The 120,882-nt window shown below is 56.1% G+C and overlaps 1 protein-coding gene across 1 annotated transcript; it reads right to left on the bottom strand.

Moving 5' to 3' along the window:
• Nucleotides 1–27,886: 27,886 nt before the first annotated feature.
• On the bottom strand, nucleotides 27,887–113,437 carry LOC138066521 (otoferlin-like). The gene is given in 46 exon segments (XM_068936387.1): nucleotides 27,887–28,067; nucleotides 28,824–28,924; nucleotides 29,131–29,309; nucleotides 29,848–30,089; nucleotides 31,924–32,025; nucleotides 34,278–34,399; nucleotides 34,618–34,761; nucleotides 35,558–35,717; nucleotides 36,291–36,461; nucleotides 37,036–37,163; nucleotides 39,379–39,516; nucleotides 40,311–40,442; nucleotides 42,277–42,428; nucleotides 44,789–44,855; nucleotides 45,974–46,117; nucleotides 46,577–46,606; nucleotides 48,011–48,141; nucleotides 48,236–48,398; nucleotides 48,690–48,851; nucleotides 50,157–50,276; nucleotides 51,075–51,236; nucleotides 51,780–51,914; nucleotides 53,261–53,385; nucleotides 53,760–53,949; nucleotides 54,340–54,492; nucleotides 55,958–56,074; nucleotides 56,922–57,012; nucleotides 57,486–57,580; nucleotides 57,976–57,991; nucleotides 58,635–58,797; nucleotides 59,315–59,479; nucleotides 59,879–60,040; nucleotides 60,773–60,887; nucleotides 60,889–60,960; nucleotides 61,319–61,505; nucleotides 62,572–62,690; nucleotides 62,692–62,735; nucleotides 64,109–64,193; nucleotides 65,102–65,164; nucleotides 65,663–65,794; nucleotides 67,516–67,570; nucleotides 68,315–68,441; nucleotides 70,260–70,317; nucleotides 70,320–70,335; nucleotides 113,195–113,252; nucleotides 113,404–113,437. Coding segments are annotated over 46 exon segments (5,508 nt in total).
• Nucleotides 113,438–120,882: the final 7,445 nt, after the last annotated feature.

Raw genomic sequence — 120,882 nt, 5'->3', positions numbered from 1 at the left:
CAATCATATAGACACACCGTTGGTATTATTCCAGATACGGTTGATTCTCTCTTTCATATTAACTGGAATGATCCCAAGGGGAATGGGGCTCCCTGTGTGCGTGGGCAGTGGCAACCAAGCTGTAATTTGGGGAGTAGTCACTCAATGTGCAAAACCTTTCCTTAGCTCCAAAACCAGATTGCTAGCTGTACGTTCTAACCATTCCCTCAACTGGTTTAAATCAACTAGGTGAACCAACCCCTGTAGCAACCATATGACCTATAGCATTGGAACACTACATGAGCACATTACAGGTGATTGTGGAAGATGTGTGATGGGCTCAACCATCGATGGGAACCAATTCTGAGAAGAAAGGAAAAGAAAACTTCTGGGATGTGAGTGTTAAAATTTTAGCCTTAACATTTCACAGAATCACAGGCTCAGAGAATGGTGGAGGTTGGAAGGGACCTCCGGAGATCCTGGAGTCCAACGCCCCTGCTCAGCCAGGGTCCTCTGGAGCATATTGCCCAGGATTGGGCCAGGCGGCTTTTGAATATCTCCAGGGAAGGAGACTCCACAACCTCTCTGGGCAACCTGGTCGAGTGCTCCGGAACCCTCTCCGCACCCCCAAAAAAAGGCCTAGATTTCCTCAACACCCCCATGACAAGGCCCAGCACCCCCAAAACAACGCCCAGATCCCCTCAGTACCCCGAAAACAAGGCCCAGATCCCCTAAGCACCCCGAAAACAAGCCTAGTTCTCCAAAAACAACGCCCACCACACCCAACACAACACCATGACCACTCAGGACGCCCACGACAAGCCCAGCACCCCCAACACAAGGCCCACGTCCTCTAAGCGCCCACACAACAACACCCAGATCCCCTCTGCACCCCCAACACAAGGTCCATATCCCCTCTGCACCACAAAACAAAGACCTGCACCCCCAACACGAGGCCCAACTCCCCTCTGCACCCCCCACGACAAGACCAGCACCCCCAACACAAGGCCCAGATCCCCTCGGCACCCCCGCCACAAGCCCAGCACCACGAGACACCCTGACCAGAAGGCTAGCCCGCGAGTTTATTGTAGACATGTTTTGGGAAGTACGACTAGCATCTGAAATACAAAGGGATGAAATGAAATGCAGCTTCCAGCAGCAATGATCTCTTGCACTGCCTGCAAGGGATGCCATGGGAAATGCATCCTTTGGCAAGAAGCATTTTATTTCTTCCTCTCTGTTTGGCTCTTGCTTGAAATGTTCCAGCAGAGTGGTCTCACTAGGGAGGTTTATGTTTCGTTCTGCAGGAGGAGGTGCACTCGAAGATACTTTGTAGAGCCATTGTTTCCAGAGGCTTGCCAAGTGTTGCCTCAGCTTTTCTTCATGCAGCTCTTCCTTCTTTAGCGACCAAGCCACCAGTTGCCTTCTCTTGACAAGCTCGTGTTCACATTTTGGCTTCTTCTGATGCCCTTTGCTCGGATTCTTCTCCCATTCAATGAACTCGGCAGACTTTCTCTGTGTCTCTTCCACAAGTGCTTCTCTCAGATCTTGCGGTTGATTTTCAATGCTTGCTTTCCGCTGAATCAAAAGCCCACTGGCGTCATCTTCCCTGAAATACGGTTCCAAGCCTTTCCAGAGGGTCTCCTATTTATCTTGCACTTCCTCCATAAGGCTTCTTCGGGTCACATGCGGAACGTCTCCCTTTCTAATCCGATTGTTCCGTTTCATTTGCAAGTCTAGGATGTGGCTCCCCAGCTGCCAGGTCCACTGGCTGTCGGTTGTTCCTAAGCTGTTGTCTGCGGCAACTTCCCGAGTGTTTTGGAAAGGGAAAACATACTTTTCATTCAGCAGAGCCTTCCACAAGTCACTCATACGAACTTTCAAGCTCGAGAGCCTTGAAATAGTGCCCTGCGATCCCTTCTTGGCAGCTTGGAGAATTGTGCTCTTTAACTGCTGCACGTGCTGGCTGTGTGTGGGGTTGGGTGGGGCCCTGGGTGGGTTTCCTTGCCACCCAGAGGTGAGCAAAGTAGTGACGGTGGGTGTTCACATCAAAGCGGATGACATTGCTGAAGCAGGTGACATGGCAGAACGCCTGCTGGGCGGCTGGGCGGCTGTCCCTGCCATTTCCTCCAGCTTTTCCTGCAGGCGTCTTTGTGCTTGCATGTTTTGTTCCTGGGCACTTATTTCTCCAACATTGTGGTGCACAAAGCAGCAGCTTGGCGAAAGATTGACTTGCTTCATGCGGAGAAAAGCCTGCCCAGCTAGCTGAAGGACATCTTGCATGTCTCCAGGATTTTCTCCCAAGATATTGATCAGAGTCATGTTGCCAATGCCAATGCCAAAGGTGGCTAGCTCTTTGTCATCATTAAGTGACTGCTTATTGGCCACCTCCATGGCACAAAGTCCTCCTGTGTCAACAATCAGCCTGTAATCAAAGTCCACGGCCTCTTGGCGTTTCTCGTCCACCTGAAGCAGCTGCATAAACGCTCCCCGCGTGCCTCTCCCCGCACTGACGTTCCACTGCAGACCAAACATGGCATTCAGCAGGCTTGACTTCCCCGGGCTCTGGATGCCAAGCACTGAGAGAACAAACGCTCTTCTCTCCCCTAGCTTCTCAATTTGTCAAAGATTGCCCCAAGCCATCGTCACGGTACAGACGAAGCATCACCATCCACCACTTCAAGGGCATACCCTGAAACCGTCAGATCGACTGCCACTTCAGGTAGTTTGCAAAAACATTCATCTTTTGAGTTCAAGGATTCTAGAGCTTCACGAATCTGCCCTACTTCTCTCAAAAGACGCTTGAGACCAATGGATGAATCATTGACTGCATTGGAGAGGGCTTCTAACTTATTCATCAATGCTGTTTTCAGACTGGTTTTTTCCTTGCTTTTCTTTATTTCCAGGATTTGATACCATCACTGATGATATTCTTTCTGAAGTTCCTCCAAGTGCTCAGAGGACAGGTCATCCCTAAAGACCTTCCTCCACTGCAGCAAGTATTTCTTGGTGTCTCTTGACTGTGCCTGGAGAAAAGCGAGGACTGATTTCAGCAGCTGCTTGAGGGGGAACGCTCTGTCGAGTTGCTTTCTTCGTCCTGCACACTTCTCTGGCTCAGTTTGGCTCCCATGATGTTCTATGTTCTTGTTCCTCTTTTCCTGCAAGCGGGGGAGCTCTTTCTCCTTTTTACACCATGGGTACCATAGTTGTCCTTGAAGAGGCAGTAGCTGTGATTTGATCTCAAACACAATTTCTCCTTTGTCAAGAATCCCACCAAGGTTCTTGCCTTTGCTTTGGCTCTCACACACTCTTCTGCCTCTTTAGCCACAATAAATCCACGTTGGCGAGCTGTGTCCTGACAAGCATCAAGCCTTAAAAGGTTGTTTCACCTTGCTAGCAGATCTCTGATTGTTTTTACCAGCTCCTCTACTAATTCTGCTGTGTTTCTGTTCTGGATACCTCTTTTTACATTCTGGCTAGATCGGCCACATGCAACATTCTCTTCTTCAGTGAAAAGACAAATCAAAGGCTTTTGAGACTGCCACGGGTCACGTACAATGTTCATGCCTTTCTTGTCACTCTGGTCAGACTCAGCTAACTGAGAGCCTCCTTCACAGAAGAGATCTGCTGTAAAAACGGCAATTGTTGTTCATGACCTCTAGCATCTCCATGCAGGTTACAGAAAGCAACACAGCCGTCAAAAGTGTCATCAGCACTGCCACTGGCACAGGACCAAGAGATCTGCACAACACCTGTCGTTAGAAGACAGTCTTTGGTGCTGCCTTTGCAATGTCGGTGGAAGAAAGTGTCGTGTTTGTGTTTAGTCGGCAGAGCATTCAGGAGCTGAGCCTTGGAAGAGGAAGGAGAACTCCCGATCCGTAGGAAGGACACGATGGGTGTGTCTGCCTGATCAATCGGTTTGTTTTTGTGCCTCTGAGTTGTGGTCTGCTCCTCTTGTGGACTGCTTTCCCAATTGTTCCGTGGCTTTCCAGCTCTTTTTAACTTGGCTGAGGGAACTCTCTTGGTGCGGTGCATGGATTTGGTAGCAGGAGGGGGAGCGCCAAGTGGCACAAAGCGAGGTTTGTTGAAATGTACTGTCTCGTGAAATCATGGGCACCATGAAACATCGCCACCTGGAGGTCCATGGCATGTGTGTGTGTCAGACCTGCTGTAACAGAGGCATACCTTCTTCACTCTCAGCATTGAAAAACTCACTGTCAATATCTGAGGCACTATCTGAGCACTCAGTGCCAAGGCTTGTTGCATTCGGAGTGCTCAGAACGCCTTCTTTTGCTTTGCCATGCTCCTGGCAACCCAGATACCTTCCACGGTAGTCCAGCATCAGCAGCTTGTGCCGAAAAGGGAAGGGGTATTCACTGCCAATCCTGGGCTGGCTGTCACACAGGGCAGTCTTGTCGATAACCTGAAGATCTGCCCTCCGCCTTTTCCTTGCGTAGCAATTTTCTAGTCCCGGGTGTTTGATCAAGTGGAGGACCTCTTGGCCTCTGGAACGCTCATTCCTTTTAGGATCCTCCCACTGTTCTGCTGAGGGTGATGGCTTGGATGAATCTTTCTGCTCAGCCCCCTGACCAATATCAATTCTCCCCTGTTTTACAACTTCTTTCTGCAGATCACTGTTGGAGGCTACATAGTCTCCATTCACAGGGGAATTCAGATCTTGCCCCAGAGTGCCCCCAGGATCACATCCACTGCGCTTTGTAAGGATCTCACGGACTTCTTCTGACAGCCAGTTTCCTATGTGATGGTTCATCTGAGCTAAGCATTTAAACTTCTGTTCTGGAGACATGTTTTTGCATGTTGCTGCTCTACTCAGCCCTGTCAGGAGCAGGAAAGCCTGAGTTCGGGGAACGGCTGGCTTCCTAAGACTCAGGGAGCATTCCTGCGCCGCCTTCTTTTCACTTCACATGGTGTTTCACTCTCGCCTCCCGCAGAGTCTTGCTCAGAGGTTTATTGACGCTGGCCCGGAGGTGGCGAAGGCGTCTAGCTCCGCGGGCGCTGGTTACTGGCACCTCTGCCCAGGCGCGGAGCCTGCTGCTGGCCCCAATCAGCTGGCCCTTGCCTGGCGCCTCCTGAGCACTCGCCGTGGCCCTCGCAGGAAGGAGGCGCATCTGCGGAGGCCCTTGCGCAGCCCTCTGAAGGCGCCTGCAGGGCAGGCTGGGCAGGCTGGGCACAGCAGGCAGGCCAGGGCCGCTGTGCAGCCGGTGGCTGCAGCGGGAGGGGAGGGCGCCTCCGGTGGTGGGCTCCAGAGCTGCATGGTGGGCCAGCGCTGCAGGGAGGTGGCACACGCTGGCTCCTCGTCCTCTTCGTCCTCGGACTGCCCGGGGGGTGAAAGTGGCCGCACTGTGCCTTCCCCTGCCAGTGGGACGGGTGCCCAGGCACAGTGCAGGATGGACCGGCGCGGGATGTGGGCTGGCCAGTCGAGGTGTGGGGCTTTGGGGAGGCAGTCCAGCAGCTCGTGTCCTTCCTCGCTCAGCAACACGGTCTGGTTGCGCCCAAAGCGGACCCGCCTGCGTGGTGGGGATGGCGGGAGGGCTGTGGGCACAAGCAACTCACCCAGCACTGCTGCAGGTGTTGGGGGAGCGTCCAGCAGGATGGAGGTTGGTGGCAGTGGGAGAGGGCCATCCAACTTCCATCCATCCGTGTCCGGCTCGGAGGTCGGCAGGAGGTGGCGAGGGGACAAGATGTCCTCACTTGTGAGCCTGGGAGGGAGAAAGGAGGTGAGGAGGCTGCCTTGGGTGCCCCAGGGGGAAGCCCTGGTGGTGGCAGCAGACGCCAAAGGGTGCCAGGGTGCGGGCGGAGGGGGCGCTGGGGCCAGGGCTGCAGCAGTGGGCAAGGAGCAAAGGGGCTTCCCAGTTGGTGAGCAGCAGGCATGCGGCATGTCCTGGGCATCCCGCGCGTCGACCCCAGCCCTAGCCATGCCATGCCCTGCTCTTTGGGGGGCCCAGGCCAGGCGCAGGTCCGTGGCTCTGGGCTGCATCGGGCTCTTGCCTGCGGTGGGCCTGGCCAGGGCTGTGGGGCAGCCCCCCTGCAGGCCAGGCCTCCGCTTACCCTGCCTGCCGGCTGGCTGCACAGTCCTGCGTCTCCACCGTGGGCAGGAAGGAGGCTGCTGGAAGAGGAGGCAGAGAGGCAGTGAGCGAGGGCAGCCCGTCGGCGGAGCCCCAGCTGGGGCCGAGGGCGGTGGGCGCTGGCGGCGCTGGGCTGTCTTGGCCGGGAGGCGCTGCCGAGCGCGCCTACGCTCTGGGCCGGGGCTGCTCACCTCCGGGCTCGTCCACGCTGCCGTTGCCCAGGCTGCCAGCACTGCCGCGAGGCCCCTGCACAGCCCAAGAGAGCGCTGCCTTAGTGGCGAGCATCCACGCTGCACCAAGAGGCGCCCTGCTCGCGGAAGGGCTGCGCGGGGCACGCAGAGCTGAGGCTGGAGGCAGGCTTGCGCGCAGCACCGTCAGGCTGCCCTTGCTGCAGGTGCTGCCGCGGCCTCAGCCCTCTCGCTGCCCGCGCCAGCTCGGGGCCATGCCCAGGCTGACTCCTACCTTGGGCCAGAGCCTTTTCCCCGCCAGCACCAACACCACCGCTATGCACAGGATCGTGAAGACGTTGACGACCGAGGGCATGTGGGCCAGGCACACCACAAAGAGGCTCAGCACCACAAACTCGCCCACGACGCTCAGCCTCCGAGGCTCCATGCCGCCACCGGAAGCGCGCCGCGAGCGTGCAGCCTGCTCAGCGCTCCGCCTCCACGTCCTGCTCCAAGAGTGCCACCCAAAACACAGCACCCACCTCTGAGCACGCCGCCCCTTGCAGCCACCCTCCCCCTCCCCGACCAAGGCAGACCAGCAGCCCCCAAAGCCCTGCTCCCCACCGCCCCTCCAACGCCCCTCCACCAACCTCCCCCGACCCTGACCGCTCCGCTCTGCTCTGCGGCTCACCCTGTGCACGCTCCTCCGCACCCCAAGATCAACAGCGTCAATCTGACACCAGGAGAAGAGCCAAAGGCCGCCGAGAGCAACTCTGCAAAAAGCAGGGCACGGTGCCCTCACTCCGTCGGCCTTGCCTGGCTGCCCGCTCCCGCCGCTGCTTTCCCACGTGTGACGCGGGGACACCGGGTCGTGAGCAGCAAGGGCGCAGAATGGTGCCCGAGCGTGGCTGGGCTTCGCGGCGGGGACGTTTGCCTGATTGTGGCACTTGTGCCCACCGAGGGAGCATGCAGCGGGTGGTGGGCGCTGGGGGGGCGACAAAGCCAGGGAGAGCGCCCCGAGGGGAGGAGAGACTGCAGAGAGACGGAAGGAGCCAGCTCTTACCCCGCTGCCTTGCTCCTTCGCCCCAGCTCAACACCACGCTCTCCACCTGCTCGCGCACTCGCTCACACACTCGCTCGCTCGCTCGCTCGCAGGCAAAGTGACAGCGGCACTTCCCCCAGCCCCACCTCCAGAAAGACCCCGGCATTGTGATGCCATGGCGACATCACTTCCACACACCTGGTCTGCCAGGGCACCCCCAGGCCCCACCTGACGCTGCTCTCACCCAAACCCCAACAAGGCGCAGCCCGCCAAGGCCAGCCCCAACACAGCTCCCGCCAGCACAAAGCCCAACCAAAGCCCAGAGTCGTCCCTGACAAGCCCATGCCGAGCCCGTGGCTCGTTCTTTCTTTGGGCACTTTTCCCCTTCTGGACGGGTTGCTGCTGTGCCCTCCAATTGTGCACAGCAATCTTGTTGCAATTGTGAGCGGAAACGGCACACAAGCCATTTGCAGCATGCCTGCGGGGAGCTTTCTGGCGTGAGGCCCCAATTGGCAGAAGCTGCTCCTGCTTCTCTAGACTTTGTATAGGCAGCTTCCTTGTTATCCTCAAGTACAAGGCAACAGTGACTTGCTACAAGACTGGAGCAAAGGGCAGGGACAAACCGATTTCTTCTAACCCACTGGCTACCATTGAGGACTTGAGGGCGATGGAAGTGAACACTGTGGTCCCCATCAGGAGCACGTACTGTGTCTGTGCAAAGAGCGCTGCACAACGGGCATTGCTTCCAGCAGCCGTGCAGCCCTTCAACTCCGATTGTATGAGGTTTCCAGTTCCAAGCTTTCAGATGAGGCATGGAAAATGCCTGTTTCAGGTTTGCTAGCACAGGGGCCAGAGCTTTACTCATTGCCTCCTCCAGGAGCTCTAGCTCCTTTCTTTCTTGATGCTCAGTGCTTTTCAGATGACTTCTGGGAAGTTCAGAATTAGCTCCAAGTCTGCTCCCAAATTCCTCTAGCCACAGGGAGACATTGCCACAGTTCTCTTGGACAACTGGAGTTGTAGGCGCAAAGCTAGCAGCAGCAACAAGAGTCTGGAATGAATTCAGGGAAACATGGAACAAGTTCTTCAGCCTTGAATTGTTCTTGTCTAAGCAATAGTTGTTAACACACTTCTCAACGAAACCTTCTAAAACATGTTGGGGGAAATGAATGTGCTGCCTGAACTTCTCACCATTCTCTTCCTCCGCAAGAGAGAGGAGAATAGCCGTTTCTAGTTGAGATCGATGGCCATTGAAAGCTGGAGAGTTAGAGCTCCTTTCCCAGGCTATATCAAGAGCAGTCTTCACAGACACTGCCTGTCAAAGAGCTCCTGAAAGCTCGTCACATAAAAAAAATCAGCAACTGCTGTGATAGAGGGCACTGCTTGGCAGGACATGTGGAAACTTGTGAAGAAGTCTTCTCTCTGGCCCCGCAGGTAGAAAGTGGGGTCGTTTGCTCTTGTGAAAGCCTTCTGCATCTTTGCCAACCTTTCTGCTGCCACTTTGCCTAGAGACACTGCTGAATGTCTTCTGTATCCATGAGTGAAGACATATGTGGAGTTCCTGGCTGCCGAGTCCACCTGTTCTCTTATTTCATGCAGTCTGTCATGAATGCAACTTTGGTTGTCATGCATTGGCTCCTGTTCCTTTGTGTCGATGGGGAGGCTGATGAGCTGTGTGATGTGGTCGTGAAGCTGCTCCGTTCTGGTAATAGCGCAGCTGCACAAAGGCTTTTTCCTGAAGGGCAGTGCTCCCTTCAGGACCACCTGCTTGGAAATAGCTTCGATTGGGCAGGTCTCTCTCAGGGAGTGGTCCTCTCAGGTCCCGAGTACAATTGTTTGTTGTCCCCACTGTAACGCTGAGCCATCTATTTCGTAGGCCCTACGCACGGTGTCTGGTTCACTCCCCCAGGTGACATGACAGTTTTGATCCCACACTTTCCTCCAGTTCAAGTCTTGTGGAAGATTCTTGGCTTGCTAGACATATGATGGAGAGATGGGAGTTCGAGACTTGTATGCCCAGGCCCCAATCATATAGACGCACCGTTGGTATTATTCCCGATACGGTTGATTCTCTCTTTCATATTGACTGGAATGATCCCAAGGGGAATGGGGCTCCCTGTGTGCGTGGGCAGTGGCAACCAAGCTGTAATTTGGGGAGTAGTCACTCAATGTGCAAAACCTTTCCTTAGCTCCAAAACCAGATTGCTAGCTGTACGTTCTAACCATTCCCTCAACTGGTTTCAATCAACTAGGTGAACCAACCCCTGTAGCAACCATATGACCTATAGCATTGGAACACTACATGAGCACATTACAGGTGATTGTGGAAGATGTGTGATGGGCTCAACCATCGATGGGAACCAATTCTGAGAAGAAAGGAAAAGAAAACTTCTGGGATGTGAGTGTTAAAATTTTAGCCTTAACATTTCACAGAATCACAGGCTCAGAGAATGGTGGAGGTTGGAAGGGACCTCCGGAGATCCTGGAGTCCAACGCCCCTGCTCAGCCAGGGTCCTCTGGAGCATATTGCCCAGGATTGGGCCAGGCGGCTTTTGAATATCTCCAGGGAAGGAGACTCCACAACCTCTCTGGGCAACCTGGTCGAGTGCTCCGGAACCCTCTCCGCACCCCCAAAAAAAGGCCTAGATTCCCTCAACACCCCCATGACAAGGCCCAGCACCGCCAAAACAACGCCCAGACCCCCTCAGTACCCCGAAAACAAGGCCCAGATCCCCTAAGCACCCTGAAAACAAGCCTAGTTCTCCCAAAACAACCCCCACCACCCCCAATACAACACCATGACCACTCAGGACCCCCACGACAAGCCCAGCACCCCCAACACAAGGCCCACGTCCTCTAAGCACCCCCAAAACAAGACCCAGATCCCCTCTGCACCCCCATAACAAGCCCAGCAAACCCTACACAATGCCCAGCACCCCCAACACAATGCCCTGATCCCCTCAGCACCCCCATGACAAGCCCAGCACTCCCAAAACAAGGCCCAGCACCCCAAAAACAAGGCCCTGATCCCCTCTCCACCCCCACAACAAACCCAGCACCCCCAACACAAGGCCCACCTCCTCTAAGCACCCCCACAACAACACCCAGATCCCCTATGCACCCCCAACACAAGGTCCAGATCCCCTCTGCACCTCAAAACAAAGACCAGCACCCCCAACACAAGGACCAACTCCCCTCTGCACCCCCCACGACAAGACCAGCACCCCCAACACAACGCCCCACTCCCCCCTGCACCCCCGCCACAAGCCCAGCACCAGCAAACACCCTGACCAGAAGGCTAGCCCGCGAGTTTATTGTAGACATGTTTTGGGAAGTACGACTAGCATCTGAAATACAAAGGGATGAAATGAAATGCAGCTTCCACCAGCAATGATCTCTTGCACTGCCTGCAAGGGATGCCATGGGAAATGCATCCTTTGGCAAGAAGCATTTTATTTCTTCCTCTCTGTTTGGCTCTTGCTTGAAATGTTCCAGCAGAGTGGTCTCACTAGGGAGGTTTATGTTTGGTTCTGCAGGAGGAGGTGCACTGGAAGATACTTTGTAGAGCCATTGTTTCCAGAGGCTAGCCAAGTGTTGCCTCAGCTTTTCTTCATGCAGCTCTTCCTTCTTTAGCGACAAAGCCACCAGTTGCCTTCTCTTGACAAGCTCGTGTTCACATTCTGGCTTCTTCTGATGCCCTTTGCTCTGATTCTTCTCCCATTCAATGAACTCAGCAGACTTTCTCTGTGTCTCTTCCACAAGTGCTTCTCTCAGATCTTGCGGTTGATTTTCAATGCTTGCTTTCCGCTGAATCAAAAGCCCACTGGCGTCATCTTCCCTGAAATACGGTTCCAAGCCTTTCCAGAGGGTCTCATATTTATCTTGCACTTCCTCCATAAGGCTTCTTCGAGTCACATGCGGAACGTCTCCCTTTCTAATCTGATTGTTCAGTTTCATTTGCAAGTCTAGGATGTGGCTCCCCAGCTGCAGGTCCACTGGCTGTCGGTTGTTCCTAAGCTGTTGTCTGCGGCAACTTCCCGAGTGTTTTGGAAAGGGAAAACAAACTTTTCATTCAGCAGAGCCTTCCACAAGTCACTCATACGAACTTTCAAGCTCGAGAGCCTTGAAATAGTGCCCTGCGATCCCTTCTTGGCAGCTTGGAGAATTGTGCTCTTTAACTGCTGCACGTGCTGGCTGTGTGTGGGGTTGCGTGGGGCGATGGGTGGGTTTCCTTGCCACCCAGAGGTGAGCAAAGTTCAAGGATTCTAGAGCTTCACGAATCTGCCCTACTTCTCTCAAAAGACGCTTGAGACCAATGGATGAATCATTGACTGCATTGGAGAGGGCTTCTAACTTATTCATCAATGCTGTTTTCAGACTGGTTTTTTTCATTGCTTTTCTTTATTTCCAGGATTTGATACCTTCACTGATGATACTCTTTCTGAAGTTCCTCCAAGTGCTCAGAGGACAGGTCATCCCTAAAGACCTTCCTCCACTGCAGCAAGTATTTCTTGGTGTCTCTTGCCTGTGCCTGGAGAAAAGCGAGGACTGATTTCAGCAGCTGCTTGAGGGGGAACGCTCTGTCGAGTTGCTTTCTTCGTCCTGCACACTTCTCTGGCTCAGTTTGGCTCCCATGATGTTCTATGTTCTTGTTCCTCTTTTCCTGCAAGCGGGGGAGCTCTTTCTCCTTTTTACACCATGGGTACCATAGTTGTCCTTGAAGAGGCAGTAGCTGTGATTTGATCTCAAACACAATTTCTCCTTTGTCAAGAATCCCACCAAGGTTCTTGCCTTTGCTTTGGCTCTCACACACTCTTCTGCCTCTTTAGCCACAATAAATCCACGTTGGCGAGCTGTGTCCTGACAAGCATCAAGCCTTAAAAGGTTGTTTCACCTTGCTAGCAGATCTCTGATTGTTTTTACCAGCTCCTCTACTAATTCTGCTGTGTTTCTGTTCTGGATACCTCTTTTTACATTCTGGCTAGATTGGCCACATGCAACATTCTCTTCTTCAGTGAAAAGACAAATCAAAGGCTTTTGAGACTGCCACGGGTCACGTACAATGTTCATGCCTTTCTTGTCACTCTGGTCAGACTCAGCTAACTGAGAGCCTCCTTCACAGAAGAGATCTGCTGTAAAAACGGCAATTGTTGTTCATGACCTCTAGCATCTCCATGCAGGTTACAAAAAGCAACACAGCCGTCAAAAGTGTCGTCAGCACTGCCACTGGCACAGGACCAAGAGATCTCCGCAACACCTGTCGTTAGAAGACAGTCTTTGGTGCTGCCTTTGCAATGTCGGTGGAAGAAAGTGTCGTGTTTGTGTTTAGTCGGCAGAGCATTCAGGAGCTGAGCCTTGGAAGAGGAAGGAGAACTCCCGATCCGTATGAAGGACACGATGGGTGTGTCTGCCTGATCAATCGGTTTGTTTTTGTGCCTCTGAGTTGTGGTCTGCTCCTCTTGTGGACTGCTTTCCCAATTGTTCCGTGGCTTTCCAGCTCTTTTTAACTTGGCTGAGGGAACTCTCTTGGTGCGGTGCATGGATTTGGTAGCAGGAGGGGGAGCACCAAGTGGCACAAAGCGAGGTTTGTTGAAATGTACTGTCTCGTGAAATCATGGGCACCATGAAACATCGCCACCTGGAGGTCCATGGCATGTGTGTGTGTCAGACCTGCTGTTAACAGAGGCATACCTTCTTCACTCTCAGCATTGAAAAACTCACTGTCAATATCTGAGGCACTATCTGAGCACTCAGTGCCAAGGCTTGTTGCATTCGGAGTGCTCAGAACGCCTTCTTTTGCTTTGCCATGCTCCTGGCAAACCAGATACCTTCCACGGTAGTCCAGCATCAGCAGCTTGTGCCGAAAAGGGAAGGGGTATTCACTGCCAATCCTGGGCTGGCTGTCACACAGGGCAGTCTTGTCGATAACCTGAAGATCTGCCCTCCGCCTTTTCCTTGCGTAGCAATTTTCTAGTCCCGGGTGTTTGATCAAGTGGAGGACCTCTTGGCCTCTGGAACGCTCATTCCTTTTAGGATCCTCCCACTGTTCTGCTGAGGGTGATGGCTTGGATGAATCTTTCTGCTCAGCCCCCTGACCAATATCAATTCTCCCCTGTTTTACAACTTCTTTCTGCAGATCACTGTTGGAGGCTACATAGTCTCCATTCACAGGGGAATTCAGATCTTGCTCCAGAGTGCCCCCAGGATCACATCCACCGCGCTTTGTAAGGATCTCACGGACTTCTTCTGACAGCCAGTTTCCTATGTGATGGTTCATCTGAGCTAAGCATTTAAACTTCTGTTCTGGAGACATGTTTTTGCATGTTGCTGCTCTACTCAGCCCTGTCAGGAGCAGGAAAGCCTGAGTTCGGGGAACGGCTGGCTTCCTAAGACTCAGGGAGCATTCCTGCGCCGCCTTCATAGCACTTCACATGGTGTTTCACTCTCGCCTCCCGCAGAGTCTTGCTCAGAGGTTTATTGACGCTGGCCCGGAGGTGGCAAAGGCGTCTAGCTCCGCGGGCGCTGGTTACTGGCACCTCTGCCCAGGCGCGGAGCCTGCTGCTGGCCCCAATCAGCTGGCCCTTGCCTGGCGCCTCCTGAGCACTCGCCGTGGCCCTCGCAGGAAGGAGGCGCATCTGCGGAGGCCCTTGCGCAGCCCTCTGAAGGCGCCTGCAGGGCAGGCTGGGCAGGCTGGGCAGAGCAGGCAGGCCAGGGCCGCTGTGCAGCCGGTGGCTGCAGCGGGAGGGGAGGGCGCCTCCGGTGGTGGGCTCCAGAGCTGCATGGTGGGCCAGCGCTGCAGGGAGGTGGCACACGCTGGCTCCTCGTCCTCTTCGTCCTCGGACTGCCCGGGGGGCGAAACTGGCCGCACTGTGCCTTCCCCTGCCAGTGGGACGGGTGCCCAGGCACAGTGCAGGATGGACCGGCGCGGGATGTGGGCTGGCCAGTCGAGGTGTGGGGCTTTGGGGAGGCAGTCCAGCAGCTCGTGTCCTTCCTCGCTCAGCAACACGGTCTGGTTGCGCCCAAAGCGGACCCGCCTGCGTGGTGGGGATGGCGGGAGGGCTGTGGGCACAAGCAGCTCACCCAGCACTGCTGCAGGTGTTGGGGGAGCGTCCAGCAGGATGGAGGGTGGTGGCAGTGGGAGAGGGCCATCCAACTTCCATCCATCCGTGTCCGGCTCGGAGGTGGGCAGGAGGTGGCGAGGGGACAAGATGTCCTCGCTTGTGAGCCTGGGAGGGAGAAAGGAGGTGAGGAGGCTGCCTTGGGTGCCCCAGGGGGAAGCCCTGGTGGTGGCAGCAGACGCCAAAGGGTGCCAGGGTGCGGGCGGAGGGGGCGCTGGGGCCAGGGCTGCAGCAGTGGGCAAGGAGCAAAGGGGCTTCCCAGTTGGTGAGCAGCAGGCATGCGGCATGTCCTGGGCATCCCGCGCGTCGACCCCAGCCCTAGCCATGCCATGCCCTGCTCTTTGGGGGGCCCAGGCCAGGCACAGGTCTGTGGCTCTGGGCTGCATCGGGCTCTTGCCTGCGGTGGGCCTGGCCAGGGCTGTGGGGCAGCCCCCCTGCAGGCCACGCCTCCGCTTACCCTGCCTGCCGGCTGGCTGCACAGTCCTGCGTCTGCACCGTGGGCAGCAAGGAGGCTGCTGGAAGAGGAGGCAGAGAGGCAGTGAGCGAGGGCAGCCCGTCGGCGGAGCCCCAGCTGGGGCCGAGGGCGGTGGGCGCTGGCGGCGCTGGGCTGTCTTGGCCGGGAGGCGCTGCCGAGCGCGCCTACGCTCTGGGCCGGGGCTGCTCACCTCCGGGCTCGTCCACGCTGCCGTTGCCCAGGCTGCCAGCACTGCCGCGAGGCCCCTGCACAGCCCAAGAGAGCGCTGCCTTAGTGGCGAGCATCCACGCTGCGCCAAGAGGCGCCCTGCTCGCGGAAGGGCTGCGCGGGGCACGCAGAGCTGAGGCTGGAGGCAGGCTTGCGCGCAGCACCGTCAGGCTGCCCTTGCTGCAGGTGCTGCCGCGGCCTCAGCCCTCTCGCTGCCCGCGCCAGCTCGGGGCCATGCCCAGGCTGACTCCTACCTTGGGCCAGGGCCTTTTCCCCGCCGGCACCAACACCACCGCTATGCACAGGATCGTGAAGACGTTGACGACCGAGGGCATGTGGGCCAGGCACACCACAAAGAGGCTCAGCACCACAAACTCGCCCACGACGCTCAGCCTCCGAGGCTCCATGCCGCCACCGGAAGCGCGCCGCGAGCGTGCAGCCTGCTCAGCGCTCCGCCTCCACGTCCTGCTCCAAGAGTGCCACCCAAAACACAGCACCCACCTCTGAGCACGCCGCCCCTTGCAGCCACCCTCCCCCTCCCCGACCAAGGCAGACCAGCAGCCCCCAAAGCCCTGCTCCCCACCGCCCCTCCAACGCCCCTCCACCAACCTCCCCCGACCCTGACCGCTCCGCTCTGCTCTGCGGCTCACCCTGTGCACGCTCCTCCGCACCCCAAGATCGACAGCGTCAATCTGACACCAGGAGAAGAGCCAAAGGCCGCCGAGAGCAACTCTGCAAAAAGCAGGGCACGGTGCCCTCACTCCGTCGGCCTTGCCTGGCTGCCCGCTCCCGCCGCTGCTTTCCCACGTGTGACGCGGGGACACCGGGTGGTGAGCAGCAAGGGCGCAGAATGGTGCCCGAGCGTGGCTGGGCTTCGCGGCGGGGACGTTTGCCTGATTGTGGCACTTGTGCCCACCGAGGGAGCATGCAGCGGGTGGTGGGCGCTGGGGGGGCGACAAAGCCAGGGAGAGCGCCCCGAGGGGAGGAGAGACTGCAGAGAGACGGAAGGAGCCAGCTCTTACCCCGCTGCCTCGCTCCTTCGCCCCAGCTCAACACCACGCTCTCCACCTGCTCGCGCACTCGCTCACACACTCGCTCGCTCGCTCGCTCGCAGGCAAAGTGACAGCGGCACTTCCCCCAGCCCCACCTCCAGAAAGACCCCGGCATTGTGATGCCATGGCGACATCACTTCCACACACCTGGTCTGCCAGGGCACCCCCAGGCCCCACCTGACGCTGCTCTCACCCAAACCCCAACAAGGCGCAGCCCACCAAGGCCAGCCCCAACACAGCTCCCGCCAGCACAAAGCCCAACCAAAGCCCAGAGTCGTCCCTGACAAGCCCATGCCGAGCCCGTGGCTCGTTCTTTCTTTGGGCACTTTTCCCCTTCTGGACGGGTTGCTGCTGTGCCCTCCAATTGTGCACAGCAATCTTGTTGCAATTGTGAGCGGAAACGGCACACAAGCCATTTGCAGCATGCCTGCGGGGAGCTTTCTGGCGTGAGGCCCCAATTGGCAGAAGCTGCTCCTGCTTCTCTAGACTTTGTATAGGCAGCTTCCTTGTTATCCTCAAGTACAAGGCAACAGTGACTTGCTACAAGACTGGAGCAAAGGGCAGGGACAAACCGATTTCTTCTAACCCACTGGCTACCATTGAGGACTTGAGGGCGATGGAAGTGAACACTGTGGTCCCCATCAGGAGCACGTACTGTGTCTGTGCAAAGAGCGCTGCACAACGGGCATTGCTTCCAGCAGCCGTGCAGCCCTTCAACTCCGATTGTATGAGGTTTCCAGTTCCAAGCTTTCAGATGAGTCATGGAAAATGCCTGTTTCAGGTTTGCTAGCACAGGGGCCAGAGCTTTACTCATTGCCTCCTCCAGGAGCTCTAGCTCCTTTCTTTCTTGATGCTCAGTGCTTTTCAGATGACTTCTGGGAAGTTCAGAATTAGCTCCAAGTCTGCTCCCAAATTCCTCTAGCCACAGGGAGACATTGCCACAGTTCTCTTGGACAACTGGAGTTGTAGGCGCAAAGCTAGCAGCAGCAGCAAGAGTCTGGAATGAATTCAGGGAAACATGGAACAAGTTCTTCAGCCTTGAATTGTTCTTGTCTAAGCAATAGTTGTTAACACACTTCTCAACGAAACCTTCTAAAACATGTTGGGGGAAATGAATGTGCTGCCTGAACTTCTCACCATTCTCTTCCTCCGCAAGAGACAGGAGAATAGCCGTTTCTAGTTGAGATCGATGGCCATTGAAAGCTGGAGAGTTAGAGCTCCTTTCCCAGGCTATATCAAGAGCAGTCTTCACAGACACTGCCTGTCAAAGAGCTCCTGAAAGCTCGTCACATAAAAAAAATCAGCAACTGCTGTGATAGAGGGCACTGCTTGGCAGGACATGTGGAAACTTGTGAAGAAGTCTTCTCTCTGGCCCCGCAGGTAGAAAGTGGGGTCGTTTGCTCTTGTGAAAGCCTTCTGCATCTTTGCCAACCTTTCTGCTGCCACTTTGCCTAGAGACACTGCTGAATGTCTTCTGTATCCATGAGTGAAGACATATGTGGAGTTCCTGGCTGCCGAGTCCACCTGTTTTCCTATTTCATGCAGTCTGTCATGAATGCAACTTTGGTTGTCATGCATTGGCTCCTGTTCCTTTGTGTCGATGGGGAGGCTGATGAGCTGTGTGATGTGGTCGTGAAGCTGCTCCGTTCTGGTAATAGCGCAGCTGCACAAAGGCTTTTTCCTGAAGGGCAGTGCTCCCTTCAGGACCACCTGCTTGGAAATAGCTTCGATTGGGCAGGTCTCTCTCAGGGAGTGGTCCTCTCAGGTCCCGAGTACAATTGTTTGTTGTCCCCACTGTAACGCTGAGCCATCTATTTCGTAGGCCCTACGCACGGTGTCTGGTTCACTCCCCCAGGTGACATGACAGTTTTGATCCCACGCATTCCTCCAGTTCAAGTCTTGTGGAAGATTCTTGGCTTGCTAGACATATGATGGAGAGATGGGAGTTCGAGACTTGTATGCCCAGGCCCCAATCATATAGACGCACCGTTGGTATTATTCCCGATACGGTTGATTCTCTCTTTCATATTGACTGGAATGATCCCAAGGGGAATGGGGCTCCCTGTGTGCGTGGGCAGTGGCAACCAAGCTGTAATTTGGGGAGTAGTCACTCAATGTGCAAAACCTTTCCTTAGCTCCAAAACCAGATTGCTAGCTGTACGTTCTAACCATTCCCTCAACTGGTTTAAATCAACTAGGTGAACCAACCCCTGTAGCAACCATATGACCTATAGCATTGGAACACTACATGAGCACATTACAGGTGATTGTGGAAGATGTGTGATGGGCTCGACCATCGATGGGAACCAATTCTGAGAAGAAAGGAAAAGAAAACTTCTGGGATGTGAGTGTTAAAATTTTAGCCTTAACATTTCACAGAATCACAGGCTCACAGAATGGTGGAGGTTGGAAGGGACCTCCGGAGATCCTGGAGTCCAACGCCCCTGCTCAGCCAGGGTCCCCTGGAGCATATTGCCCAGGATTGGGCCAGGCGGCTTTTGAATATCTCCAGGGAAGGAGACTCCACAACCTCTCTGGGCAACCTGGTCGAGTGCTCCGGAACCCTCTCCGCACCCCCAAAAAAAGGCCTAGATCCCCTCAACACCCCCATGACAAGGCCCAGCACCCCCAAAACAACGCCCAGATCCCCTCAGTACCCCGAAAACAAGGCCCAGATCCCCTCAGCACCCTGAAAACAAGCCTAGTTCTCCCAAAACAACGCCCACCACCCCCAACACAACACCATGACCACTCAGGACCCCCACGACAAGCCCAGCACCCCCAACACAAGGCCCACGTCCTCTAAGCACCCCCAAAACAAGACCCAGATCCCCTCTGCACCCCCATAACAAGCCCAGCAAACCCTACACAATGCCCAGCACCCCCAACACAATGCCCTGATCCCCTCAGCACCCCCATGACAAGCCCAGCACTCCCAAAACAAGGCCCAGCACCCCAAAAACAAGGCCCTGATCCCCTCTCCACCCCCACAACAAACCCAGCACCCCCAACACAAGGCCCACCTCCTCTAAGCACCCCCACAACAACACCCAGATCCCCTATGCACCCCCAACACAAGGTCCAGATCCCCTCTGCACCTCAAAACAAAGACCAGCACCCCCAACACAAGGACCAACTCCCCTCTGCACCCCCCACGACAAGACCAGCACCCCCAACACAACGCCCCACTCCCCCCTGCACCCCCGCCACAAGCCCAGCACCAGCAAACACCCTGACCAGAAGGCTAGCCCGCGAGTTTATTGTAGACATGTTTTGGGAAGTACGACTAGCATCTGAAATACAAAGGGATGAAATGAAATGCAGCTTCCAGCAGCAATGATCTCTTGCACTGCCTGCAAGGGATGCCATGGGAAATGCATCCTTTGGCAAGAAGCATTTTGTTTCTTCCTCTCTGTTTGGCTCTTGCTTGAAATGTTCCAGCAGAGTGGTCTCACTAGGGAGGTTTATGTTTGGTTCTGCAGGAGGAGGTGCACTGGAAGATACTTTGTAGAGCCATTGTTTCCAGAGGCTAGCCAAGTGTTGCCTCAGCTTTTCTTCATGCAGCTCTTCCTTCTTTAGCGACCAAGCCACCAGTTGCCTTCTCTTGACAAGCTCGTGTTCACATTCTGGCTTCTTCTGATGCCCTTTGCTCTGATTCTTCTCCCATTCAATGAACTCGGCAGACTTTCTCTGTGTCTCTTCCACAAGTGCTTCTCTCAGATCTTGCGGTTGATTTTCAATGCTTGCTTTCCGCTGAATCAAAAGCCCACTGGCGTCATCTTCCCTGAAATACGGTTCCAAGCCTTTCCAGAGGGTCTCCTATTTATCTTGCACTTCCTCCATAAGGCTTCTTCGAGTCACATGCGGAACGTCTCCCTTTTTAATCCTATTGTTCCGTTTCATTTGCAAGTCTAGGATGTGGCTCCCCAGCTGCCAGGTCCACTGGCTGTCGGTTGTTCCTAAGCTGTTGTCTGCGGCAACTTCTCGAGTGTTTTGGAAAGGGAAAACAAACTTTTCATTCAGCAGAGCCTTCCACAAGTCACTCATACGAACTTTCAAGCTCGAGAGCCTTGAAATAGTGCCCTGCGATCCCTTCTTGGCAGCTTGGAGAATTGTGCTCTTTAACTGCTGCACGTGCTGGCTGTGTGGGGGGTTGGGTGGGGCCCTGGGTGGGTTTCCTTGCCACCCAGAGGTGAGCAAAGTAGTGACTGTGGCTGTTCACATCAAAGCGGATGACATCGCTGAAGCAGGTGACATGGCAGAACGCCTGCTGGGCGGCTGGGCGGCTGTCCCTGCCATTTCCTCCAGCTTTTCCTGCAGGCGTCTTTGTGCTTGCATGTTTTGTTCCTGGGCACTTATTTCTCCAACATTGTGGTGCACAAAGCAGCAGCTTGGCGAAAGATTGACTTGCTTCATGCGGAGAAAAGCCTGCCCAGCTAGCTGAAGGACATCTTGCATGTCTCCAGGATTTTCTCCCAAGATATTGATCAGAGTCATGTTGCCAATGCCAATGCCAAAGGTGGCTAGCTCATTGTCATCATTAAGTGACTGCTTATTGGCCACCTCCATGGCACAAAGTCCTGCTGTGTCAACAATCAGCCTGTAATCAAAGTCCACGGCCTCTTGGCGTTTCTCGTCCACCTGAAGCAGCTGCATAAACGCTCCCCGCGTGCCTCTCCCCGCACTGACGTTCCACTGCAGACCAAACATGGCATTCAGCAGGCTTGACTTCCCCGGGCTCTGGATGCCAAGCACTGAGAGAACAAACGCTCTTCTCTCCCCTAGCTTCTCAATTAACTTGTCAAAGATTGCCCCAAGCCATCGTCACCGTACAGACGAAGCATCACCATCCACCACTTCAAGGGCATACCCTGAAACCGTCAGATCGACTGCCACTTCAGGTAGTTTGCAAAAACATTCATCTTTTGAGTTCAAGGATTCTAGAGCTTCACGAATCTGCCCTACTTCTCTCAAAAGACGCTTGAGACCAATGGATGAATCATTGACTGCATTGGAGAGGGCTTCTAACTTATTCATCAATGCTGTTTTCAGACTGGTTTTTTCCTTGCTTTTCTTTATTTCCAGGATTTGATACCATCACTGATGATATTCTTTCTGAAGTTCCTCCAAGTGCTCAGAGGACAGGTCATCCCTAAAGACCTTCCTCCACTGCAGCAAGTATTTCTTGGTGTCTCTTGCCTGTGCCTGGAGAAAAGCGAGGACTGATTTCATCAGCTGCTTGAGGGGGAACGCTCTGTCGAGTTGCTTTCTTCGTCCTGCACACTTCTCTGGCTCAGTTTGGCTCCCATGATGTTCTATGTTCTTGTTCCTCTTTTCCTGCAAGCGGGGGAGCTCTTTCTCCTTTTCACACCATGGGTACCATAGTTGTCCTTGAAGAGGCAGTAGCTGTGATTTGATCTCAAACACAATTTCTCCTTTGTCAAGAATCCCACCAAGGTTCTTGCCTTTGCTTTGGCTCTCACACACTCTTCTGCCTCTTTAGCCACAATAAATCCACGTTGGCGAGCTGTGTCCTGACAAGCATCAAGCCTTAAGAGGTTGTTTGACCTTGCTAGTAGGTCTCTGATTGTTTTTATCAGCTCCTCTACTAATTCTGCTGTGTTTCTGTTCTGGATACCTCTTTTTACATTCTGGCTAGATCGGCCACATGCAACATTCTCTTCTTCAGTGAAAAGACAAATCAAAGGCTTTTGAGACTGCCACGGGTCACGTACAATGTTCACGCCTTTCTTGTCACTCTGGTCAGACTCAGCTAACTGAGAGCCTCCTTCACAGAAGAGATCTGCTGTAAAAACGGCAATTGTTGTTCATGACCTCTAGCATCTCCATGCAGGTTACAAAAAGCAACACAGCCGTCAAAAGTGTCATCAGCACTGCCACTGGCACAGGACCAAGAGATCTGCACAACACCTGTCGTTAGAAGACAGCCTTTGGTGCTGCCTTTGCAATGTCGGTGGAAGAAAGTGTCGTGTTTGTGTTTAGTCGGCAGAGCATTCAGGAGCTGAGCCTTGGAAGAGGAAGGAGAACTCCTGATCCGTAGGAAGGACACGATGAGTGTGTCTGCCTGATCAATCGGTTTGTTTTTGTGCCTCTGAATTGTGGTCTGCTCCTCTGAATTGTGGTCTGCTTTCCCAATTGTTCCATCCCTTTCCAGCTCTTTTTAACTTGGCTGAGGGAACTCTCTTGGTGCGGTGCATGGATTTGGTAGCAGGAGGGGGAGCACCAAGTGGCACAAAGCGAGGTTTGTTGAAATGTACTGTCTCGTGAAATCAGGGGCACCATGAAACATCGCCACCTGGAGGTCCATGGCATGTGTGTGTGTCAGACCTGCTGTAACAGAGGCATCCCCTTCTTCACGCTCAGCATTGAAAAACTCACTGTCAATATCTGAGGCACTATCTGAGCACTCAGTGCCAAGGCTTGTTGCATTCGGAGTGCTCAGAACGCCTTCTTTTGCTTTGCCATGCTCCTGGCAAACCAGATACCTTCCACGGTAGTCCAGCATCAGCAGCTTGTGCCGAAAATGGAAGGGGTATTCACTGCCAATCCTGGGCTGGCTGTCACACAGGGCAGTCTTGTCAATAACCTGAAGATCTGCCCTCCCCCTTTTCCTTGCGTAGCAATTTTCTAGTCCCGGGTGTTTGATCAAGTGGAGGACCTCTTGGCCTCTGGAACGCTCATTCCTTTTAGGATCCTCCCACTGTTCTGCTGAGGGTGATGGCTTGGATGAATCTTTCCGCTCAGCCCCCTGACCAATATCAATTCTCCCCCGTTTTATAACTTCTTTCTGCAGATCACTGTTGGAGGCTACATAGTCTCCATTCACAGGGGAATTCAGATCTTGCTCCAGAGCGCCCCCAGGATCACATCCACCGCACTTTCTAAGGATCTCACGGACTTCTTCCGACAGCCAGTTTCCTATGTGATGGTTCATCTGAGCTAAGCATTTAAACTTCTGTTCTGGAGACATGTTTTTGCATGTTGCTGCTCTACTCAGACCTGTCAGGAGCAGGAAAGCCTGAGTTCGGGGAACGGCTGGCTTCCTAAGACTCAGGGAGCATTCCTGCGCCGCCTTCTTTTCACTTCACATGGTGTTTCACTCTCGCCTCCCACAGAGTCTTGCTCAGAGGTTTATTGACGCTGGCCCGGAGGTGGCGAAGGCGTCTAGCTCCGCGGGCGCTGGTTACTGGCACCTCTGCCCAGGCGCGGAGCCTGCTGCTGGCCCCAATCAGCTGGCCCTTGCCTGGCGCCTCCTGAGCACTCGCCGTGGCCTTCGCAGGAAGGAGGCGCATCTGCGGAGGCCCTTGCGCAGCCCTCTGAAGGCGCCTGCAGGGCAGGCTGGGCAGGCTGGGCACAGCAGGCAGGCCAGGGCCGCTGTGCAGCCGGTGGCTGCAGCGGGAGGGGAGGGCGCCTCCGGTGGTGGGCTCCAGAGCTGCATGGTGGGCCAGCGCTGCAGGGAGGTGGCACACGCTGGCTCCTCATCCTCTTCCTCCTCGGACTGCTCGAGGGGTGAAAGTGGCCGCACTGTGCCTTCCCCTGCCAGTGGGACGGGTGCCCAGGCACAGTGCAGGATGGACCGGCGTGGGATGTGGGCTGGCCAGTCGAGGTGTGGGGCTTTGGGGAGGCAGTCCAGCAGCTCGTGACCTTCCTCGCTCAGCAACACGGTCTGGTTGCGCCCAAAGCGGACCCGCCTGCGTGGTGGGGATGGCGGGAGGGCTGTGGGCACAAGCAGCTCACCCAGCACTCCTGCAGGTGTTGGGGGAGCGTCCAGCAGGATGGAGGTTGGTGGCAGTGGGAGAGGGCCATCCAACTTCCATCCATTCGTGTCCAGCTCGGAGGTCGGCAGGAGGTGGCGAGGGGACAAGATGTCCTCGCTTGTGAGCCTGGGAGGGAGAAAGGAGGTGAGGAGGCTGCCTTGGGTGCCCCAGGGGGAAGCCCTGGTGGCAGCAGACGCCAAAGGGTGCCAGGGTGCGGGCGGAGGGGGCGCTGGGGCCAGGGCTGCAGCAGTGGGCAAGGAGCAAAAGGGCTTCCCAGTTGGTGAGCAGCAGGCATGCGGCATGTCCTGGGCATCCCGCGCGTCGACCCCAGCCCTAGCCATGCCATGCCCTGCTCTTTGGGGGGCCCAGGCCAGGCGTAGGTCCGTGGCTCTGGGCTGCATCGGGCTCTTGCCTGCGGTGGGCCTGGCCAGGGCTGTGGGGCAGCCCCCCTGCAGGCCACGCCTCCGCTTACCCTGCCTGCCGGCTGGCTGCACAGTCCTGCGTCTGCACCGTGGGCAGCAAGGAGGCTGCTGGAAGAGGAGGCAGAGAGGCAGTGAGCGAGGGCAGCCCGTCGGCGGAGCCCCAGCTGGGGCCGAGGGCGGTGGGCGCTGGCGGCGCTGGGCTGTCTTGGCCGGGAGGCGCTGCCGAGCGCGCCTACGCTCTGGGCCGGGGCTGCTCACCTCCGGGCTCGTCCACGCTGCCGTTGCCCAGGCTGCCAGCACTGCCGCGAGGCCCCTGCACAGCCCAAGAGAGCGCTGCCTTAGTGGCGAGCATCCAAGCTGCGCCAAGAGGCCCCCTGCTCGTGGAAGGGCTGCGCGGGGCACGCAGAGCTGAGGCTGGAGGCAGGCTTGCGCGCAGCACCGTCAGGCTGCCCTTGCTGCAGGTGCTGCCGCGGCCTCAGCCCTCTCGCTGCCCGCGCCAGCTCGGGGCCATGCCCAGGCTGACTCCTACCTTGGGCCAGAGCCTTTTCCCCGCCAGCACCAACACCACCGCTATGCACAGGATCATGAGGACGTTGACGACCGAGGGCATGTGGGCCAGGCACACCACAAAGAGGCTCAGCACCACAAACTCGCCCACGACGCTCAGCCTCCGAGGCTCCATGTCGCCACCGGAAGCACGCCGCGAGCGTGCAGCCTGCTCAGCGCTCCGCCTCCACGTCCTGCTCCAAGAGTGCCACCCAAAACACAGCACCCACCTCTGAGCACGCCGCCCCTTGCAGCCACCCTCCCCCTCCCCGACCAAGGCAGACCAGCAGCCCCCAAAGCCCTGCTCCCCACCGCCCCTCCAACGCCCCTCCACCAACCTCCCCCGACCCTGACTGCTCCACTCTGCTCTGCGGCTCACCCTGTGCACGCTCCTCCGCACCCCAAGATCGACAGCGTCAATCTGACACCAGGAGAAGAGCCAAAGGCCGCCGAGAGCAACTCTGCAAAAAGCAGGGCACGGTGCGCTCACTCCATCGGCCTTGCCTGGCTGCCCGCTCCCGCCGCTGCTTTCCCACGTGTGACGCGGGGACACCGGGTCGTGAGCAGCAAGGGCGCAGAATGGTGCCCGAGCGTGGCTGGGCTTTGCGGCGGGGACGTTTGCCTGATTGTGGCACTTGTGCCCACCGAGGGAGCGTGCAGCGGGTGGTGGGCGCTGGGGGGGCGACAAAGCCACGGAGAGCGCCCCGAGGGGAGGAGAGACTGCAGAGAGACGGAAGGAGCCAGCTCTTACCCCGCTGCCTTGCTCCTTCGCCCCAGCTCAACGCCACACTCTCCACCTGCTCGCGCACTCGCTCGCACACTCGCTCGCTCGCTCGCAGGCAAAGTGACAGCGGCACTTCCCCCAGCCCCACCTCCAGAAAGACCCCGGCATTGTGATGCCATGGCGACATCACTTCCACACACCTGGTCTGCCAGGGCACCCCCAGGCCCCACCTGACACTGCTCTCACCCAAACCCTGGCTGCAAGGCCAAGCACTGGAGGGCACCGAGGAGCAGCATCCCTGATCTGCTTTGCTGGAGGGTGATCCAGGCCTTGCAGCCACCACTAGAGCAGCACCCTCAGCTTTGCACATACTCCAAGCCCAGGGTGGGGCAGAAGGAAATGCCAAGTTCTGCAGCCAGGCAGGAACAACTCCATGCACCAATACAGGCTGGGGCCAATCGACTCCAAAGCTGCAAAGGCCAACAGCATCATGAGCTGCATTAGGAAGAGCTTTACCAGCAGGTCGACGGAGGTGGTCCTTCCCCTCCACACAGCACTGCTGAGGACACACCTGGAGTACTGTGTCCAGTTCTGCACTCCCCAGTACAAGAGACACACGGAGCTCCTGTAGTGAATCCAGCAAAGGGCAACAAAGATGATTAAGGCACTGGAGCATCTGTCAGACAAGGAGAGCCTGAGAGAGCTGGGACTGTTTAGCCTGGAGAGGAGAAGCCTCTGGGGGATCATCTTAGTATGTGATTGGGGAGGGGGAGTAAAGAAGAGAGAGCAAGACTCCTCTCAGTGATGCTGAACGACAGGACAAGGGACAAGGGGCACAAACTGAAATACAGGAAATTGCACTTAAAGATCAGAAAATACTTCTCTACTGTGAGGGTGGTTAAACACTGCAATGAGTTCCCCAGAGAGTCCGTGGCGTCTCCATTCTTGTAGAGAATACAAACTTGACTGGACATGACCATGAGCAAGCTGCTCCAGCTGGCCAAGCTTCAAGCAGCACGGTTGCACTAGAAGATCTGCACAGGTCCCTGACCACATAAACTATTCTCGAGTCTATGGTGGCATTTGGTATATATGTCCACAGCCTAGTGGACAACGGGTCTCGGCCCTGGGGGGTCCAATCTGTGCTCGGGGCTGGAAGTGAACCCCCAGGGCACGTGTGGCTGGGTAACAGAGGGCAGTGGCAGACAGCAGCTCTTCTGGAAGAGCTTAAACCAACTTTTATTGACAAACCACAACAACATCATCCTAAAAACAACCCCAAGAGCTCCCCAGGTAGTGAGTAAGGGTCTTGCACACTTGAAGCTGAGAAAGGTGGATCTTCAACAGCTTAATATTGCAGTGGGCTGAAGAAAGAGACCTTCCCTCCCTCCCCCAATATACACAGCAAGAAAAGCCCCAGCCCCAAGAAGTAGTGGTCAGTACAAAATAAATAGGTAAACCAGCAGACCACGCTGAGCTCACACTGCACCAGAGAACGTGGCTCCATGGGAGCCTTCAGGCAAGTCCCACCACCACTGCTGCTTTCAGTGGCCTTAGAAAGATGCTTGAGCTGCTGGAAATCTGCCTTCCTGGGGATGGGGCAGCCCAGTCTGCCCCTTGCAGAGCCCAAGGGCTCTTCCAAGTCTCAACTGCTGTTGGGGCAGGGTGGCTGGCGTGCCCTGTGGTGGCATCAGCCCCTGCAGTCAGGGGCAGTGACCTTCAGGGCTAGGAGGGGGGCAGCGGCAGTGCTGGCATGGAGGCCAGGCTTTGGGGCTGCTCTGTGCCTTGTCCCCAAGCCCGAGGGGCTGGCGTGCTCCCAGCAAGCCCTGGCTGCTCTGCCCCACGTCACTGGTTCATGACTGCTTTTAACGTGTCCTGTGAACAAGCATTTAGGCAGCATTCCCACAGCTCCAGCAACGCAACCCTAGTGCTCCCTCTGCTTTCTGCTGGGGCAGAGGAGCTGAGCTGCCCAGACGGGGCACCGACCTCTGCCCCCAGTGGGTCAAGGCATCTGGGACCCACAGCACGGGTGACCCAGAGTAGCCAGCCACGCATCTCTGCCAGCCCAGGTGAGGGACACAGGACAGCCTGGGGACCAGAGGCCTTCTCCAACCCCACTGCTCTGAGAGTAAAGCCAAGAAAGGGATCCACAAAGCAGAAACGCAAAATAGGAGGCACAGCAGCAGGGAGGAGATGTCCCTCAAGGTTGCTGCAAGGCAGAGGCGAGGAGAAGGGCATGGGGCTGGGGCAGGCAGTGGCGCTGGGCTAGGGGTGTGGGGGTGGCCCCTTTGCCTCACGCTCCCACGAGCTTCTTGACCACGTAGCCTGGCATGCTGTAAAGGAAGAGGGCCAGCAGGATGAGGAGCAGCAGGGCCAACACTATTTTGATGATGAGCCACTTGTAGCGGGTGCAGGTGAGGCATTTGATGGACTTGAGGGGGTTGAGGAACCTCATGAAGGATGTGTCTGGGCGGCTGTTGGGGAAGCAAGCATCTGTCATGAATGCCATGGCCACAGAAAGGGAGGGCAGGCACAACAAGCAATACAACCAACATGTGAGCCAATGCGGCGGCAGCATTGTGTCCCACCCAGCCACTCCAGGGTGCAGCAGGCTCTCTCTGGGTTGGGGCCACAGCAACCATCCCCACTCAGATGTGGCTTTCCTGTGGCTGCCCAAGTGCATGATCCTCCCCGGCTCACCACAGTCTGCTCGCACCCTGGCACAGCCTTGACTTTCCTTTTACAAGCCCAGCTGGCAATGGAGAGGGGCACTGTGAGAGAGCCCACGATCTCCTTCCTTGGATAACCCTTCACGCAGTGAAAGAGCCTGACCTTGAGGATCAGGAGGGTTTCCAAGAGGAGCCAGCAGAATTTGTGCCAGAAGGAGTGCAGGGACTTGAGTGGGGGGGTGGGGGAGGGGGTCCTGATGAAGCTGATGTCCTGGCAACGGGTACCAGAGGGGAGGAAGAAGAGGTGGGAGGCTGGAGCTAGGAAGGGAGGGAGAGAAGGAAGAGACTAAGGAAAGGCAGGGAAGTAAATAGAGGGCACTGGAATGAACCAGGAGAGGTGACTCTGCCCCTTTTACCCTGCCCGCAGCCCTCATTCCTACATCCCCAGATAAGTGACCCCTTTCTAACCCTCCCCTGCCCGGCTACCTCCCCGGGAACCACCCGACGCAGCATCTCCCACAAATCCAGGCATCTGCTGGGGGAGAGGCGTCTCCTACTTACTTGGGTTTCTCCAGTGGGTCAGGCTCATTGCGAGCCAGCCCAGCAGGCAATTTCTCTGCCTCCTCTGCTCTCAGGAGCTGTAGTTCAGCTTCAACTTTTCCCTGCAGGGAGCACAGAGAGGCCTGCTGAGACATGGGCAACGCTCTCCACCGCAGGCCCCAGAGACGGTGCCAGCCAGCGACATGGTGAGCAGAGGGGGCCCCATGTAGCAGAGGCAGGCATGAAGGAGCTCTGCAAAGGGGCCTCCGTGTACACAGAGGATGCACTCCCCAGGACAGAAAATCCTCCCGCTTCTCCCCATCCTTGCCGTGATCTCCAGCTCATCGTTTTCATCCCTGGCCACAAACGGCCACCAGCCTTTCACTCGCTTCTGCTTGAAGAGGGAAACCATGGCCAGCTCTGCCTCATTTGTCCCCATCTCCATGCTGCACTGCTTTGCAGTCTTCGCTCCCCGGGGAAAGCGCTTCAGGTCCAGCTCGATTGCCCCTGGTAGGAGAGGGCGAAGGATACATGGTGGCACCCCTCAACTGTGAGTCTTTGGCTGGAGGCGGGCTGGGCCAACATTTCCTGCCCTGAGCTGTGTGTCCTGGCATCCTCCCACACATCTATGGCCATGCATCCTCCGATCTCTCCACTATAGCCTGCTTTTTGGGTCACGTCCCCACCTCCTCTCACCCTCTCAAACATCTGCCCACGGCTTCCAGCCACCCTGCACTCCAAAACTAGCTTGGGCATAGAGCTCCCAGACAGGCACCTAAGGGAAAAAGCTAATGCCTTTGCTACAGGAGCAGCCTTTGAACAGCAGCATGAAGACAAGGCCTCTTAGCCTAACTGCTCTTACCTGCAGCATCCAAAGGCGTTTGTAGGACACAATTGGCTTAAAGACCAGGGCTGTCCTTCCAGGATCTGTTCCTACATAAACCTTGTCTCATCCCACATGCCTTCCTGCTCCATCAGCCATGTAACCTCCCCCTATCCCTCCAGCTTCCCTGTCACCCCAGCTCAGCTGGCCCTCCCCCCTTACCGAGGAAATCGTCGGCCGAGAAGTGGTCGGCATCCCAGACCTGCAGGGTGAGGCGAGCAGGGAGCTTGTCTTCAGTCTCATCCCAGGAGAACATAGACTCCTTCTTGGAGTTGACCATCTTCTTCTCTGCCATCAGGTAGTCAAAGGGAAAGGTGGAGCGCCAGCTGAAGTTGCCCTCGCCAGTGAGTGAGGGGTAAGGGACATCTGTGTCTTGCTTGTCCTCCTGCTGGCCCTTCAGCCACCTGCAGGGCCCAGAGGGATGAGAGGGGTGGCACATATTAGCAGGAGGGAGGAGAGGGCACAGGGCCATCCTGCGCATACAGCTGGCATGTCTCCAGGCCAGCAAGGCATGGACACACTGGAAGGACTCAAGAGTAACGAGCAATGGGCTAGGGTTGCTCAAATCACCATGTCAGCCTCGCCAAGAGACAACATGAGGGCCCTAGAGGGAACAGGCTGATTGAGGGAGCAACATGCAAGCTGGTTATCAGGGTCCTTCTCTGGGCAGGGGGATGTTCAAGAGATGGAAAGGAGCAGGCAGCACTGCTGGGAAGTCTGGAGCAGAGCTTGCTGGAAGGAGCATTATGAATGTTCCTCAGCTTCTTCGACATGACAGGACACCTCTGTTCCTCAGGGAACTCTCAGATTTGTGTGAGTCTCTTGGTCCAGAGGGGCTGCAGCCAGCAGGGACATGGGTCCGTGCTTAGACACTTAGTACAGGGTTGTTCCCCTGGCCTCTGAGCATGCTGACACTCCCGCTCTGCCCTGCAAAACACACAGGGCAAGCAATCCCACCCCAAGCACAAAGGGAAGGCCTCTCACGTTTCAGATTCAGAGTCATCGCAGAAAAGCCACCCATGCATAAACCACCTACTTACCAGCCTTGAAACAGACAGTGACAAGACCTTGTCCCCCTCACGCACATGTACACAGACACAAATTTCACACGCCTGCCAGTATGCAGCAACGGCATGAGAGAGCATGGGTCCTGCCAGCATGTTAAAGTTCATCGCTCCAAGGGCACCTGCCCTCTGTGCAGCATGGCACTGGGAATGCCGAGGCAGGCACTGCATGCACTGCCCTAAACAACCCTCCACTGCACTCTGCAAACAGGACCAGACATAGAAAATGGAACACGTTCTCTAAGAGCAGCATGAGGTGCAAGACAAGGAGACCTGGCCCAAAAGCTCAGGGTAGCTTTTGGGAAGCAGTGAGCAGTTTAGCAGAGCTGTGGGAAGTCACTGCATGCTGTGATGTCAGCCATCAGCCTTAGATTCTGCTACACTAATCTGACCTTCCTCCTCATGCCTCTTTGCCATGACATAGGGTTTAAGCCTTTGGAGAAAGCTTGTTTTCTTGCCTGCTGCACATTGCGCTATGATCTAGTTGCATCTTAACCTGTGCGTGTCAATTCAAAATGAATGAAAGGATCTGGGAAATCCAAATCGACTCTTGCTGAAGCAGGACAGTTCAGGCAGCTCCGCAGGGACGGGAAAGGGAAATCTGGGGACCAAATTTGGCGGAGCCCATGCTGAGGGCCAGTCTCAGAGCCCTGCTATATGAGGACAGGAGAAAAGGGACTCACAAGCACGTTAAGGTAAATCGTGGGCCAGGGCTCACTCAGAGATGGTCCACAGGTACCATCTGCCCCATGCTGAATATGGGGAGGGTCAGTGCGGTCTGAGATCAGATAACCTGAAGGGAGCAAGCAGCAAGACCTCGGCCATTACCCCCGACAGACATCTTCTCTCCCACCAGGAAAGCATCATCTTCCAAAACCACCTCATCCGTGTTCCAGATAATGACCTGCAGCTCAAAGCTGGGCAACCAGGCCAGGCAGCACAGACAGACACACACAGTAGGTCAAGCAGCCAGCAAGAGAGACACAGAGGCAGAGACAGAGCACAGCACATAACAGCACCACTGGCACCATCTGGCCCTCCCCATGGGGAAACCCTTCCTAGCTGCATCACAGAACCCCCCCTCTCCAAAACCAGCCCTGGGGCCTAAGTGAGCACCAGGACCCCACCACGAGGAGAAGTGGAAGTGGTGGCACTGGCCAGCCACATTGTACACACCCCGCTGACAAAAACGTCCCTGGATTTCTCGCCAGTCAAGTAGTCATCGTCCTCCAGGATGACCTCATCTGTGCTCCACACTATCACTCTAAGCTCATATCTGGCAGCAGGAAGGGAGACCAGGAGGTGAGGCACAGAGGGGGGAACAGAGGGAAGGGGCAGGAGGAGATGGGGTGGGCAGAAGGGAATGGGATGATGCTGCAGGAAACAGGGCGGCAGGAACGCCAACTGCAGGGCTCTCTCACAGCCGTCTTGTCCTAGGGACCAACAGGGCAGGAACACAGAGGGAAATGGTGCCTCAGCTCGGAGGCAGCCCAGGCAGGGTCAGAGGAGCAACAAAGGGACTTTTACCTTCATCTACTCTGAACTGCTGCATGGCCCAAGCCAAAGGCTCTAGGAGACAGCACAGCCTTAGTCTCAGGTACATTTGTGGTTACAATGCGGGTCTGTTGGCCCTGCAAAACAGTCTGAAGCCAGCTCTTTTCCTCATTTCCCCACCTTACCCAACCGGGCCACCCTCCTGGAAACACAGGACAATTTTCCCCTGCCTTCAGAAGTCAGCTCCAAAGGCTCTACCTGCTCTTGTGTCCCAGTCACTTCATCGGGCATCACTGCCTTTCCTAGGACTCCAGCAAGTTTGGAGCCTGTAAGATATTCCCAGCATTGCCTTTGGTGTGCAGGCAACTGGGGTTTCCCAGCCACACTCGGTTCACTTGGGAATTGTGCTGATGGATAAACCAGCTCCCGTGGGAGTTGCCAGAGGAAAAGCAGAAGCCAGTTTCCTTGAACTGGAAGCAGCTGCAGTGTGGACGGGCTAGAAGAGGACTGGAAGACAGTGGCAGAGAAAGGCAGCCACGTGGCCACAATCACATCACACGGCTGCAAGTGCCAGGGACTCCTGTGGAACTGCGAGATTCCTGCCATCTTCAGTGCCAGCACCCTCCTGCCTGCTCCTGTTGCGGGGGAGGGCAGGGGGGGGCTTTCTCTGTGCTGTTCCTCTATAGCACCTAGCACTTGTCCAAGCAACACAGGGATGCTCTTCAGAGCTAACAGGCCACACCGTCAGCTTGTGTTACATGCTGAAACTCCTGGCAAAGAGGGGGGAGCTGCGTTAAATCCCGAGGATGATACATCAGCAGAACCTTGCTGAAATACAGCATCTTCCTACAGACACAGGCACTCACGCAGGTGCTCTCCAGTGCACGTGTGAAGACATACATGGGCTGATGTGTCCATGTGTAACTTGACTGGAGCTCACGTTTATCCCTGCCAAAACAGAGCGACCAGAGCCATAGCCCTTCCTGCTCCATTTTCCCCACAGGGAAGGGTGCATTGGTGTTTTCAAGGCTATTGAAATCCTCCCTTCAGCCCCTCCGGAGGAATGTCTCAACTCCAGCACACGGGGCACTACTGAGCATGGCTGCCCCTGGCTGCATTGCAGATAAACCTCTGTTTTTTCCAGGCTGCTTCAGCAACTAGAACTTTCTCTGGCTTCAGCTTTCCTGCAGCTGCCTGCCCTGCTCTTCACATCCAAGCTACGGCCCTCGGAGATCAGAGGAAATTGTCTCCACTTTCATTGTGCTTTGGAGCCAAACACCAGTCGACTGAGCACAGGAGTGCAAGAGATTCCCACGAGGATGCAAATACGGCCTCTGCATCCCAGCCCCCGGGGACGGGCAAAAGGGGCCCAAGGACACAGTCTAGCTGGGTAAAATTGGCCTAGCATGGATGCTGAGGAACGCAATGTCTTCCTTCTGTCTAAAGGACTCCTAGAGGGGCTGAGCATCAGAGGGCAGAGGTGGAGAGGACAGGAATGGGAAGGAGAACTCTCTAGTTCACTGTCTGCTGCCTGCTCTGTCCTACCTGCCTTTACCAAGTCTCTCCCAGTGATCCGCCTGGGGCCAGGGCCCTTCCTTGCCCAGAGCCCCAGCCAGACTGGGAAACTCTCCCCTCCAGCCAAGGGCCTGTGGACGCCCTGACCTAGGCTAACCCCTGCCCCTGGGGCTGCGTTCGGGCTGGCTGCATTGGTCTGCCCCCTTCCCCATACCAGGCACTAGCTAGCAATTTGAACTCCTCGTCTAGACCGACACAGAGAGGTGAGGAGCTGCAGGGAACTGAACAGATGGGAACTGAAGCACCCTGCAAGGGCAGCTCCACAACCTCTGGGGAAGCGGAAGACAGCATTTGATGCCTCCAGTCTTGGGATCTCTGGCCATGCCAGTCTGGTTGGGGGTCCCAGGCACATGGCTGTGCTGAGCTGGGCCATGGAGAACCAGTAGAAGAGTGGGGAAGCAGGGCTCCAGCCCCAGCCACGGGTTTTCCCTGGGGTTTGTTGGCTGGCAGATTCCTTACTTCTTTGGTTTCCTGGGGGAAATATCAATGGCAGGGCCTGGTGCCAGCATATCCATAGGGAACATGTCAGGCAGGGGGGAAGCAGGGGACCCAGAGACTTCAGGGTATGAAATAGGTGCCAGCTGAAGATGAAGAGGCATTGAAGATTTAGTCAGCTGGGCTCAACAGGCCGAGTGTTAAGGACTGCTATGTCCAAGTGCCACTTTTCGTAGGCTGCCTCCCTCCCCACTGCTCCCCATGACAAGGGGGGTTGCAGCTTGTCTGCCCAGCTGAGGTCTCTCCTCCCTGCTTGGAGGCTAAGCAGGCCCTGCCCTTCCCCCGGATCTTGGGCTGCGGGGACCTGTTCAATGCCCGGCTTGTCAGGGTTCAGCAATGGACGCGTCTCCACGTGCTCAGGGACCAGCCTGCAGCCTGCACGTGGAACGTCTTCCCAGTGGTGCAGCACGGTCAGTGCTAGGCGCTCCTCTGCCTGCTTCTTCTGTCCCGTGTGGGTAAAGGGAGGACTGAGTGTGGAGAACTGGGCAGAAGAGACACCAGGGACAGCAAACAATCCCAAGCAGGACCCAACCTCCTACTGACAGCAGGACCTCCAGTCTGGCTTTGCAAACTTCTGCTGACATCCTCTTCCCCAAGGCCACACACACTGCTCCTGCTGGCTACCTCTTCCAGCTCCTACCAACTTCAAGGCAGCAGGACTGCCTAGTAGTTGCTCCTCTCCGTTTCACTGGGCCCACTTTGTTCTTGCACCAACACTCCCTAACTCCTCTTTCTCCCCTTTCTACTCCTAGGCACTCACAGAGAAGGTCCAGATCCCCTACCAGGCTGTATTTTCCCACGCTCAACAAGCTCTATATCCACCGACACTGCTGCCCCCCTCCTCTGCACCCCTCCTGGTCTGCATTCAACTGTGTTGCACATATACGAGTGATTTGGACACAACCATTGTTTGGGGATGCAGCTATATGGACAGTGGCTTCCTAAGCCCTGCAAGGGCCAGGATGGGCTATCTGCATTGGTCCTTTGCCATAAACTGCCAGCAGGAAGGTTTCAAAGGCAGCTTTGGTCATGCCATGCCGTGGATGCTCACCAGTAACTCTGACAGCAACCTGGGTCATCTATAAGACACTGTCTAGCTGGTGACATAACGCAGGCCCCACACAAGGGGGTGGCTGGAGAGACATTGCAATGCTGCAGGGGGTGATGGGATTCAGTTCTGGATGATGAGGGGACACCCCATGCCCCTGCTCCCCTCCCCACCTTCACGCCATGGGGTGCGTACCATTTTCATCCTCCATCTCCGTGGCGCCACTGAAGACCCTCGTGGCCACTTTCACTCTTCCTCCTGGACCAAAGGGCGGCCCATCCACTTGGCCCTCTTTGCACAGCTTGCACAGCATTTGGGAAGGCTTCATGGGGTCACGCCACATGTTATACCCATGTCTGTGAACAAGAGCACAAGGTCAGAGAAGTAGTAGCAAGACTTGGAGGAAGAAGGAATTTTTGTTTCCATCTGCTAGAAACGCAAATGTTACTGCCCCTCAGGAGCCAGGATTCATCGGGGAAGGATCTGAGGCTCCACATGTCAAACTGCAGAGCAAGGTAGGGCCATCCGTGCCCAAACTCTACGCTTTGCCGATACCTTTCCAGCCCAGGCCCTTCACTCTGTGCTGACCCAGACCTGCAATCCCCAGCGCCCTCCACTTTGCTACTGATGCTCAGTTCTGCTGCTCCGGCCCAGCTGCTATTTCAGCAACCTCTTCATTTCTATATCCAGACCTACCAATGCCCCTCAGTCCCTTCCTCACCGCCCTGTGCTCCTGCTTACAACCTGCTCTCCTGCTACCCCACTGTGCTGGTCCCAAAGCCCATGTTAAGACTGAGGGCACAGCACAGATTCCCTCATCATCAGGCAATGAAAGAGGGAGATCCCTACAGGAGATCTAGGCCTAGTGCGGAAGATGAAACTGACACGGGTCCAGACACCAGGTTGCACAGGGAAAGCTTGGCTCATACATGGCATAAGGCTGTGACACCCCACAAGTAGCTCGGTGCTTGCTGTAGTAGTGGTTCTCCAGGTCAATCTTGGTCTCTCCAACGAGGTCGTCGGTCCCCACCAAGTCCCAGTCGTACACCGCCACCCTCACCATGGACTCCATGGGAAAGGTGGCCTCAATGTCAAAGGACCTGTGGCGGGAGAAAGGGTGGAGAGGGAGAACAGGCTGTAGCCATCCAAGGGTTTGGATGGCGCTCAAGACACATGCATGGGTGAGGTGGGTCTGCTCCAGTCTCTGGACAGTGTTTAATTGCACCTCCCACTGCAGTACATTCAGCTTACGTGTTGTCACTAATTCTCTGCGCGGACTGCTTCTGAACTAGCAGCCCTAGAAGGGAGAGCGATCATGAGGATTGCTTGACGTGGATGTCCCAATAGCCCTGAAACTAAATGTGTGTGTCACTGGAGAGCTGGCGATGCTGTTACTTGGGTCCAGGCCTAGCGCTTCCTAAAGTAGGCACCTATCTTGACCAGATACGGATAGCTCTTCAACACTCTTGACAGCGTTGACGAGACTGCTGACAAAGCAGGACAGATGACTTCAATGGGGACAGCTACACTGCACCCAAGGAAAGTTCAGGGCGATCAGTCCCATCTTTTGACCCCAAGCTGGGGCTATGGGATGGGTAGGGTGCAGGCCCAAGGGCTGGTGAGCCTAGCTCACTCTTCAGGGTGAAGACAGGTAACAGGGCTGGGGCAACTCACTCGCCAAAGACAGGATTCAACTGTTGGGAGATGTAGTCCTCCTCATCTTTGATGTCTGTCTTCCCCAGCTTGATGGCAATATAAGGATCAGCTTTCCCATTGATGTCAGCTGGGGGCAGCTCTGTGGCCTGTAGGGAAAAGATAAGATAGGTCAGCCCAGTCAATGCTAGGGAACAATTCAGGGACAGTCCCTATTCTCCATCCCTGAGACCAGCTGGCCATATCTGGCCATAGCTGTGTGCCCAAGTCCTTTGATAAGGTCACCTAAATATAGGGACTCAATTTAAACCAGGGATCAGTCCTGCCTTCTGCTAACCTATGTCCCTGCCTAGGCATGTAGTGGGGCTAGGTGTGTTGGTCTGGGCTGACTCAAGTCAAGCCCAAGTGGCTGTGTCCCCTTCGGAAAGACATAGTCACAGTCTCCTTTGGCTTCTCTCTCATCAGTGGAAAGACGCAGGTTCCTCTAGCTAGAGACCCTCAGCAGAAACCTGACTGAGATGTCCAGAAGACATCCCTCCGCCTCTCTCTTTCCCTCCATGGATTTATTAGGGCCACGGGCCTCTGTAAGTAGCCCCCGTAAGCAGGGGTAAGTATCCTCCATCTCTCCAGTTCAGAGTCTAGTTGGAGGTCTATAACGAGCAGTGTGCCCCAGGGGTCAATACTGGGTCCAGTCTTGTTCAACTTATTCCTCAGTGACCTGGATGAAAGGACAGAGTGCCTCCTCAGCAAGTTTGCCTGAGGATGCTAAACTAGGAGGAGCGGCTGACACACCAGAAGGCTGTGCTGCCATTGCGACAGCCTGGAGAGTTGGGCAGAGAGGAGCCTCATGACATTCAACAAAGGCCAGTGCAGGGTCCTGCACCTGGGGAGGAATAACCTGGTGCATGGGCACCAGGACCTCCTGGAAAGCAGCTCTGCAGAAAAGGACCTGGGAGTCCTGGTGGACAACAAGTTGACTATAAGCCAGCAATGTGCCCTTGTGGCCAACAAGGTCAATGGTACCCTGGGCAGCCTTAGGAAGAGTGTTGCTAGCAGGTGGAGGGAGGTGAGGGCCTCCCCCTCTCCTCAGCCCTGCTGAGACCACACCTCGGGTGGTGTGTCTAGTGCTGGGCTCCCCAGTACAAGACAGACATGGAGCTCCTGGAGTGAGTCCAGCAAAGGGCCACTAAGATGAGGAAGGGCCTGGAGCATCTCTCCTAGGACGAAAGGCTGAGAGCGCTGCTACTCTTCAGCCTGCAGAAGAGAAGACTGAGAGGGGAGTCTCATCAATGAGTCTAAGCATGTGAAGGGAGGGTGACAGGAAGACGGGGCCAGACTCTTCTCCATGGTGCCCAGCAACAGGACAAGAGGCAACGGGCACAACCTGAAACATAGGAAGTTCTGTCTGAACATGAGGAAATACTTCTTTCCTGGGAGGGTAACTGAGCACTGGAGCAGGTTGCCCAGAGAGGCCGTGGAGTCTCCTTCCTCGAAGATATTCAAAAGCCATCTGGACACAATTCTACGCAACATGCTGTAGGTGACCCTGGTTGAGCGGGGGGAGTTGGACTAGATGATCTCCAGAGGTCCCTTCCAACTTCAACCATTCGGTGATTTTGGGATTCTGGGATTGCAATCTCACCTGCTATCCCCTTCTCAGGGCAATGAGATGTAGCACTGGATGGGAAACCAGGTTAGTGGGAAACGTAGGTGAAAGTAGGTTGCATTTATAAAACAACAGGGACAAGGGGTTGGCAAAGAGCCACCCAGGTGCTTCCAGCAGGGCGGAGATATCTCAAGATATCTTATCTTGACATAAGAATGGAGGTCAAGAAGGACTTTTTCCAGAGTGCACTCCATATAAAGAGACAGGCATTAGCTGGACCACATTGATTATCACTCGGCATGTGTCCCAGGAGGTGACAGGCCCTTCAGCCAGATCTACTAATCCCTGCCTCCTCCTGGTTTGCTCAGCATATGCCTCATTGATTATCTAAAAGGGGGATTATGTAAAGAACCAGAATCTCGTAGTCTGGGCTGATCCAAATTCTTCTCTGAAGTTGAGCACTACAACGGACACCTCCATCCATCCTGTAGGCCAGGTGTCTGGACCTCACACAGGCTTAGTATCCCAATGGGGAGAGCACAAAGCTAGGAAGACGCCCCTTTCAAGGGCCCATCAGTGAGCTTTAGTCCTCATGCTGCATCCTTGACCTTGGTGCCATCTGCTATCAGGTGGATGCTGGCACCAACAGCACCAAGAACTAAAAGTCAACTTCTCTGCAGCTTCAGCACCAGCTCTGGGTGCGAGCACTGTAAGGGAACACAGCATCACGCCTTGGCATACAACATGGTTATACTCACCCGAACAACAGAGACTCGGACCAGCACATTGATGGGGTCATTGCTGGCGATCCCCTGGAACATGCCCAAGTCGGGGTCGTATCCTGCCTCCTTGCCCATATCATCACGGAGCGGCACTTTGTAGACACAGATGGAGCCCTAGCACAAGGGAGTGCACAGCCTCAGTAGTCCTGCTGCTCCCGAGGCTCAGAGCGAGCAGACCCATCCCAAACCACCCTTCCTGAGAGCCCACTTTCTCTCCTTGTTTCTAGCCCTGTGCTGTAGTAGACAGGCGAGGTCTGGAAGCTTCCTCTGCCTCACAAGCACCCCCTGCAGAGGATACAACCCTGAGCAGAGCAACTGGACAACGTGAAGGACACCTGCAGAGGAATCAGACTAGCAAGGTGCTCACAGGCAGGGAATTCCAGGAATACAACTGGCAGAAAACCAGGAGCAATGGAAATAAAAGGTGCTGTCAAGGCAGGGGCTGGGAAATCCAGGAACTACCACGTGAAACACAGTTCATTTCCATGCTCCCTGACCGTCTGATCACTCCCTCCAGCAAGAGTTTAACTTGCATGCATTGGTGCAACATGGCAGGCAGCTCCGTGCTACTGGTGAAAAATAGTCTGCAAAGATAACTCCAGGCATGACTTATATCCACAGTGGGTGATAAAGAGGATCTGCTTTGCCCTTGGCCTTCTGTAGGAATCACAAAAGATCTGGTTGCTGCAAAGGACTGCCCTCTGCAATGCACTCTGTGGAGCCATCTGACTCCTGGGGCTATCCTTGGAGGCTTACCCTCCCCTGCAAGGAGATGTGGTTGAGTCAATGCAAATTGGTCTCTCTTACATCCAACCTCCTTTCAGCTAATGCATCTTCAGGAGAGAACCCTATAGGCAAGGCTTTCCCAAGCTGTCCCTGCCCTGACCCAACTCAGCAGCCACACTCACTTTGAGCCTCCCCACTAGCCGCTCCTCTTCTGTTGCGTCATCATTGTCCCCGATCTTTCCACGGAGCAGGTTGAAGGTGTGCAGCCAGTCCTCAAAGTTATCAAACTCTCTTTCCAGCTCTTTGTTGAAGACCTGTGATGACACAAAATTAGAGGGGAGCAGTTTTTAAAAAAAAAAAAAAAAGGGGGAAAAGATCCAGTGGTTACCCAAGGACAATCAAAGAGATCATGGACATCACCGTTCCCAGTGACTAATTCTCTAGGATGCCCAGTGACTAATTCTCTAGGATGCAAAGGGATCTCCAGGTCATTGGGTCAGACCTTGATGACATAAGCACCTTCCCAAACTGATCATGTATAGGAGGGAACCTCAGCTGAATGGGCTGTGTAGCTATTCCCCTTACGTGTATAATCCGGGTTCAAATTCCTTCTCAGGCCCAGAGTCACAGATTATAATACAGTAAAGTCCATGGACCACTAACCTGAACCAGGGCCCTTTCCTGCACTGAGTCTTGGCCAGGCTAGCTATGGCCCACAGGAAACTCTCCCCCACCCAGGGCCCATCCAAACTGCCCATGGGATAGCCTTGCCCCAGGCTATTCCCTGCCCCTGCCCAGCAGTGGGATGGGGCTGGGCACATTGGCCTGGAGCCCTGGCACCAGGCCTGGCGCCAGGGTCCTGGTTTGGGTTGCTGATGGGCAATGCCTGGCCCTGATCCATCTCCTACTATAGCTGTAGACTCTGATTCCACCGTGGGGAGGGTGTTCTCACCAACTTAGAACTTCTTCCTCCACTCTCAAGACCAAGTTGATGCCTTTCTCATACTACTCATTAAGCTACACGATTGCCTGATCCTTCAGTGCAGTTACAGAGAGCAAATCATAGCTCCCACCACCTTTGGTTTTTTCTCCCCTGCAATTCCTGCAAGTACTTCTGGTTCCAGCTGCATTGTGTGGGACAAACCCCTCCAAGAACTACATACAGTGATGGCTGTGATTCCTGCTGCCATGAGGCATGTTGGGTTTCAGCCCCACATACAGCAGCTGTTTGGGCACTCAGGATGCCAGTCACCTCAGGAGCTTTAGACATCCACTGGCTGAACATGGGAGCTGCCTGATCAAATGGGGGCATCTCTGGATGGGCAAATCATACAGTCATATGGGAACCGAGGTGGGAAGGGACCACTGGCATTCAAAGTTAGAGAAGCTTGCCCAGGGTCAAGCTCCCATGTCTCCAAGGACGGAGAGCTCTGCAAAGTTGCAGCACACTCATGATGAATCAGTTCATTGTAGGAAACAAATGATGCTTTATGTCCAACAGGAATTTCCTTTGCTGCATCTTGCGTCCATTTCCTTCTGCACTCTCCTTTGTCCTCTGCCATATCCCCCTGCCATGTACCATCAGGTACCTGAAGATGACAATTCAATCCCCCATTCACCTTCTCCTCTCCAAGCTGAACAAACCCAGCTCTCAGCCTCTTCCTCTTCTTGTATGCCACGTCCTCCAGACCTGTGACCAGCCTGGTGGCTTCCACCACTGGACTCACTGCAGTAGGTCAGTGCCTTCCTTGTGCTGGGGAGCACCAGTCAGGACAGAGAAGCCAGAAGGGATCTGACAAGTGCCAGAAAGAGGGGAAGAATCCCTCCCCTCAACTCGCTGGCCAACTCTTGCTAACACAGCCCAGCATGCACTTGCCCTTCACTGCTAGAAGCGTTCACTGCTGACTTTTCCTGTCCCCAAGATCCCAGGTCCTTTCCTGCAAAGCTAGTTACCCTGAACTCTCCGTCTATGCAGAGAATTTGACAGTCCCAAGGCACATCTCACCCAGTGCTAGATACCCCTCACACAGGTGAGATGCATCCAGCAGGGCTGATCCATCCTACTGTGTTTTCCACATGGCTAGGATCTGACTTCCATCCTGCTGCTGAGCAGGCAGAGCCTCCTCCTCCCCCTGCCAACACACATACCTTCAGTTCATCAATCTTCAGCTTGTTCTGCTTCTCAGGAAGCTCAGCGGCTCACTGCTGCTGCTTCTTCTTATCATCTTTGGGTGCCTTGGACTTCTTGCTCTTTGCCTGACCCTTGGAGCCTTTCATGGGAGAGTCATCCGGTTTGATTTCTGAGTCCAAGGGGAAGCAATGGGGATGGAGGAGATGGAAACGAGGGTGAGGTGGAGCGGAGGAAGACAGAGAAGGGGGAACACGATCACAGGCACTCAAACAGGAGGAACATGAAAGCTGACAGCTGCTACTGCCTGCAATTCCCATCTCAGTCCCACAGAAACCCTTCAACCTCTCTCCTCTCTTTCCTCAGCTCTGGCCATTGCTACCCAGCTCACAGCATTTCCAGGAGCCCACAGATCTCCGCGTAGGGAACTCCCACAGTTGACCCGAGCAGGAGTCATTTGGAGGACTACGAAACATGGACTGAGAGCCTAGGCTCTGCCTAGTTTCAACAGCACTGAAAATATCTGATCCTGCCCATAGCACCTTCTTGTCTTCTTTCCACTTGTCCTGCTGGGCTGCTAGTACAACACCCTTCCCAGTCTTCCCTAAAGGGCTCATTTCCCCATCTCACTCTGGTCTCCGCTACGTCCTTTGAAGCTGACAGCAAGGGCGTTGGAGAAAAGAAAAGGGAGTGAAAAACATCAAGGGCACCTGGCTGGGCCCTGCTAGGTGCGCCCATGGAAGAGAATACTTCCTGTGCCCAGACCCCTGACACGTGCGCAGCTTGCAGAGCAAAACCCCTGCCTAGGTGTGGCTGAGGTGACAATGCTTGAAGCTCAGTGCCAAAGCACAGACTGCTGCTCTTCAAGGGTGACGCCAATGACTAGCTGCAACAACAGGCTCTTAAGATCGCTCTCTTCAGAGCAGTCACCAGCCAAGGACACAGTACAGTCTACCTAGAAAGGCATGCTCAAAGGAGGCTGCACAACACTGCACGCTTCTCCCACTCATGTGCAATCCCCAGCCCTCACTGCCTCTATCCCGCCAGCTTTCATGGCTGCTGCGCAAGGCAGATGAGAACAGACAGATGACAACAGATAAACCTTTAATGTGGAAGAGGAAAGCAGGAAGGAAGGGCAGTGTAAAAGGGGAAAGTGAACCCTGCTCAGAATGACTGACAGAGAACGAGGAGGCATACAAGGACACCCCCCCAACAGCTCTGCTACTACAGCAAGCCCAGGCAGAAGCTGCTCAGAGTCATCGCCAAGCTCAGCAGCACCTGGCCTCATCTTTCTCATGATACAAAGGCTAGTCTTCCAACAGAAGCCAGACTCTCTATTTTTCCCACCTAATGGAGTCTGCACGAACAGGACAACCACCCCCTCTCCTCTGAATTCACGATCTATGGAGAGCAGGGGAAGCAGGCAGCGCTGGGAACTCAGTGCTATCTGCTGCTACCCTTCTTTACTCCACTGCCCATTTAGTCCATAGGGTGGCCCTTTGCTGAGCCCCTACGCAGAGGCTCCTAACCTTCTCCCTCTGCCCATTCCCATCTCAGTCTTCATGACTGAGCTGGCCAATCATGGCTCCTCAGGGAAACACTCACCAGCCCTGCTTACCAGGGACTGCCAGAGAGCCTGCAGGGTGGACAAGGTCACCCTTGGACAGCAGGTCCCAGCTCACTCATGTTCACAGCCCATAGTACTCTTGGTATGAAATTGGCCTCACCCAGCTTGAGGCATCTGCAATGCCCCATCTGAGCTACTGTCCCCCAGACTCCTTGAGAGAAAAACGCTCTTAGGGCACACTTCATCTCAGGACAGTATCTAAAATAGGTCAGAGAACTGGCCCTGAAAGGCATAGTTTTCTCTACTGCCCATTCTAGAAAACCAGAACACAGACTACACTTTCAGATTACACTTTTTTTTTTTAAACAGATCACTCTTCAGCTTTACACTGAAGATAAAAGCAGTCAGGTTAGATGGATCCCAAACATCTTGCCTAGTTGACTCTTCCCTGGCAAAACTGGGGCAAAAGGAGGCCTCCATAAAGCCTCCCTCATGGTGACGAGGGAAAACCCTGCAAATGCGATATTAACGTATCTGTGCCTTGGTGTTCTCAATAGACTTTGAGCACACAGCCTTGCAGCTCTATAAACGCATGGGCAAGGGGATGCGACTACTAACTTCTGAAGGCACAAAAATGCCTTCAGTCAATAACACAGATCCTAGTCACTAATCTCATTACTTCCACACAGCCTTCCTTCCAGCAGGGATGAGCTGGAGGCTGCCACAATGCCACACTCGGACTGGGAGTCCCCTGGCATTTGCAGCCTGATATGTCAGCCCAACACAATCCATACCAGGTCTGCATTCACAAAAATTGATCCTGCCTGGAGATATGCAACACAGCACGAGTATCTGATTGAGCAGAAGAGCAATTGCATGCTCGGAATTGGGTGCCCAAGCACCAAAAGGAACTCTGGTCCTACCCTTCCCTGCCCCGTTTCCTCCCTTGCTTGCAAACAGCTCACCCTCAGCAGTCTCCATTCCCTCCTCCTCCTCTGCTTCTGCTGCGGCTGCTTCCTGCTGCCAAAGTTGCTGGGGGAGAAACGAAATGAACAACGAGTGGCCAGTTGCACTGAGCTCTCTGTGCTCATTGAAAGTGCCTAGCTTAGGGGTCGCAGCTCTCCCTTTCTCCTTTGAGCAGGGAGCTAGGATCTAGCCAAACTGGAGAAATCAAAGTTGTTCAACACAGTCTTCAACAGTGACGCTGCTAAATAACTGTGCTCTGAATACAAACGAGACACAAAATAAGTACACTCAAGGAAAAGAAACCCTGCTCAGCTCTGCCGGGTGAAAGCCTGGTTGACAGTCAGGCAAGGCTGGCGAGAAAAGCAGCATGGCCCCAAGCCTTTGGCCACAAGGCTGCCCCGGTCTCTGCAAGAACAGCCTATTAGACAGCTAAAGCACTTTTACCTCTCTCTTGCACTTGTTTAAATTGTGTGTCCATCCAGGAAGCTGGACAGAGCCCAGGCAAGTGGGGATGGCTCTAGGGTATCCAAGGAGCAGTTCCCAAGGCCAGGGATGTTGCCAGTGCAAAGAGCCTTTAGTTTTAGGTGGTTCTGTGTAACAGCGGAGGATCAGGCCCCACAAGAGAAAAGAAACACCCTCTCCCTCACTGTACAATTTTTCAGCACTGGTACGTGAGCAGGAATTCTCACAAAGGCAGGGCTCAGCCTTGAGCAGGACTGTGTGCGAGGGAGAGTCTCTCGCAGGGGATGGGGCAGGAGGACGTGTCTATGTTTGCATGGCATCCTTGTGCACTTGGGCAGTTCGCAGCTGAGACACTGGGAAGACGACTGGGCTGGTACCAGAAAGGGAAACAGAACGAGCACCTGGCTGGCGCAAGCCCATGTGCCCCTTACCAGCTCGGCAATGATCAGGGAGGCAACAGACAGAAACAGCAGCTGATCGCTGCTTTTCTACCACCCCGTTTTTCACACCGGGGATGGGGACTTCAATACACATACTTCCCCTCCTTCCTTAGGCCAGTGGTCCCAGCCTTAGTGCTGGGAATGGGCACTGTTTGCATTTCAAAAGCAGTCCACTGCTGTGCTGTCCCAACAGATGTTGGGACTGTGATGCTGGGCTGTTCTGCTGGAAATAGCCCAGACCTTGCAGGCAGGGAACATCTTCCTGCACCCCCCTACATGCACCCCTCCACTGCTCTCAATTGAAGCAAAATACTTGGACCACCAGTCCAGCATGCTCTCATCCAGCTCCTCCTCTTCTCCTTCCTCTCCTCCTCCTGCTCCTCCTCCTCCTCCTTTCTTCTTCTTTTTCTCCTTCTCTTCCTCAGACTGCAGGAACAAAGGAAGCAAAGACAGAGAAGAAGAGGGATCAGATGGAAGCGAGATGTCTCTCAAAGGGCCAAGGTGATAGGTAAATCCCTTGAGAAGGCAGAACCCTGTATCATTAGCACCTGCCACCTTTCACAACAGGCTCTGAGTAGCAAAGGGAGCTGCCCAAGGCTCCAGAGAGACAGTGTCAGAGTCGTAAACCAGAGATGTCCTGACTTCTCCACCATCCCTTTCACTCATGCATTTTCCAGGCTGAAGCACCTGAAGCTTACATGGTACCAGGCCCCCCTGTCCCAGCAAGGTATCCTGAGCCCGCTCAGTGTGTCACCATTAAGCCTTTGGGAGGTGGTACCACAACCACATAGTTGTGGTGGGAATAATCATCATGCACACTCGCAGGGTGTTGTCTCTCCTGCTCCTCCCAGCCCAACTATGCTCGGAAGCAGATCCGTCACTTACCACCTCCACCTTCACCACTGCATCCGAGTTCTGCCGCCAGGGCTAAAAGGGAACAGGGAGAGGGAACAGCAGGCTAGTGGGCAACTGCACCGCCAAAAGGCAGCAGAGTACAAAGGCACACAGACACACACGTGCACAGTGAGCTGCGAGAAGTCACAAACAGCTCCCCACGGTTGCAGGAAGCAAAGGCCTTGAAGGAACAGCCCTGGCTGGGAAGCTCTGCATACAAGGGAGACGTCTGCTGGGACACATCAAACCCATCTCCTCTTGGGAGAGCTCTGCTAATGAAGAACCCCAATCCCAAACAATGAGAGCACGGGCCTGGAAAGATACCTGGGCCTTCAGTATGGATAAAGACTGCTTTGCTCCCTTGGAGCTTCTTTTTGTCTAGCTAAGGAGGTTTGCAAGTGTTTGTGGTACATTTCCCGAAGCCAACAAGCATGTGCATGCCAGGGCTTTTCACACATGCACACGTGCTCTGGGGGTCCTCCTGAACACAGCTGGGCCAACAGACTCCTTGTGAATGCAAATGCAAGTGACAAGAGTTTTTTGTGCACCTGCTAGGAACTCTAGGTAGAGGTGCATTTGTAAATCCACCAAGGACTTGTGGGTTGTACAGGTGTGTGTGTGTTTATGCACATGTGCACTTGTGCAGAAGTGGCTTTGTATGTGCTGTGGTCTTTCTGTAAATGTGCCCATGAGGGGCCATGGATATGCATGCACATTTGGAGCCCGCAATGTGCCCATAGGCACATGCATGCACACATGCTGCTTGCCTGCAGAGGAGGACATGTCCCTACAAAGGGCTTCCTGTAGAGAGACAGGCATTTCTTTTGGTAGAGAGCGCTCTGGAGTAGACAGCTACAGGAGGGTGCTCCAATTTCCATTCTGGGCAAGAAAACGGTGACAACACGTGAGCAAAGTCTGACTCCTTGGGGACACGTTGCTTGTCCCATGTGCAGACTGCTGATTTTTCAGGGCAGACCCAGTAGGTCTAAAGGGCTCTGCCTGCATCAGGATGACTCTGTGTGCCTGGATCAGCCCCGTGCCACATGCATCTGAGGTGCATGCATCTCGAGTCTGCACCATTCACAGAACGATGGTTCAGACAGAGCAACACAGGGGCAGGGTTATGCTCATGGGGGCTCATTCCTATTTAACTGTCTTCACAGGAAAACATTACAAATACCTCATTTTCTTAGCCCAGGACAGGCTGTCTTGGGGCAGCAAGCACCAGCTGAGTTCAGCCAGGACAGGACAGGACGTGACTGATTAGTACAACTAACTATGACCCCAAGGCCTTTAATTCCAGGCATCAGTCCAACTACATGCCCAACAGCACAAGGTGGCCTCTGCTTGCGGGGGGATCACCCAGTTATTGACAATGCAGTGAAGACAGACATGCTAAAGTAGTGCTGACACACGGATACTCACAGCTTCCAGCTTCACCATGGTCTCCATCTTCTTGATGGGAACCTCAGGTTCCACCTTGACAACAAGCTCCCCCGTGGGGCAAGAGGGAGGACCTCTGATGGCCATTGCCAGAGAGCCATTGAGCAGTTCAACTGGACAGAGGACAGAGAAAGACAGACAACAAGAGAGGTTGGTGCCCCACCAATGACCCACACCAGCCTGTTCCTCTTGGCCCAAGCCTGGTACCTGTCATATTCCAATGGTGGGCTGCCTTCTCTGGTGGGCGACAGATGAACTTTCAGACGGAGCTGACAGCACGGGACCCCACTAGGGTATAACGCCCAAAAGCCCGGCACTCCACCACTCGGATGTGGAGGGGCGGGTGAAGCAGTTCATTCTCTGGGAGGTCCTGGAAGCAAAGGGGTCCTGGTTATCAAGGGCTGCATGTAGGCTACAGCATGTCTATTGTGGTGGTTGCCAGTAGGGACTCAAAGAGAGATCATGTTGGAGGAAGAGGTCTCATGTAACTCTGGCAGAGCTGGGCCTGGGAGCCATCACAGAAAGGGGATCCCCAACTAGGCTGGAGATCACTTCCTTTACTATCGTGGGCAAACGGAAGCAAGGGGCCAGCAGCCACAATTTGAGCTCCAGCCAAGCCTGGATTTTGGCCAAGGGCTCAGAGGAAAGAGGCAACACTCACCACTCCCAACCGCTTGACTAAAGTGCTGAAGTTGGCGCTTTTCTTGTACTTCTGGATGAGAGCTGACTGGACCCCCTTTCCAGCACACTCAATGTCCACGCGGGGCCGCTCCTCCTCAGTCACGTTCACTCTCTTCAGGTCTCTGAGTCCCCAGAACAACATCTAGGGCAGCAGGAGGAGGAAAGGCATACAGGTGAGAAGAACTGCCCCCAACTGCTGCCAGACCTCTTTGCTGGAGCCAAAGGAGTTGGCTTTCCTCATCCCCTGGGAGCAAGGATCCCTCACGGCACACAAAATCACCTGGGCAGCAATGGAGCCCTCAAGCTTCTTTTCCTTCTCCATGCGGCTCTGGCATGCAGCATGCTCTCTCACTGACCCCACACAAACCACCCCATGACTCACCTGCAACAGCCTAACATCTCCTTTCCGATGCCCTCAGCACTCCTCTCCTAGCCCTCTTCTGCCCTCAGACTCCATAGAGCAGGACCACATCAGTTTAGTTTAGCCCATCTGCAGTGGCTCTTCATTCAGCACTGGCAGCATTTTGTCAGAAACAGGGAAATGACTGCCTCCTCCCCTTTCCTTTCTTGGGATAAGAGACCAACACCATGATTAAAAGTCCCCCTGAAACAAGCTTTTTCCACCTCCTGTCCCCCCATGGCCATATTCACACTGCGCACCAGAGGAATAGTATTTCTTTGACCAGATGAAAAAGTCTACAAAACGTGGACGTAGGATCTCTTTAGAGCCCCTGGGGATCCGATCAGCAGCATCTCCTCCTAGCAGAAACACCTACAACAGCCGGGTGAGTCATGCACCAAACCTCACTGTCTCTATTGCCCACATCACCATTGTCTACCAAGTCAGCCTAGGGTGAGGAGCCCTGATGGATGTGTCACCATATCTCACTAGAGAGAAGCAGCAGGCATCCTGTCCTTGAGGTCCAAGATAGGTCAAATGAGCTTCAGGCTACCAATCTTGGGTTTTTCCCCTCCCACCGATACTAAGGGAGAGTCAGCGTGACTACTTCAGGTGTAGGTGTACACCCCTAATGTGCATTCCTCTGAATTTCAGACCAAGTGCCCTCTACTGCAGCTCCTAGGCTTGCTATGGTGCCCACAGTTAAGAAAGAAAGCAAGTACTAATCCAGTCATCCTGGTTTTTTTTTTTTTAGGGCTGCTGCAGCTTAACTCCCTGTGCAGCTAGTACAGGCAGGTCCTTGCAATCCAAACATCTGGCTGTAGGTGCTTAACTTGTCATCAGAACCTCTAAGATCCCTCCTGGCCTTCAAACACCCACTGACAGAGTCTTCTGCCTTACATCACCCTCGCCTAACAGATGGAGCCCTCATAATGGGATCTGGTCGAGGCCATGACAACACAGTACCTTCTGCTGTGTAGCCATCTGGCTGCGCAGCATTCAAGTCTGGCGCCCCAAGACGAACCCCTCTGCTGTCAACGCATTTGCCTCCACTCTGTATTTACTCAGCACCAGACGAATCCCCAATGGCACTGGCAGGATGGGACCCCTGTCAATGCCTGTGGGTCCATCGACACGAGGCAGGTCTGACTTGCCCCCAGCTCCAATCTGGAAGAGATGCATCACGGATTAAGGTCTGCTTTTTTGAACTGGGGGAACCGGCACACCCTGCTCTCCCACACTGGGTCTGTAGAGTCTTAGACGATTCAGTAATCCACTGACTGTACAGTACAGGCACTTTGGGAAAAGGTGTTCATAGGAGCACAAGAGGTGGTGCTATGCTTCCACACAGGGCACATTCAGCAGCAAAGCAAACTTCCAAGCCCACCCACTAGTGCAGCTGACAGGCTGATACGGACAGGCTTTGGCCAGCTCAAAGCCTGAGCAAAGCCAGCAGGTCTCTACTCCACCACCTTCAACCACTCCAGGCATCTCCTGCTCTGTCTAGTCAATGGAAAGAGAGGGATACCTACAGAGAGAGATTAGCCCCCACCCTGAGCTCCTTGTCAAAGATGCTTAGCATACACCATCTTCCTCTATGAGAACTCACACCCCTTTTACCTGGGACCTTCCCATTGACATCTCTTGAGAGAACCAAGACTCCCAATGACAGCTTCCATAGCCCAGTAATGTTGTAGAGAGTTTGTGCTGGGGCAACACTTTAGTAGGGTTCCCTGCCAGAAAGAAGCTGGCATTCATTGCACACCAGCATAACTCTGCAGGAGCTGCCCTCACACTGAGCTGCGAGTAGCTATACTACACCCTGCTAGCTTTTCTAGGATGCATGAACTAACCACTCTTTGCAGCACCTCAGAAACAGAAGCGTGGATTAAACGCGGTTCTCCCCCACACCCCCTCCCGCTCTCTTCCCTCCCTCGGTCTGGGATGGCTCTGTCCAGCTGCTACCTGCAGTAGCTCAAAGGCAGCCAGCAGGTCGCCTGCTGTGGAGTTGCCCCGGTATATCTGGTAGCACTCCAGCTGCGGAGGGAACCGTGGAGGGCAGTACTGTTCATCTGACATCTTCACCCCAGGTTGGGCAAAGGTGCGGCCCATCAAGTCAGCTTTGCCCTGGCCAGGCAAAGACAGCACTCGGGTTTTTAGCATCGGGCTTCTTGTCTGCCTTGAGAGACCAACCAAAGGTCTCCACAGTTAGCCCCACAGCACTCCCCAGTATGGGCAGAACAGGATCAGTCTGCTGCACGTACGTGACCAAAGCTCAGTGCCACCTTTCACTGGTGCCTTTCCATCCACAAGGCCTTTCCTAATGCACCAACTTCTTTAAGGAAGGTGAAGGAGGTGGCCCAGGGTTGGGGCAGCAATGAGGCCAGGACTGAGCACTGCTCTACTGGGAGAGACTACAGTAATATATCCTTGCCTCCAGCCTCACCTGAACTCTTGCTTCTGGCTCCAAACATAAGACACCAACGAGTGCAAGAGATCAATTAGCAGCAGAGGCTCCTAGTTTCTTCTGTGCCCTGGGAAACAGGGAGGAAACATCTTCCACAGGTCAGGAAAAACACTTCTTCTCACATCTGCTGCACCAGCTGCCTTGCCAGGAGTGATCTCAGTACCTGAATCAGAAATGCTTTCCTCTGCTGAGATTCATCTTACCACTGGGTCCTGCTCATAGATCTCAATGACAACTATGGGAGGGTCGTCCCGCATTTCGTGAGCTTCTCCATATAGCTCCACATTGTCAAAGACCAGCAGCTGGTCCCAGCTTGGGCAAAGGCTTTCATTGAGAACCTGGAGGAACAGAAACAGCATTTACCACTACAGCTAGGAGTAGCAGCCAGGGCCTAAGGCTCTGAACAACGGGAGCAGAGAGGATATTGATCTCAGTTTTCCTGCACCAGGACTTTTGCAGCGCTGCGAGCAGCGGGGAGGTTACTTTGAAAATATGAGGGGATTTATCTTGGGCCACATTACATGTCCACAACATAAAGGCTCCCTTACTTCATGGTAGGCACCCCAGAATCCCTGACTAGGGAGGGGAGAGAAAAGAAATCTCTTTATGGCACCGCTTGTCTCTTCCTAAGGTGTATGGCTAAAATAGATGAGATGTATTTTGTCTTTTAAAGGTCCTTTTCTCCCCACTGCTTATTCAGAGAATTGAGGCAGCCCTGATGCAGATGTGGACACTGTGGCAGTCTGCAGTCTATTGGGTATTAATGCTATTGCCAAGCAGTGCTTTGGATCACAGATATTTACTGGATCATACTGTGAAGGCACCTGGGGCTAAACCCATTAGAGGGTTGATGGCTTATGGGGCAAGAGACAGGAAAGAGCCACATTAGGATCTGAAGCCTGATCCAAAGGAAGGGGAATTACAGGTCTAACTCGCTTGGCAGATCTTGACCCAAGATACTTGCAGCTCCCAGAGTTCACCCCTTGCTCTGATGGTCTAATTTTCTCTGCCTGAGCATCTGCTTCCTTCTGTCAAATCAGGACAAAACAGTACCCTGCAAAGGGGTAGCCACAGGGATGACCCCATTTCCGTGAATGACCCCAGGCCTGGCCTGTCTGAGCCAGGCCACAGGCTGCAACTTCAGTGCTGGCAGCACCCGTAGGCTGGCGCTTGCTCTGCAGGCAAGTGAGCCATAGCGCATCTCCCATGGACTCTCCCAGGAAAAAACAGCAGGCAGGCACAAATTATTCCCAGCTTCCACAAGGTTTGCTAAAGCTCGGCAGCCTTCAGCACAGGAAGAGATGGCACAGAAACACCTCCTGCTTCCTGTAGGGTCCAGTTTCTCTTCACCAGGCAGCTGAAAGCTCAGTCACACAGAAACGGGGTGGCTGTGTGCTTGTGCCCAGGGACATGCAGTGAAAGGGCTGTTGGACTTGCCTGCAGCTGGGGAAGAGACTTCCAACAGGCTTCCTTTGGGTGCAAGGTTGCTCGAGATAGCTAGTCAGGCCCCAGTGCTATGGCTGCTTTCGCACCCCAGGACCCCACGGTCAACCTGATCCATGATTCTGCAGGAGTCAGGAGACCCAGCCCCATGGCAGGGCAGCAGGATGGACAGATGATAGGACAAGTACCACATTCAACCCCAGGGATTGCCCACTCCTCCAGGTCAGGAAATAGTGTTCACCTCGGTGCATTGGCTCTGGGGGAGGAAGACGACTCGGGCAAAGGGAGCCAAAAGGCCACTACTGTCAGCAGCAAACAAACTCCTGGCCTGGTACATGTGGGCTCGCAGCTCAAACACCTGCTTCTCTGTGACAGAGAGAGGGGGAAGTGAGACAGCTTGGGATGCATCCCTGGAGCTTAGCCATGGAGAGCAAGGTCTCAGAGGCGCACTTTTGCTCAGGGCCAACACGGGTGAAGGAAGTCGGCTTAAAGCATGGATCCTGAATGGATATGGACTTCTTCAGGGTCCTGCTCACGATGTGCAGAATGACAGCTGGGAATGGGGTAAGGAGAAGGGCGCAGAAGTCCCCCACCCCAGCTCCCCACGCGAACAGTGGGAGACCTCAGACTGGCACATGTGGAAGTATTTCCCATATTTCCCCCTCAGTTCCTGCAGGTCCTTGGCCCAAGTGGTGTTGAACCAGGCTCCCGCCTGCCTTTTCCATAGCCTGCCCTCTTACTCGTGTAAAGGAGGCTGATGCGTGGAAAGGATGGCAGGTTTGGGCCTCTGGCTGTCATCTTCTCCTCAAAGCCACAGGGCACGCCGCTCAGGAAGTCGTTGCGCTGCTTGTTGAGGCCCAGCCACAAGTAAATCTCCATCTTGGCCTGAACTGTCCAGCCTGCAGGTCCAAAGCCCCTCTTCCCAGGTAGCTGGGCACAAGGGACAAGAGACTTTACAGGGACATAGGAGGGGCCTTAGAGATTGGACAGACCACCTCTTGCAGTGCCTACCGCCTTCTGCGGCCTCACCTTGTACCGCTGCTCCTTAAACCCAGGGACCCACCCCTTATCATTCTGGATCATGTCCGCTACTCTTTCTCATGCATCATATTCTTCCCAGCACACTGGCTTCCTCTTCTCAAGCCACTAGCTCCCCTCCCAGCAAACTCAATAGGACATCTCTCTCCTTCCAGACCTCCATCACCTACCAGACCCATCTGGTACCCAGCTCTCTCATCTCCACCCCCATCCCCCCCATTCTGTCTCTGCTTCACCTCCCTCCTTGTGGTTTCAGCTCCCCCAAGGAAGACGGGCAGGCACCTTGAGGAAGACGGTCTTCACTTCGGCCCAGTCCTTTCCCATCTCCTCATCCACAATGCAGCAGAGAATATCCTTGCAAGGGAGACGCCTGTAAGCAATGCGTTTGTTATTGCTCATCATCCAGATGAAGATGTCAGCAATGGTGTGCTGGGGCTGTGAACACCAACAAAGAGCCCTGTCAGCATCTTAGCCCTTTCTGACCCCTGAGACACCTGCAAGGTGAAGCCTAGCAGGAAAGAAACTGGGATTTACATTTGTTCTGATAAAATTAAAAAAAGATATTAACTCCAGATTGGAAGGCTGAAGATTTTCCCTTTCTCTTAGTTCAGTGCCCACAAGGACTGTAGGGCAGGTGCCCTGCACTTCCATTCCCTACAATGGAAGCAGCTCCCTCTCTGGACATCTCCTATCATGCCTTAGAGCCTGCTTTATTTTCTGCTGTGGCAAGCCAAAGCAGAGAAAAGAGTTACTTTATAATGGGCTATTTCACCAAGCCTAGGAGCCTCGCCCATATTGGGAAATGAGAACAGCAAGTGCCAAAACTACAACTTCCACGTGGACCAATAACCCCAAATGGCTGCAGCCACACAGACCCAGGTAGACATTGCACGAATTTCAGAGGAACTGCAATTTTCTGCAGGAAGGAACAAAAGATTTTGCAGAAATAGCATCTTTTTGGAAATTTTGTGAGCAGCTCTAACATATTCGGCTATTAACTGTCACCCATGAGGTGGAGTGAAGCAAGAGTACACCGCAGTGATAACAATTAGATGGCTTCATCTGAAAGCTCTCCAAAGAGCTACCTACTTAACAATTTCCTCTACTTAGCAAAAATCAGAGATGGCTGCAGGCTGCTCACTTGAATATTGGGTGGACATTTGCCACCTTCTGGGGGCTGCTCCCCTGGGGAATTGCACGGCCTTGTCACGGCTCAAGGCAGGCAAAACCATCCTCTAGCTCAACTGCAAGAGGACCCAGTTCTGTTACTGTCTGGGAAGGGCTCTTCAACTTATATTAATGCTCATCCTTTCCAATCCAGGAGCGTATAGGCAAACCTGGGAGGCACGGGGCAGTTTATAGACAGACTACGCAAAGTTGCCAGATGGTGAAAAGTATACTGGTGACCTGTTTCAGGCCAGGGCCCTGCCTCAGGCCCTGGGCCAGGCTGGGAAACGCCCCCACCTCAAGGGGTCCCATCCAACCGGCTCCAGGGATGCCCTGTCCAGGGCTAAGCCTGGCCTCACCTGTGGACGGGTTAGGGCTGGGCATTTTGGCTTGGGCTCATGGTACACCAGGATGGACAGCCAGGGCTCAGTTCCCACCACAGACTGGTTAATTAGCACACGAGATATAACTGGTGTAGTCAGTGGAGGGAAGTGGTCATGCTGCCTTGGCTGAGCACTTCTATTGGGTCGTCTGAAGAGAGGTCTAAGCACCTGTCTTGACACAGGAGGAACATACAGGTCCTTTAGAAAAGGAGCAGAGCCCAACAAAGGTCTTTTCTTCTTGGACTGGCTCCTTGCAGAAGACCTGTCTCACCAGGGAACTCTCCTGCACGCAGGATTTGCCCATAAGCTGACCCAGCTAACAGGCACTCTCCCTGTGGAGGGCAACTCACCTCATCAGCTAACAACCAGAGTTTCTGGAGGAAGTTTTGCACCAGCTTCACCTTGTCTTTCATGGTGGTGTTCTTCACCTGCGAGCGCAGAGTCGTGGCTTGCTGACCCATGTTTTCCTGTGATTAAAAGGGAGCCCAGGACACATTGTGAATGAGAGCACAATGGAGCACAGAGAAGGCAAAAGCAGCAGACAGGTCTCCCTGCGTTCAGGAAGGCGTGGTGAGGACACAAATGCCTTAGTCCTGCCATGTGCATCCAGATAATGGTACTTCTGGCGCCCCTTTGTTAACCTCAGCAGGATATAGGAAGGGTCCACAGCACAGAGGTTTCTGCCCCAGCAGGGCCTGCCATGGGACAGAGAGGTGTCAGTTGTGCTTATGGCATTTTGCAGTGGCTTCAAGCCTTGTCTTAAGCATGGTCTCTCCCCTTTCCCTGACTCCACTACAAATCAGCATCTGGCAGTTCAGAAGAGGGGACATAGAGGCTTCCACAGGTCACATTCATCACTCTGTTGTATGCAGCTGGCTAAGGAAGCTTCATTGCGTCAGCTGGATAAACCACTTGGTCTTTGTACAGCTCCTTTCCAATACGTTGGCCTACCAGCTCCAAATACCCAGGCTAGAGCTAGCCCTGCAGCATCTATACTCGGCAGAGTCCCCCACATTCCTGCTTTCCCCTCTCCTGAACTCTTTGACAATAAAGCGACTCCTTTTCTGCACTCCGGGATTTCTTCCCAATGAAAAGCAGAGCGTGATGGAGGGGACGTAGTGGTGTGGACCCAAGGGTCATGTGGGACCTGTGCAAGACAGGAAGTGCTCTTGGGTCCCCCTCTTTAGCAATAAACCTCAAACCACCAATCCGCAGAGACTGGAAGTCAAGAACCCTAAGGACCAAGGTTCCCCACCGCATTGATGGGGTCCAGCCCCATTCCCAAATCTTCCTCCCCAGCTGAATCACACTTACCAGCTCCCTCATGCAGGACTCGAGTCTTTCTCGATCCAGCCTCGTGCGGGAAGAGTGGTGCCGGTCCTTGTCAGCTAAGGTCACAAAGCACCTGATGGAAAAGCTCGTCAGCATGAATCCTGCGAGAGCCTGCTGGCTCTCTGCAAGCAGCCTTGCCAGGCTGGATCTCTGCTAGCAGTAGGGCACTTGCCTACACAGAAGCGCCCTTGTTCTTTCAGTGTGCGCTGCAATCGCAGCCAAGTGGCCTATTTACACCCAGCACTCAATGACGTGCATGAGGAGAAGGTACCGCTCAGGCACTAGTCTGTGGAGGCCACAAGACTGAGTCTGTGTGGCTTTCATCACTGGCTGGGGGTCTTTGGAGTTCAGAGGCGAGTACCACCTTGCCCATGCTCCAAGGCAGAAGGCAATCAATATGGTGGTGTGCTAAGCCAAGAAAATGATTGCCTGTCATCTCGGAGCATAACGCAAGGGGAGCTCATGCTCTCAGTCCCATGATCTTGCCCATATCCCGGCTGAGAGCACAGGTCTGTGGTGGGCAGCTTTTGCTAGTCTTTTACTCACAAGCACCCACTGCTCAGCTCCTCCAGGACCCCTCGGAGCCAGCGCTCCAGCTGTGGCTTCTCACTCTTGATCGTTTCCTGCACATCACTGAGGCCTTCCTCCTGGAATGGCAATGGGGGGGAAGCAGTGAAGGGGGCAGTGGAGCAGAGCCCCACAGCAGGCTGAGGTTTAGCACCACAGCCACTCCATGAAGAGCAGCCCTGGCACTGCCAATAGCACACACCTGCTTCTTCTCCAGGCTTTCCTGCCTCAGAGCTCAGCTCTGGCACATGTTTGGCTGGGGGAGGCTGGCTTCAGTTGATGTGAATTTCACCTCTCTCCACCTGCAGGCATCACAAAGGCTCCTCAGCAATCAGTTCAGGCTACAAAGGAGGCTCTGCCACAAGAGTGGCTCACTCCAGGAGTCCAGGCAGGTAAAGTCTCCCACCTTCCTTCAGCCTTCTGGGGGACACTCTGGGTCTGACCCACACCAAAATTCATTCAACTTAACTTTGGTTAACTTTCCCCTAATTTGCCACAGAGGTAGAGCGTTAAAGGTGTGGATAGCTAGGAGCGCTGCACACACAACTGGCTGCGTAGATGAGAAAGGCCCTCTGTAGGGTAGGCTGAGAGGTCAACTCAACCTTTATGAGACAACAGGCAATCGACAAGAGTGCTCAGCACTGTAGGCAATGGCGGTGGGTGTTCAGCTCTTCTTAGCTGTAATACCCAAGATGGGGTCTCTACAAGCAGTTAGCTAAGCTCCCTTCACAGGGCACGGAGAGCTAGTGGCGGCTGCTGCTGCTCCGAGGGCTGGTTGGCTGAATGACTCTCCAGGTTCCTGGGACTGCACTGACTCCATCTCTGCTGACTCTCGGGGGAGCTCAGATACCTGGCACACATGCCAACACCTTCGGACAAGGAACTAAGTCACATCTCTCCCCACGAGCTTTTAGGTCTGCTGCTCCCATCAGCCTATAGACCATTCAGAAACCAGATGCTAATTCCCTCTCCTGCAAGGCAAGGGAGCACACTGCCTCTCTGTTTCCCAGATGCTGGCAGGAGACAGACCCCTCCTACCTCACTACAACACTGCAATGTCCCTTCCCTCACTTTCCCCTTGCCACGCCCAGCAAGGCCGCCCTCTGGTGGCCAGGAGGGCACACTTACCTGTCTGTGACCAGGGGTTTCATGGGTTGAGATGAGCAAAGGGAGACCAGCTCTCCATCCTCATCACCGTCTTCCTCACTTGAGTTCTGCAGCAGCTCAGACTCTGCTTCGTCCCCATCCCCTCCATCTTTCTTCCTCCGCAAGGTAGGCTTGGCCATGCCATCTACAGGAACCAGATTGTTACCTCAGGAAAGAAGTCACAGGGCTATAACTCACACTGGGGTTAAACAGCCTCAGTCACCTGCCTTTAATTCAGGCTGGGGAGCAACTTCCTCTGCAGGAACCATGGGGGACAGTGGAGTTCAGCTTTCTGAAACCCTGACCAGGGATTACAAACTAACAACAGAAATCTGTCCTCTACTCATGCCCCCTTCCAAGCCATTAGAAACATACATCCTTCCTTTGGTGGTTAACCTCTGGAAACGCAAAGCCAGGTGCTCTCAACTGAGAGATGGAGCAGATCCACTGCTGACAGGAGATCACGCAGCAAAGAGCTCATCTGGGGACACGCATGGCTTGTGCCAATGAAGTAGCCATCACCTTCTTCCTAAACTGAGAGCCTCGGATGCTCTGTCAAATGTTAGCATGGAAAGAGGGGGTAAACAGCCTGCTTTTGGCCTTGGCTCCTGCAGTCTCTGCCGGGCATGTTTCAAAACCAACCTCCTCAGAAAACCACCAACCTATTGTGACCTCAGAGTTGATGGGTTTGTCACCAATCTTCCTGTCCATCACGGTAGCTTCCAGGAAGGCTCCAAAGAGGAAGAACTCCTCCATTTTCCCAGGACAGTTCTGCAGGAAAAAAAACAGGCAAGTAGGATACAAGGTTAAGGTCAGCTGGATGGACCCTTAGGAGAACAAGCCACAGGGCAGGGGGTCCCAGAAGGCCACATTCAGCACCTTGAACACCTACACGGGCTCTATGAAGGGGACGTGCCACTGTCTAGGTTTTCATGGAGACTATGAGGGTTTTCTCTCCCTCTGCTCAAGCCTTCTAAGAGATAGGTGTCTGGCTGAACTCGGTGTCTAGGCTCACTGCATGTTCTTTTTGAATGACCATAAAACCTGAAAAATCTTTGCAAGATTTGTTGTCGTGCTGGGGGATCCAGTGCTTTTAGTGCAACACCAAATAAAATCCTCAGTCTATGAGACCAGACACAACTACCAAGGGGACTGAGCAAACTATCACTAACACCCAGCACTTTTCCCTGACCCTTCGGTTGCCAGTGACGACTCACATCAGCAACTCATCTCCAAGATCTCCACAGCAAGGCTTATCAAAAGCCTGGCCCGGAAAGAGATGCCTTCACCCAGACCCTCATTCAGATCTTGGTGCTCATCCATCAGGGTGTAGTTCCGAGTGGAGCCGTACATGTTCACCCAGGCACGGCCAAAGGTGGGCAGGAAGCCTGCAGGAGACCAGACACACACGTAGTGAAGGGGATGTGCAAGAAGGAGGGCATGGCTTTGTCTCAGGGCTCAAGCTGGCTCATGGAATGGCATCACTTCCCTGCTCTGGGTATTGTACTACAGGATTGAGCATGCGTATGTGTGTGTGTGTGCGCGTGCACATGGAAAATACACACTTGCAACAATACATGGAGATGATTTTGTGGTGACAGCAGTGAGGGGGATTGTGCAGCTCACCACGCCAAAGACTCACACAACTACTCCGTTGGGCAAGCCACCCAGCATGAGGCAACAGAGAGGAGAAACCCTCATTAGCCACCTTCGTAGAGCCCTCTCTGCTTTTACATTGGTCCTGTCCACATGTGCGCTAGTGCATTTGTGCATGTGTGTGCATTCGTGTGTGCATGTGTGTCTGTGTGAACATGAGAGCCTGTCACATATTCATCCATTCACGGCCATGAATTTTCTGGAAGGGCCAGTTGTTCTTGGGTGTCTTTTCTTTCAAGTTTCTGACTGGAGGCATGTTATGGGACTTGGTTTTCAGGGAATGGGTGCCCAGTGATCTCAGAAAACCACTGCAGGGAATAAAGGTCTCTCCTACTGGCCACCAAGGAGCAGCTGTCTCCAGGGCTGGGGAAGGAGCCTGGGCTATTTTGCTAACTCTCTGCCAAAGGGAAGCCTCTCTCTACCATGAAGAGGGTGTCTCAGTCCTCCCCTCATATTAGCTTTGCCTTTGTCTCCTTCGTTAGAGACCTCCCGCCAATCAATGAAATGGGTCCCAATGGCCACATCATGGACTTCGTCAGAGTCTCAGACCTGGATCTTTATCCTCTTGCACAATGGGGGGGAACATTCCTGTGAAGACTATTTGCTCATTCCAGAGGGGCTCGTAGCTGCTCTTCCGCACAGATGTCTTCCCCTGCCAAGTGGGAGGAGAAAGCACATGTTTCACAAGGGTCTGAGCCCACAAGCCACCCACCTTCTTTCAGACCTCAACTCCTCCCCTGCTAATGACCATGATAGCAACACGTGTTCTGCTCGGGACTTTCTTCTCCCAAATAGAGACTGCTGGAGACTGCAGACTGCTGCAACCCCCTCGTAGTCTGGGCAAGAGAAGGGAACGTGGCACAGGACAAACAAGCAGCTTTGTCACACAGGTCAGCATCTACATGCCAGGACAGCTGAGATCATCCTTGGCCACGTAGTCCCAAACCGGCATAATGGCTAGCCCTGCTCACGTTATCATGTCACAAAGGTATAGCAAGCAGCTCACTCACCTTCTGCCCTGCAAAGAACACCTCCACATCGGGGTCCACCAAGTCCTTGCTCTCCCCAATGAGAGCCTTCTTCACATTGGCCATGAGGCTGGTGTTCATACGGGGCAGCCCCTCAGCTCAATAGATCTTTAGGTAGAAACGAGCCCATTGCTGCTCCGGAGGGACCCCATCTGGAAGGAGGAGGTTCCTGCAGCATCAGAAAACAGGACTCAAAACAGCTCCTGGGCCTGGCAGGTTTGTCAGGAGAGACTTGCAGAAGAGGGAGAAGCTGCCCCCCTTGTGGAGCACAGGCTGTGAGGAGGTGGAAAGGTAGCCATTTCTGCAGCCCTATATTTTATCATAGTCCTGTTCCTGCCCACCCTCCCGATTCAGGACGGGGAAGGGCGGTTTCATAAGGGAAACCTTATGGCAACACATTGAGGTGCCTCAGAGACAACCTGCATCTTTCTAAAGGGATATAGTCATTATCAGCAGTGGAGCCGAGGGGAAGACTAATCTCTACCTAGTTTAGACATCTGCAGCAGCCCAGATGAATGGGATGTTAGAAGGGCCTTTACCTTTGGAAAAGGCCCTCATACCCTGCCAGGGTATAAGGAGAACTGGGGTGGTTATACTGGAAGGAAACTTGAGCTCCATGAAACGGCTTCTCGTGGCAGGTCTTGCCTCTTCTCTCTTCCCCGAGAGCTACAGAGGATGCCGTGAACAACAGTTCTAAAGGAACTTTGTCCACGATAAAGTGGGATAAGAGCATGACTACAGCATGGAACAATAGTCCAAAAGAGTTCACATGCTGCTTTAAGCCCCTTGGTGCCCTCTCTGTCCTTACAGCGGGTAGGGAGACCTCAGCCATCATTTCCCATCTTCCCTTCAACCTCACTTCTGTGGCTCCCATTCAACGGCCAACTGGAGCAACAGCTAAAAAGTACGGACATCATGTTGGTTCACATCAGGCTGGTGCTGGTATGCACAAGTGAACAACCAGCAGCAGAGGGTCTGAACTGATATAAAGGACTGGTCTGTAGTGATGTGACCAGGATTTGCATCAGTAATCTAGCAACTCTTCTCTTTCCGAGAAACAATCTAGTTGGCACTTCTGATTGCAGTGCACAAGTTAAGCACGCCTATTAGAGGGGCTGTCAGCCTAATTGGGAAGGGATGCTGTCCTTACTGAATAATCCAAAATAAAGTGACACGAAAAGCTCATAGCTCATTCCCAAGGAAGGATACAGGAAACTGGCTCCATGAATCCTTACCCCTCAATATCATCCTCATCTGTCTCATTGGCTTTGTGTGGTGTCTTGATGTTGTCCCCTTTCCCTACCACGGCAACGGCACCCTTCAGATAACCTTTAAGTCCAGCAGTGAGACCGACCCTCAGGGTCAGAAAGGATGGCCCGTTTGCGATAGAACTGGTGCTCTGAAAGCCAAGGAACAAGACAGACATTTATCACAATTACAGGAATTACTGCGAGCACTGGGCATGTCTGTCCACTTGACTGCGGAAGCCTGCATGCATGCATAAAGAGACCTCTCCAGGTGTGAGGAATTCCAGACAGAACCCCCTGAAAATCCATTGGGAGGATCTGCCCAATGTTGGAGACAGAGAAGCAATGGGATAAACTGCCTGTAGAGGTGTGGAGTTTCCATCACTGGACATTTTTAAGGCCTGGTGCCTCTTAGATGGGCGAGAAAGATCTCATCCTTCTGTGGAGTGCATCAGAAGAGACGCTCTCTTCAGATCCCTTCCAGCATCGTTTGCTGAGCCCCCCTGAAATGGAAACTTAGCTCTCAGGACTCTTCAGAGGGGCAGAGTGCTACAAAAAGGCCTGATGCATAAGCTAAGATAAAATCCCAGTGATTCTGGATGTCTCTTCTCTAAAGGGAAGTTTCAGGTGTTCCTTACACTGGCATGCTGCAAGCCCTGGGCCCTCCAAGGAGCCATGCTCTTCTGTACAGAGCAGGCATTTCTTAGTCTCCTCTCCTGCAGATGGGTTTGCTTCATCAGTCTGCCAGACACGTTCAAGACGATTCACTGATTCAGTGACTTTTCAGGCAGAAGCTCAGCGGGGAGCCTGTCACGGAGTAGGGCTGATCCTTCCCAAGAGCAAGGGTATGGACTGAATGACCTCTCCAGGGACCCTTCTGGACCTCCTTTATACTAATCCCAACCATGCCTGCTTTCGCTGCGCACAGCGAGTGCAGGATGCTGAAAGCTTCCACATTTCTTTTATGGTTCTATAAAACAGGCTTCCCTGAAACAGAGGTCCTCTAAACAAAGCCCACGATAGCACAGTGGATTTTAGTAGCACTCATCGGGCCCCTCTGTGCTAAGTCAAGGCAGGCTGTAGCATCAGTGAGCAACATGACATTCTCACAGAAGCTCTAATTAACCTCTCTTTCTTTGCACACTGGGCATCTTCCTGTCTTGGTCTAAAGGCCAGCCACACAGGGCTAGACCTTCAGCTCTCGGAAAGCTCAACATCTTGCCTAAGCAAGCTAGCTAAGCTTCTTAGGAGGTCAGTGGAGAGAGAATGGCACATCTGAGGACAATTCTACCTGCGTGCATTATGCCTTATCCTAGAATGGGATATACCATCTTCTGGAGAGGCTGAGGGCTCTTTTCGGACTGCAGAAGGAGCCTAGATGACATGCTTGCACCCGGGATACTAAAATTAAGTTGACTAAGTGTTGCCAAAGGAAACTAGTGACTGCCTGGCTACCTTGCCAAGACATTTGTTTGATGGTGAAGGTAGGCATCTATATGACCCCTTGCAAATTGTGGTGACATACCAGGCTGGGTGTAAACAGTTCCAACATCCACCTTGAAGGAGCCTACCAAAGTCCCACTGCGCAAGAGATTTTTTGAGTGGATCACCTGAAAAGCGAGGGAGAACAAGTCAGAGCTTTTTTTCTGCCCAGCCATGCTGGGAGGGGTAGGGCTGTTTCTAGAACGGTTCAGTGTCAAACATTAAGGATTTGATGCATCTTGCTTAGTTTGGGCAGGAGATATAATCACTCACTGTGCTGTGTGAAGCACAGTGTGGTTGGCAGCTCTTGTTTAGCAGTCTTGCAAGCAAGTGTACACTTGGATTCAATAGGAAAAAAGAGTAAAAAAAAAAAAACCATCTTTGAAACAAGATGCAGTGTTCCAGCCACTATGGCACCAAACACTGAGACATTCTCCTCAAGGAAGTGTCTCAAAGATGCTTGAAATCTATGCTTTAATTCCCTTCCTGGGAGAAATTACACAGCCAGACTATGCATGGGATAAATGTGGATGCTCCTAGCCAGCCTGCTTTGATCTGTGAATCTAAATCTCCTTCCTAGTCTTCCTTTGCGGCTCTGGGGAGAGCTGGAGCCTCTGTTTTGCTCTCATTATTTACAACTCTGAATTTCCTCAAGAGCTGTACCCACCCTCATGCTTCAGGGAATCCACTGGCAGCCTCAGGAAGCTCTTGCTTCTCCCCAAGCCTAAAGAGACATCCTGAGACAGGCTTAGTTTTGCCTAGCTAGGAAATACCAGAGAGCAGCCACAGAGCAACAGAGGGAACACGAGTGGAGGGGTGTGTGGCTGCAGCAATAAGGACACTGACAGAGGGACTGGAGGGGTCTGCAAAGGAGGTGAGGCTCGTAGGACATGAGGGCTCAGAGAGAGGGACTGAGCACCTCCGCTCCTGCCAGAGGTCTCGCATCAAGGGTCTAAATCCATCCCAACAAGTAAGTAAAATGGGTTGGTTTCCACCAAAGCCCACTGAAAAGGGCAACACAATCATGCTCACTTACGGACAGCTTGATGATCTTATCGAACACGACATCTGGGGGAACATGGAAATCAAAGACAAAGTACTGAAAGAGAAGGAGCATGCGTGAAAGCAGGGAAGCAGGCATGGGCTCCTTCTGAATTGAAGGACAATATTATGGTCCATATCCCACCAACAGAGACGTGTCTGGGCAGAGGAACAGCCTGCAGTTCACGTCACAGCTGCAGAGGGACCCACGTCAGCCCAACAACTGACAGCATCAGTGATCTCAGAAACTAAAATAAAGCATTAACTTCTTGGAAAGACTCAGAAAGTGGGCACAGGCTCATTTAATTTGAAACTGATCAAGTAAGGGGTTTTGTCTTGCTTTGGTTCTTTGTCACCATTTTGTAAAATACCAGAGGGCCAAGGTTTCATCCCTCCTTCTGCATGGTTTGCGATTTCATCTTACTCCATCTTACTTACTAACAGAAGAAAAAGAAAAAAAACCAAAGTCAAATAAATGTAATTTGCTGTCAAACTGCAGTCTAGGCCTTGAGGAGCAACGAGCCTGGAGCAGCACCTCAGGAAAAATCCAGCTCACCTCATTGTAGTAAGGGCAATTAGTCAAGTCCTTCATGGACGTGCATTTCTTTTCATCTCCAACCTCCACACAGGCCACGGGGTCCATGTTGAGCCCAACCAGCTGCCGTGACTCAATGACTGTGATGCTGACCTGGGGAGAGAGATTCATGGACCTCCACCTCAGCTGCCCTAAACTGTGTCTCCACCTGGCTCTCCTCTCCAAGGTGCTTTCAGTGCCGGGGTGGCAGCTGGGTAGTCTCTCTTCATCACACAAAAGGGACAGGGCTGCTCCTACAAGCCTGAGAGAGCTGCGGCATGGCATGGGAGGTAGGAGCATCAGAGCAGCCCTGTCCGTTCAGATGGCTCTTCTGCTCCAAGAGCACGTAAGGCACAAAGTTGAACAGATTTAGCTAAGCTGCAGGAGCAGACACTCTGCTACTGATGCCCTAACTGGCTTAACTTGCTTCTGCTAAAAAATACAAGGGGTAAACCGCTCATAAAAGGAAGCTGATAAAAGACAGCTGAGCTCTCTAAAGAAGAGGACAAGACTGCCTGGCATTGATTGCTGCACAAACTGACTTACTGCAGAGGAGCTGAGCTGCAAATGCAACCTCCTACCCCTCACCCAAAGCTACACCAGCTTAACAAACCCAGCTCAAATCCCTTCCTCATTTCAAGGGCAGCAAGGTAGGTGCGAATACTCTCAGACTCCTTCTGAGGAGGTAAGCAGCTAAGGTCACTGCTCTGTTCCCTCACCATTCCCAATGAAGAGCAGCCTTGTGATACTCCTGTTTGCACTGGCCAATTAACTGAACCTCTTGCTCTGTCTTGCACATAATTCGTCTTGCACCTTCCTCCTCCTCCTTACATTCTGATTATACTATTCCCGAACCAGGGACACTCAGTCCTCGCAACTTGCTTTAGGCTTTTTATGCGTATAATTAAACCTCTTCCACATACTGCTCTACTGCATCTTCTGATGTCAACTGGTCTCTCGTGGGATTTAAAAACAGACGCCGTATATGGTCTACAATAAACCTTTAACAACAAATCATTATTTGCATTGTTCCCAGACATCCCTAGGAACGTGCTACTGAGCTAACACGCAAGGACAGAAAAGTAAACAGCTGCCGAATCAGCATGACTCGGTGAAAACGAGAAGAGGAACAAGATAACAGCAACCAGGCACCAACCTACCAGAGGAAATCCAACGAGTACTGCCAGCCAGGCCTCGTCAATTGGGAACGCTAAAACAGGTACTGAAAGCCTTTGGAAATTAAGAGAACTGTGTTGGAGATTGCCTGCTTCAAACCCTGATTAAGCTGGGCTTTCTGGGCTTGTCACAATGGACAGCAAATCCAGTTAACTACTTAAGCTATAGCTTATCACTCTAGCATTTAAACACCAGCTTTTTGAAAGTCATCCTCCCACAGGAACAACACCTGAAACAGTCGTTCACACGTGAGCCAGCCTTCAGACTTAACAAACAAATTGTCAGTTGCTTTTGTGAGCGCAGTACATTGAAACCCGCGCTGGACTCGCTCCCAACAACGCCATGCCAAGGTCCATAACCTGCTGCATGGGGAGGAGGCACAGCCTCGGTGGGACTCCAGCAAGCCTAGGCCTGCTCAAGTGACTGTCAGTCCTTCCTCCTGGTCCCAGACCTGTCCCACAGGCAAACGGGGACAAAGGCCTCAACTAAGAGATTCAGCTCCTCAAGTAACTACTCTGCTGATAGTTGTGGTCCAAGAAAGTGTGAAAGAAGAGTTCTCAACTTGCCTCTTCCTCCCCTTAAACACTCCCTGTGAAATGGTCTCTCTCTGGGCTCTGAACCCCCCGAGCTGAAGTTGGGGGCACAGCGTTGTCACCTACCTGATAATCCATCGGCCTCCCAGCACTCGGCTCCATTTTGATATCAGGCTTGGACCTTCCAAAGGGCAGGAAAAAAGACCTCCGTCAAACAACAGATGAACTCACTGCAGACTGTGACAGAGCAGGGCTACCAAGATGATTAGAGGGCTGGAGCACCTCTCCTATGAAGAAAGACTGCAAGAGCTGGGCCTGTTCAGCCTGGAGAAGAGAAGATTGAGAGGGGATCTCATCAACGTGTACAAGTATCTGAAGGGGGAGTGTCAAGAGGATGAGGTCAGCCTCTTCTCCGTGGTGCCCAGCAACAGGACAAGAGGCAATGGGCACAGACTGAACCACAGGAAGTTCCACCTGAACCTGAGAAAAAACTTCTTCACTGTGAGGGTGACAGAGCATTGGAACAGGTTGCCCAGAGAGGTGGTGGAGTCTCCTTCCCTGGAGATATTCAAAAGCCGTCTGGATGTGATCCTGGGCAATATGCTCTAGAGGACCCTTGCTGAGCAGGGAGGTTGGACTAGATGATCTCCAGAGGTCCCTTCCAACCTAAACGATTCTGTGATTCTGTGATTTCCCAGGGTTACTCCTCGCAGTGCCAGCTCTCTTGGCATGAGAGGAATATAAACTCCAGGGGCTGTGAAATGCCACTGAACATTCTTTGTTCAAGCGTTTCTGAAAACGGTTGCATGGGGCAACGTGATTTCCAGCATAGCTCAGCTCAGGGAACACATGGCTCTGGGGAGCAGGCACGTCTGAGAGTTTGCCATCACCTCCTGGCTTGCACAAGCTCACATCTGGCCTTCACCTCTTGTTGGAGACACTGGTGGTTACAGCCGTGATGGAAGCCAAGGAGACTGTGTCTGGGTCCAGTCCACCTCCTAGTCTCATGGCTTTTCGGCCCAGGTCTTCTGCTTCCAAAACAGCAGGTTCCTCTGCATAAAGGCACACAGACAAAAGAATGTCTCTTGTTGTTTCCACTCGGTGGATAATTAAAGACTCCGAGAAAGGTAACCAATACATCCTATCAACCTCTCCTGGTAATACAAAGAACAGTGGTCACCTGGTCAGGTCACAGACAACCTGGTTTAAAATGGATTTTAAAAGAGGTTTGCGTAGCGTGACACATTATTCCACCTGTGCTGTGTGCCAGCACAGTTTCATGAAGGCAATAAGCTTTGGAAAACTGAAATCCGACAAATGAGCAATGCAGACTTCACGAGGTAAAAGAGCATGTGAACATGTGCTGCAGCTCTAACTGCCATAAGGTGATGCACTGCTGAGGATGAAGGGAGGTGGGGAGCTGCTTTAGGGTCACTGGTTTGTTTCGTTGGCACAGGGGGAAATACTACCAAAACCACGCCTAGAGCACAGACATCGCTTTTGGGAAACAGGTTTCCTACCTCGTGGCTAATCCAAGACTTGGATCAGTTGCTTCACCATAGTCTGGCCCGGTTCTGTGAGATAATACAGAAATAACCTTGGGCTTCAGCTGAAGTGAGGGGGATCTAGGCTGGATGTTAGGAAAAGCTTTCCTAGGTGGAGAGAGGCACTGCAGCAAGTTGTGTGTGAAAAGAGTGTCCTCATTTCCACTGAGGGACCTAAGCAGATTCCATCCTGCCACGTGTGGGTGGAGGGACAGACCAGCACCTTCCCAGCTCTGCTTGCAGTGATTCAGTGGGTTTGTTTGACCCGAGCAGAACTGGCAATCTGCCTGGGATGGCAGAAAGAAGCAGACCACCACTCAGGAGGGATGCTGGGAGGACCACGCCCTGTGGAGGGCAAAGGGGGAGGAAGGATACACACAGCTGTGAGGCAATGACCACATGAACAGTTGTTGCAACTGTTCCCCCACCACTGGTAAATCTACATGTGAATGTACTCCACAATCTGGAAGTACAGCCTTTTCATGCCTTTGCATCCCAGATGGCTTTCCTCATCACCTTAGGTGAAGTCTCCACCACAAGAAGAACACCCTTTCACTGGGGAGGGCAGGAAGATCACCAAGGTTTCAGTATTATGCCTCTACAGTCTGCCAAGGCCTCTACCTCTATAGTGTCTCAGGCCAAATCCCTCCTTTCTTCTCTTAAAAGCTGGCTGAACAACAAAGATTTGCCCATGAAGAATATCTAAAGCAACATTTGGTCTTCCTCCACAAAAAGGCATTCCTCAATTTCTTTGTCACTGAAACATCATAATTTGAGCCGAATGGAAACAACAACAAATTTCCGATCGCTAACCACCTTCTGCCTTTCCAGAAAGGTGTCCCATTTCAGCACTGTAGCAGGTATCGAGATCTTGGAACGGACAACCTTGAGGCAACAGAGCCCTACCTCTCACTGTGCTGCTGCAACGCTATTCATGCGGGTCTCCATGCATCACAGAGAAGCAGTGAAAGGGCTAAATCACGCTTTTTGCTCTTACACTTGCAAGTAATCCTTAAAATAAGCCAGAAACTGCCCACCTGACTTCCAGGTTTCACCATGATCTCACAAAGCGGGTGAGATCTGGCAAAGCCTTCAGTGTAAGGCTCTCTCCATCTATCCCTGCTTCCCAGATTCCCCCATGGAGACCCTCTCTCCAGCCTTCACCCTGTCCACCAAATGCTCCCTGTCTAATCCCTGAGTTACCAACAGCATTGATGTGTGCCACTTACGGGGTGGGGGGGAGTCTCATCCGTTAAGTGGATGGGACCAGGGGCTTTCCTGGAACAGCAGTACTGGATCAGGGAACAACCTCCTCCCAGCACCTACCTTGCTTCCGATGATCATCCTTTGGTGGATGCGTCTTGCCAAGCTTCATGGCTGAAAAAAAACTCCTTTCCCAGCTCTGGGAGAAGACGTGGGAAAGAACTCATTGTATCCTGTACTTTTAGTGGTGTTCTCTGTGACACAGGGGACAACAGGAGGTTTCACAGAATCACAGAATGGTTGAGGTTAGAAGAGGGACTGCTAACTTCCTGCTCACTTCCTCCCCCAGCTCCTTTATCTGGCAATACAAAGGGTCAACCACAGCACACCTTGCACAGGAGAGCTGACTGTCAGCCCAGGCCTCACAGAAAGGCCCCAGGCACTCCCTGCAGCCTGCAGCCTGACACCTGCAGAGCTGCATCTGCTGTCTGAGGGTCTGTCTGGGTTGAAGCCTCACACACAGCTGAGGCAGCACCTCCAACAGCCACTGGGGAAAGTGCTCTGCAGCATGTCATGACCATGCCCCAGGGAAGGACACACCACTGCAGAAAAGGGAGAGGCACCTTCTTTGCCTGCTGCCCAAACTGCTGCCTCTGCTGGCCCCACTCTGGGAGCTGGGCTCTAGGCCTGGCTCTTACATAGGCCTCTGCCCAGCAGTGACTCACAAGGGTGCTTGACCCACCCAATCAGGAGCCACCTGAAACAAAAGCCCCAACTCCCTCTGACCAGGCCAGCCCAGAGAGCTCGTTAGCAGCAGCCCCACCTAGCTAGGACTTCCCAGGAGAAGTTAAGTCAAGGCCCCCTGCAGTAGTCCTTGCCTAGCTCTCCCTTCCTGCTAGCAGCAAGCACCGTCTAGTTCCTCGGGGGTCCCCAGAAAGCCTCCCCAACTTCCAACAAGGCCCACAAAAGGCCCAGGCAGAGCCCAGACACTGCTGTGCAAACTGCTGCGTCTGTTTGCTGCCTCTGTTTGCTGTGCTCTGCAGCTCATCACTGCACCATGACAAGAACAGGTGCGTTTTCACCAAAACAGAGCCATCCGGCTCTGTCTGTGCAGTGCAGATGTTGCTGTTGCCCTCTTTTCAGCACGCGCCCCCACAATCCTTTCTTGGCCTCGGCAGCTCAGCACGGCCATGCCCACCTCTCTGCCTCTGGGCTGCATCCTGCTCTGCCCCAGCCTGCGCCTCCCTCTGCTCCCAGGGCATCTGCCCAGGCCACAGGCACACACTAGTGCCCTCCCCATTCCAGCACCTGCCACAGGGGCAGACCTCTGCAGCCAAGGCCTCCCCTTAACCCTGCCTCCCACCTCTCTGCCCAAAGCTCCCTGTCTGTCGGGGGGAAGCAAGGAGGCTGCGGCAACAAGAGCCACACAGAGAGTGAGGGAGGGCAGCTCCTCCGTGCCCTTTGGGGGAGCTGGTCTTGTCATAGGTTTGCTCAGGGGACCTGGGCCTTGTGTTGGGGGTTCTGGGCTTGTTGTGGGGGTGCTGAGGGTCACTGAACTTTGTGTTGGGAGTGCTGAGTGGATCTGCTTGTTGTGTTGGGGGTGCTAGGTTTGTTTTCGGGCTGCTCAGTGGAGCTGAGCCTTGTGTTGGGGGTGCTGGGGTTGTCATGGTGGTGCTTAGGGGATTTGGGCGTTGTGCAGGAGGTGCTGAGCCTTTTGTTGCAAGTGCTAGGCTTGTCGTGGGGGTGCAGAGGGGATCTGGACCTTTCTTATGGGGCTGCTGGGCTAGTTTTGGGGGATCTGGGCCTTGTGTTGGGGGTGCTGGGCTTGTGGGTCTGCTGAGGGGATCTGGACTTTGTGTTGGGACTGCTGGGCTTGTCATGCAGGGTGCTGAGGGGATCAGGGCCTTGTGTTGGGGAGAGCAGGGCTTGTTGTGGGGGTGCTGAGGAAAGCTAGGTCTTGTTTTCGGGGTGCTCGGCCTTGTTTTGGGAGTGCAGAGGGGATCAGGGCCCTGTTTTGGGGGTGCTGAGTAGATCTGGGCGGTGTGTTTGTTGTGTTGGGCTTGTGGGAGTGCTGAGGGGATCTCGAGCTTGTATTGGAGATGCTGGGCTTCTGGTGGGGGTGCTGAGGGGTCTGAGCTTTGTGTTGGGGTTGTTGGGCCTTGTGTTGAGAGTGCTGGGCCTTGTGTTGGGGGTGCTGAGGGAATCTGGGCCGTTGCATTGGGGGTGCTGAGCCTTGTGTTGGGGGTGCTGAGGGTATCTGGGCTTGTTTTCGAGGTGCTGGGCTTGTGTTGCAGGTGCTGGCCTTGTTTTGGGGGTGCAGAGGGGAGCTGGGCATTGTGTTGGAGGTGCTGGGCCTTGTATTGGGGGGATCTGGGTGTGGTGTTGGGGGTGCTGGGCTTGTTTTCGGGCTGCTCAGTGGATCTGGGTGTTGTGTTGGGGGTGCTAGGCTTGTTTTCGGGCTGCTCACTGGAGATGAGTGTTGTGTTGGGGGAGCTGGTCTTTCATGAGGGTACTGAACGGGATCGGGGCGTTGTGTTGGGGGTGCTGGGCTTGTTGTGGGGGTGCTGAGGGGATGTGAGCATTTTGTTTGCGGGTGCTGGGCTTTGTTGTGGTGGTGCTGAGGGGATCTGGGCGTTGTGTTGGGGGTGCTGAGGAGATCGGGGCCTTGTATTGGGGGTACTGAGGGGATCAGGGGCTTGTTTTTGAGGTGCTGGATGTGTTTTGGGAGTGCAGAGGGGATCAAGGCCTTGTGGTGGGGGTGCTGAGGGCATCTGGGCATTGTGTTGGGGGTGCTGGGCTTGTGGTGGGGGTGCTGAGCGGATCTGGGTGTTGTGTTGGGGGTGCTGGGCTTGTGGTCGGGGTGCTGGGCTAGTGGTGGGTGTGCAGAGGGGATCTGGGTGTTGTGTTACGGGTGCAGGGCTTGTGGTCGGGCTGCTGATGGGATGTGTGCCTTGTGTCGGGGGAGCTGGTCTTGTAATGGGTTTGCTGAGGGGATGTGGGCCTTGTTTTGGGGTTGCTGAGGGGATCGGGGCGTTGTGTTGGGGGTGCTGGGCGTTGTTTTTGGAGTGCTGGGCTTGTGGTGGGGATGCTGAGGTGATTCAGGCCGTGTTTTTGTTGTGTTGGGCGTGTGGGAGTGCCTAGGGGATCTGGGCTGTGTGTCGGGGGTGCTGAGGGGATCTGGGGCTTGTTTTCGAGGTGCTGGGCTTGTGTTGCGGGTGCTGGCCTTGTTTTGGGGGTGCAGAGGGGATCTGGGCTTGTTGTGGTGGTCCTGAGGGGATCTGGGGCTTGTTTTCGAGGTGCTGGGTTTGTGTTGTGGGTGCGGGACTTGTTTTGGGGGTGCTGAGGGGATCAGGGCCTTCTTGTGGGGGTGTTGAGGGAATATGGGGCTTGTTTTCGAGGTGCTGGGCTTGTCATGCAGGCTGCTGGGCTTTTTGTGGCAGTGCAGAGGGGAGCTGGGCGTTGTGTTGGAGTTGCTGGGCTTTGTTTTAGGGGTGCTGAGGGGAGCTGGGCCTTGTGTTGCGGGGGCTGGACTTGTCATAGTGGTGCTGAGGGGATCTGGGCCTTGTGTTGGGGGTGCTGGGCGTGTTGTGCGAGTGCGGAGGGGATCTGGGGCTTGTGTTGGGTGCGCTGGGCTTGTCGTGGACGTGCTGACGGGATCGGGGCATTGTGGTGGAGGTGCTGGGCTTGTTATGGGGGTGCAGAGGGGATCCGGACCTTCTTGTGGGGGTGTTGAGGGAATATGGGGCTTGTTTTCGAGGTGCTGGGCTTGTCATGCAGGCTGCTGGGCTTTGTGTGGAAGTGCAGAGGCGAGCTGGGCGTTGTGTTGGAGTTGCTGGGCTTTGTTTTAGGGGTGCTGAGGGGAGCTGGGCCTTGTGTTGGGGTGCTGGGCGTGTTGTGCGAGTGCGGAGGGGATCTGGGGCTTGTGTTGGGTGCGCTGGGCTTGTCGTGGACGTGCTGACGGGATCTGGGCATTGTGGTGGAGGTGCTGGGCTTGTTATGGGGGTGCAGAGGGGATCTGGGCTGTGTGTTTGTTGTGTAGGGCTTGTGGGAGTGCAGAGGGGATCTGGGCTTGTCATGGGGGTGCTGAGGGTTCTGTACCTTCTTGTGGGGGTGCTGAGGGAATATGGGGCTTGTTTTCGAGGTGCTGGGCTTGTCATGCAGGCTGCTGGGCTTTTTGTGGAAGTGCAGAGGGGAGCTGGGCGTTGTGTTGGAGTTGCTGGGCCTTGTTTTGGGGTGCTGAGGGGATGTGGGCCTTGTTTTGGGGTTGCTGAGGGGATCGGGGCATTGTGTTGAGGGTGCAGGGCTCGTGGTAGGGGTGCTGAGGGGATCTGGGCGTTGTGTTGGGGGTGCTGGGCTTGTGGTGGGGGTGCTGAGGGGATCTGGGCATTGCGTTGGGAGTGCAGAGGGGATCTGGGCATTGTGGTGGGGGTGCTGAGGTGATCTGGGGCATTGTTTTGGAGGTGCGGGGCTTGTAGTCGGGGTGCAGAGGGGATCTGGACCTTTCTTATGGGGCTGCTGGGCTAGTTTTGGGGGATCTGGGCCTTGTGTTGGGGGTGCTGGGCTTGTGGGTCTGCTGAGGGGATCTGGACTTTGTGTTGGGACTGCTGGGCTTGTCATGCAGGGTGCTGAGGGGATCAGGGCCTTGTGTTGGGGAGAGCAGGGCTTGTTGTGGGGGTGCTGAGGAAAGCTAGGTCTTGTTTTCGGGGTGCTCGGCCTTGTTTTGGGAGTGCAGAGGGGATCAGGGCCCTGTTTTGGGGGTGCTGAGTAGATCTGGGCGGTGTGTTTGTTGTGTTGGGCTTGTGGGAGTGCTGAGGGGATCTCGAGCTTGTATTGGAGATGCTGGGCTTCTGGTGGGGGTGCTGAGGGGTCTGAGCTTTGTGTTGGGGTTGTTGGGCCTTGTGTTGAGAGTGCTGGGCCTTGTGTTGGGGGTGCTGAGGGAATCTGGGCCGTTGCATTGGGGGTGCTGAGCCTTGTGTTGGGGGTGCTGAGGGTATCTGGGCTTGTTTTCGAGGTGCTGGGCTTGTGTTGCAGGTGCTGGCCTTGTTTTGGGGGTGCAGAGGGGAGCTGGGCATTGTGTTGGAGGTGCTGGGCCTTGTATTGGGGGGATCTGGGTGTGGTGTTGGGGGTGCTGGGCTTGTTTTCGGGCTGCTCAGTGGATCTGGGTGTTGTGTTGGGGGTGCTAGGCTTGTTTTCGGGCTGCTCACTGGAGATGAGTGTTGTGTTGGGGGAGCTGGTCTTTCATGAGGGTACTGAACGGGATCGGGGCGTTGTGTTGGGGGTGCTGGGCTTGTTGTGGGGGTGCTGAGGGGATGTGAGCATTTTGTTTGCGGGTGCTGGGCTTTGTTGTGGTGGTGCTGAGGGGATCTGGGCGTTGTGTTGGGGGTGCTGAGGAGATCGGGGCCTTGTATTGGGGGTACTGAGGGGATCAGGGGCTTGTTTTTGAGGTGCTGGATGTGTTTTGGGAGTGCAGAGGGGATCAAGGCCTTGTGTTGGGGGTGCTGAGGGCATCTGGGCGTTGTGTTGGGGGTGCTGGGCTTGTGGTGGGGGTGCTGAGCGGATCTGGGTGTTGTGTTGGGGGTGCTGGGCTTGTGGTCGGGGTGCTGGGCTAGTGGTGGGTGTGCAGAGGGGATCTGGGTGTTGTGTTACGGGTGCAGGGCTTGTGGTCGGGCTGCTGATGGGATGTGTGCCTTGTGTCGGGGGAGCTGGTCTTGTAATGGGTTTGCTGAGGGGATGTGGGCCTTGTTTTGGGGTTGCTGAGGGGATCGGGGCGTTGTGTTGGGGGTGCTGGGCGTTGTTTTTGGAGTGCTGGGCTTGTGGTGGGGATGCTGAGGTGATTCAGGCCGTGTTTTTGTTGTGTTGGGCGTGTGGGAGTGCCTAGGGGATCTGGGCTGTGTGTCGGGGGTGCTGAGGGGATCTGGGGCTTGTTTTCGAGGTGCTGGGCTTGTGTTGCGGGTGCTGGCCTTGTTTTGGGGGTGCAGAGGGGATCTGGGCTTGTTGTGGTGGTCCTGAGGGGATCTGGGGCTTGTTTTCGAGGTGCTGGGTTTGTGTTGTGGGTGCGGGACTTGTTTTGGGGGTGCTGAGGGGATCAGGGCCTTCTTGTGGGGGTGTTGAGGGAATATGGGGCTTGTTTTCGAGGTGCTGGGCTTGTCATGCAGGCTGCTGGGCTTTTTGTGGCAGTGCAGAGGGGAGCTGGGCGTTGTGTTGGAGTTGCTGGGCTTTGTTTTAGGGGTGCTGAGGGGAGCTGGGCCTTGTGTTGCGGGGGCTGGACTTGTCATAGTGGTGCTGAGGGGATCTGGGCCTTGTGTTGGGGGTGCTGGGCATGTTGTGCGAGTGCAGAAGGGATCTGGGGCTTGTGTTGGGTGCGCTGGGCTTGTCGTGGACGTGCTGACGGGATCGGGGCATTGTGGTGGAGGTGCTGGGCTTGTTATGGGGGTGCTGAGGGGATCCGGACCTTCTTGTGGGGGTGTTGAGGGAATATGGGGCTTGTTTTTGAGGTGCTGGGCTTGTCATGCAGGCTGCTGGGCTTTGTGTGGAAGTGCAGAGGCGAGCTGGGCGTTGTGTTGGAGTTGCTGGGCTTTGTTTTAGGGGTGCTGAGGGGAGCTGGGCCTTGTGTTGGGGTGCTGGGCGTGTTGTGCGAGTGCGGAGGGGATCTGGGGCTTGTGTTGGGTGCGCTGGGCTTGTCGTGGACGTGCTGACGGGATCTGGGCATTGTGGTGGAGGTGCTGGGCTTGTTATGGGGGTGCAGAGGGGATCTGGGCTGTGTGTTTGTTGTGTAGGGCTTGTGGGAGTGCAGAGGGGATCTGGGCTTGTCATGGGGGTGCTGAGGGTTCTGTACCTTCTTGTGGGGGTGCTGAGGGAATATGGGGCTTGTTTTCGAGGTGCTGGGCTTGTCATGCAGGCTGCTGGGCTTTTTGTGGAAGTGCAGAGGGGAGCTGGGCGTTGTGTTGGAGTTGCTGGGCCTTGTTTTGGGGTGCTGAGGGGATGTGGGCCTTGTTTTGGGGTTGCTGAGGGGATCGGGGCATTGTGTTGAGGGTGCAGGGCTTGTGGTAGGGGTGCTGAGGGGATCTGGGCGTTGTGTTGGGGGTGCTGGGCTTGTGGTCGGGGTGCTGAGGGGATCTGGGCATTGCGTTGGGAGTGCAGAGGGGATCTGGGCATTGTGGTGGGGGTGCTGAGGTGATCTGGGGCATTGTTTTGGAGGTGCGGGGCTTGTAGTCGGGGTGCTGAGGGGATCCGGCCATGTTTTCGAGGTGCTGGGCCTTTTTTCCGTGGTGCAGAGGAGATCTGGGCGTTGTGTTGGGGGTGCTGGGCTTGTGGTCGGGGTGCTGAGGGGATCTAGGGCTTGTGTTGGCGGTGCTCAGGAGATCGGGGCCTTGTATTGGGGGTACTGAGGGGATCAGGGGCTTGTTTTTGAGGTGCTGGATGTGTTTTGGGAGTGCAGAGGGGACCAAGGCCTTGTTTTGGGGGTGCTGAAGGGATCTGGGCGTTGTGTTGGGGGTGCTGGGCTGGTGGTGGGGGTGCTGAGGGGATCTGGGCATTGTGTTTGCGGTGCTGGGATTTGTTGTGGGGGTGCAGAGGGGATCTGGGCATTGTTTTTGAGGTGCTGGACTTGTCATAGTGGTGCTGAGGGGATCTGGGCTTGTGTTAGGGGTGCTGGGCGTGTTGTGCGAGTGCGGAGGGGATCTGGGGCTTGTATTGGAGGTGTTGGGCCTGTTATGGGGGTGCAGAGGGGATCTGGGCTGTGTGTTTGTTGTGTAGGGCTTGTGGGAGTGCAGAGGGGATCTGGGCTTGTTTTTGAGGTGCTGGGCTTGTCATGCAGGCTGCTGGGCTTTTTGTGGAAGTGCAGAGGCGAGCTGGGCATTGTGTTGGAGTTGTTGGGCCTTGTTTTGGGGGTGCAGAGGGGATGTGGGCCTTGTGTCGGGGGAGCTGGTCTTGTAATGGGTTTGCTGAGGGGATGTGGGCCTTGTTTTGGGGTTGCTGAGGGGATCTGGGGCGTTGTGTTGGGGGTGCTGGGCTTTTGGTAGGGGTGCTGAGGTGATTTGGCCATGTTTTTGAGGTGCTGGGCCTTTTTTCCGTGGTGCAGAGGAAATCTGGGCATTGTGTTGGGGTTGCTGGGCTTGTGGTCGGAGTGCAGAGGGGATCTGGGCGTTGTGTTGGGGGTGCTGAGGAGATCGGGGATTTGTATTGGGGGTACTGAGGGGATCAGGGGCTTGTTTTCGAGGTGCTGGATGTGTTTTGGGAGTGCAGAGGGGATCAGGGCCTTGTGGTGGGGGTGCTGAGGGGATCTGGGTGTTGTGTTGGGGGTGCTAGGCTTGTGGTGGGGGTGCTGAGGGGAGCTAGGTCTTGCCCTGGGGGTGCTGGGCTTGTGGTGGGAGTGCTGGGCTAGTGGTGGATGTGCAGAGGGGATCTGGGTCTTGTTGTGGGGGTGTCGGGCTTGTCATGGGGGTACTGAGGGGTCTGGGCCTTGTCTTGGGAGTGCTGGGCCTTGTGTTGGGGGTGCAGAGGAGATCTGAGCTGTTTATTTGTTGTGTTGGGCTTGGCAGAGCGCTGAGGGGATCTGGGGCTTGTGGTGGGGGTGCTGAGGGGATCTGGACCTTCTTGTGGGGGTGCTGAGGGAATATGGGGATTGTTTTCGAGGTGCTGGGCTTGTGATGCAGGGTGCTGAGGGGATCTGGGCCTTGTGTTGGGGGTGCTGGGCGTGTTGTGCGAGTGCGGAGGGGATCTGGGGCTTGTGTTGGGTGCGCTGGGCTTGTCGTGGACGTGCTGACGGGATCGGGGCATTGTGGTGGAGGTGCTGGGCTTGTTATGGGGGTGCAGAGGGGATCAGGGCCTTGTGGTGGGGGTGCTGAGGGGATCTGGGCGTTGTGTTGGGGGTGCTGGGCTTGTGGTGGGGGTGCTGAGGAGAGCTAGGTCTTGCACTGGGGGTGCTGGGCTTGTTGTGGGAGTGCTGGGCCTTGTTTTGGGAGTGCAGATGGGATCAGGGCCTTGTTTTGGGGGTGCAGAGGGGATCTGGGCCGTGTGTTTGTTGTGTGGGGCCTGTGGGAGTGCTGAGGGGAATTGGGCTTCTTTTTAAGGTGATGGGCTTGTGTTGCGGGGGCTGGGCTTTTTTTGGGTGGTGCTGAGGGGAGCTGGGCATTGTGTTGGAGGTGCTGGGCCTTGTTTTGGGGGATCTGGGTGTTGTGTTGGGGGTGCTCAGCTTGTTTTCGGGCTGCTCACTGGAGCTGAGTGTTGTGTTGGGGGTGCTGGTCTTGTCATGAGGGTACTGAAGGGGATCTGGGCATTGTGTTGGGGGTGCTGGGCATTGTGTTCAGGGAGCTGAGGGGATCTGGGCATTGCATTGGGGGTGCTGGGCTTGTGGTGGGTGTGCAGAGGGGATCTGGGCGGTGTGTTTGTTGTGTTGAGCTTGTGGGAGTGCTGAGGGGATCTGGGGCTTGTGGTGGGGGTGCTGAGGGGATTTGGGCGTTGTGTTGGGGGTGCTGGGCTTGTGGTGGTGGTGCTGAGGGGATCGGGGCGTTGTGTTCGGGGCTTTGTTGTGGGGGTGCTTAGGGGATCTGGGCATTTTTTTTGAGGTGCTGGGCTTTGTTGTGGGGGTGCAGAGGGGATCTGGGCCGTGTGTTGTGGGGGCTGGACTTGTCATAGTGGTGCTGAGGGGATCTGGTCCTTGTGTTGGGGGTGCTGGGCGTGTTGTGCGAGTGTGGAGGGGATCTGGGGCTTGTGTTGGGTGCGCTGGGCTTGTCGTGGACGTGCTGACGGGATCTGGACATTGTGGTGGAGGTGCTGGGCTTCTTATGGGGGTGCAGAGGGGATCTGGGCTGTGTGTTTGTTGTGTAGGGCTTGTGGGAGTGCAGAGGGGATCTGGGCTGTGTGTCGGGGGGCTGAGGGGATCTGGACCTTCTTGTGGGGGTGCTGAGGGAATATGGGGCTTGTTTTCGAGGTGCTGGGCTTGTCATGCAGGCTGCTGGGCTTTGTGTGGAAGTGCAGAGGCGAGCTGGGCGTTGTGTTGGAGTTGCTGGGCCTTGTTTTGGAGGTGCTGAGGGGATGTGGGCCTTGTGTCGGGGGAGCTGGTCTTGTAATGGGTATGCTGAAGGGATCTGAGCCTTGTTTTGGGATAGCTGAGGGGCTCGGGGCATTGTGTTGGGGGTGCTGGGCTTCTGGTAGGGGTGCTGAGGGGATCTGGGCTTTGTTTTCGAGGTGCTGGGCCTTTTTTCCGTGGTGCAGAGGAAATCTGGGCATTGTGTTGGGGGTGCTGGGCATTGTGTTGGGGGTGCTGAGGGGATCTGGGGCTTGTGTTGGGGGTGCTGAGGAGATCGGGGCATTGTGTTGGGGGTGCTGGGCTTGTGGTGGGGGTGCTGAGGAGAGCTAGGTCTTGCACTGGGGGTGAGGGCTTTTTGTGGGAGTGCTGGGCTAGTGGTGGGTGTGCAGAGGGGATCTGGGGCATTGTGTTGCGGGTGCTGGTCTTGTGGTCATGGTGCAGAGGGGATCTGGGCGTTGTGTTGGGGGTGCTGAAGAGATCGGGGATTTGTATTGGGGGTACTGAGGGGATCAGGGGCTTCTTTTCGAGGTGCTGGATGTGTTTTGGGAGTGCAGAGGGGATCAGGGCCTTGTGGTGGGGTTGCTGAGGGGATCGGGGCATTGTGTTGGGGGTGCTGGGCTTGTGGTGGGGGTGCTGAGGAGAGCTAGGTCTTGCACTGGGGGTGCAGGGCTTTTTGTGGGAGTGCTGGGCTAGTGGTGGGTGTGCAGAGGGGATCTGGGTGTTGTGTTACGGGTGCAGGGCTTGTGGTCGGGCTGCTGATGGGATGTGTGCCTTGTGTCGGGGGAGCTGGTCTTGTAATGGGTTTGCTGAGGGGATGTGGGCCTTGTTTTGGGGTTGCTGAGGGGATCGGGGCATTGTGTTGGGGGTGCTGGGCGTTGTTTTGGGAGTGCTGGGCTTGTGGTGGGGATGCTGAGGTGATTCAGGCCGTGTTTTTGTTGTGTTGGGCGTGTGGGAGTGCCTAGAGGATCTGGGCTGTGTGTCGGGGGTGCTGAGGGGATCTGGGGCTTGTTTTCGAGGTGCTGGGCTTGTGTTGCGCGTGCGGGCCTTGTTTTGGGGGTGCAGAGGGGATCAGGGCCTTGTGGTGGGAGTGCTGAGGGAATATGGGGCTTGTTTTTGAGGTGCTGGGCTTGTCATGCAGGCTGCTGGGCTTTTTGTGGAAGTGCAGAGGGGAGCTGGGCGTTGTGTTGGGAGTTGCTGGGCTTTGTTTTAGGGGTGCTGAGGGGAGCTGGGCCTTGTGTTGCGGGGGCTGGACTTGTCATAGTGGTGCTGAGGGGATCTGGTCCTTGTGTTGGGGGTGCTGGGCGTGTTGTGCGAGTGCGGAGGGGATCTGGGGCTTGTGTTGGGTGCGCTGGGCTTGTCGTGGACGTGCTGACGGGATCTGGGCATTGTGGTGGAGGTGCTGGGCTTGTTATGGGGGTGCAGAGGGGATCTGGGCTGTGTGTTTGTTGTGTAGGGCTTGTGGGAGTGCAGAGGGGATCTGGGCTTGTCATGGGGGTGCTGAGGGGATCCGGACCTTCTTGTGGGGGTGTTGAGGGAATATGGGGCTTGTTTTTGAGGTGCTGGGCTTGTCATGCAGGCTGCTGGGCTTTGTGTGGAAGTGCAGAGGCGAGCTGGGCGTTGTGTTGGAGTTGCTGGGCCTTGTTTTGGGGGTGCTGAGGGGATGTGGGCCTTGTGTCGGGGGAGCTAGTCTTGTAATGGGTTTGCTGAGGGGATGTGGGCCTTGTTTTGGGGTTGCTGAGGGGATCTGGGGCATTGTGTTGCGGGTGCTGGTCTTGTGGTCATGGTGCAGAGGGGATCTGGGCGTTGTGTTGGGGGTGCTGAAGAGATCGGGGATTTGTATTGGGGGTACTGAGGGGATCAGGGGCTTCTTTTCGAGGTGCTGGATGCGTTTTGGGAGTGCAGAGGGGATCAAGGCCTTGTGGTGGGGGTGCTGAGGGGATCTGGGCGTAGTGTTGGGGGTGCTGGGCTTGTGGTGGGGGTGCTGAGGAGAGCTAGGTCTTGCACTGGGGGTGCTGGGCTTGTTGTGGGAGTGCTGGGCCTTGTTTTGGGAGTGCAGATGGGATCAGGGCCTTGTTTTGGGGGCGCGGAGGGGATCTGGGCCGTGTGTTTGTTGTGTGGGGCCTGTCGGAGTGCTGAGGGGAATTGGGCTTCTTTTTAAGGTGATGGGCTTGTGTTGCGGGGGCTGGGCTTTTTTTGGGGGGTGCTGAGGGGAGCTGGGCATTGTGTTGGAGGTGCTGGGCCTTGTTTTGGGGGATCTGGGTGTTGTGTTGGGGGTGCTCGGCTTGTTTTCGGGCTGCTCACTGGAGCTGAGTGTTGTGTTGGGGGTGCTGGTCTTGTCATGAGGGTACTGAACGGGATCTGGGCATTGTGTTTGGGGTGCTGGGCTTGTGGTGGGGGTGCTGAGGGGATCAGGGGCTTCTTTTCGAGGTGCTGGATGTGTTTTGGGAGTGCTGAGGGGATCAGGGCCTTGTGGTGGGGTTGCTGAGGGGATCGGGGCATTGTGTTGGGGGTGCTGGGCTTGTGGTGGGGGTGCTGAGGAGAGCTAGGTCTTGCACTGGGGGTGCAGGGCTTTTTGTGGGAGTGCTGGGCTAGTGGTGGGTGTGCAGAGGGGATCTGGGTGTTGTGTTACGGGTGCAGGGCTTGTGGTCGGGCTGCTGATGGGATGTGTGCCTTGTGTCGGGGGAGCTGGTCTTGTAATGGGTTTGCTGAGGGGATGTGGGCCTTGTTTTGGGGTTGCTGAGGGGATCGGGGCATTGTGTTGGGGGTGCTGGGCGTTGTTTTGGGAGTGCTGGGCTTGTGGTGGGGATGCTGAGGTGATTCAGGCCGTGTTTTTGTTGTGTTGGGCGTGTGGGAGTGCCTAGAGGATCTGGGCTGTGTGTCGGGGGTGCTGAGGGGATCTGGGGCTTGTTTTCGAGGTGCTGGGCTTGTGTTGCGCGTGCGGGCCTTGTTTTGGGGGTGCAGAGGGGATCAGGGCCTTGTGGTGGGAGTGCTGAGGGAATATGGGGCTTGTTTTTGAGGTGCTGGGCTTGTCATGCAGGCTGCTGGGCTTTTTGTGGAAGTGCAGAGGGGAGCTGGGCGTTGTGTTGGGAGTTGCTGGGCTTTGTTTTAGGGGTGCTGAGGGGAGCTGGGCCTTGTGTTGCGGGGGCTGGACTTGTCATAGTGGTGCTGAGGGGATCTGGTCCTTGTGTTGGGGGTGCTGGGCGTGTTGTGCGAGTGCGGAGGGGATCTGGGGCTTGTGTTGGGTGCGCTGGGCTTGTCGTGGACGTGCTGACGGGATCTGGGCATTGTGGTGGAGGTGCTGGGCTTGTTATGGGGGTGCAGAGGGGATCTGGGCTGTGTGTTTGTTGTGTAGGGCTTGTGGGAGTGCAGAGGGGATCTGGGCTTGTCATGGGGGTGCTGAGGGGATCCGGACCTTCTTGTGGGGGTGTTGAGGGAATATGGGGCTTGTTTTTGAGGTGCTGGGCTTGTCATGCAGGCTGCTGGGCTTTGTGTGGAAGTGCAGAGGCGAGCTGGGCGTTGTGTTGGAGTTGCTGGGCCTTGTTTTGGGGGTGCTGAGGGGATGTGGGCCTTGTGTCGGGGGAGCTAGTCTTGTAATGGGTTTGCTGAGGGGATGTGGGCCTTGTTTTGGGGTTGCTGAGGGGATCTGGGGCATTGTGTTGCGGGTGCTGGTCTTGTGGTCATGGTGCAGAGGGGATCTGGGCGTTGTGTTGGGGGTGCTGAAGAGATCGGGGATTTGTATTGGGGGTACTGAGGGGATCAGGGGCTTCTTTTCGAGGTGCTGGATGCGTTTTGGGAGTGCAGAGGGGATCAAGGCCTTGTGGTGGGGGTGCTGAGGGGATCTGGGCGTAGTGTTGGGGGTGCTGGGCTTGTGGTGGGGGTGCTGAGGAGAGCTAGGTCTTGCACTGGGGGTGCTGGGCTTGTTGTGGGAGTGCTGGGCCTTGTTTTGGGAGTGCAGATGGGATCAGGGCCTTGTTTTGGGGGCGCGGAGGGGATCTGGGCCGTGTGTTTGTTGTGTGGGGCCTGTCGGAGTGCTGAGGGGAATTGGGCTTCTTTTTAAGGTGATGGGCTTGTGTTGCGGGGGCTGGGCTTTTTTTGGGGGGTGCTGAGGGGAGCTGGGCATTGTGTTGGAGGTGCTGGGCCTTGTTTTGGGGGATCTGGGTGTTGTGTTGGGGGTGCTCGGCTTGTTTTCGGGCTGCTCACTGGAGCTGAGTGTTGTGTTGGGGGTGCTGGTCTTGTCATGAGGGTACTGAACGGGATCTGGGCATTGTGTTTGGGGTGCTGGGCTTGTGGTGGGGGTGCTGAGGGGATCAGGGGCTTCTTTTCGAGGTGCTGGATGTGTTTTGGGAGTGCTGAGGGGATCAGGGCCTTGTGGTGGGGTTGCTGAGGGGATCGGGGCATTGTGTTGGGGGTGCTGGGCTTGTGGTGGGGGTGCTGAGGAGAGCTAGGTCTTGCACTGGGGGTGCAGGGCTTTTTGTGGGAGTGCTGGGCTAGTGGTGGGTGTGCAGAGGGGATCTGGGTGTTGTGTTACGGGTGCAGGGCTTGTGGTCGGGCTGCTGATGGGATGTGTGCCTTGTGTCGGGGGAGCTGGTCTTGTAATGGGTTTGCTGAGGGGATGTGGGCCTTGTTTTGGGTTTGCTGAGGGGATCGGGGCGTTGTGTTGGGGGTGCTGGGCGTTGTTTTTGGAGTGCTGGGCTTGTGGTGGGGATGCTGAGGTGATTCAGGCCGTGTTTTTGTTGTGTTGGGCGTGTGGGAGTGCCTAGGGGATCTGGGCTGTGTGTCGGGGGTGCTGAGGGGATCTGGGGCTTGTTTTCGAGGTGCTGGGCTTGTCATGCAGGCTACTGGGCTTTTTGTGGAAGTGCAGAGGGGAGCTGGGCGTTGTGTTGGGAGTTGCTGGGCTTTGTTTTAGGGGTGCTGAGGGGAGCTGGGCCTTGTGTTGCGGGGGCTGGACTTGTCATAGTGGTGCTGAGGGGATCTGGTCCTTGTGTTGGGGGTGCTGGGCGTGTTGTGCGAGTGCGGAGGGGATCTGGGGCGTGTGTTGGGTGCGCTGGGCTTGTCGTGGACGTGCTGACGGGATCTGGGCATTGTGGTGGAGGTGCTGGGCTTGTTATGGGGGTGCAGAGGGGATCTGGGCTGTGTGTTTGTTGTGTAGGGCTTGTGGGAGTGCAGAGGGGATCTGGGCTGTGTGTCGGGGGGCTGAGGGGATCTGGACCTTCTTGTGGGGGTGCTGAGGGAATATGGGGCTTGTTTTCGAGGTGCTGGGCTTGTCATGCAGGCTGCTGGGCTTTGTGTGGAAGTGCAGAGGCGAGCTGGGCGTTGTGTTGGAGTTGCTGGGCCTTGTTTTGGAGGTGCTGAGGGGATGTGGGCCTTGTGTCGGGGGAGCTGGTCTTGTAATGGGTTTGCTGAGGGGATGTGGGCCTTGTTTTGGGGTTGCTGAGGGGATCTGGGGCATTGTGTTGCGGGTGCTGGTCTTGTGGTCATGGTGCAGAGGGGATCTGGGCGTTGTGTTGGGGGTGCTGAAGAGATCGGGGATTTGTATTGGGGGTACTGAGGGGATCAGGGGCTTCTTTTCGAGGTGCTGGATGTGTTTTGGGAGTGCAGAGGGGATCAGGGCCTTGTGGTGGGGTTGCTGAGGGGATCGGGGCATTGTGTTGGGGGTGCTGGGCTTGTGGTGGGGGTGCTGAGGAGAGCTAGGTCTTGCACTGGGGGTGCTGGGCTTGTTGTGGGAGTGCTGGGCCTTGTTTTGGGAGTGCAGATGGGATCAGGGCCTTGTGTCGGGGGTGCGGAGGGGATCTGGGACGTGTGTTTGTTGTGTGGGCGTGTGGGAGTGCTGAGGGGAATTGGGCTTGTTTTTGGGGTGCTGGGCTTGTGATGCAGGGTGCTGAGGGGATCTGGGCCTTGTGTTGGGGGTGCTGGGCGTGTTGTGCAAGTGCAGAGGGGATCTGGGGCTTGTGTTGGGTGCGCTGGGCTTGTCGTGGACGTGCTGACGGGATCTGGGCTTTGTGTTGGGGGTGCTGGGCTTGTCGTGGACGTGCTGACGGGATCTGGGCATTGTGGTGGAGGTGCTGGGCCTTGTTTTGGGGGATCTGGGTGTTGTGTTGGGGGTGCTAGGCTTGTGGTGGGGGTGCTGAGGGGAGCTAGGTCTTGCCCTGGGGGTGCTGGGCTTGTTGTGGGAGTGCTGGGCTAGTGGTGGATGTGCAGAGGGGATCTGGGTCTTGTTGTGGGGGTGTCGGGCTTGTCATGGGGGTACTGAGGGGTCTGGGCCTTGTCTTGGGAGTGCTGGGCCTTGTGTTGGGGGTGCAGAGGAGATCTGAGCTGTTTATTTGTTGTGTTGGGCTTGGCAGAGTGCTGAGGGGATCTGGGGCTTGTGGTGGGGGTGCTGAGGGGATCTGGACCTTCTTGTGGGGGTGCTGAGGGAATATGGGGCTTGTTTTCGAGGTGCTGGGCTTGTGATGCAGGGTGCTGAGGGGATCTGGGCCTTGTGTTGGGGGTGCTGGGCGTGTTGTGCGAGTGCGGAGGGGATCTGGGGCTTGTGTTGGGTGCGCTGGGCTTGTCGTGGACGTGCTGACGGGATCGGGGCATTGTGGTGGAGGTGCTGGGCTTGTTATGGGGGTGCAGAGGGGATCTGGGCTTGTTTTGGGGGTGCTGAGTAGATCTGGGCTCTGTGTTTGTTGTGTTGGGCTTGTGGGAGTGCTGAGGGGATCTGGGGCATTGTGTTTGTGGTGCTGAGGGGATCTGGCCTTTGTTTTCGAGGTGCTGGGCCTTTTTTCCATGGTGCAGAGGAAATCTGGGCATTGTGTTGGGGGTGCTGGGCTTGTGGTCGGAGTGCAGAGGGGATCTGGGCGTTGTGTTGGGGGTGCTGAGGAGATCGGGGATTTGTATTGGGGGTACTGAGGGGATCAGGGGCTTGTTTTCGAGGTGCTGGATGTGTTTTGGGAGTGCAGAGGGGATCAGGGCCTTGTGGTGGGGGTGCTGAGGGGATCTGGGTGTTGTGTTGGGGGTGCTAGGCTTGTGGTGGGGGTGCTGAGGGGAGCTAGGTCTTGCCCTGGGGGTGCTGGGCTTGTGGTGGGAGTGCTGGGCTAGTGGTGGATGTGCAGAGGGGATCTGGGTCTTGTTGTGGGGGTGTCGGGCTTGTCATGGGGGTACTGAGGGGTCTGGGCCTTGTCTTGGGAGTGCTGGGCCTTGTGTTGGGGGTGCAGAGGAGATCTGAGCTGTTTATTTGTTGTGTTGGGCTTGGCAGAGTGCTGAGGGGATCTGGGGCTTGTGGTGGGGGTGCTGAGGGGATCTGGACCTTCTTGTGGGGGTGCTGAGGGAATATGGGGCTTGTTTTCGAGGTGCTGGGCTTGTGATGCAGGGTGCTGAGGGGATCTGGGCCTTGTGTTGGGGGTGCTGGGCGTGTTGTGCGAGTGCGGAGGGGATCTGGGGCTTGTGTTGGGTGCGCTGGGCTTGTCGTGGACGTGCTGACGGGATCGGGGCATTGTGGTGGAGGTGCTGGGCTTGTTATGGGGGTGCAGAGGGGATCAGGGCCTTGTGGTGGGGGTGCTGAGGGGATCTGGGCGTTGTGTTGGGGGTGCTGGGCTTGTGGTGGGGGTGCTGAGGAGAGCTAGGTCTTGCACTGGGGGTGCTGGGCTTGTTGTGGGAGTGCTGGGCCTTGTTTTGGGAGTGCAGATGGGATCAGGGCCTTGTTTTGGGGGTGCAGAGGGGATCTGGGCCGTGTGTTTGTTGTGTGGGGCCTGTGGGAGTGCTGAGGGGAATTGGGCTTCTTTTTAAGGTGATGGGCTTGTGTTGCGGGGGCTGGGCTTTTTTTGGGGGGTGCTGAGGGGAGCTGGGCATTGTGTTGGAGGTGCTGGGCCTTGTTTTGGGGGATCTGGGTGTTGTGTTGGGGGTGCTCGGCTTGTTTTCGGGCTACTCACTGGAGCTGAGTGTTGTGTTGGGGGTGCTGGTCTTGTCATGAGGGTACTGAAGGGGATCTGGGCGTTGTGTTGGGGGTGCTGGGCGTTGTGTTCAGGGAGCTGAGGGGATCTGGGCATTGCATTGGGGGTGCTGGGCTTGTGGTGGGTGTGCAGAGGGGATCTGGGCGGTGTGTTTGTTGTGTTGAGCTTGTGGGAGTGCTGAGGGGATCTGGGGCTTGTGGTGGGGGTGCTGAGGGGATTTGGGCGTTGTGTTGGGGGTGCTGGGCTTGTGGTGGTGGTGCTGAGGGGATCGGGGCGTTGTGTTCGGGGTGCGGGGCTTTGTTGTGGGGGTGCTTAGGGGATCTGGGCATTTTTTTTGAGGTGCTGGGCTTTGTTGTGGGGGTGCAGAGGGGATCTGGGCCGTGTGTTGTGGGGGCTGGACTTGTCATAGTGGTGCTGAGGGGATCTGGTCCTTGTGTTGGGGGTGCTGGGCGTGTTGTGCGAGTGCGGAGGGGATCTGGGGCTTGTGTTGGGTGCGCTGGGCTTGTCGTGGACGTGCTGACGGGATCTGGACATTGTGGTGGAGGTGCTGGGCTTGTTATGGGGGTGCAGAGGGGATCTGGGCTGTGTGTTTGTTGTGTAGGGCTTGTGGGAGTGCAGAGGGGATCTGGGCTGTGTGTCGGGGGGCTGAGGGGATCTGGACCTTCTTGTGGGGGTGCTGAGGGAATATGGGGCTTGTTTTCGAGGTGCTGGGCTTGTCATGCAGGCTGCTGGGCTTTGTGTGGAAGTGCAGAGGCGAGCTGGGCGTTGTGTTGGAGTTGCTGGGCCTTGTTTTGGAGGTGCTGAGGGGATGTGGGCCTTGTGTCGGGGGAGCTGGTCTTGTAATGGGTTTGCTGAGGGGATGTGGGCCTTGTTTTGGGGTTGCTGAGGGGATCTGGGGCATTGTGTTGCGGGTGCTGGTCTTGTGGTCATGGTGCAGAGGGGATCTGGGCGTTGTGTTGGGGGTGCTGAAGAGATCGGGGATTTGTATTGGGGGTACTGAGGGGATCAGGGGCTTGTTTTCGAGGTGCTGGATGTGTTTTGGGAGTGCAGAGGGGATCAGGGCCTTGTGGTGGGGTTGCTGAGGGGATCGGGGCATTGTGTTGGGGGTGCTGGGCTTGTGGTGGGGGTGCTGAGGAGAGCTAGGTCTTGCACTGGGGGTGCTCGGCTTGTTGTGGGAGTGCTGGGCCTTGTTTTGGGAGTGCAGATGGGATCAGGGCCTTGTTTTGGGGGTGCGGAGGGGATCTGGGACGTGTGTTTGTTGTGTGGGCGTGTGGGAGTGCTGAGGGGAATTGGGCTTGTTTTTGGGGTGCTGGGCTTGTGATGCAGGGTGCTGAGGGGATCTGGGCCTTGTGTTGGGGGTGCTGGGCGTGTTGTGCAAGTGCAGAGGGGATCTGGGGCTTGTGTTGGGTGCGCTGGGCTTGTCGTGGACGTGCTGACGGGATCTGGGCTTTGTGTTGGGGGTGCTGGGCTTGTCGTGGACGTGCTGACGGGATCTGGGCATTGTGGTGGAGGTGCTGGGCCTTGTTTTGGGGGATCTGGGTGTTGTGTTGGGGGTGCTAGGCTTGTGGTGGGGGTGCTGAGGGGAGCTAGGTCTTGCCCTGGGGGTGCTGGGCTTGTGGTGGGAGTGCTGGGCTAGTGGTGGATGTGCAGAGGGGATCTGGGTCTTGTTGTGGGGGTGTCGGGCTTGTCATGGGGGTACTGAGGGGTCTGGGCCTTGTCTTGGGAGTGCTGGGCCTTGTGTTGGGGGTGCAGAGGAGATCTGAGCTGTTTATTTGTTGTGTTGGGCTTGGCAGAGTGCTGAGGGGATCTGGGGCTTGTGGTGGGGGTGCTGAGGGGATCTGGACCTTCTTGTGGGGGTGCTGAGGGAATATGGGGCTTGTTTTCGAGGTGCTGGGCTTGTGATGCAGGGTGCTGAGGGGATCTGGGCCTTGTGTTGGGGGTGCTGGGCGTGTTGTGCGAGTGCGGAGGGGATCTGGGGCTTGTGTTGGGTGCGCTGGGCTTGTCGTGGACGTGCTGACGGGATCGGGGCATTGTGGTGGAGGTGCTGGGCTTGTTATGGGGGTGCAGAGGGGATCAGGGCCTTGTGGTGGGGGTGCTGAGGGGATCTGGGCGTTGTGTTGGGGGTGCTGGGCTTGTGGTGGGGGTGCTGAGGAGAGCTAGGTCTTGCACTGGGGGTGCTGGGCTTGTTGTGGGAGTGCTGGGCCTTGTTTTGGGAGTGCAGATGGGATCAGGGCCTTGTTTTGGGGGTGCAGAGGGGATCTGGGCCGTGTGTTTGTTGTGTGGGGCCTGTGGGAGTGCTGAGGGGAATTGGGCTTCTTTTTAAGGTGATGGGCTTGTGTTGTGGGGGCTGGGCTTTTTTTGGGGGGTGCTGAGGGGAGCTGGGCATTGTGTTGGAGGTGCTGGGCCTTGTTTTGGGGGATCTGGGTGTTGTGTTGGGGGTGCTCGGCTTGTTTTCGGGCTGCTCACTGGAGATGAGTGTTGTGTTGGGGGTGCTGGTCTTGTCATGAGGGTACTGAACGGGATCTGGGCATTGTGTTTGGGGTGCTGGGCTTGTGGTGGGGGTGCTGAGGGTATCTGGGCGTTGTGTTCAGGGTGCTGGGCTTGTGATGCAGGGTGCTGAGGGGATCTGGGCGTTGTGTTGGGGGTGCTGGGCATTGTGTTCAGGGTGCTGAGGGGATCTGGGCATTGCATTGGGGGTGCTGGGCTTGTGGTGGGTGTGCAGAGGGGATCTGGGCGGTGTGTTTGTTGTGTTGAGCTTGTGGGAGTGCTGAGGGGATCTGGGGCTTGTGGTGGGGGTGCTGAGGGGATTTGGGCGTTGTGTTGGGGGTGCTGGGCTTGTGGTGGTGGTGCTGAGGGGATCGGGGCGTTGTGTTCGGGGTGCGGGGCTTTGTTGTGGGGGTGCTTAGGGGATCTGGGCATTTTTTTTGAGGTGCTGGGCTTTGTTGTGGGGGTGCAGAGGGGATCTGGTCCGTGTGTTGTGGGGGCTGGACTTGTCATAGTGGTGCTGAGGGGATCTGGTCCTTGTGTTGGGGGTGCTGGGCGTGTTGTGCGAGTGCGGAGGGGATCTGGGGCTTGTGTTGGGTGCGCTGGGCTTGTCGTGGACGTGCTGACGGGATCTGGACATTGTGGTGGAGGTGCTGGGCTTCTTATGGGGGTGCAGAGGGGATCTGGGCTGTGTGTTTGTTGTGTAGGGCTTGTGGGAGTGCAGAGGGGATCTGGGCTGTGTGTCGGGGGGCTGAGGGGATCTGGACCTTCTTGTGGGGGTGCTGAGGGAATATGGGGCTTGTTTTCGAGGTGCTGGGCTTGTCATGCAGGCTGCTGGGCTTTGTGTGGAAGTGCAGAGGCGAGCTGGGCGTTGTGTTGGAGTTGCTGGGCCTTGTTTTGGAGGTGCTGAGGGGATGTGGGCCTTGTGTCGGGGGAGCTGGTCTTGTAATGGGTTTGCTGAGGGGATGTGGGCCTTGTTTTGGGGTTGCTGAGGGGATCTGGGGCATTGTGTTGCGGGTGCTGGTCTTGTGGTCATGGTGCAGAGGGGATCTGGGCGTTGTGTTGGGGGTGCTGAAGAGATCGGGGATTTGTATTGGGGGTACTGAGGGGATCAGGGGCTTGTTTTCGAGGTGCTGGATGTGTTTTGGGAGTGCAGAGGGGATCAGGGCCTTGTGGTGGGGTTGCTGAGGGGATCGGGGCATTGTGTTGGGGGTGCTGGGCTTGTGGTGGGGGTGCTGAGGAGAGCTAGGTCTTGCACTGGGGGTGCTCGGCTTGTTGTGGGAGTGCTGGGCCTTGTTTTGGGAGTGCAGATGGGATCAGGGCCTTGTTTTGGGGGTGCGGAGGGGATCTGGGACGTGTGTTTGTTGTGTGGGCGTGTGGGAGTGCTGAGGGGAATTGGGCTTGTTTTTGGGGTGCTGGGCTTGTGATGCAGGGTGCTGAGGGGATCTGGGCCTTGTGTTGGGGGTGCTGGGCGTGTTGTGCAAGTGCAGAGGGGATCTGGGGCTTGTGTTGGGTGCGCTGGGCTTGTCGTGGACGTGCTGACGGGATCTGGGCTTTGTGTTGGGGGTGCTGGGCTTGTCGTGGACGTGCTGACGGGATCTGGGCATTGTGGTGGAGGTGCTGGGCCTTGTTTTGGGGGATCTGGGTGTTGTGTTGGGGGTGCTAGGCTTGTGGTGGGGGTGCTGAGGGGAGCTAGGTCTTGCCCTGGGGGTGCTGGGCTTGTGGTGGGAGTGCTGGGCTAGTGGTGGATGTGCAGAGGGGATCTGGGTCTTGTTGTGGGGGTGTCGGGCTTGTCATGGGGGTACTGAGGGGTCTGGGCCTTGTCTTGGGAGTGCTGGGCCTTGTGTTGGGGGTGCAGAGGAGATCTGAGCTGTTTATTTGTTGTGTTGGGCTTGGCAGAGTGCTGAGGGGATCTGGGGCTTGTGGTGGGGGTGCTGAGGGGATCTGGACCTTCTTGTGGGGGTGCTGAGGGAATATGGGGCTTGTTTTCGAGGTGCTGGGCTTGTGATGCAGGGTGCTGAGGGGATCTGGGCCTTGTGTTGGGGGTGCTGGGCGTGTTGTGCGAGTGCGGAGGGGATCTGGGGCTTGTGTTGGGTGCGCTGGGCTTGTCGTGGACGTGCTGACGGGATCGGGGCATTGTGGTGGAGGTGCTGGGCTTGTTATGGGGGTGCAGAGGGGATCAGGGCCTTGTGGTGGGGGTGCTGAGGGGATCTGGGCGTTGTGTTGGGGGTGCTGGGCTTGTGGTGGGGGTGCTGAGGAGAGCTAGGTCTTGCACTGGGGGTGCTGGGCTTGTTGTGGGAGTGCTGGGCCTTGTTTTGGGAGTGCAGATGGGATCAGGGCCTTGTTTTGGGGGTGCAGAGGGGATCTGGGCCGTGTGTTTGTTGTGTGGGGCCTGTGGGAGTGCTGAGGGGAATTGGGCTTCTTTTTAAGGTGATGGGCTTGTGTTGTGGGGGCTGGGCTTTTTTTGGGGGGTGCTGAGGGGAGCTGGGCATTGTGTTGGAGGTGCTGGGCCTTGTTTTGGGGGATCTGGGTGTTGTGTTGGGGGTGCTCGGCTTGTTTTCGGGCTGCTCACTGGAGATGAGTGTTGTGTTGGGGGTGCTGGTCTTGTCATGAGGGTACTGAACGGGATCTGGGCATTGTGTTTGGGGTGCTGGGCTTGTGGTGGGGGTGCTGAGGGTATCTGGGCGTTGTGTTCAGGGTGCTGGGCTTGTGATGCAGGGTGCTGAGGGGATCTGGGCCTTGTGTTGGGGGTGCTGGGCGTGTTGTGCAAGTGCAGAGGGGATCTGGGGCTTGTGTTGGGTGCGCTGGGCTTGTCGTGGACGTGCTGACGGGATCTGGGCTTTGTGTTGGGGGTGCTGGGCTTGTCGTGGACGTGCTGACGGGATCTGGGCATTGTGGTGGAGGTGCTGGGCCTTGTTTTGGGGGATCTGGGTGTTGTGTTGGGGGTGCTAGGCTTGTGGTGGGGGTGCTGAGGGGAGCTAGGTCTTGCCCTGGGGGTGCTGGGCTTGTGGTGGGAGTGCTGGGCTAGTGGTGGATGTGCAGAGGGGATCTGGGTCTTGTTGTGGGGGTGTCGGGCTTGTCATGGGGGTACTGAGGGGTCTGGGCCTTGTCTTGGGAGTGCTGGGCCTTGTGTTGGGGGTGCAGAGGAGATCTGAGCTGTTTATTTGTTGTGTTGGGCTTGGCAGAGTGCTGAGGGGATCTGGGGCTTGTGGTGGGGGTGCTGAGGGGATCTGGACCTTCTTGTGGGGGTGCTGAGGGAATATGGGGCTTGTTTTCGAGGTGCTGGGCTTGTGATGCAGGGTGCTGAGGGGATCTGGGCCTTGTGTTGGGGGTGCTGGGCGTGTTGTGCGAGTGCGGAGGGGATCTGGGGCTTGTGTTGGGTGCGCTGGGCTTGTCGTGGACGTGCTGACGGGATCGGGGCATTGTGGTGGAGGTGCTGGGCTTGTTATGGGGGTGCAGAGGGGATCAGGGCCTTGTGGTGGGGGTGCTGAGGGGATCTGGGCGTTGTGTTGGGGGTGCTGGGCTTGTGGTGGGGGTGCTGAGGAGAGCTAGGTCTTGCACTGGGGGTGCTGGGCTTGTTGTGGGAGTGCTGGGCCTTGTTTTGGGAGTGCAGATGGGATCAGGGCCTTGTTTTGGGGGTGCAGAGGGGATCTGGGCCGTGTGTTTGTTGTGTGGGGCCTGTGGGAGTGCTGAGGGGAATTGGGCTTCTTTTTAAGGTGATGGGCTTGTGTTGTGGGGGCTGGGCTTTTTTTGGGGGGTGCTGAGGGGAGCTGGGCATTGTGTTGGAGGTGCTGGGCCTTGTTTTGGGGGATCTGGGTGTTGTGTTGGGGGTGCTCGGCTTGTTTTCGGGCTGCTCACTGGAGCTGAGTGTTGTGTTGGGGGTGCTGGTCTTGTCATGAGGGTACTGAACGGGATCTGGGCATTGTGTTTGGGGTGCTGGGCTTGTGGTGGGGGTGCTGAGGGTATCTGGGCGTTGTGTTCAGGGTGCTGGGCTTGTGATGCAGGGTGCTGAGGGGATCTGGGCGTTGTGTTGGGGGTGCTGGGCATTGTGTTCAGGGTGCTGAGGGGATCTGGGCATTGCATTGGGGGTGCTGGGCTTGTGGTGGGTGTGCAGAGGGGATCTGGGCGGTGTGTTTGTTGTGTTGAGCTTGTGGGAGTGCTGAGGGGATCTGGGGCTTGTGGTGGGGGTGCTGAGGGGATTTGGGCGTTGTGTTGGGGGTGCTGGGCTTGTGGTGGTGGTGCTGAGGGGATCGGGGCGTTGTGTTCGGGGTGCGGGGCTTTGTTGTGGGGGTGCTTAGGGGATCTGGGCATTTTTTTTGAGGTGCTGGGCTTTGTTGTGGGGGTGCAGAGGGGATCTGGTCCGTGTGTTGTGGGGGCTGGACTTGTCATAGTGGTGCTGAGGGGATCTGGTCCTTGTGTTGGGGGTGCTGGGCGTGTTGTGCGAGTGCGGAGGGGATCTGGGGCTTGTGTTGGGTGCGCTGGGCTTGTCGTGGACGTGCTGACGGGATCTGGACATTGTGGTGGAGGTGCTGGGCTTGTTATGGGGGTGCAGAGGGGATCTGGGCTGTGTGTTTGTTGTGTAGGGCTTGTGGGAGTGCAGAGGGGATCTGGGCTGTGTGTCGGGGGGCTGAGGGGATCTGGACCTTCTTGTGGGGGTGCTGAGGGAATATGGGGCTTGTTTTCGAGGTGCTGGGCTTGTCATGCAGGCTGCTGGGCTTTGTGTGGAAGTGCAGAGGCGAGCTGGGCGTTGTGTTGGAGTTGCTGGGCCTTGTTTTGGAGGTGCTGAGGGGATGTGGGCCTTGTGTCGGGGGAGCTGGTCTTGTAATGGGTTTGCTGAGGGGATGTGGGCCTTGTTTTGGGGTTGCTGAGGGGATCTGGGGCATTGTGTTGCGGGTGCTGGTCTTGTGGTCATGGTGCAGAGGGGATCTGGGCGTTGTGTTGGGGGTGCTGAAGAGATCGGGGATTTGTATTGGGGGTACTGAGGGGATCAGGGGCTTGTTTTCGAGGTGCTGGATGTGTTTTGGGAGTGCAGAGGGGATCAGGGCCTTGTGGTGGGGTTGCTGAGGGGATCGGGGCATTGTGTTGGGGGTGCTGGGCTTGTGGTGGGGGTGCTGAGGAGAGCTAGGTCTTGCACTGGGGGTGCTCGGCTTGTTGTGGGAGTGCTGGGCCTTGTTTTGGGAGTGCAGATGGGATCAGGGCCTTGTTTTGGGGGTGCGGAGGGGATCTGGGACGTGTGTTTGTTGTGTGGGCGTGTGGGAGTGCTGAGGGGAATTGGGCTTGTTTTTGGGGTGCTGGGCTTGTGATGCAGGGTGCTGAGGGGATCTGGGCCTTGTGTTGGGGGTGCTGGGCGTGTTGTGCAAGTGCAGAGGGGATCTGGGGCTTGTGTTGGGTGCGCTGGGCTTGTCGTGGACGTGCTGACGGGATCTGGGCTTTGTGTTGGGGGTGCTGGGCTTGTCGTGGACGTGCTGACGGGATCTGGGCATTGTGGTGGAGGTGCTGGGCCTTGTTTTGGGGGATCTGGGTGTTGTGTTGGGGGTGCTAGGCTTGTGGTGGGGGTGCTGAGGGGAGCTAGGTCTTGCCCTGGGGGTGCTGGGCTTGTGGTGGGAGTGCTGGGCTAGTGGTGGATGTGCAGAGGGGATCTGGGTCTTGTTGTGGGGGTGTCGGGCTTGTCATGGGGGTACTGAGGGGTCTGGGCCTTGTCTTGGGAGTGCTGGGCCTTGTGTTGGGGGTGCAGAGGAGATCTGAGCTGTTTATTTGTTGTGTTGGGCTTGGCAGAGTGCTGAGGGGATCTGGGGCTTGTGGTGGGGGTGCTGAGGGGATCTGGACCTTCTTGTGGGGGTGCTGAGGGAATATGGGGCTTGTTTTCGAGGTGCTGGGCTTGTGATGCAGGGTGCTGAGGGGATCTGGGCCTTGTGTTGGGGGTGCTGGGCGTGTTGTGCGAGTGCGGAGGGGATCTGGGGCTTGTGTTGGGTGCGCTGGGCTTGTCGTGGACGTGCTGACGGGATCGGGGCATTGTGGTGGAGGTGCTGGGCTTGTTATGGGGGTGCAGAGGGGATCAGGGCCTTGTGGTGGGGGTGCTGAGGGGATCTGGGCGTTGTGTTGGGGGTGCTGGGCTTGTGGTGGGGGTGCTGAGGAGAGCTAGGTCTTGCACTGGGGGTGCTGGGCTTGTTGTGGGAGTGCTGGGCCTTGTTTTGGGAGTGCAGATGGGATCAGGGCCTTGTTTTGGGGGTGCAGAGGGGATCTGGGCCGTGTGTTTGTTGTGTGGGGCCTGTGGGAGTGCTGAGGGGAATTGGGCTTCTTTTTAAGGTGATGGGCTTGTGTTGTGGGGGCTGGGCTTTTTTTGGGGGGTGCTGAGGGGAGCTGGGCATTGTGTTGGAGGTGCTGGGCCTTGTTTTGGGGGATCTGGGTGTTGTGTTGGGGGTGCTCGGCTTGTTTTCGGGCTGCTCACTGGAGATGAGTGTTGTGTTGGGGGTGCTGGTCTTGTCATGAGGGTACTGAACGGGATCTGGGCATTGTGTTTGGGGTGCTGGGCTTGTGGTGGGGGTGCTGAGGGTATCTGGGCGTTGTGTTCAGGGTGCTGGGCTTGTGATGCAGGGTGCTGAGGGGATCTGGGCCTTGTGTTGGGGGTGCTGGGCGTGTTGTGCAAGTGCAGAGGGGATCTGGGGCTTGTGTTGGGTGCGCTGGGCTTGTCGTGGACGTGCTGACGGGATCTGGGCTTTGTGTTGGGGGTGCTGGGCTTGTCGTGGACGTGCTGACGGGATCTGGGCATTGTGGTGGAGGTGCTGGGCCTTGTTTTGGGGGATCTGGGTGTTGTGTTGGGGGTGCTAGGCTTGTGGTGGGGGTGCTGAGGGGAGCTAGGTCTTGCCCTGGGGGTGCTGGGCTTGTGGTGGGAGTGCTGGGCTAGTGGTGGATGTGCAGAGGGGATCTGGGTCTTGTTGTGGGGGTGTCGGGCTTGTCATGGGGGTACTGAGGGGTCTGGGCCTTGTCTTGGGAGTGCTGGGCCTTGTGTTGGGGGTGCAGAGGAGATCTGAGCTGTTTATTTGTTGTGTTGGGCTTGGCAGAGTGCTGAGGGGATCTGGGGCTTGTGGTGGGGGTGCTGAGGGGATCTGGACCTTCTTGTGGGGGTGCTGAGGGAATATGGGGCTTGTTTTCGAGGTGCTGGGCTTGTGATGCAGGGTGCTGAGGGGATCTGGGCCTTGTGTTGGGGGTGCTGGGCGTGTTGTGCGAGTGCGGAGGGGATCTGGGGCTTGTGTTGGGTGCGCTGGGCTTGTCGTGGACGTGCTGACGGGATCGGGGCATTGTGGTGGAGGTGCTGGGCTTGTTATGGGGGTGCAGAGGGGATCAGGGCCTTGTGGTGGGGGTGCTGAGGGGATCTGGGCGTTGTGTTGGGGGTGCTGGGCTTGTGGTGGGGGTGCTGAGGAGAGCTAGGTCTTGCACTGGGGGTGCTGGGCTTGTTGTGGGAGTGCTGGGCCTTGTTTTGGGAGTGCAGATGGGATCAGGGCCTTGTTTTGGGGGTGCAGAGGGGATCTGGGCCGTGTGTTTGTTGTGTGGGGCCTGTGGGAGTGCTGAGGGGAATTGGGCTTCTTTTTAAGGTGATGGGCTTGTGTTGTGGGGGCTGGGCTTTTTTTGGGGGGTGCTGAGGGGAGCTGGGCATTGTGTTGGAGGTGCTGGGCCTTGTTTTGGGGGATCTGGGTGTTGTGTTGGGGGTGCTCGGCTTGTTTTCGGGCTGCTCACTGGAGCTGAGTGTTGTGTTGGGGGTGCTGGTCTTGTCATGAGGGTACTGAACGGGATCTGGGCATTGTGTTTGGGGTGCTGGGCTTGTGGTGGGGGTGCTGAGGGTATCTGGGCGTTGTGTTCAGGGTGCTGGGCTTGTGATGCAGGGTGCTGAGGGGATCTGGGCGTTGTGTTGGGGGTGCTGGGCATTGTGTTCAGGGTGCTGAGGGGATCTGGGCATTGCATTGGGGGTGCTGGGCTTGTGGTGGGTGTGCAGAGGGGATCTGGGCGGTGTGTTTGTTGTGTTGAGCTTGTGGGAGTGCTGAGGGGATCTGGGGCTTGTGGTGGGGGTGCTGAGGGGATTTGGGCGTTGTGTTGGGGGTGCTGGGCTTGTGGTGGTGGTGCTGAGGGGATCGGGGCGTTGTGTTCGGGGTGCGGGGCTTTGTTGTGGGGGTGCTTAGGGGATCTGGGCATTTTTTTTGAGGTGCTGGGCTTTGTTGTGGGGGTGCAGAGGGGATCTGGTCCGTGTGTTGTGGGGGCTGGACTTGTCATAGTGGTGCTGAGGGGATCTGGTCCTTGTGTTGGGGGTGCTGGGCGTGTTGTGCGAGTGCGGAGGGGATCTGGGGCTTGTGTTGGGTGCGCTGGGCTTGTCGTGGACGTGCTGACGGGATCTGGACATTGTGGTGGAGGTGCTGGGCTTGTTATGGGGGTGCAGAGGGGATCTGGGCTGTGTGTTTGTTGTGTAGGGCTTGTGGGAGTGCAGAGGGGATCTGGGCTGTGTGTCGGGGGGCTGAGGGGATCTGGACCTTCTTGTGGGGGTGCTGAGGGAATATGGGGCTTGTTTTCGAGGTGCTGGGCTTGTCATGCAGGCTGCTGGGCTTTGTGTGGAAGTGCAGAGGCGAGCTGGGCGTTGTGTTGGAGTTGCTGGGCCTTGTTTTGGAGGTGCTGAGGGGATGTGGGCCTTGTGTCGGGGGAGCTGGTCTTGTAATGGGTTTGCTGAGGGGATGTGGGCCTTGTTTTGGGGTTGCTGAGGGGATCTGGGGCATTGTGTTGCGGGTGCTGGTCTTGTGGTCATGGTGCAGAGGGGATCTGGGCGTTGTGTTGGGGGTGCTGAAGAGATCGGGGATTTGTATTGGGGGTACTGAGGGGATCAGGGGCTTGTTTTCGAGGTGCTGGATGTGTTTTGGGAGTGCAGAGGGGATCAGGGCCTTGTGGTGGGGTTGCTGAGGGGATCGGGGCATTGTGTTGGGGGTGCTGGGCTTGTGGTGGGGGTGCTGAGGAGAGCTAGGTCTTGCACTGGGGGTGCTCGGCTTGTTGTGGGAGTGCTGGGCCTTGTTTTGGGAGTGCAGATGGGATCAGGGCCTTGTTTTGGGGGTGCGGAGGGGATCTGGGACGTGTGTTTGTTGTGTGGGCGTGTGGGAGTGCTGAGGGGAATTGGGCTTGTTTTTGGGGTGCTGGGCTTGTGATGCAGGGTGCTGAGGGGATCTGGGCCTTGTGTTGGGGGTGCTGGGCGTGTTGTGCAAGTGCAGAGGGGATCTGGGGCTTGTGTTGGGTGCGCTGGGCTTGTCGTGGACGTGCTGACGGGATCTGGGCTTTGTGTTGGGGGTGCTGGGCTTGTCGTGGACGTGCTGACGGGATCTGGGCATTGTGGTGGAGGTGCTGGGCCTTGTTTTGGGGGATCTGGGTGTTGTGTTGGGGGTGCTAGGCTTGTGGTGGGGGTGCTGAGGGGAGCTAGGTCTTGCCCTGGGGGTGCTGGGCTTGTGGTGGGAGTGCTGGGCTAGTGGTGGATGTGCAGAGGGGATCTGGGTCTTGTTGTGGGGGTGTCGGGCTTGTCATGGGGGTACTGAGGGGTCTGGGCCTTGTCTTGGGAGTGCTGGGCCTTGTGTTGGGGGTGCAGAGGAGATCTGAGCTGTTTATTTGTTGTGTTGGGCTTGGCAGAGTGCTGAGGGGATCTGGGGCTTGTGGTGGGGGTGCTGAGGGGATCTGGACCTTCTTGTGGGGGTGCTGAGGGAATATGGGGCTTGTTTTCGAGGTGCTGGGCTTGTGATGCAGGGTGCTGAGGGGATCTGGGCCTTGTGTTGGGGGTGCTGGGCGTGTTGTGCGAGTGCGGAGGGGATCTGGGGCTTGTGTTGGGTGCGCTGGGCTTGTCGTGGACGTGCTGACGGGATCGGGGCATTGTGGTGGAGGTGCTGGGCTTGTTATGGGGGTGCAGAGGGGATCAGGGCCTTGTGGTGGGGGTGCTGAGGGGATCTGGGCGTTGTGTTGGGGGTGCTGGGCTTGTGGTGGGGGTGCTGAGGAGAGCTAGGTCTTGCACTGGGGGTGCTGGGCTTGTTGTGGGAGTGCTGGGCCTTGTTTTGGGAGTGCAGATGGGATCAGGGCCTTGTTTTGGGGGTGCAGAGGGGATCTGGGCCGTGTGTTTGTTGTGTGGGGCCTGTGGGAGTGCTGAGGGGAATTGGGCTTCTTTTTAAGGTGATGGGCTTGTGTTGTGGGGGCTGGGCTTTTTTTGGGGGGTGCTGAGGGGAGCTGGGCATTGTGTTGGAGGTGCTGGGCCTTGTTTTGGGGGATCTGGGTGTTGTGTTGGGGGTGCTCGGCTTGTTTTCGGGCTGCTCACTGGAGATGAGTGTTGTGTTGGGGGTGCTGGTCTTGTCATGAGGGTACTGAACGGGATCTGGGCATTGTGTTTGGGGTGCTGGGCTTGTGGTGGGGGTGCTGAGGGTATCTGGGCGTTGTGTTCAGGGTGCTGGGCTTGTGATGCAGGGTGCTGAGGGGATCTGGGCCTTGTGTTGGGGGTGCTGGGCGTGTTGTGCAAGTGCAGAGGGGATCTGGGGCTTGTGTTGGGTGCGCTGGGCTTGTCGTGGACGTGCTGACGGGATCTGGGCTTTGTGTTGGGGGTGCTGGGCTTGTCGTGGACGTGCTGACGGGATCTGGGCATTGTGGTGGAGGTGCTGGGCCTTGTTTTGGGGGATCTGGGTGTTGTGTTGGGGGTGCTAGGCTTGTGGTGGGGGTGCTGAGGGGAGCTAGGTCTTGCCCTGGGGGTGCTGGGCTTGTGGTGGGAGTGCTGGGCTAGTGGTGGATGTGCAGAGGGGATCTGGGTCTTGTTGTGGGGGTGTCGGGCTTGTCATGGGGGTACTGAGGGGTCTGGGCCTTGTCTTGGGAGTGCTGGGCCTTGTGTTGGGGGTGCAGAGGAGATCTGAGCTGTTTATTTGTTGTGTTGGGCTTGGCAGAGTGCTGAGGGGATCTGGGGCTTGTGGTGGGGGTGCTGAGGGGATCTGGACCTTCTTGTGGGGGTGCTGAGGGAATATGGGGCTTGTTTTCGAGGTGCTGGGCTTGTGATGCAGGGTGCTGAGGGGATCTGGGCCTTGTGTTGGGGGTGCTGGGCGTGTTGTGCGAGTGCGGAGGGGATCTGGGGCTTGTGTTGGGTGCGCTGGGCTTGTCGTGGACGTGCTGACGGGATCGGGGCATTGTGGTGGAGGTGCTGGGCTTGTTATGGGGGTGCAGAGGGGATCAGGGCCTTGTGGTGGGGGTGCTGAGGGGATCTGGGCGTTGTGTTGGGGGTGCTGGGCTTGTGGTGGGGGTGCTGAGGAGAGCTAGGTCTTGCACTGGGGGTGCTGGGCTTGTTGTGGGAGTGCTGGGCCTTGTTTTGGGAGTGCAGATGGGATCAGGGCCTTGTTTTGGGGGTGCAGAGGGGATCTGGGCCGTGTGTTTGTTGTGTGGGGCCTGTGGGAGTGCTGAGGGGAATTGGGCTTCTTTTTAAGGTGATGGGCTTGTGTTGTGGGGGCTGGGCTTTTTTTGGGGGGTGCTGAGGGGAGCTGGGCATTGTGTTGGAGGTGCTGGGCCTTGTTTTGGGGGATCTGGGTGTTGTGTTGGGGGTGCTCGGCTTGTTTTCGGGCTGCTCACTGGAGCTGAGTGTTGTGTTGGGGGTGCTGGTCTTGTCATGAGGGTACTGAACGGGATCTGGGCATTGTGTTTGGGGTGCTGGGCTTGTGGTGGGGGTGCTGAGGGTATCTGGGCGTTGTGTTCAGGGTGCTGGGCTTGTGATGCAGGGTGCTGAGGGGATCTGGGCGTTGTGTTGGGGGTGCTGGGCATTGTGTTCAGGGTGCTGAGGGGATCTGGGCATTGCATTGGGGGTGCTGGGCTTGTGGTGGGTGTGCAGAGGGGATCTGGGCGGTGTGTTTGTTGTGTTGAGCTTGTGGGAGTGCTGAGGGGATCTGGGGCTTGTGGTGGGGGTGCTGAGGGGATTTGGGCGTTGTGTTGGGGGTGCTGGGCTTGTGGTGGTGGTGCTGAGGGGATCGGGGCGTTGTGTTCGGGGTGCGGGGCTTTGTTGTGGGGGTGCTTAGGGGATCTGGGCATTTTTTTTGAGGTGCTGGGCTTTGTTGTGGGGGTGCAGAGGGGATCTGGTCCGTGTGTTGTGGGGGCTGGACTTGTCATAGTGGTGCTGAGGGGATCTGGTCCTTGTGTTGGGGGTGCTGGGCGTGTTGTGCGAGTGCGGAGGGGATCTGGGGCTTGTGTTGGGTGCGCTGGGCTTGTCGTGGACGTGCTGACGGGATCTGGACATTGTGGTGGAGGTGCTGGGCTTGTTATGGGGGTGCAGAGGGGATCTGGGCTGTGTGTTTGTTGTGTAGGGCTTGTGGGAGTGCAGAGGGGATCTGGGCTGTGTGTCGGGGGGCTGAGGGGATCTGGACCTTCTTGTGGGGGTGCTGAGGGAATATGGGGCTTGTTTTCGAGGTGCTGGGCTTGTCATGCAGGCTGCTGGGCTTTGTGTGGAAGTGCAGAGGCGAGCTGGGCGTTGTGTTGGAGCTGCTGGGCCTTGTTTTGGAGGTGCTGAGGGGATGTGGGCCTTGTGTCGGGGGAGCTGGTCTTGTAATGGGTTTGCTGAGGGGATGTGGGCCTTGTTTTGGGGTTGCTGAGGGGATCTGGGGCATTGTGTTGCGGGTGCTGGTCTTGTGGTCATGGTGCAGAGGGGATCTGGGCGTTGTGTTGGGGGTGCTGAAGAGATCGGGGATTTGTATTGGGGGTACTGAGGGGATCAGGGGCTTGTTTTCGAGGTGCTGGATGTGTTTTGGGAGTGCAGAGGGGATCAGGGCCTTGTGGTGGGGTTGCTGAGGGGATCGGGGCATTGTGTTGGGGGTGCTGGGCTTGTGGTGGGGGTGCTGAGGAGAGCTAGGTCTTGCACTGGGGGTGCTCGGCTTGTTGTGGGAGTGCTGGGCCTTGTTTTGGGAGTGCAGATGGGATCAGGGCCTTGTTTTGGGGGTGCGGAGGGGATCTGGGACGTGTGTTTGTTGTGTGGGCGTGTGGGAGTGCTGAGGGGAATTGGGCTTGTTTTTGGGGTGCTGGGCTTGTGATGCAGGGTGCTGAGGGGATCTGGGCCTTGTGTTGGGGGTGCTGGGCGTGTTGTGCAAGTGCAGAGGGGATCTGGGGCTTGTGTTGGGTGCGCTGGGCTTGTCGTGGACGTGCTGACGGGATCTGGGCTTTGTGTTGGGGGTGCTGGGCTTGTCGTGGACGTGCTGACGGGATCTGGGCATTGTGGTGGAGGTGCTGGGCCTTGTTTTGGGGGATCTGGGTGTTGTGTTGGGGGTGCTAGGCTTGTGGTGGGGGTGCTGAGGGGAGCTAGGTCTTGCCCTGGGGGTGCTGGGCTTGTGGTGGGAGTGCTGGGCTAGTGGTGGATGTGCAGAGGGGATCTGGGTCTTGTTGTGGGGGTGTCGGGCTTGTCATGGGGGTACTGAGGGGTCTGGGCCTTGTCTTGGGAGTGCTGGGCCTTGTGTTGGGGGTGCAGAGGAGATCTGAGCTGTTTATTTGTTGTGTTGGGCTTGGCAGAGTGCTGAGGGGATCTGGGGCTTGTGGTGGGGGTGCTGAGGGGATCTGGACCTTCTTGTGGGGGTGCTGAGGGAATATGGGGCTTGTTTTCGAGGTGCTGGGCTTGTGATGCAGGGTGCTGAGGGGATCTGGGCCTTGTGTTGGGGGTGCTGGGCGTGTTGTGCGAGTGCGGAGGGGATCTGGGGCTTGTGTTGGGTGCGCTGGGCTTGTCGTGGACGTGCTGACGGGATCGGGGCATTGTGGTGGAGGTGCTGGGCTTGTTATGGGGGTGCAGAGGGGATCAGGGCCTTGTGGTGGGGGTGCTGAGGGGATCTGGGCGTTGTGTTGGGGGTGCTGGGCTTGTGGTGGGGGTGCTGAGGAGAGCTAGGTCTTGCACTGGGGGTGCTGGGCTTGTTGTGGGAGTGCTGGGCCTTGTTTTGGGAGTGCAGATGGGATCAGGGCCTTGTTTTGGGGGTGCAGAGGGGATCTGGGCCGTGTGTTTGTTGTGTGGGGCCTGTGGGAGTGCTGAGGGGAATTGGGCTTCTTTTTAAGGTGATGGGCTTGTGTTGTGGGGGCTGGGCTTTTTTTGGGGGGTGCTGAGGGGAGCTGGGCATTGTGTTGGAGGTGCTGGGCCTTGTTTTGGGGGATCTGGGTGTTGTGTTGGGGGTGCTCGGCTTGTTTTCGGGCTGCTCACTGGAGCTGAGTGTTGTGTTGGGGGTGCTGGTCTTGTCATGAGGGTACTGAAGGGGATCTGGGCATTGTGTTTGGGGTGCTGGGCTTGTGGTGGGGGTGCTGAGGGTATCTGGGCGTTGTGTTCGGGGTGCTGGGCTTGTGATGCAGGGTGCTGAGGGGATCTGGGCGTTGTGTTGGGGGTGCTGGGCGTTGTGTTCAGGGTGCTGAGGGGATCTGGGCATTGCATTGGGGGTGCTGGGCTTGTGGTGGGTGTGCAGAGGGGATCTGGGCGGTGTGTTTGTTGTGTTGAGCTTGTGGGAGTGCTGAGGGGATCTGGGGCTTGTGGTGGGGGTGCTGAGGGGATTTGGGTGTTGTGTTGGGGGTGCTGGGCTTGTGGTGGGGGTGCTGAGGGGATCGGGGCGTTGTGTTCGGGGTGCGGGGCTTTGTTGTGGGGGTGCTTAGGGGATCTGGGCATTTTTTTTGAGGTGCTGGGCTTTGTTGTGGGGGTGCAGAGGGGATCTGGGCCGTGTGGTGTGGGGGCTGGACTTGTCATAGTGGTGCTGAGGGGATCTGGTCCTTGTGTTGGGGGTGCTGGGCGTGTTGTGCGAGTGTGGAGGGGATTTGGACATTGTGGTGGAGGTGCAGGGCTTGTTACGGGGGTGCAGAGGGGATCTGGGCTGTGTGTTTGTTGTGTTGGGCTTGTGGGAGTGCAGAGGGGATCTGGGCTGTGTGTCGGGGGGCTGAGGGGATCTGGACCTTCTTGTGGGGGTGCTGAGGGAATATGGGGCTTGTTTTCGAGGTGCTGGGCTTGTCATGCAGGCTGCTGGGCTTTTTGTGGAAGTGCAGAGGGGAGCTGGGCGTTGTGTTGGAGTTGCTGGGCCTTGTTTTGGGCGTGCTGAGGGGATGTGGGCCTTGTGTCGGGGGAGCTGGTCTTGTAATGGGTTTGCTGAGGGGATGTGGGCCTTGTTTTGGGGTTGCTGAGGGGATCTGGGGCATTGTGTTGCGGGTGCTGGTCTTGTGGTCATGGTGCAGAGGGGATCTGGGCGTTGTGTTGGGGGTGCTGAAGAGATCGGGGATTTGTATTGGGGGTACTGAGGGGATCAGGGGCTTGTTTTCGAGGTGCTGGATGTGTTTTGGGAGTGCAGAGGGGATCAGGGCCTTGTGGTGGGGTTGCTGAGGGGATCGGGGCATTGTGTTGGGGGTGCTGGGCTTGTGGTGGGGGTGCTGAGGAGAGCTAGGTCTTGCACTGGGGGTGCAGGGCTTTTTGTGGGAGTGCTGGGCTAGTGGTGGGTGTGCAGAGGGGATCTGGGTGTTGTGTTACGGGTGCAGGGCTTGTGGTCGGGCTGCTGATGGGATGTGTGCCTTGTGTCGGGGGAGCTGGTCTTGTAATGGGTTTGCTGAGGGGATGTGGGCCTTGTTTTGGGGTTGCTGAGGGGATCGGGGTGTTGTGTTGGGGGTGCTGGGCGTTGTTTTTGGAGTGCTGGGCTTGTGGTGGGGATGCTGAGGTGATTCAGGCCGTGTTTTTGTTGTGTTGGGCGTGTGGGAGTGCCTAGGGGATCTGGGCTGTGTGTCGGGGGTGCTGAGGGGATCTGGGGCTTGTTTTCGAGGTGCTGGGCTTGTGTTGCGGGTGCAGGCCTTGTTGTGGGGGTCCTGAGGGGATCTGGGGCTTGTTTTCGAGGTGCTGGGCTTGTGTTGCGCGTGCGGGCCTTGTTTTGGGGGTGCAGAGGGGATCTGGGCCTTGTGGTGGGAGTGCAGAGGGAATATGGGGCTTGTTTTCGAGGTGCTGGGCTTGTCATGCAGGCTGCTGGGCTTTTTGTGGAAGTGCAGAGGGGAGCTGGGCGTTGTGTTGGAGTTGCTGGGCTTTGTTTTAGGGGTGCTGAGGGGAGCTGGGCCTTGTGTTGCGGGGGCTGGACTTGTCATAGTGGTGCTGAGGGGATCTGGTCCTTGTGTTGGGGGTGCTGGGCGTGTTGTGCGAGTGCAGAAGGGATCTGGGGCTTGTGTTGGGTGCGCTGGGCTTGTCGTGGACGTGCTGACGGGATCTGGACATTGTGGTGGAGGTGCTGGGCTTCTTATGGGGGTGCAGAGGGGATCTGGGCTGTGTGTTTGTTGTGTAGGGCTTGTGGGAGTGCAGAGGGGATCTGGGCTTGTCATGGGGGTGCTGAGGGGATCTGGACCTTCTTGTGGGGGTGTTGAGGGAATATGGGGCTTGTTTTCGAGGTGCTGGGCTTGTCATGCAGGCTGCTGGGCTTTTTGTGGAAGTGCAGAGGCGAGCTGGGTGTTGTGTTGGAGTTGCTGGGCCTTGTTTTGGGGGTGCTGAGGGGATGTGGGCCTTGTGTCGGGGGAGCTGGTCTTGTAATGGGTTTGCTGAGGGGATGTGGGCCTTGTTTTGGGGTTGCTGAGGGGATCTGGGGCATTGTGTTGCGGGTGCTGGTCTTGTGGTCATGGTGCAGAGGGGATCTGGGCGTTGTGTTGGGGGTGCTGAAGAGATCGGGGATTTGTATTGGGGGTACTGAGGGGATCAGGGGCTTGTTTTCGAGGTGCTGGGCTTGTGTTGTGGGTGCAGGCCTTGTTGTGGGGGTCCTGAGGGGATCTGGGGCTTGTTTTCGAGGTGCTGGGCTTGTGTTGCACGTGCGGGCCTTGTTTTGGGGGTGCAGAGGGGATCTGGGCCTTGTGGTGGGAGTGCTGAGGGAATATGGGGCTTGTTTTCGAGGTGCTGGGCTTGTCATGCAGGCTGCTGGGCTTTTTGTGGAAGTGCAGAGGGGAGCTGGGCGTTGTGTTGGAGTTGCTGGGCTTTGTTTTAGGGGTGCTGAGGGGAGCTGGGCCTTGTGTTGCGGGGGCTGGACTTGTCATAGTGGTGCTGAGGGGATCTGGTCCTTGTGTTGGGGGTGCTGGGCGTGTTGTGCGAGTGCAGAAGGGATCTGGGGCTTGTGTTGGGTGCGCTGGGCTTGTCGTGGACGTGCTGACGGGATCTGGGCATTGTGGTGGAGGTGCTGGGCTTCTTATGGGGGTGCAGAGGGGATCTGGGCTGTGTGTTTGTTGTGTAGGGCTTGTGGGAGTGCAGAGGGGATCTGGGCGTTGTGTTGGGGGTGCTGAGGAGATCGGGGATTTGTATTGGGGGTACTGAGGGGATCAGGGGCTTCTTTTCGAGGTGCTGGATGTGTTTTGGGAGTGCAGAAGGGATCAGGGCCTTGTGGTGGGGGTGCTGAGGGGATCTGGGCGTTGTGTTGGGGGTGCTGGGCTTGTGGTGGGGGTGCTGAGGAGAGCTAGGTCTTGCACTGGGGGTGCTGGGCTTGTTGTGGGAGTGCTGGGCCTTGTTTTGGGAGTGCAGATGGGATCAGGGCCTTGTTTTGGGGGTGCAGAGGGGATCTGGGCCGTGTGTTTGTTGTGTGGGGCCTGTGGGAGTGCTGAGGGGAATTGGGCTTCTTTTTAAGGTGATGGGCTTGTGTTGCGGGGGCTGGGCTTTTTTTGGGGGGTGCTGAGGGGAGCTGGGCATTGTGTTGGAGGTGCTGGGCCTTGTTTTGGGGGATCTGGGTGTTGTGTTGGGGGTGCTCGGCTTGTTTTCGGGCTGCTCACTGGAGCTGAGTGTTGTGTTGGGGGTGCTGGTCTTGTCATGAGGGTACTTAACGGGATCTGGGCATTGTGTTTGGGGTGCTGGGCTTGTGGTGGGGGTGCTGAGGGTATCTGGGCGTTGTGTTCGGGGTGCTGGGCTTGTGATGTAGGGTGCTGAGGGGATCTGGGCATTGCATTGGGGGTGCTGGGCTTGTGGTGGGTGTGCAGAGGGGATCTGGGCGGTGTGTTTGTTGTGTTGAGCTTGTGGGAGTGCTGAGGGGATCTGGGGCTTGTGGTGGGGGTGCTGAGGGGATTTGGGCGTTGTGTTGGGGGTGCTGGGCTTGTGGTGGGGGTGCTGAGGGGATCGGGGCGTTGTGTTCGGGGTGCGGGGCTTTGTTGTGGGGGTGCTTAGGGGATCTGGGCATTTTTTTTGAGGTGCTGGGCTTTGTTGTGGGGGTGCAGAGGGGATCTGGGCCGTGTGTTGTGGGGGCTGGACTTGTCATAGTGGTGCTGAGGGGATCTGGTCCTTGTGTTGGGGGTGCTGGGCGTGTTGTGCGAGTGCGGAGGGGATCTGGGGCTTGTGTTGGGTGCGCTGGGCTTGTCGTGGACGTGCTGACGGGATCTGGGCATTGTGGTGGAGGTGCTGGGCTTGTTATGAGGGTGCAGATGGGATCTGGGCTGTGTGTTTGTTGTGTAGGGCTTGTGGGAGTGCAGAGGGGATCTGGGCTTGTCATGGGGGTGCTGAGGGGATCCGGACCTTCTTGTGGGGGTGTTGAGGGAATATGGGGCTTGTTTTCGAGGTGCTGGGCTTGTCATGCAGGCTGCTGGGCTTTTTGTGGAAGTGCAGAGGCGAGCTGGGCGTTGTGTTGGAGTTGCTGGGCCTTGTTTTGGGCGTGCTGAGGGGATGTGGGCCTTGTGTCGGGGGAGCTGGTCTTGTAATGGGTTTGCTGAGGGGATGTGGGCCTTGTTTTGGGGTTGCTGAGGGGATCTGGGGCATTGTGTTGCGGGTGCTGGTCTTGTGGTCATGGTGCAGAGGGGATCTGGGCGTTGTGTTGGGGGTGCTGAAGAGATCGGGGATTTGTATTGGGGGTACTGAGGGGATCAGGAGCTTCTTTTCGAGGTGCTGGATGTGTTTTGGGAGTGCAGAGGGGATCAGGGCCTTGTGGTGGGGTTGCTGAGGGGATCGGGGCATTGTGTTGGGGGTGCTGGGCTTGTGGTGGGGGTGCTGAGGAGAGCTAGGTCTTGCACTGGGGGTGCAGGGCTTTTTGTGGGAGTGCTGGGCTAGTGGTGGGTGTGCAGAGGGGATCTGGGTGTTGTGTTACGGGTGCAGGGCTTGTGGTCGGGCTGCTGATGGGATGTGTGCCTTGTGTCGGGGGAGCTGGTCTTGTAATGGGTTTGCTGAGGGGATGTGGGCCTTGTTTTGGGGTTGCTGAGGGGATCGGGGCGTTGTGTTGGGGGTGCTGGGCGTTGTTTTTGGAGTGCTGGGCTTGTGGTGGGGATGCTGAGGTGATTCAGGCCGTGTTTTTGTTGTGTTGGGCGTGTGGGAGTGCCTAGGGGATCTGGGCTGTGTGTCGGGGGTGCTGAGGGGATCTGGGGCTTGTTTTCGAGGTGCTGGGCTTGTGTTGCGGGTGCTGGCCTTGTTGTGGGGGTCCTGAGGGGATCTGGGGCTTGTTTTCGAGGTGCTGGGCTTGTGTTGCGCGGGCGGGCCTTGTTTTGGGGGTGCAGAGGGGATCTGGGCCTTGTGGTGGGAGTGCTGAGGGAATATGGGGCTTGTTTTCGAGGTGCTGGGCTTGTCATGCAGGCTGCTGGGCTTTTTGTGGAAGTGCAGAGGGGAGCTGGGCGTTGTGTTGGAGTTGCTGGGCTTTGTTTTAGGGGTGCTGAGGGGAGCTGGGCCTTGTGTTGCGGGGGCTGGACTTGTCATAGTGGTGCTGAGGGGATCTGGTCCTTGTGTTGGGGGTGCTGGGCGTGTTGTGCGAGTGCAGAAGGGATCTGGGGCTTGTGTTGGGTGCGCTGGGCTTGTCGTGGACGTGCTGACGGGATCTGGGCATTGTGGTGGAGGTGCTGGGCTTCTTATGGGGGTGCAGAGGGGATCTGGGCTGTGTGTTTGTTGTGTAGGGCTTGTGGGAGTGCAGAGGGGATCTGGGCTTGTCATGGGGGTGCTGAGGGGATCCGGACCTTCTTGTGGGGGTGTTGAGGGAATATGGGGCTTGTTTTCGAGGTGCTGGGCTTGTCATGCAGGCTGCTGGGCTTTTTGTGGAAGTGCAGAGGCGAGCTGGGCGTTGTGTTGGAGTTGCTGGGCCTTGTTTTGGGGGTGCTGAGGGGATGTGGGCCTTGTGTCGGGGGAGCTAGTCTTGTAATGGGTTTGCTGAGGGGATGTGGGCCTTGTTTTGGGATTGCTGAGGGGCTCGGGGCATTGTGTTGGGGGTGCTGGGCTTCTGGTAGGGGTGCTGAGGGGATCTGGGCTTTGTTTTCGAGGTGCTGGGCCTTTTTTCCGTGGTGCAGAGGAAATCTGGGCCTTGTGTTGGGGGTGCTGGGCATTGTGTTGGGGGTGCTGAGGGGATCTGGGGCTTGTGTTGGGGGTGCTGAGGAGATCGGGGCCTTGTATTGGGGGTACTGAGGGGATCAGGGGCTTGTTTTCGAGGTGCTGGATGTGTTTTGGGAGTGCAGAGGGGATCAGGGCCTTGTGGTGGGGGTGCTGAAGGGATCTGGGCGTTGTGTTGGGGGTGCTGGGCTTGTGGTGGGGGTGCTGACGTGATTTAGGCCGTGTGTTTGTTGTGTTGGGCTTGTGGGAGTGCCTAGGGGATCTGGGTGTGTGTTGGGGGTTGCTGATGGGATCTGGGCCTTGTTTTGGGGGTGCTGAGGGGATCTGGGGATTGTTTTCGAGGTGTTGGGCTTGTGTTGCGGGTTCTGGCCTTATTGTGGGGGTGCAGAGAGGATCTGGGCCTTGTTGTGGGGGTCCTGAGGGGATCTGGGGCTTGTTTTCGAGGTGCTGGGCTTGTCATGCAGGCTGCTGGGCTTTTTGTAGAAGTGCAGAGGGGAGCTGGGCGTTGTGTTGGAGCTGCTAGGCTTTGTTTTGGGGGTGCTGAGGGGATCTGGGCCTTGTTGTGGGGGTCCTGAGGGGATCGGGGCATTGTGTTGCGGGTGCTGGGCTTGTGATAGGGGTGCTGAGGGGATCTGGGCATTGCGTTGGGGGTGCAGGGCTTGTGGTGGGGTTGCTGAGGGGATCGGGACGTTGTTTTCGAGGTGCTGGGCTTGTAGTGGGCGTGCTGAGGGGATCTGGCCTTGTTTTCGACGTGCTGGGCCTTTTTTCCGTGGCGCAGAGGAGATCTGGGCATTGTGTTGGGGGTGGTGGGCCTTGTGTTCTGCTTGCAGCAGCGATCTGGAGCTGTCATGGGGGTGCAGAGGGGATCCTGGCTTGTATTTCGGGTGCTGGGTCTTTTTTTAGTGGGGGTGCTGAGGGGATCTGGGCATTGTTTTGGAGGTCTTGGGCTTGTCCTGGGTGTACTGAGTGGTCAGGGCCTTGTATTGCGGGTGCTGGGCTTGTTGTGGGGTTGCTGTGTGGATCTGGGCTGTGTGTTTGTTGTGTTGGGCTTGTGGGAGTACTGAGTGGATCTGGGGCTTGTATTGGAGATGCTGGGCTTGACCTGGGGGTTGTAGTGGGGATCTGGGCCTTGTCTTGGAAAATCTGGGCGTTGGGTTTGGGGGTGCTGGGCTTACTGGGGTGCTGAGGGGATCTGGGTATTGTTGTGGGGGTTTGTTTTGGGGTTTCCGAGCGGATCTGTGCGTTGTGTTGGGGGTGCTGGGCTTGTCGTGGGGGTGCTGGGGCGATCTGGGCCTTGTATTTGGGGTGCTGGGTATGACCTGGGGTTTGTAGAGGGGATCTGGGCCTTGTTCCGGGGAGATCTGGGCGGTGTTTTGGGGGTGCTGAAGGGTTCTGGGCGTTGTGTTCGGGGTGCTGGGCTTATTGGCGTCCTGAGGGGATCTGGGCGTTGTGTTGGGAGTGCAGAGACTGTGTCGATGGCTCCTTGAAAGCCTCAGCTGCAGCCTCTTGAATGGGGCTACTCACCCCCCGGCAGGCAGCCTGCATGCCCTCCACCACTGCGCATGCCACAGCTCATGCAGCTTCCCGATTGTTCCTGTCTCCACCTCTGGAGGCCTCCGCAGATGCTTGGAGCTGCAGCTCACCTGGGTCACAACAAGGCACAAGGCTTGTGGCCGCTCCTCTTGCCCACAGCCCCTTGGCAGCACACGCAGCGACACAGTCACAGCTCTGCCTTCCCCTCTGAGTGGCATGCCACCACACCTCTGCCTCAGCACTCCTGCCTAGCTGAGAGCCACCAGAGCCACTGCCAGGGGCTGCTGTTGGCCAGGCAAGAGCCAGCACTACCTGGGCATCTTCCATAGGCAGCATGGGGCCACTCGCATGCTGCCCAATGTTTCTTTGCTCCACCTGGGAGGCAGAAAGCAGGTGACAACCCTCCCTCAGGGCTCCCTTTTGCCCCTGAGCAGGCACCCCTGCACCAGGCAGGCCCCAAAGGCACTCAGCCTTGCCGCACAGAGGGGCCCTGCAGACACACCTGCACCGGGCGCCTGGGCTGTGTCTCAGCACCAGGCAGCCTTTCAGGCAGCTCTGCGGCAGCCTTTCCATTTACCCTGGCCCTCCCTAAGCCATTGCCTGCTCTTCAGCACTCCCAACACCCATCCCCTCCTTGGCCTCTGCACCTCAGCCACGCCATGAGCACCTCTCTGCCTCTGGGCTCCATCCTGCCCTCAGTCTCCCCAGGGCCACGCCGCAGCTGCAAGGCCCACAGGCACACATTCAGGGAGCCCCCCGCATCACGGTCTCTCGCACAGCCTGATGCCCTGCAGCCAAGGCCTCTGCCTACCCTGCCTCCTGCCTTGCTCCATACTCCTCCTCCGCTTCCTTGTGCACCACAGAGGCTGCTGCAAGAAGAGGCACACACAGAGTGAGCGAGGGCAGCTCCTCTGCCAAGCCTTGCCTGCGCCAGAGGCACGTGGGCGCCGGCAGCAGCGGCGATTTCTTGCTGCGACCAGCTGCACAGTGCCGCACTCACTCTTGCATGTGGTTGCTCACCTCCAGCCTCCTCCTTCCTCTCTCTCTGCCTCATTGTCCTCGGCAGAGCTCTCGCACTAGTGCAGCACAAGTGTGCTGCTGGCTCTTTTGCATGAGCAGCAGCCCCTTGCTTCTTCTCAGGCCAGCCCTTGCTCTCCGCCTCTTGCCGCCTCTGCGCCTGCTCCGTCCCCCACTTGCCTCTCACCTGCCCTTCTGCAGCAGCCCAAGATGATGCCTTCGAGCCTCCGATGCGCCAGCAGCGCCCCACCAGCAATCTCGCAGGCCCTGTCCCGTTGGGCATCTGAGGGCCGAGGCAGCTTGCACCTCATGCCCAGTTTGCGCTCTGGGCCTCTGGAGGCTTCTGCACGATGCGCTGGCGATGTCTCACGTGCGCCGGCCACTCTTTGTGTGCAACTTTTGGGAGGCAGTCCAGCAGCTCATGGCCTTCATCGCTCACCAGCACCGCCTGGTTGTCAGCACAACGGAGCCGGCTCTGCCTGTGCAGTGCAGATGTTGCTGTTGCCCTCTTCTCAGCACCCCCCCACCACCACCACAATCCTCTCTTGGCCTCGGCAGCTCAGCACGGCCATGCCCACCTCTCTGCCTCTGGGCTGCATCCTGCTCTGCCCCGGCCTGCGCCTCCCCCCGCTCCTGCGGCACCTGCCCAGGCCACAGGCACACACTAGTGCCCTCCCCATTCCAGCACCTGCCGCAGGGGCAGACCTCTGCAGCCAAGGCCTCCCCTTGCCCTGCCTCCCGCCTCTCTGCCCCCAAAACACCCCCAGCGCCCCCAACCCCCAGATCCCCCCCGCACCCCCCACAACCCCCAGATCCCCTCAGCAGGGACAGACAAGGCTTCACTCCCCGCCCCACGCTGCCATCCACAACCCGCCAATCAGGACACAGCTAACACTCCCACACCCGCCAATCAGGAGGCTCCTACCGCAGCTGTTGCTCCGGCACCTTCTAGAAGCTTCCCCGGGCCAGCAGGGAGTGAGGAAATGCCCAGAGAAAACGGGCTCCGGAGAAAAGGAGTAATGGAGCCACAACCAGCTGCTCGGGGGGAGAGGGCATCCCACCCCCTGCCCCTGCGCCTGACTCCGTAACCCCCGAGTGAAAATTAATCAGGAACGCCCCAAGGAAATGCCGGGGGGGGTGAGGGGAAAGGGGGAGCTGCTGAAAAACAAAGAACAGCCAAACCCCAACCCAGCCTCCTTCCCATGGGTAAATAAATAAAACCCACAGTGTGTAAGTAAATAAATGACCCCTATGGGTGATTGCTTGTGGGGGAGGAAGAAGAAAAAGAAGAAAAAAAACCTGCTGGAAAAAAACCTGGAGAGTTTCAAGGCTGTAAAAAACTTCCTCAGGAAATACATTTTAAAAACCTGCACACAAGTTGCTCAAATATGGGCAACCACCACCCTCCATCTGCCAAAAGACAGGGAGAAAAAAAAAAGAAATAGTTGCAAATCAGAAAGGAAATGTGCCACCCCCCCCCCAAAAAAAAAGTGAAAATGTGGGGAATCCTTTCCCCCTTGCCCCTCCAAGAGCCGCTCCAATAACAATTGGCGATGGAGAAGGCTGCGGTGGAGGCTGCTGCGTTTCTGGCTGGCGTGGCGAGAGCTGTCTGTGGCAGGAAATCCAGCCGGACCGCCCCGGTACGGCCTCCTGGGCGCTGCTTGCCAGATGGCTTCTCCCCTTGGCGCCACGACGAGTGCCCACGTCTTGGGCAGCTCCTGGGACGAGGACCTGCCGCTTGTCCCCCCACCCCACTGTCTCCAGCACCAGGAGAGAGCCTGACTAGCGTTGCAGCCGCTCTGCTGCTTTTCACACCTTGTATGCGCCCTGACCCCCAATACAACGCCCAGATCCCCTCAGGAACCCCCCACACAAGGCCCAGATCCCCTCAGCACCCTAAAACAAAGCCCAGAACTCCAAAAACAAGGCCCAGCACCCCAAAACAAGGCCCAGCACTCCCAAACATAAGGCCCAGATCCCGTTCAGCACCCCCATGACAAGCCGCGCACCCCCAACACAAGGCCCAGATCCCCTCAGCACCACCATAAGCCCAGCCCCCCAACAAAATGCCCAGATCTCCTCAGCACCCACAACACAAGCCCCGCACCCCCAACATATCCCCTCAGCACCCCCACAGCAAGGCCCAGCACCCCCAAAACATGCCCAGATGCCCAGATGCCCAGATCGCCTCAGCACGTGCAAAACAAGACCCACCACTCACAAAACAAGGCCAAGATCCCCTCAGCACTACTAACACAAGGCCCAGATCCCCTCACCACCCCCAAAAAAAGACACAGATCCCATCAGAACCCCCAACACAAAGCCCAGCACTCCCAATACAAGGCCCAAATCCCCTCAACGTCCCCATGACAAGACCAGCATTTCCAATAAAAGCCCCAGATACCCTCAGCGCTCCTAAAACCAGGCCCAGATCCTCTCAGCACCCCCAAAAAAAGCCCCGCACCTCCAACACAATGCCCAGCACCCCCAAAAGCAATGCCCAGCACCCCAAAAACACAGCCCAGATCCCCTCAGCACCCCAACGACAAGACCAGCACCCCTAAAACAAGACCCAGCACCCCCAGAAAAAGGCCCCGATACTCTCAGGATGCCCAACACAAGGCCTAGATCCCCTGAGCACCATGACAAGCCCAGTACCCACAACACAATGCCCAGATCCCCTCAGCACCCTCATGAAAAGCCCAGCACCCCCAATACAAGGCCCAGATACCTCCAGCACTCCCAAAACAATGCCTAGGTCCCCTCAGCACCCCAAAACAAGCCTAGCTCTCCCAAAACAAGTCCCAGCACCCCCAAAACAACGCCCTGACTACTCAGGACCCCCACAACAGGCCCTGCACCCCAAACACAAGGCCCACGTCCCCTCTCCACCCCCACGACAAGCCCAGCACCCCCAACACAACGCCCAGATCCCCTCAGCACCCCCATGACAAGCCCAGCACCAGGAGAGAGCCTGACTAGCGTTGCAGCCGCTCTGCTGCTTTTCACACCTTGTATGTGCCCTGGCCCTCATCCCACATTGCTTCAATCTCTGCACATCTGTGGCAGGAGCCGTGCAAATCTCTATGTGCACCAGCTGAGCCAGGAGGGAGAGGTGGCCCTCTTGGGACAACAGCCTCCAGTCCTGCCCGTGCAGACGAGCGTACTGGACCTGACTTGCCACAGGAGAGTGCGACCAGCTCTTGCCAGGCTCAGCAGGAGACGCCTGCACTCTGCAGCAAGGCTTCGTAAGGGGGCTTCAGGCCTGGCTCCTGCGGAAGACCTTCCCAAAGGCACCTGGCACTTTCTCTCCCCACAACCTCCCCGCCAGCACCCGCACGATGCTTCCCACATACAAGGAGAACGTCAGGAAGCGAGAGCAGGCAACAGGCCCCTTTTACTGCTTGTTGCTGGTACAGAGCTATGAACGTGGGAACATGTGTTACAGACAGAGCAGAGCCACAGGATCAAACACAAGAGAGAGACCTTGGTGAAGGGTGACATTCTGTGACATGTTTGTTCCCGAGGCCATCAGATGAGGGGATCCTATCAGTCCAGTTGGACTTTAAAAGCACAGACTTCAGCAGAGACTCTGCTTCATGGAGTCCAGAAGTCCAAAATACCCATGTTTGTATCTTGCCAACTGTGCTGGCTATTGTTTGAGTTCTTTGCTGAAGGCTTGAGTTGATTGTATACATGTTTCGGGAAGTAAGACTGGGACCTGAAATACAAAGGGATGAAATGAAATGCAGCTTCCAGCAGCAATGATCTCTTGGACTGCTGGCAAGGGATGCCAATACATTCAGGCCATTGCCATTGCAGACCGTTTTGGTGCTGGGAGATGCTATGTGGAGGGGATAGCTGTTTCAGCTCAGAGATCACATCTGTCTTTGGGCACTTTTCCCCTTCTGGAGGGGTTGCTCCTTTGCCCTCCAATTGTGCACAGCAATCTTGTTGCAATTGTGAGCGGAAACGGCACACAAGCCATTTGCAGCATGCCTGCGGGGAGCTTTCTGGCGTGAGGCCCCAATTGGCAGAAGCTGCTCCTGTTTCTCTAGACTTTGTATAGGCAGCTTCCTTGTTATCCTCAAGTACAAGGCAACAGTGACTTGCTACAACACTGGAGCAAAGGGCAGGGACAAACCGATTTGTTCTAACCCACTGGGTTAGACTTGAGGGCGATGGAAGTGAAAACTGTGGTCCCCATCAGGAGCACGTATTGTGTCTGTGCAAAGAGCGCTGCACAACGGGCATTGCTTCCAGCAGCCGTGCAGCCCTTCAACTCCGATTGTATGAGCCCAGGCTATATCAAGAGCAGTCTTCACAGACACTGCCTGTCAAAGAGCTCCTGAAAGCTTGTCACATAAAAAAAATCAGCAACTGCTGTGATAGAGGGCACTGCTTGGCAGGACATGTGGAAACTTGTGAAGAAGTCTTCTCTCTGGCCCTGCAGGTAGAAAGTGGGGTCATTTGCTCTTGTGAAAGCCTTCTGCATCTTTGCCAAGCTTTCTGCTGCCACTTTGCCTAGAGACACTGCTGAATGTCTTCTGTATCCATGAGTGAAGACATATGTGGAGTTCCTGGCTGCCGAGTCCACCTGTTCTCTTATTTCATGCAGTCTGTCATGAATGCAACTTTGGTTGTCCTGCATTGGCTCCTGTTCCTTTGTGTCAATGGGGAGGCTGATGAGCTGTGCGATGCGGTCGTGAAGCTGCTCCGTTCTGGTAATAGCGCAGCTGCACAAAGGCTTTTTCCTGAAGGGCAGCGCTCCCTTCATGACCACCTCCTTGGAAATAGCCATGGGAAATGCATCCTTTGGCAAGAAGCATTTTATTTCTTCCTCTCTGTTTGGCTCTTGCTTGAAATGTTCCAGCAGAGTGGTCTCACTAGGGAGGTTTATGTTTGGTTCTGCAGGAGGAGGTGCACTGGAAGATACTTTGTAGAGCCATTGTTTCCAGAGGCTAGCCAAGTGTTGCCTCAGCTTTTCTTCATGCAGCTCTTCCTTCTTTAGCGACAAAGCCACCAGTTGCCTTCTCTTGACAAGCTCGTGTTCACATTCTGGCTTCTTCTGATGCCCTTTGCTCGGATTCTTCTCCCGTTCAATGAACTCGGCAGACTTTCTCTGTGTCTCTTCCACAAGTGCTTCTCTCAGATCTTGCGGTTGATTTTCAGTGCTTGCTTTCCGCTGAATCAAAAGCCCACTGGCGTCATCTTCCCTGAAATATGGTTCTAAGCCTTTCCAGAGGGGCTCATATTTATCTTGCACTTCCTCCATAAGGCTTCTTCGAGTCACATGCGGAACATCTCCCTTTCTAATCCGATTGTTCCGTTTCATTTGCAAGTCTAGGATGTGGCTCCCCAGCTGCCAGGTCCACTGGCTGTCGGTTGTTCCTAAGCTGTTGTCTGCGAAATTTCCCAAGTGTTTTGGAAACGGAAGATTGACTGCCACTTCAGGTAGTTTGCAAAAACATTCATCTTTTGAGTTCAAGGATTCTAGAGCTTCACGAATCTGCCCTACTTCTCTCAAAAGACGCTTGAGACCAATGGATGAATCATTGACTGCATTGGAGAGGGCTTCTAACTTATTCATCAATGCTGTTTTTTTCCTTGCTGTTCTTTATTTCCAGGATTTGATACCATCACTGATGATACTCTTTCTGAAGTTCCTCCAAGTGCTCAGAGGACAGGTCATCCCTAAAGACCTTCCTCCACTGCAGCAAGTATTTCTTGGTGTCTCTTGACTGTGCCTGGAGAAAAGCGAGGACTGATTTCATCAGCTGCTTGAGGGGGAACGCTCTGTCGAGTTGCTTTCTTCGTCCTGCACACTTCTCTGGCTCAGTTTGGCTCCCATGATGTTCTATGTTCTTGTTCCTCTTTTCCTGCAAGCGGGGGAGCTCTTTCTCCTTTTTACACCATGGGTACCATAGTTGTCCTTGAAGAGGCAGTAGCTGTGACTTGATCTCAAACACAATTTCTCCTTTGTCAAGAATCCCACCAAGGTTCTTGCCTTTGCTTTGGCTCTCACACACTCTTCTGCCTCTTTAGCCACAATAAATCCACGTTGGCGAGCTGTGTCCTGACAAGCATCAAGCCTTAAAAGGTTGTTTCACCTTGCTAGCAGATCTCTGATTGTTTTTACCAGCTCCTCTACCAATTCTGCTTTGTTTCTGTTCTGGATACCTCTTTTTACATTCTGGCTAGATTGGCCACATGCAACATTCTCTTCTTCAGTGAAAAGACAAATCAAAGGCTTTTGAGACTGCCACGGGTCACGTACAATGTTCACGCCTTTCTTGTCACTCTGGTCAGACTCAGCTAACTGAGAGCCTCCTTCACAGAAGAGATCTGCTGTAAAAACGGCAATTGTTGTTCATGACCTCTAGCATCTCCATGCAGGTTACAAAAAGCAACACAGCCGTCAAAAGTGTCATCAGCACTGCCACTGGCACAGGACCAAGAGATCTCCACAACACCTGTCGTTAGAAGACAGCCTTTGGTGCTGCCTTTGCAATGTCGGTGGAAGAAAGTGTCGTGTTTGTGTTTAGTCGGCAGAGCATTCAGGAGCTGAGCCTTGGAAGAGGAAGGAGAACTCCCGATCCGTATGAAGGACACGATGAGTGTGTCTGCCTGATCAATCGGTTTGTTTTTGTGCCTCTGAGTTGTGGTCTGCTCCTCTGAATTGTGGTCTGCTTTCCCAATTGTTCCGTGGCTTTCCAGCTCTTTTTAACTTGGCTGAGGGAACTCTCTTGGTGCGGTGCATGGATTTGGTAGCAGGAGGGGGAGTGCCAAGTGGCACAAAGCGAGGTTTGTTGAAATGTACTGTCTCGTGAAATCAGGGGCACCATGAAACATCGCCACCTGGAGGTCCATGGCATGTGTGTGTGTCAGACCTGCTGTAACAGAGGCATCCCCTTCTTCACGCTCAGCATTGAAAAACTCACTGTCAATATCTGAGGCATTATCTGAGCACTCAGCGCCAAGGCTTGTTGCATTCGGAGTGCTCAGAACGCCTTCTTTTGCTTTGCCATGCTCCTGGCAAACCAGATACCTTCCACGGTAGTCCAGCATCAGCAGCTTGTGCCGAAAAGGGAAGGGGTATTCACTGCCAATCCTGGGCTGGCTGTCACACAGGGCAGTCTTGTCGATAACCTGAAGATCTGCCCTCCCCCTTTTCCTTGCGTAGCAATTTTCTAGTCCCGGGTGTTTGATCAAGTGGAGGACCTCTTGGCCTCTGGAACGCTCATTCCTTTTAGGATCCTCCCACTGTTCTGCTGAGGGTGATGGCTTGGATGAATCTTTCTGCTCAGCCCCCTGACCAATATCAATTCTCCCCTGTTTTATAAATTCTTTCTGCAGATCACTGTTGGAGGCTACATAGTCTCCATTCACAGGGGAATTCAGATCTTGCTCCAGAGCGCCCCCAGGATCACATCCACCGCGCTTTGTAAGGATCTCACGGACTTCTTCTGACAGCCAGTTTCC

Source organism: Struthio camelus, chromosome 3 (genome assembly GCF_040807025.1).
Source record: "Struthio camelus isolate bStrCam1 chromosome 3, bStrCam1.hap1, whole genome shotgun sequence".
NCBI lineage: Eukaryota > Metazoa > Chordata > Aves > Struthioniformes > Struthionidae > Struthio > Struthio camelus.
Note: the sequence above shows the minus strand (reverse complement) of the source record. Positions and strands in the feature narration are given on the sequence as shown.